At 51.0% G+C, this 141,632-nt stretch overlaps 2 protein-coding genes and 1 pseudogene across 2 annotated transcripts; 1 reads left to right on the top strand and 2 right to left on the bottom strand.

Annotated features, from left to right (window-relative positions):
* Nucleotides 1-32,683: 32,683 nt before the first annotated feature.
* Nucleotides 32,684-35,513, bottom strand: LOC134154815 (olfactory receptor 5V1-like; annotated as a pseudogene).
* Nucleotides 35,514-66,107: 30,594 nt separating this feature from the next.
* Nucleotides 66,108-120,489, bottom strand: LOC134154814 (sperm acrosome membrane-associated protein 6-like). The gene is made up of 9 exons (XM_062601467.1): nt 120,216-120,489; nt 119,463-119,537; nt 119,046-119,114; nt 118,846-118,869; nt 118,682-118,759; nt 118,437-118,540; nt 117,898-118,051; nt 117,504-117,575; nt 66,108-66,160 (listed from the first exon to the last, which is right to left on the bottom strand). Exons 1-9 carry the CDS (start codon nt 120,487-120,489, stop codon nt 66,108-66,110), a joined length of 903 nt encoding a protein of 300 aa, XP_062457451.1.
* A 5,213-nt stretch (nt 120,490-125,702) lies between these two features.
* On the top strand, nt 125,703-129,462 carry LOC134154813 (sperm acrosome membrane-associated protein 6-like). The gene is made up of 9 exons (XM_062601466.1): nt 125,703-125,976; nt 126,655-126,729; nt 127,078-127,146; nt 127,323-127,346; nt 127,433-127,510; nt 127,652-127,755; nt 128,141-128,294; nt 128,617-128,765; nt 129,412-129,462. The coding sequence occupies exons 1-9, from the start codon at nt 125,703-125,705 to the stop codon at nt 129,460-129,462; spliced, it is 978 nt and encodes a 325-aa protein (XP_062457450.1).
* The last annotated feature ends 12,170 nt before the right edge of the window (nt 129,463-141,632 follow it).

Below are 141,632 nucleotides of genomic sequence, written 5' to 3'. Positions count from 1 at the left end.
TACAAGGGAAAAGGCACCATCAGGATTCACCCTTCGAGCACTGTGCTACCGGCTCCAGAGAGCGTGGAAGAGGTGGCGCCCTTCTGCATGAGACAGCTCTCTTTGAGCGGAGCAAGAGCAGCACTTCTCATCCCAGGCTGCTCTGCCCACTGGGACCCTTGAGAGCGCCGGAAAGCATGGCTCATTCCCAGCAGCTCCCCCTGCATGAGCAAGCGAGAGGCAGGACATCCCCACGCTGCCTGTTGCCCCTCTGCTGCAGCCACTGCACGTTTACGTGTGCCCAATTAAAGGCTTGTGTAAACTCTCTGTAGTTGCTTTGAGCCTGATTGAGCCACAGTTGCGTAAGCACAGCGTTCTCCCTTTCTTTGCCGGCTTCTGCCTTTCAGTTAGACTCCAGAGTTGGTGTAGGCCTTCTGGTCTTTGAGTTCTCCATCTAGCACTGCAGAGGAAAGTGAGGGCATCGGGCTGTCCCCTGCCCGCTTGGGCTGTCTCCGTGTGGAGGCAGAGGTGCGGGGAGAGGTTTGGGAAAAGGTTGGGTTGGGAAAGGCGAGGCAGGGTCTGCTGGGGTGCAGATTCGAGTTTCCTTTTGGCGTGGGTCGCCTTCAGGCCCCCGGTTCCTCCCCAGCGCAGGCCGGGGCGTACACTCGCCCCTGCAGACACAACCTGGAGGAGCGCAGAGGCAGGCAGGCCCTGGAGCAGGGTTGTGGCAGGGCGTCCCGGGAAGACGGTTCCTGTTGTGGCAGGCATGCCCAAGAGTCATAGTTACTCACAAGGAAGTTTAAAGCCATTGGACCAGATAGATTTAAGGTCACTTTGAGTAAGGCCCACTTAGTGTAGTGCCAAGGGACTTGCAAATTGGAACTAGGGAAACAAGAAGAGGGACGGAACAAAGACACAGCTGGGCAGCCTGAGGCTTCCTCCACTCCCAGGCAGAGATTGTGGGTGTCAGCCAAGCTGGGTACCAACTGATTCAGACGCACACCAATCCTCCACAAGTGCAATTCCCCCCCGTACAACGGCTCAAAGGCAAGGGGCTCCCCAGTCCTTTACGTATTGGTGGGTCCTACATGGCCTCTGACATCTGCCTGGCTACCCCATGCACCATACGGAGGTCTGGCTGTCGCTAGCATCGGCACAGCAATCTGGGGTCTTCTTCTTCTTGGAGAAATGGGGTGGGGTCCCTCACAGCTCTTCCGAGACCTGGGGTCCTTGGCGAGTTCTGTGATGTCTTTTCTGGGGCTCCCTACAAGTTCCTTGACACCTTCTCCTCCTCCGCTGTGGTCCCCTGTGGCACCTCCTGCAACACTGACAGCCGTGTGCAGCACTCAGTACTGGAACGGGACCCTCACCCTGGTCCGCTGCTGAAATCCCCCCTGCGCCATCCACCCTGCAAAACCACTCCCCAGCTGAGGGCCTGCAGATGCCCCTCTTCCCCCAGCCAGCCCCCCAAAGCCCCTGAACCACCCAGAAATCCTGCCCCAAAGCCCCCACATCACACAATCACAGAAGGGTTGAGTCGGGAAAGGCCCTTTAAAGATTCTCTAGTTCAAGCCCCCTGCTCGAGCAGGGTCACCTAGAGCCCATTGCCCAGGATCCTATCCAGACGGCTTTGGAACATGTCCAAGGATGGAGACTCCACAACCTCTCTGGGCAAGCTGCTCCAGTGCACAGTCACCCTCCCAGTAAAAAAAGGGGGGCTTTTCCCTATGTTCAGACAGAACCTGTTGTGTTTCAGTTTGTGCCCATTGCTCCTGTCACTGAGCACTGCTGAAGAGAGTCTGGGCCCGTGCTCTTTACACCCTCCCTTCAGATATTTCTGCAGCTTGATAGAAGGCCCCATCAGTCTTCTCTTCTCCAGCCTCAACAGGCCCAGTGCTCTCAGGCTTTCCTCAGATGAGAGATGCTCCAGTCCCTTCATCATCTTACTGGCCCTTTGCTGGACTCACTCCAGTAGCTCCATGTCTCTCTCCTACTGTTGTCCAAAATCTGGCTTCTGTTACCCGGTGTGCAAGCAACCAACAGACACACAGGGTCGAGATATTTGTTTATTTCGTTTCTGCGCAGAGATGGGTGCTAGGTGGTAAATCCACAAAGCTAGCACACCTTCTCCCCCTCTCAGTCTTGATTTATACACACCTTTCAGGGGGTACTTTATGCAAATCTTTCTATTGGTTACAGTTTCATTACATCAGGTAATCGCTCTGCGCTTGCGCTTTCACATTCTTGTTAATCAGCACAGGAAGCGAAGAAGAGGCAGTAACATCATTATCATGCCATTTCCATCTCATTATTCATTTAGGGGTGTGTAGTTTAATATGTTAATAAGCCTTAATGAACCGAAGGTCACTTCTGGGTTATTCTGCCGTTTTTCTTTCCTACCCTTCACATTCTTCAAAGCGCTGTGGTTTCATCGAGGTTATTTAGCCGGAGCTGGTTATCCTTTGCCGTACTGTTTTTCTCTCTCCCTTGTCCTTGAGTCTTGTTAACTGTTTGCAAGGTTTTTTTTCTCACAGTATTTCTCTAACAATACTGGGGAGCCCAGAGCTGGATGCAGTACTCCAGGTGTGGCCTCCCCAGGGCTGAGTAGAGGGGAAGAAGCACCTACTTCAGTGCGCTGGCAACGCTCCTCCTAATGCAGCCCAGGCCGCCATTGTCCTTCTCTGGCACAAGGGCACCATGCTGGCTTACAGTCGGTTGGCTCTCTACCAGCACTCCCAGGTCCTTCTCCACAGAGCTGCTTTCCAGCAGCTTTGTACTGTGCTGCTGCATGGAGTTATTGCTCCCGAGGTGCAGGAGTCGCTTTTTCCCTTTCTTGAATTTCACAAGCTTCCTCTCTTGCCATCTCTCCAGCCTGTCGAGGTCCCTCTGAACGGCAGCACAGCCCTCTGCTGTGTCAGCCATTCTTCCCCATTTTGTACTGTCAGCAGACTTGCTGAGGGTGCACTCTCTACCCTCACCCCGGTCACCGAAGAATAAGCTGAACACTACTGGGCCCAGGATCGACGCCCGGCAGACCCCGCTAGCTAACGGCCTCCAACTAGACCTTGAACCACGCATCACAGGCCTCCGAGCTTGGCCATTCACACAGTTTTCAATGCATCTCACTGCCTGCTCGTCCGGCCCCTGTACCTCCACAGATCCCCAAAGGCCTCCAAACCCTGCCCCAAGGTCATCACCGTATTCACACCTTCCCCCAGAACCTCTCCCAAAGCTCCAAATAAGCCCCAATCCTGCTGCAACAGCAGCAAGCTAGCCCCTCAATACTTTCTGCTTCTTCCTTAACACCGCTGTCATGAGCACCAGCTAGAGGAAACAGCAAACAGTGAGCTGCAGCTGGGCAGCCCCACCACCCGCTCGGCACCGGCATCCTTGGATGCTGACACGGCTCCTGCCAGCCTAGAATCCTCCTTGGCATCGGCAATGCATCTGCCGTTATTCCAGAGATGCAAGACACCCCTAAACTCTGTCCCAAACCTTGTCCCAAGCTCCTTAATTGCCACTGCTGAAGTTGAAGAGACCAGAAAAATGTAAACAAGCTGAAGTGGTGAAATCAAATGGATCCCACTGAAAGCTGCCTCTGTCTCCCAACAAGAGAAACGCCATTTCTCCTGGTGAGGAACGATCGCTATTAATAGGTGACCCACATATAATAGGTCTGCATGCGTTACCAAAAGTATGCTCCGTACGTATGCTTGCGTGTGTGATTTCACGTATCTATGAAGCATCCTATCTGAAGAGCTACAAGAGGCCAAATCATTCTCTTAGGCGAATGAAAGTCAAGTGACCAGAGTCACCAAAGAGGAAGTGAGAGACGGAAGTGTGTGAACTGTAAAATGAAGAGATCAGTTTCAGGAAGGCTCAGTTAGTGCAACCCCAGGTAAATTGCATGGGGATGATAGTTGGGGAAGCAGGAAGACAAGTGGGTCGAAGAAAGCTGAAAGGTTTGTGGAATTAAGAGCCCCTGTCAGTTGCAACTGAGAGCAGTTGAAGGAGGATTTATTTTCTTACAGGTGCGTCAGCATAGCTTTGCTGGTATCAGCAGACCATGGTGGAAATTCTTGGAAAAGGAGTCAGGAATGGAGCTGGAACAAGGAACGTGACACTGCTTCCACTAACTGAAAGAAGTGATTGTAAAATCTCCGGCCCTAAAACTCCCGGACAAGGAAGGCCACTGTTCAGTAAGGATTTCCACACCTGCTGATTCTGTGCGAGCAGCACTGCTACCAGTGGCGGTAAGGGGAAAGTGATCGCCAGGAACATCGGCCTGGCCTCCCCTTTGGGGCTAGAGCAGAAATTCTACGGCTGTGAGAAAGACGCTTAGCAGCAGTCTGGGCAGTAACCGTCTTCAAGACTTTTACCTTTCAACGCACCGTTGCAACCCAGTCTGCTCAATTCCCCCTAAAGCCGCTAATGTCAGGGGAATGAACAGGCAGCAGAGTATCGTCTATCCAAGTGGCAGAGTAGGCACCGATCTTAACGAGCAGGGGGTTACTGTGCCCGTGTGACAAGAAGCAGATCTTCCTGTGCATGTCTGAATTGAAGGGCAGAGCACAGTTATGCCAAAAAAGTGGGCGCAGGAGGCTTCTGCGAGATGACTATCTCGTGGCTCCCTTGTCTAACTTCCCTCTTGCAGCAAGCCCAAATGTCACCATAGCTTCAGAAGGGGGGTCGGCGGAAGCGGTGTTTGTGGCTTGCGTACTCTCATGTACCTTGCTTGTGTGTGTCTTTGTTTTTTTTGTTTTGCCTCACGCTTTTGCAGGGCCGTGGCTTTGACTATGCCTCTATCAACAAGCACTGGCTGACAAAGCTATAATGCTACAACGGGGAAAGTTGTGCTGGAGAGCATGAGGCCTTGCAATGGAAAACCCTCTCCTCATGCCCACTTCTGGAAGTTAGTGCTAAGGCCTCCCCTCCTCTCCATCCTCCCCCCCCCCACATTCCCCGAAAGACAGCACAGTGTGAGAGCTCTCCATCTTCCTCTTCAAAGACTTGATGGAGATTGTGGTGGGGAAGAACAAAAGGTGGATGAAGCAGCATGTGTGGAGGAGCCTGGTCCCACTCTTCCTCCATATGAGTTAGCAGATCCAGAGAGTGGCCCAGGTATGGAGCAGTGATGTTGGGAAGCAATGTTGACATCCCTTGGGTGGGCACAAGCACCACGGCCAGGAGTGCTGCCAAGTGTCCCTTTGAATGCATGCCAGCGTGAGGTCCAACTTCCTGTGTCCCAAAGGACAAGGCAGAGCTGCCCCTGCTATCACTGAGGGACGGATGGGGATCTCTGCATCTTCCCATTCCGGGCTGGGAAAATCTGCAAGCCTTGCCAAGATGAGGGCACGCAGGGTGTCCTTCCCCAGCTGTGGCATCTTCCGGTCTCCGCTGCTTTGTAGGCCTCTCAGGAAGCCCTGGTCAGTGCTGCACAGCTGCTGAAGTGAGAGGAGCTCAAGCAACAAGCCCAAAGAGTAGAGCTGTTGGAAGATCAGGGAGTGCCTGGTAAGACAACACCAAAGTCTCTGGGGCCAAGGCCAGATGATGGCTGGCCCCCTGCACTAGAGCCCCTCAGGATGCTGAAAGGGCCCCTAGTTTGGCTGCTTCTTGGCAGAAGGCTTGGGGGGGGGGGTGGATCTCTGCACCTGCAGGCTGCAGTCTGCCCTCTTCTCCCTCTGATCCTTGGTACCACGCAGCTTCTAGCCGGGAGGTGTGAACAGGAGGGAAGAGGAAGCCACTGCTGGGAGGAGGGGCAGGTTTGGCTCCCCAGGGAGTCTCAGTGCCAACCCCCTGGCCTTGTGCTGACTCCAGCTGGTGAGGGACAGGAGCAGAGCGGAGCAGTATCTGCACCAGAGCTGGCCATACTTGGAGAACCCTGAGGCATTGTTGCGGGAGGCAGCCATGAGGTTCATTGGTGAGCCAGAGTTTCAGTCCCCTCCTTGCCCATGCAGATAGGCTAACAGAAGGTTCTTCAGTCTCTCACCCCGTGCCTGGATCCTGCACCCTGGGGACCACACAGGGGTCAGCCTTGCCCAAGGGGAGGAGGCTGCATGGCCAGACTGGAAAGACCAGATGGGAACTCTGCTGCTGGGAGCTTGGTGGGGACTATGAGGAGTGACAGGATGTGTTTGCCTAGGGCTCACTGGGCAGCAAATGATGCAGAAGACGGAGAAGGTGCAGGAGATCTGCAATGGTGAGTGAAAGCAGCTCTCTGTCAGGTAGTCCTGGCTGGGGGAAGGGGGGAGGGGGAGGGAGAGAAGAAGCCTGAGAAGTGAGCTCTAGCTCCATGCCCTGCCCCAAGCAAGGAGGAAGACCTTGTATCCCTGCGTGGGGAGGCAAGGCAAGGATATCTGGGGGTCACCTGCGGCATTCCAGACTTGCAGCTTGCAGCAACTTGCAGCTGATCCACTTCTGCCCCCTGCTCACTCCCCACCCTGGAGGGGAGCTAGGTGGGCATGGCCCCATTTGTGGGGGGTTCTTGGGATCTCTGTAAATGTGGGAGCCTGCTATCTGCTCTGTTCCTTTCTCTCTCAGACCTCCAGCTCCTGGAAACTGACACGGAACCCTCAGTGCATTGCCTGGTGATACAGACTACCCTGAACCTAACAACTCCAAGGAAGGCAACTCCATCGAGGTTCAGCTTTGGAGCACTGGGTCCCTGGCTCCAGAGAGCATGGGAGAGGTGTCACCCTCCCACCAGGAGGTGACTCTATTTGAGCAGAGCCATTGATGCAGCTGTGCCAATGCCAGAGTGCTGCATACCACAGACAAGAAGGTGTGCTGGAAAGTCTGGGCCATTGCTGGCATCTCCCCCAGCCACAGGACAGCTTGACAACTCACGCACATCCTGCCCCGTTATTGTGCTACCAGTTCATCACTTTGTTGTGCTTTCTTCAAAGACAGAGCCCTGTTTCTTCATCCCAAGTGAGTGTTATTTCTGTAGGAAGACAAAGGTGAGGGGGGAAACTTACTCCCTGCATGAGTCAGGATTGTGGTGGATGTGGCAGGATGTCCTCTCTTTCCAGCATCCCAAGACAATGCAGAGCAGACTGACACACTCTGGTTTTGCTGTAAAGCGCCAGTTGCTCTGCTGGACTGGAAAACACAAGGGAAAAGGAAGAAAAGTTTGAGCCTCTGCTGCCTTCTCCAGTCACCCCACGGCAAGAGCAGCACCTGCTCTCCTCAGGGCCTGCACATCCTGTGGAAAGACAGGGGTGGCGTATGCCATGTGGCTCTCTTTCTATCACCACTCTCTACACTGCGCTCTCCCTGAAGCTGCATGTGTTTTGTGTGGAGCGCTCTGCACTGAGCCTGACGGAAACAGGGGCGGAGCACAGTGGGAAGGTCCTGCAGTGAGGCTGGATCCTCTTTTAAAAAAACGTCCCATTATGCCATAGGGCACAAGCGGATCTTTCACCAGCTGGCCTCCATCTCAGTGCTGTTGAGGAGACAGGAAGTTGTGAGAGATTCTGCTGTGAAAATTAATGGCCTCTTCTGCCACCTGCTGCACAAGAAAGGGCACAGGGCCTGCCTGCAGCCAGGACATTCTGGGATTTTTGCCTTTTCCTGAGGGCTTCTTTACATTTGCATGACCCCTCTGATGTAGGTGGTGCTCAATGCCTGAACCTCAGCCGCTGAGAGGAGACTAAACAAACGGCTCCACAAGTTAGAGTCATAAGCAAGACCCAAAGTTTCTTAGAGCATTCAAGGGTGCCGCTGAGAGCCACTCTGGACAAAGCCACGATGGGAGCCACAAGTCCAAGTGCCTCTGCCCAAGGATGGGCAAGAAGTTGCAAATGGCTTTTTCATGCCATGAATCCCACTCTTTGCCTGCAGGTTATTGTGCAGCCAGGGGGTCATTCACCCCCTGCTGCTGCCCATTTTCCTCTCCAGTCTCGGAGGGACCACACCTGATAAGCTCATCTTGCCAATACGTACTTACTTCGCAAATAAATGAATATCCTCCAGCTTGCCCCTGTTCTTCACAGATCCTCACACACCCTTGGCTTTGCCCCTCATCTCAGTACAAAGCTGCCTGATATTTCCCTCCAGCCTTCAGACAGCCTATCTGCACTCTCTGGTCCAACCTCTCCCACCCAGGCTCTCTGGCCCTGGTCCTCTGACTGCCTACGCTGCATGTTTGCTAAATCGATCCCAGGATCCCTTTTGGACTGCCTCCATTCAGCTGTGCTCCCATACAGGCCCAAGACGTACCCTAAAGCAGAGTTAGTCCAGGTACTGCTCTCATGCGTGATGTGTCTGACTTACTATATCATGGCCTCTCTCCAGTTTTCCTAGTCCTTCCAAATGATCCCTGCCCTTGCTCCCTCACACACTGCCAAACTATACGTGTTGGCACACAACACACATCTTCAGGATGGTGTTACAAATAGAGGGTAGGCGCAGAGGAAACTGTCTTGGCATCTTGGGCACATTGGAAAAAAACTCCTGATGTTGCAAAACACTGGAAACACTCTTTCCACATGGGGAGCTCCACTTCCCGCATGACACTCTGTCAGAAGGCAACCCTACATTTTTCTGGAGAGGAGCAATGCACCCCTGCCTAGAAAAATGTAGAACAATGTCGAGGAGACTGTTAATGGAAGCTGCTAGACCGTACCATGGGAAAAGGAGCATCAACAGGGCATGTTCACCCACAGTCATAGTCCCGTGGATGGGCCCGTGCCAGTGTGGTGCTACACCTGGGCTTTGGATAGAAATTAGTGATGAGGTCAATACACATACTGCCCATGCGTATAGTACATAGAGAAACCTCTTATAGTGCCCTCTGCTCCAGCATTCATCACCATGGGCCGACGCCTAGCGGTGCCAGGGATTCTCTCGTGTCTTTATTGCCTTCATTGGGGAAATTGCTGGCAAAGCTCTGCTTAGACATAGAGGTAATAAATGCTCAGTATCGACCTAGGGTGCCTTGTGTTTGTGTATCTGTCCCTGCTGAGGGTCCAGGTGTTGCTCCCACCTTACCTTTACAAGTCCATTCCCCACCCTCACCCCTGTCAAAGCAGGGGGTATGAAGATTCAGGCAAAAGCCCCCAAGGAGATGCTGGGGATTCAACCCAGGACCTCCTGCATGCAAAGCAGACACTCTTCTCTGAGCTATATCCCCTAAGAGACTGCTGAGGGATGGGATACATTCTCATCCTGTGATGTGACCTTGACAAGCCAATATGCCCCTGAGAAGCACCAGGCCTCCCCCTATACCACTCCACCCATCAGCACCTGCCAAAGGGCAGCATCCCCTTGCCTGGGGCTGGGGATGTGACTGGGTTCAGGGACCTTCCCATTCCCACAGCACCAAGGACTCTCCTGACGCTGGAGCTGCCCCAGAACAGCTCCAGCCAAAGGGCTCTGTGGCACAGCAGGGAGTGCATTCAGCTGCTGACCGGAAGGTTGGTGGTTTGAGCCCACCCAGCAATGGTGCCCTCTTCCTGGGATGCCTGGAGGACTTTGTTGCCCAGCATCCTAAGTTTTGCTTGCAGTCCCCATGAACTAGTGGAGAAAATCCTCCAGTAATCCCACAGCTCTTGATTCGGAGCCGCTCAGGGAAGGACCTGTCTTCTGAAAAAGGGCTGGTGTCAACAGAGGGGTTTTCACTGGCTTGGCCGGTGACATCGATCTTCCTGCTGACAACTGTGTGTGTGCAGAGATGGGTCTTGCTGAGGGGCGTGTCACAGCAAGGAACTGCCGGCAGGGAAGTGGGAGGGGGATCCCCACCAAACACAGGGCACACACTATGGCTAAAATCTAACAAATTAGGCTGCTATCCACTCTGCCCTCTGCCCTCCTCCAAAGAAAAGAAGAAAGGGAAATATGAACAGCCACAAACAAATCCCAAACATTTTTCCAAAGCATCTCATGGCTGTATCTTCAACAGCCCCTTGATGTGCTGTGAACCTCCCTGCACGTCCTCTGCTCACGCAGAATGCTCTTTTCTGCTCCCACAAAATGACTTGGGAAATCCAGAGGGAAAAGGCATAATTCCCCTCCTCACACCAGAGAGGATTGTGTAGGGCTAGGCAGTTCAGCGCTGCCTACAAGAAAACAGGACACTTCGTTCAGACTTCTCCCTGCTGCTGAGCCTTGATGGTCAAAAACAAAACCAAAAGAATAGGCTCTAGCAGGATTTGCTTCATCCAAAGTTGAAGAATACAAACTGACAACAGCATGGCAAAGCGGGGCCAAGAGGTTACAGCAATGCACTACTCATTTCTTGTGCACATGTGCGCAAATCCCATCTGCATCAAAGATGCTCCTTCTTCTGGCTCCAGACCAACCTGGAAGGAGTCTTTTGGGGGCAGCAGCAATCCTGCAGTCACTGTTCCTAGAGACAAGCATTCTCAAGCTCATTCTCAAACCTGCCAAGACAATCACTTTGCTTGGGTGCATCGCCCCTTCCTCTCCTCCCTCCTCTCACTTGAGCTCTATCACAACAAAAGCCAGACTTCTCCAGAGGTACATCCTTGGGGAGTTGGCTCGTGGGCAGTGGGTCTGGAGGCTAGGACATGCATGTCGCTGTGGACTGTCCTTCCTGCACCATGTGGGATTCCCAGAGAAGCTGAAGAGCAGCACAGAGAATGCACATGTGTCCTGCTGACCCTCAGCTGAGATCGTTGTGCTGCCTCCTTGCCTGATAGGAAGGACAGAAGAGGCAATAGTGTGTGTCAGTGCTGTGTGGCTATGTCCACACATCTCGTTACTGAAGCAGGAGAAGGAAAGGTGCAGTGCCATGGGGCAGTGAAAGAGGCCGTCAGAGCCCCCACTCCAGCAACTGTGTGGGAATGTGGGAGTTCTTCTGACATCTGCCTCATGTGCAGACAGCTCTGCCAGAGACCCCCTGGGCAGGGTCAGTCTTTCATCCACCCCAAGCACAACCTCGGGGTAACAGACAGCTCGCTCAGTCCAGCCTGCACTCATGCTTTGGCCTGACTTGTTGGCTGCAGAGAGGCTGAGACTGGAGAGAGAGCTCAGTGTCCTAGGTCGCAGTCGTAGCTGAGCTCGTGAGGGGAGAGCAGGCTTCAGGAGCTACAAGAGCTGGCAAGAGGCGCAAGAGGACCAAAGCAGCTTGTGGGCTTGCAGGAGCAGAGCTTCTCCCTTCTCCGTTGTTGGAACATGTCGATATTCCACCACACGAACAACGTGCTGTTGTAAAAAGGAGTCCATAGTAGAACGTAATAATGATACCATACAAGGGATACTACAGGAAATACAAAGGAAAATTACAAATAGTAAGCAGCAAAAAAGCAATAATTTCTGTAGCCAAGGCCATCCCCATGTCCACGTCCCAAAAGGATTCCACTCATCACTAGCTTGCAGTTGCTTTGTTAAGTGTTGTAGTTCTTGAATCTTTGCATGAATGGATTGTGAATGATCACTTAAATTCATACAACACGTGCCTTTAACATCTTGACAGCCATGACCACGGACTAGCAATAGAAAATCAATGGCAGCATGATTATGCAATGTAGCTTATCGTACAGAATCAACATCAGTCAGCAAGCCCGCTAAAGCACTACTGGTAGCATTACTAAATTTACTTAACCAATAGCCAAGCTTAGTTAATGTAGCTAATGCTTGAGCACTTGCAATTTTAAAGGACGTTTTCCGCTTGGTAGTAGTGATGTTACACCAAGCAGTGGCGTTTTGGTAAATCGCCTTGGTACTGCTCACCCACCAGGTTGCAGACTGATTTTTCTCAGCATAGTTAAACATAGTATAATAAGTAGTGGACAAAGACCCTAGAAACCGCAGTTCTTGCAGTGGTAATGCAGGCGATATGCCTGCTCGCAATAGCCAGCCATCCCAGGAGCTGTTCCACTGTGTACCATGAGACTGGCCACTGCCGAGAGAGGCATTACACAGGGCTGTTCATTCTTCTGCCATCAACGGTGCACCAACCAAGCAGGTAGAGAACAGGTTCTGCGGAGCAGCAGTACTTAAGCACAGGTGATCTTGTCCCGTGACGTTGGCTAGAGTCACCCAGACGTTCTGTTGTGGCTGAGGTACAGTCCAGGCTTACCTGGGAAAATAAGAGGGGGGAGGGGAAGAGAACACACTTCTGTCCCTGACTACTCTCTTCCCCTAAGGTGCTCAGCTGGTACTCGCTTCCACTGCTGCTCTCCCTGAATGAGAATGGTTACTGCATGCGAATCATCAGCTGCAAGTATTTCGGCTGGAAACGGCACTGGCTGTAGAGGGGGTTGGTACCAGACACGAGCTGCTGTAAACCAAGTTGATGGTTGCTGACTTGGTGTTAGGCTGTGGACATAACACACATTAACCCATGGAGCAGGTGGTACCAAGACTGGGAAGATACAAACAGCCTCTGGAAGCTTGTCTACCCAGCCCTGAAAGGAGCCTCTGCCATGTATCCATACTACATGATACTTGATGGGAATGGTCCGTGTTGCAACCTTTTTATCTGTACCACCTGATACTTGGTGAGAACAGTCTAGTGCTGTAACTTTTTAGTGCCTAGAACAATACCGCTGTGTTAAGTGGGATACAAATAAGTAACTAACAAGGTCGTGGAAATCTGTGAGAAAGAACAGCGGTTGGTCACATATAGACATATGTGGTCTGCAAGCCACAGAATCACCATGAGAAGCAGTCAACATGAAGGTCAGAAGCTGAAGAGTAGTGAAATAGCGACCCCCAAAGTCAAATGTGGCCCCCGAAAGTCTGCACGCGTGCGCAGTATCATAGCCCTGTTATGCAACCGGGGCGGAGTTGGGCTAGACTCCCTGCACTTGTTGGCCCCAGGTGCCGGGACTCCCACCTACCGCAAGTAATCGTAAGTGCCGGAGTTTTCCGAAGGAGGGAGAGGCTGCTACACAACAGAGGACCATGTTGCCTCCTCGGGGACACCCGAAAAGATTGTGCCTGCCGACTCTCTCTCTCACCATGCAGACGATCGGGACAAGCACTGAGGTGGTCCTTCTCGAGATTACCATTGGTCGGTCTATTTGTAAGTATCTACTAATAAACTGCTTACTACTGCAGAGTGTTTGTGTGTGTGTGTGTGAGTTTGTGCTGGCTTGCCAAACCGGATGTTTGGCCCCCGGGAATCTAACTAGAACAAGGGCCGGGCTCCCAACATTACATTCCAGGTCCCAGACTTCTCCTCTGTAAGTACCTCTTCGATCATCTCCAACAGAAGCATGAGAAGGTCTCTCCAGAGGCAGCTACTGCTACCTCTGCAGCATCTCAGCAACACCCAACGCACCTCTCCCACCAGGCAACAATGCTTGCAGACAGCTATTCCTCTCACCACAGCATCTTTGGCCTCTTTCTCACATGTCTTCTACTAACAGCCCCTTTGAGCACACAAGGTTTCTGGGTGTTACTACCTCACCCTAGACGTAAAGCTTGCCTCCTTCTTCCAGGAAGGGAGCAAACAAAAGATTTATAAGCCATTTAAGATCACAGGCCAACACATAAATCACTACCTTCTTTAAGTTACAGGAAAAAAACAATGTTTACCAAGGATAGAAAATAAAAGACAGAAAAGCAACTCATAGACACCCACTTAGAGAACTTTCCAGTAAGTCTCAGCTGCACACTTCCTCACTATGCAGAAGGCAACAGGCAGGTGAAATATTTTGCCAGAGTCCTGCAATGGAGTAGATGGAGTCTTGCAAAGAGTTCTACGTCCAGAACAAAAGCTAAAAGCTTCCTCTAAGTTTTCCTCTAGTGACTTTTTAAAAGGCTAGGCAGCACTGGAAGGCTTCTTCAATCTTTCTTCTACAAAATCCTTTCTTTTCAACTCTCACGTTCCCAAACCTAGCTAGTACTATCACTACTAGACAGTCTCCCTCTAGCAGCAGGTGTACAAAAACTACCTGCAACAGAACTGCGAGCCTTGACTGCACCTTTCCCTCAACATAGGGAACAGCTGTTGTCATCGTACTGCTGAAGTCAAGCACAAAAAAACAGGGGGCAGAGGAGTTCTAGTTAGATTCCTGGGGGCCAAACATCCGGTTTGGCAAGCCAGCACAAACTCACTCACACACACACACACACTCTTCAAAAGCAAGCAGTTTATTAGTAGACACTTTAAAACAGACCGACCGATGGCAATCTCGAGAAGGACCACCTCAATGCTTGTCCCGATCGTCTGCATGGTGAGAGAGAGAGTCGGCAGGCACAATCTTTTCGGGTGTCCCCGAGGAGGCAACATGGTCCTCTGTTGTGTAGCAGCCTCTCCCTCCTTCGGAAAACTCCAGCACTTACGATTACTTGCGGTAGGTGGGAGTCCCGGCACCTGGGGCCAACAAGTGCAGGGAGTCTAGCCCAACTCCGCCCCGGTTGCATAACAGGGCTATGATACTGCGCACGCGTGCAGACTTATTTCGGGGGCCACATTTGACTTTGGGGGTTGCTATTTCACTACTCTTCAGCTTCTGACCTTCATGTTGACTGCTTCTCATGGTGATTCTGTGGCTTGCAGACCACATATGTCTATATGTGACCAACTGCTGTTCTTTCTCACAGATTTCCATGACCTTGTTAGTTCCTTATTTGTATTCCGCTTAACACAGCGGTATTGTTCTAGGCACTAAAAAGTTACAGCACTAGACTGTTCTCACCAAGTATCAGGTGGTACAGATAAAAAGGTTGCAACACAGACCATTCCCATCAAGTATCATGTAGTACAGATACAAGAGGATACATGCAAGTCTATTTCTAGCAAATACATTCTCATTGGTCTGCTCAGAAGGGAAAACTTAAGAAGGCAAGACGTTTCTGTGTCCCCCTGTTCAGCTTTTCGCAAGACACAGGTTTCAGTCAAGCTGTCTGTAGCCACAACTTGCCAGCATCAGCCTTCCAGCAGATACCAAGTACAATTCCACCTTCTCAGCGTGACCTTCAGGGATAAGGACAGTTCAGACACCTGGCTATGGCAACAACAGCTCCTCTTGAACAGAAGCACAGCCTGCTCCAGTTGCAGGAGAGCACTCACCAGCTGTGACATTCTTGTTCTGCCCTTCCTGAGCAAACACTTGGGGGGCTAGAAGCAGTTTGATCACATAGGAAGACCCATTTTCTCATCAGAATTCAGAGATGAATGGGGAAAGCTTGGATTTTCTAAAGTATCAAGAGCCAGGAAACATGGATGGACACAACACTGGAAGCAAGGAAAAGATTTGTCTGGGCTTAGCCATCTCTGTCTCCAACAACACTGCACACCACGATGAGGGGCTTATGCTCCGTCTTTACAAATTAGATTAACCAAGAGCTTGGTAGAAAGGAACAAGCACACTGGTGTTGATTAAAATTGGAAACAAACTGAAAACATGGGCCCTAACCTGTAAACTCCTTGAAAATGCTCTCCACGCAAGAGTGCGTTCACATCCTTCTCCTTGGTCTAGCAATGACAGCGCCTGTTCACGGCCATCCTTTTACTTTCCTCCTTAGCAACTGCAGGAAGAAAGGAAGCTGTCAAAAAAAGTGCTAGAACTCTACATATCTATGTACACAAGCTCAGGTCACACAGCCTTCTTTTCACAGTGTTACAGAAGATGACACTTTGTTAATGCTCATAACTGAAAGCTGAAGAAAAAAAAACGACATTCACAGGTTTATCAAGAAAACTCCTTCACTCCTCAGCTGTTGCCTTGGGTTTCACTAGCAATGGCAGTTCTCACAACTCTGGGCTTCCCGGCACCTGCTAGGCCAGAGCGGTAGCTGAAACCCCCTCTGTGTCCCCAGGATGCTCCCAGGCAGCAGCTGCCCCCACTATAGTGCAGAGGTTTCTCTCCCCCCCTGTCACTCCCACACACTCACTCAGGCACTGGAGCACAGCGAGGCCCTGCGGCAACAGCACCCAGCAGCATCGCTTCCCTGCGGACACTGCCTTGCAGCACAGCTGCTGCAGCACAGGGCAGCCCTGCACAGCTGCCCCTCACTCACACCCTGGGCCCTGGCCTGCAGCAGCGCCGCAGGCTCCCGGCACACGAGCACCTGCCAGGCGGCAGCATTCCTCAGGGCTCCCCGCACAGCAGCCGCCAACACCCGTCACTGCCGCAGCTGCTTCTCAGCCTCGGAGCTGCGCTGCGGGCTCCAGGGGCGGCACCATGGACACACAGGCCCCGCCCACATGTGGCGGAAGTGACACCCCTGCTCTACGGCCCCTCCCGCCCTGCACTCTCCCATTGGCTCTCGTGGGGCGCAGCTTCCTGGGGCGGGGCGTGCTGGAGGGGCAGGGGCGGGAGTGCGTGCTGGGGCTGGGCAGGCTGTGGGCAGGGGCCGGGGCAGGGCAGGGGTGGGCGGAGCATGCGCGCTGGCGCAGAGGAGGTGGTGAGGGGTGGGGCGGGCCTACTCGGGCCTTGGCAAGGGCGGGGGAGACGGCTGTTGCCCCACTGGGCAGTGTCTCCCGGCCTGAGGCCATCTGGAGCCTTTAGCCGCAGCCCTGAGAGCCGCCAAGCTGGGACTGAGGGTGCGGGCGGCGGAGAGCAGCTACCTGCAGGGCAGAGGCTCAGCAGGGTGGAAGAGGGCAGGTGGAGGGGCCTGCTCTAGAGGGGAATGTCTGTGCTGGAGGGGGGTGGGAGGGTGTTTTCCAAGCTCCCTCTCCCACAGCATTTCTGGTTTTATTTCCTCTCCTTCTCTGGCTCCAGTGTCTGGAGCTTTTCCTGATGGCAGCTGCTTCTCTGTCTGGCATGTGTTCCTTGTCCAGCCCCCCCCCCCCCGCCGCCATCTCAGCCCTGTGCGCTCAGCTCTGCCCCACAGACTCCTCGTGGCAGCAGGGCAGTGGTGAGGGGCATCTGCCTGCTGGCAGGTGCTCAGGGCCAGTGGGGACAGAGCCTGCTGGGGCCAGAGGAAAGGTGCTGCTGATGCTGTGCATGAGCAGAGAGGGGTTAAAGCCATTTCCTGAGCTTCCTTGCAGACCTGCTGGTCTCTCCATCAGCTTTGTAGTCTTGGGCTCTCGTCCAGGTTTGGCAGCTCCTTTCCTTTCCCCCCACCCCAGCAGCAGAGACCCTGCCCTGCCAGGGCCACTCCTTCCCCTCGGAGCTTCCCCAGCCCGTGCTCAACCTGTCTGAAGCTATCCGTGGAAAGGCAGTTCCCTCCTCAGCTGCTGAGCCCCTGTCAGGGATGGGGTATGTTTGGGGTGGGGGTGCTGTTTATTTGATTACACCTGCTCTTGTCATCTGCTTGGTTAGGCGTGTGCTGAACAGCTGTGAGTTGACCAAGCCAGAGCATGATGTGTCTTTCCTTTGCTTTCCAGTGGCTGTGCACACCTGGATGTTGCCTGCAGAAGGCTGGGGAATTAAATGTGTCTCTAGCTCAGAGCTGACCTGGATGGAGGACACAGGCATTTTTTGCTGCCTTGAGATTTACCTTCTGAAATACCTGCATGTGCTGCCTGAGAATGTATTGTCATAGTAGTAGGTTTGCCTTTGAAGTCCACCACAGCCCACGCCCACTTTTTTTTTCCCTGCTCAACTTCAGTAGCATGTTGGCAGCCCATGCTTTCTGTGTGATAGGAAAAGTGCAAGTAAGGATATCGGCTTTATTCTGGGAGCCTTTTATGCATCTGATACAAAAGGGAGATTGTTGACTAGTGATGGCACTGGCTGGGCTTGGGAGCATAACCGTGGAAAAGAACGATGTTGCTGAAGAAAGACCAATACATCCTAGTGATGTCACCTATTTCGTTCGAAAGGCAGTAAAATAAAGCCGTGCAAAGTGCTTTTATTCTCAGTTCATGAAGTAGAAGTTTTAAGCAGACTTCCTCTTTGTCTTAGCTGACATTACTTTCACTTACTTTGACTTTCTTTGGCTTACTTTGACTCTTGACTTCTCCTTTGTGGGCAAGTGTGCAGCTGAGAATATTTTCAAGACCTAGTTGCTGAGTCCTGCTTTAGCGGTAAGTTATTTACGAGTGTGTATGAGTTACTTTTCCATCTTGTATTTCCGCACCTACTTAGACTTTTCTACTGTAGTTTTTAGTGTGTCCAAAGCAGAGAGCTGTGGGACACCTTTGAGTGTCTCTTGTTTCTTACAGATGACTCTTGTGTCATCTTTTGGAAATCTTCTGAACTTGTGTTTAACCAGTTGTTCTAGTTAGATTCCCGGGGGCCAAACGTCCAGTTTGGCAAGCCAGCACTAACACACACACACACACACACACACACACACACACTCTTCAAAAGCAAGCAGTTTATTAGCAGATACTTACAAACACACCGACCTGATGGTAATCTCGAGAAGGACCACTGCAACGCTTGTTCCGATCGTTTGCATGATAAGAGAGAGAGTTGGCAGGCACAATCTTTTCAGGCGTCCCCGAGGAGGCAACGTGGTCCTTCTCGAGATTACCATGTGCGTGTGGAATCTAGTATGGGGAAAACTGGTCCCACAGAGGAGCCCCCTGGGGATACCCTGAGCCCCTGCCTCCCATAGGCACAACACTGTCTTCTGTGGGGTGAAAATCCATTGCCAATATCCCTAGGAAGGGGGAGGTGCTTTGAGACCTGCATCTGGAAGGAAAGGAGACCTTCTGTGAAGGCCCTGCTGGGCTCTGGGAAATCTGCAGGAAATGTGCTGGAAATTAATCCTTAGAGTTTTCCTCAGCTCAGTGCAGCTTGCTGTCTGGAAGCCTGACCAGTGCCCCTAGTCCTTCTCACTGGACTGCCTTGTGCCTCCAGACTAGCAGAGCAGGCTTTGTGCTGGAAGACACGTTGTGGATGTCAGGTGGCAGGATCTCCATGTTTTACTGCCTGTTTCAGCTCCAGACTGCTGCTGGGGTCAGATCATAGAATCAGTAAGGTTGGAAAGGACCTCTTGGAGATCATCTAGTCCAACCACCCTGCTCAGCAAGGCCACCTAGAGCACGTTAGACAGAGCTGCATCCAGGTGGGATTTGAATATCTCCAGAGAAGGAGACTCCACAATCTCTCTGGGCAACCTGGTCCAGGGCTCTGTCACTCTCACAGTGAAGCAATTCCTCCTCATGTTCAGGCGGAACTTCCTGTGGTTCAATTTTTGCCCATTGCCTCTTGTCCTTTTCCATAGGACAACTGAAAAGAGTTTGTCCCTGCCCCCTTGACACCCTCCTTTCAGGTGCTTGTAAACATTGATAAGATCCTCCCACCCCCCCCAGTCTTCTCTTTCCCAGGTTAAACAGGCCCAGCTCTCCCAACCGTTCCTCACAGGGATGACAGGTTCTATCTTGAACGTAGTCCCCTCCTCAGCTGCTGAGCCCCTGTCAGGGATGGGGTATGTTTGGGGTGGGGTGCCATTTATTTGATTTCACCTGCTCTTGTCATCTCTTTGGTTAGGCATGTGCTGAAAAGCTGTGAGCTGGCCAAGCCAGAGCATGATGTGTCTTTCCTTTGCTTTCCAGTGGCTGTGCATATCTGGAGAGGTGTGTCAGACTACATTCTGGAGCAGCTAGTAATGAACAAGGTGGGTCTGCCATCCTGTTCCTTCCCTCCAGGCCTTGGGGTTTCAGCAGTCCTCTCAGATACCTCTGTGCCATTGGGTGCAATTGTTCTGCCCCTCCTTTGAACTCAAAAGGAAACCCTCTGATGAAGGATGCCACCAGTGACAAGTGTGCCCTGGATTAACTTCTCTCTAATGTGAGATGAGAAATGTGCAGTTCAGTTTCAGGTGCAGGGAGGGTTGGGGGCTTTCTGAAACTTTTCTAGAGCCCCTTGGCAGAGTGCAAGACCAAAGAGAGAGCCTGGTGTATTTTTTCTGGGGTTATCTCCCTTCTTGGATCTTCTGGATGAGAGGGATGATTTTGGGGTGATTTTGAGAGGAGGAGGGGAAGGAAACCATCTGGAATATTCTCCCAAAGGAGCTCTCCAGGGCTTCTCCCAAACTTTTCAGAGGGCTCCATCTTGTCCCTTTGCACACCAGGAGCAGGCAGGGCACATAACACTGTGACCATGCTCCAACAAGCCCTCTGTCTGTTTGCCATGTCACATGCTTAGAATTTTCTTCTGTTTGCAGGATGTGAGAATTATTCGACTTGGGACCTTCAGTGCTGCTAGAGAACAAGTCGTTGATGTCAAGAATGGCCTTCTGACTGTTTGCAGACCCACGTTTTGCCTTCCAAAGACTCTTGCGGAGCTTCATGGCCTCACCCATGGTAAGACCTATGTTCCTAGTAAGAAGGCGGACTGAAGCTTTTGCTTCTCTTTGTGACATCTGTGGGGTGTGGGTAATTTCTGTTTAGCCGTGGCTGTTAGAGATCCTGAATTCCTTTGCTGGGTCCTGAGAACAGCTTGAGGGCATTTTTATTATCATGACATCAAAGTGCAGAATTAAATGAGCCTCTCTCTGCCTCAGACTTGCTTTAATAGCTGGTTCCATATCATGTGTTTTGGGGCTGCTGCTTCTAATCTGATGTAGTTAAAACTCTTGTTCCCTGTTTCTGCTACAGCAGACCTTGTAAGGGCAAACTGCAGCACTGCTGCTAGTTCTTCTGAGCTGCTTCTGCTTCAAAGTGAGCTCAAGCCGTCTGTAGAGAGCCTTGACACAGAGATGGGAAGACTAGTGTGTAGGAAAACCCATCCGAGGCCGACTGTACTGTGACTGCTGGACAGTGCTGGGAGCAGTGCAGCTGTAGTGTGAGGCTGGTGATGGCTGTGGAGCAGCAGGAGCTCTGAGCTGAGTTTTGAGTGGGCTTCTCCTTTCAAAAGACTCCATCTTCTCTGTATGGTGAAAAACAGTCTGGCATCCCTCCGGGACAGGCCTGGGGCACCAAAGGTGAGGATGTGTGCTGAGCAATTCTGAGGGTCTACAGGTGGCCCAGAAGGATATGGTTAAGATTACCATTGATTAATGAATTAAAGATGAAGGGCTGTTAGGCAGTCCCTGTGTTTCCTTCTTCATTGCAGCCATTGTGACGTGGCACAACTAAGTCTCTTCAAACCTGGCATGCTCTAAGTGTGGGCACTACTGCTGTGAACAGTCCCTTTTCCTGGGAACTGGCCCCCTTTCTCCTCTGCTTATGCTGCCAACCTGCCTCATGGTCATATGGGATGGCTAGGACTCTTCATTTCTGTTTCTGCGGGGAAGGAAGCATTGGCCCATGAGGTTGCAGAGTGGTTTGAATTTCTGCCAAGGGAGGGATGACATCAGCCTCCTTTATGGGCTTTCCCAGAGGGTTAAAGAAGATAGCTCTGTAGCACTGTCCTACTGGAAGACCTTGAAGCTGCTGACACTCTGTTTTAGCCTGATGAAGTGCTCTGTTGCTGATTGTGTTGTTCTTTTGTCGCTTCCCAGCTCACAAGCAAGCTGAGCCACTGAAGTATGCTCGCATAGCCTTGGACATCTCCTTTTCTTGGAAGATAGTGGAGGCTTGTGTAGAAGAGACCACGTACCTTCTCTCTTGGTGTCTGGCGAGTGGGAAGAATGTTGCCCTTGTTCTGACAGGCACTGGCATGCTTGTCATTGAGGGCAATGTTGTGAAAACGAGATTTTGCAGAGACTTTCTGCAAAGGCTGAATGGGACAGAGCAACTGCTAGAAGCTCTTCTTGGGGTAAGTTTCTCTGCAGTGCTACTTCTTGCTCTTTTGAAGCCCTAGCACAGTTGAAGTGAATGGCTTTCCCTTGGCCTGCTGCAATACGTCTGGGCCCGTGGACGGTCCTGGTCTGGAGTAATGCCAGCTCCCTGCACAGTTCTTCTCAAGTGTTTGGAGACTTGCCAAAGTAGAAGAGTTTGGGAATAGCTGTCCTGGGTCTAACCAAAGATCTATCCAGTCTAATGCCAAATGCTCAAGAAAAGTCCAAGCAAAGGGCAGGTCTTGTATGTTTTTTTTTTTTTTCCCTGTTAGACTTCTCTCCTTCCGGAAAGCCAGAGTTTAGCACCTCTTTGTCTTCGGATCACATTTGACTCCATGCCTGCTTTGGCTGTGTTTGGGATCATGGGGCAGAGAGTTCAGCAGTTGCACCTGAAGCTGTAGAGCCGTATTTCTATGTGCCCATTTGGAAGCTCCCACCTAATCCCCTCATGGGACATCCCTGCCTTCTGGTGTGGTGAGGACAAGTGACTGATCCCTCCTACACTTCTCTGGGCCAGCACGGGCATCAGACCTCTCTGTCAAATCTCTAGTCACCTTAACCCTCTCTCTGTGAAGCTACAGGATCTGAGTGTGTTTCATCTCTCCTGTATGGCAGCTGGTCATGGTATCTTTGACCACCCCTGTCCTTTTGCTCTGTAGTGTTTCTAGTTCTGTGTCTGTGTCTTCCATCAGCTCTGCCTCTTGGAGCTTGGCACTGTTGAAAGGAGCAGGTTGCTGTAATTCCCTATCCTTTTGCTGGTCTAATTGTGCTGACTAGCTCTTCTGCATTTCTCTGGCGCCCCAGCAGCTGGAAGAGGGACTTTTGTGTCCTAATGTGTGCACTAGCACACTGCTACTGGTGGCTACATGATGTCATAGAGACAGTTGTTCCAGGCCAGTGCTCTTCCCCGTGTCTTTAGAGCAGCCCTGTCATTTAGCTTGGAGTCTCAGGTGCAGCTGGAAAGCGCAAGTGTGAAAGCAGTCTGAGCTGAGCTCCTCAAGGGCTAAGCCAGAGATGCAAGCAGGCTGTAGGCCAGCCCTGGTTCTCAGCTCTGTCTTCTCCTGCTGTCCTAGTCGATGCTGTCCTTTCAGTCCATTCTCTAGGAGGGGGCTTTTTATCCAGCCATTTTTGCAGTGGGTGTCAGTCCATGACCTTCAGCTGCTCCTTGAATACGTATCAGAAGTGTGGCACTCATGCTGGTAACGTGCTTTGCAGGGGAAAGGGATGGCCTGTGTGTATCAATCTCTGCATGCCACAGCAGCAGGCCTTTGGATCTCAGGAGAGACATTAGGCTTAAACGCACATCTGAACACACTGTTCTTAGCTCAGGAGCAGGCAGCACAAGCCAACAGACAAAATGCAGAAGCCATAAATGCAGACAAATGAAAGGCCAGTGCTTGCCTCCACTAACTTCTGCATTAGGCAAGAACTGCTGGGCCTTTCTGGGACAGAAGATGGAGAGTTTCTGTTCAGTTCTGCGATCATTTAGATGACTGATCAGCACACAAAAAAAGGAATTTTTAGGCTGGCTAGGATTGCCTTAAGGCAAATCGGTGCTGAGAGGCAGGCTCAAGGCAGGGGCCAGAGGAGAGTGTGAGAAATACCCTTTGCTTCAGGGGAAAAACAGACCTGCTGTAGCCCACTGTCCTGTCTCTCTCTAGCTGGACAGCATGGCAGATTTCCTAGGTTTTAACGGAATGCCTTTGCCTATGCTAACCTCCACTGACTTCTGCACTAGGCAAGAACAGGTGTCCTGACTGAGGCTCTTGATTTTTTCCCTTGCCCAAAGCCTGGCAGTGCTATTACCCATTCCTCTGTATTCCCCTGCAGCTGCTGTTGTGTAGAATTGAGGGGCTGCTATGAGGAAGAGTGAAGTGTGTTTCAGAGTTTCTGAGAAGCAGCAGCTTGTCTGAACAGTGGCAACATCTGCTGCCCTTCTGAGCAACAACAAGATCATTTTCTTGGCAGCATCTCGCAAGCGTCCCTCACTTCTGCAGATGCCACGGATGAGGGACTCGGTCCTCTCAGGCACTGAATCACCTGCTTCCCAGACCCGTTCTGGCTCTGTCATAGTCTTTCCAACGTGAGTATGTTTGTTTGCTTCTTTAGCCGCTAGCTGACCAAGCAAGCATCTTCTCACCATGTGCTTGGTAGCATTGCATTGCCAGGGCTCATGCAGGCACTCAGGAAGTGATCTGGGAGCAACTCTTTCCAATGGCTGGTTCCCAGTGATGGCCAGGTTTGCTCCGACTTCGTTTGGGCTGTGCGTGGGGAGTCTGCAGAGCTCTGTCCTGGTTCCTGTCCTGCTAGGAGCTGTGTTCCATTAATGGCTTGGGTGCTGGAGGCTGTTCTTTACAGATGCACTGACTTGAACGTGGGAGGGACTGCGAGGGATGTGTAGGGCAAGAGTGGAATTTCAAAGGTTGGTGGGAAGCTGGGGGGAGTCTGTTCTGCCTGGACATGGTAGGAGCATGGACAGGAGCTGGGAGGCGGTCTCCAGTGGTGGCCTGGGGATTTGGCTGGGAAAGTTTAGATGCGGCCTTCTCACAGGAAGGCGAGGGAAAGGCTGGACCAGCCTGAGGTAGAAGCTTACGCAGCTCCAGGCATGGAAGATCTCCACTGGGTCACTCCATATCCTAAGACAGTCCTGCAGGATCTGGCATATTCTGCATATTCTGTTCTGGGAAAGGCTGAGCTTCATAGTAGCTCTGGCATGCGTCTGTGTTGCCGTAACTAACCTAAGCTGCAAAGCTGCCCTGTAGAGCCCTTCCTTCAGAGTGGTGTCTTTTTCTTGTTTGCAGGCACGAGCTGGGGCCTTCCTGCAGTGAATCACCTGTGAGATCTCTAAAGCCCATTTGGGACGAGGAGAGGGGAGAAGATGGGTCCAGTGTGGAGAAAGGTAATGGAGCAGGTGCTGTCCTCCGTGGTGCAGGGTGTTGTAGTGAGAGCTGCAGTGGAAAGTCTCAGAGAACGTGAGGCAGTTGATGAGATGCTGCTCACCCTGCTCACCCCAGTGGAAAATCTCAAGTGACTCCTGAGGGAGCAAGGCATGGCGGGGAGGGGTAGCCCCGCGCTCCCAGCTGCAGTTGATCCTTCTGAGTTAAGCTTCCCCACCAAACCCCCTGCCGTCTGCAAACTGCTCTGCCGTTTGAGGGGTTGGGGAGGAAGGGAGTAAAACCTGAGGACAATGCCAGTGAATCATCCATTCTGCCTGGAGGAGAATGCTGGCGGAAAGAGTGACCTATCTTATGACCTCTTGGGTTGCCATGGAATCCAAGTAACCTAGAGAAGGTGGTCAAAAGTGTGGAAATGTGTGCCAAGACTTCACTGGATTTTCATGGCAGGCAGTTGTACCCTTTCCTTCTGAGTTTCTCATGCACATTCCCAAATGGCTGCCTCTGTGTTGCCTGTGTCAACAGAGGTAGCGCAGGCCTATGAGATCTGTAGAAGGATCCCTGGATCTATTCCCCTTGTGTTAGGTTCTTGCCCCTGAGAGACTCTGTTAGGTCACCAACACATCCCCGCAAGCCCCCTTTTCATAGCATGGACATGACAGAGCAGTAGAAAAGCACTGCTGCAAGAAATGATGTTGCAGGGTAAAAACAAAGAGTTGGGCAGGAGCCAGTGTGAGGAGGGCCCTTAGACTGTCTAGGAAATGTGTCTTTAAAGGAACTCAGCTGAGGCCTCGCAGTTCTGTCACATGGGTAGAGCAGACCTGCATGTCATTCCTGTTCAAAGGGTCACTGCAATCCTGTTCTGAAGTGCTATCTTGTCTCTTGCTTACAGGGAATCTTTGTGCCATGCGGCTCCTGCTGCGTATTAGGTGCTCACCCCTTAAACTAGCTCCTACCAATATGGAGGAAGGAAAGTGGAAGGAAGCTGATGGAGAAGAGTCTTGTAGTGGGTGAGCCACTTGGAGCACGGGATGAGGGTTACCCAGCAGCTTTGAGTGTCTTGGAGGGAGATGTTTCCCTTGGACATAACCTCTGCGTGCCTTTATCCCATGCCACAACGACTAGTGATCCCTTGCTGGACTGGTAGCCCATAGCAAGTCCTTGGGAGACCCTCATGTTGAATTTCTGTTTCCTCTGCCTCTACTTTCATGTTTCAGACCTTTCGGAAACTTATCGCAAATCCTCATTCCAGAAGAGGAGGGCCTTTTTCTCATAGCCTTTTGATGGAAGTAAGCAGGATGCTTTCTATTTGCTGACAGTAGTGCTGGGGGCTTAAGGTCAGTGTATGAGGCTGAGGAAATGTCTGCATGCTCTTCTAAAGAAGAGAAATGTGTATCTGAGTTTTCCCCCACCATGCAGGCTATTCCCAAAGGCCAGCGAGTGTGCAGCGAGACAGGGTTAAACACAGAGGAACTCACTCTTTGACTGGAAAGAATGTTGCCTTGCAAGGCAAATGAAATTCCAGCCATCCTGCTACCAAGGGCAAAAAGCGGGAGCTGTGCTCACTGAAGTTTGAGATTGATTTAGTGACCTTGGATCCCTTTCCTCCACATGAAATCTTGCCCAGTGGCTGGCCCAAGCAGGGTGTGGCTACAGCCTAGTGGGGGAGGTGGGTAGAGTGAAGTGAGGTAGAGGAGATGGGTGCAAAGAATGCTGTTGAAGCAGAGGAATCCCTTGGGTGACTATCTCCCAGAGGAGGAGATAGATGTCAGGGAGCAGTGAGGGACACGTGCTCCATAACAGATGGGGAGCCAGGAGCTGAGTGCAATAGGGGGCGAGCCAGGCCCACTGGCCAGGGCCCTGGCCTATTGTACCAGGATGAGCGAGCAGTGCAAGCCCAGAGATGGTATCCAGGTTCAACTGAGAGTTCAAATCACCAGACAAGCCCGTGGTGATGAGGCAAGTCTGAGATCAGGTCAAGAAGTCAGTCTGTTGCTCAGGGTCCAGGGCTGGGTCAGTGTGGCTTATAACCATGTGCAGGAATGGCTGCCATGCAGTGGGTGCTGTAGCTGAGGTAGAGGCCAAGCACTAGAGCCTCAGCTGAAGCAGCGCCCATGTGGAGGATGGTCAGCTCTTGCTGAGGTCTCCCTGCAGAGGTGTCCGGGAGCACGCTAAAGTCACCAGATAGAAGGGGACAGACCTTACGTGTATTATTCTATGTTTTTGCCTCTTGTTCCTTCACTGTACAATTTCAGAAAAGTCTGGCTTCATCTTCTCTGTATCCCCTCCTATTAGATAGATGAAGAGAGCAACTAGATCTTTTGCCATCACTTCTCCAGAATGAAGAAGCAAAGTTTTCTTAGCCTCTCTTCCTCACGTTTGTCAGACCCCAACCATCTGGGGGGGGGGGCTTCTGCTGGACTTGCTCCCGTATGTCAAAGTCTCTCTTGTACTAGGCAGCCCAAAATCAGGCAGAGTTCCCCAGATGTGCTCTTACAAGTGGCAACCTATTGTCCACCAAGACATACAGGACCCTTTCTAACACTAGTTGGCGTTTCTACCGCAAATTACCACTCTTTGAGCCTAATGAGCCTGTGACCACAAGGTGGGAAAGGGGAGGGTTGGATACTGGCATAGAGAGAGAGGCTCAAGCTTCGTGAGATGTTAAGCAGGATAGATTTAATAAAGAATTTACACTCCAAGCTGCTCAGGGAGCTCTGGGAACCATGTGAAGGGATCGCTGACGGGAGGTTGCTGGGTGCACGGGTTTGATGACCAGCCAGGGTTCACTCTGTTGTATCCTCAGGGCTCCTTATATCTACTAGAACTATTTCCTTATCCCAGCTGTGCTAACCGCGGGGAGCTACTGGATGCAAAGCAGCTAGACATTGTTGACAAAATAGAATATGTCTGGTCTTGACAAATTTCCGTCAGTGTGTAGAAAGCACACTTTGGGGCTGCTATCACATACTCTGCCCATTCCCTGACTCCTCACCAGATCTTCCTCAAATGTTCTCCATGCAGATCCAAACAATTTCACTCAGGTTATCATCCAGTTATCCATTCCATATCTCACCAATCTGGCTGTAGGGATGCCATCAGAGACAAGGCAAAGACATTGCTGAAGTTTTGATAATCAATGTTCCCTTGTCCACAGAAATGGTGGTCTCATCATAGGTGGCAATCAAGTCTATCAGGCACAGTTTGCCTTTATCAGATCCATGCTGACTGTCTCCACTTTTCTTCTGTCCTTTGCATGACTCCTGTCTTAGACATGCCTCCCAGAAGAACATGCTCCGTAATCTTCCCAGGGACTGAAGTTATCCTGACTGGCCTGTGGTTACCAGGGTTCTCTTTCTCAAAAATGGATGTGATGTTTTCCCTTTTTAAGTCATTGGGAACCTCCGACAGTTGCCACGACCTTCCAGAGATGGCAGCCTTGCAATGACATTGGCCAGCTCCCTCAACACCCTCCAATGCTTCCCGTCTGGTCCTATGGACTTGTGCACATACAATTGGCTTGAGTGCACCCTAACTATATTCTCCTCCACTGTGGATATTGCTTCACTTCCACAAATTCTGTTACTCGTCTCAGGGACTAGAGACAGCCGTGAAAATAGAGCAGTGAAAATAGAGGCAAAAAGGGCATTTGAACACCTCAGTCTTTTCCTCGTCCCTTGTCACTAGGTCCTCCTCCCCATTGCTGAACAGGCCCAAACTTCCCTGTTCAAACATGCTGGGCTCCTGCTACACCTGCGTGACTATCTGCATCTCAGATGTACCTTCCTTGTGCTCTGAGAACATTGTTCTTGAAGGTGAACCAGCTGTCCTGGGCCCATTTTCCCTTCAAAGCGGTCTACAAGAAGACAGCAGTCTCCCAGCCAAGCATATCCCCGAACAAGCAGAAATCTCTTGCAGTCCAGGATTATGATTCTACTGCTTCTCTTATTCACTTCTCTCAAGATTTGGGAATCTACCATGGTCACTGCATGAAAAAAAACATAATTTACCTTCACATTCCCAACAAGCTCTTCCTTGTTTGTGAGAAGGATCTAGCAGAGCATATTCTCTAGTCAGCTCATCAGTCAGCCACATCAAGAAATTATCTTCAACAAGCTCCAAAAATCTCCTGCATTGCTTGTGTCCAGCCCTCTTGCTCTTCCAGCATAAATCAGGGTGATTAAAGTCCCCCGTGAGTATGTCAGGGCCTACAGCTATGAGTCTTCTTGCAACTCTGCAAAGAAGCCTTCATCCACTTCCTCTGCTTGATCAAGTGATCTGTTGAACATAAGTACCACAAGATCAACTATGTTAGTTTGTCCTTTTCTGTAGGCTCTTGATTGACTCATCATCTATTCCAAGGCAATGCTCTCTGCACTCAAGATACTCCTCTGCACAGAGTGCAGTCCTTCTTGTCTTCCAAGTCTGTGTTTTCTGAAGAGCTAGCATGCTTCCATTGCAGCATTGAGTCATACAAGGTCTGCTATCACTCATCTGTAATCCCAATGAGATCATAACTCTGCAGCTGTGCACAGACTGCTCTTTCTTCCTGTTTCTCTCGCTATTTGCATTTGTGAACAGGCTTCTGCAATGAGCTCCAAGTTTTCACAGGGAAAATGCAAGAGCTTCCTCCATTATGTTGCCTCCCAAGCACTCCCACACTGCCCCTTCTGCTTTCACTTCTCTTCACGTTATGCTAACCTCCTCCAGATACGTACAGATTTGGGGCTTGACTTGGAGAAGCACAATTAAAATTTCTAGCAAGCCTGTCCCTGCTCACATCCACTGGAAAATTCACACACTTCCATAGTGTTTAAATGTTAGCTAAATACTCTGCATATGCTTCAGCTGTGTAGATTTACTTGTTTAACTGGGGTTAATAGTGTCTTCTACTGTTCCTGAACCTTACTTTAGAATTAAAGCATTAAGGATTGTAAAAAAGATAGCAAGACACAAAGAAGTTAGCCAGACACAAAGAACTATCACATTTGAGCATTCAGGGCAGAAAATAAGGCGGGTGAGAGGGGACACTAGGCACGCAAAACAACGAAATCAGTCTAGCAGAATTTAAATAATTGAATCATAACTGGGTGTTTGAGAGACAATTTCCTTCATCATCTAAAATGGAGAAATCTATTAATTCTTTTTTTCAGGCTAGCACAGAGACGAAGGACACCACAGCGATGGGGAACTTGCAAGTTGTGAAGGCTTTGCTTCTGCTTCTGATCAATCAGCCTTTCATAAGAACGAAGGAGATGATGTACAAGTAAAGGAATGTCATTACGATGCTCACCAACGCAGAGTTCCCAGAGGCAAGGTTAAGGATACTTTAAACTAAGGTGGGTGCTGCCGCAGGACAGACTCAGCAGGGGTTTGATGTCACAGAAGGAGTGGTGCTGCAGAAATACAGCCATGAGGTCATGAGTGAGTGTATCAGGGCATGAACAATGCCAAAGAAGCAAATAGCCCCTTCCAGTAGTAAGTAGATCAATGAGCTCTTAACAGGCATAAAATGCAAAGGGCTGCAAATGGCCAGGTATTGATTATGGGCCATGGCAGCTAACCATATGGCCTCTGTGCTACCCAGGAAGTAGAAGAACCTTGGAGATGGACCAAGCAGCCAATGTAGGAGGTGCCTTGCTGTCTGGAAATTAAACTAGACCATATCTTGGGTACAGTGGCTGGTATGCTCTGATGCAATCCTCAGTATACTTCAGAGATTTGAGACTGAAACGACATGAGAAGAAATATGACTAACTCATATTCAGACATCTACACTGTAGTCACAGATCCCACTGCTCCAGGAACTATTGGGCAAGGTTCCCATTCCCTTGGGAATGGCATTAGTTGGCATTAGTTTCTCTGTGCAGTGGGAAAGGAGATTGCTTTTTAATTCAAGTCCTTTGAAAGCACATTTTCCTGCCAATGAGTTTCTTCGTGGCAGATTTTATCTCATTGTTCTTGAGGGTATGAATGGGAGAGGGAGGGTCAGAGCAAATGTTATGACTATGTATGTGTAGGAGTAAGTGTGGAGCTGGAAGGAAGCAGTGGTGCTACTGAGGAGGTTCAGACTGATCTAGTTCCTGTTTCAAGGTAGTCTCAATGAGGCTTTGATATTGTAAAAGTCATGCATGTGGCTGCAGCCAAAAGGTCATTACTGTGAGCTTCCGGACATACAGGAAGCCAGTGGCCCAAGGGGCTAGCTGCCAGCCATGGAAAGCCATATGGGCTGCTTACTAAGATACAGAGCAAAAAAGTACAAATGGACATATACTGGTTGAAGTACTTCCTAGGAAGTGAAAGAGGTCAAGTTGAACCAGGCAGACAGTATGAAAGAATTTCTGATACTTTGGGAGGAAGCCACAAAGCATCTCAGACACAGTAACTGTAGAGCAGAATATATCCTGGTAGGAAAAGCTGCAGAGGAAAAAGTACCCAGGCATGCGAAGCTGGGGTTTGTATATCCTGACAACCATGACGACTGCATTGCCCGGCAGACTGGAAAGGTATAGTGGCAGGAAGACTGTGAAGAAGACATGTAGCTGTCAGTGAAGACTAGTCAAGATGTGAAAGATGAACTTGTTCACCTCTGGTTTTCTGTCATCCTGGAAGAGTAGAAAGAAATTTCAGGCTTGAATTTTACTTATTCCTGTTGCAATCAATTTTCACTGAAATGGATCTTATCCTCCCTTTTAGAATAAGGCAGATTATGCCCTTATCTACTATGATTTGTTCCTAACTAACAGTAAAGGGAGCTTACACATTTTGGTCAAATAAATTGTATTCAATGAGTCACATGGTTTTTCACTTCTTTTTGAAGATATTTCTGAGATGGAGGAAAAGGAAAAGAGAGAAACAAGAAAACTTCTGATTTGTTTTAAATGTTTTCAATACAGGAACAATACACAATAAAGCTAGGGATGTAACTATTGTTACCTTGACACAGTAAAAATATACTTCTCATCAAACAACAAACACTCCAGTCAAAATGTGCATGAGAGTCATACACTAAACTAAGACAAGGTGTTTTATTCCCAAAACAGTCAAAATATGTCCACAGGCAAGCATTATTCATAACTAATAAAGAACAGTAGATACTGTTCAGGAACAGGAGAAACACTCTGAAAGTGTTGTCCCACAGGATCATAGAACCATAAAATCAGGTAGGTTGGGAAAGGACTTGTAGAGCCCATGTAGTCAAACCCCTAAACAGCCTCTGATTCAAAGCAGGATCAATTCCATAGTTCAGACTGGTCAGAGCCTTGTTTTGTAGTTTTCAATATTTCCAGAGAAGATTTCAAAACCTCTTCAAGCAACCTGTTCCAGATCTCTTAAATTAATCTTAAATTAATTTTTATTAAATTAAAAACATCTTTAACTAGGTTTATTGCATCCTAGAAGAAATGTCTAAGAACACAGCAAACAGGGCAAGCCCCTTACTCTGTGTATGTGATCCTATGCAAAGTCCAGAGTTCTGTCTCCCTCTCTTCAGCTGGGTGGCTGGAATACAAAGGTACTCCAAAATGCTGCTTAGGAGGAGGAAATACCGCACTGAGACAAAGCATCACTTTGTTTCATGGAACATTTTGTTTATGTAATTGACTCCAAGATATGATTCCTGGTCCCTAGAGAATTTGTTACACCGTGGCTCACATTCACATTGTTCATGGCTGGCCACTTAAAACAAACTGGATACATGGACACTGCACCATTATTTGAGGGACCATTATACCTTGTACCTGCTTCCCTGCAGAATTCACCAGTGTTCTGCATAATACACATAAAACACTTTTTTTCTGCATCACTAGCAACCCTCCACATTTCTGATTTCATCTTGTAATGTTAAGTGACAACATTGTACAGAAAAATGTATAGGATAAAGCCACATGAAAATAAAAAGTCTCCAGGATATGGAGATCTGCAGGAGGATTCAGTGTGTGAAACCTAGAACAAACCTAATTAGCAGCTCCTGCTAATCTAAGCACAGGTTTCATCTGGCTTTCCTCCAGAAAGATCCCAATAGCAAAACGGTCGTAATGAAGTAAGGACAACAGGGGAATAAGAGCATGAAGTGAAAAAACAAGCTTCAGAATTGCACAAAATTTACTTTCTGAATTGCAGAACCAGTGCCTATAGGACATGTTTCTTTTCTATAGCTTCATATGTTAAATTGCATTTGTTTGAAATACATATCTTAGAGGTGGCTATACTAACTGTGAAACCTGAATTTTCCTTAACATTCTGCCCAAAGCTGTTTTCACAACTTTTTCTCCTCAGGCTGTACTGTAGATAATTGGATTTAACATGGGGGTTGAAATGCTGCACTGGAAGGATAATATGTGATCTAGAATGAGGGATGAGGCTGAGCTGGGTTTTGTGTACTGGAACAGAGCAGTTGTGTACAGCAAAGCCACTATGATGAGATGGGAACTGCAAGTGGAGAAAGCTTTGTGCCTCCCCTTTGCAGACTGTATCTTCAAGACAGACGAGATGATATAGATGTAGGAGATGAGTGTGAGCAGGAAGGAGCTTGACCCAAAGATCACAGCAGAAGATGGAAGAACCAGTTTGTTGAGGAAGGTCCCACTGCAAGCAGCAGTTGAGGGAGGGGGAAGCTCACAGCCAAAATGCTTGATTTCCGTGTACTTGCAGAACTGCATGTTTAACGTAGGCACTGTGTTTATAATGGAGTGTAAGATCCCCATTGCCCATGTGCCCCCCTACCAGCTGGCTACAGAAGACTTTGCTCATAGCCTGTTGTCAGTGCAGCGGCTTGCAGATAGCAACACATCAGTCGTATGCCATTGCTGAGAGCATGAAAATTTCACTACTGGCTGAGAGAAGGATGAAGGACATCTGGGTAATACAGCCACAGAAATCAATGATTTTCTGCTTCACTAGAAAATTCACCAGCATCTTAGGAACAATGGTGGTGGCATAACAGATGTCAATGATGGCTAAGTGAAAGAGAAAGAAGTGCATAGGGGAGTGAAGGTGGGAATCAGTACTTATCACAACCACGATCACCATATTTCCAAACAGAGTAACGAAGTAAATAACTAAAAACCCAAGGAACAGGAACCTTTGAAGGTGCGGATCACTTGTAAGTCCCAAGAGAACAAACTCACTTGCAGTTCTTTGGTTTTCCATTCACACTAGGTGACTTGTAAGCTATACAAATTGTTTTGATGGTGAACATTAACAGCTGATGAATAGAAAACTAACGTTAGATTAAATTGATTCCACACATGTCGGCGCTCAGTGATAGGTTTCCCGGATTGTTCAGATCATTCACCCCCAGTCGAGTGCCGTTTTTATGCATTTTAGATCTACACATTCGGGCAATGTGCCCAGGCTTTCCACATCAGAGGCATACTATGTTAGAATCCCTATTTCCTTCCAGGCGTAAATCTCTGGCATTATTATTTCGAAATATTTCGACACCTATCACGAAAGTGACCTCGCTGCCCACACAAAAAGCAAACCCCCAGACGCTGCCTAGGATTTTTCTGTGCTTGCAAAAGCGGCTTTAGGGCAGCAGCGAAAGCAGAAGCCTGAGCTTTTGCATGAACAGCTGCCTTATGTTGTTCTACTAATAGATCAGCACAGCTACATGCTTCTATCATTTCAAGAAGTCCTGCCATGCGAGGTAATGTAGCAAGTATTCATTTATATACCATATTAGCATTCTGAACAGCTAAATTCTTCCCCACTGCCGCCTTTGCTTCTGGTGATAAATTAAGAGATTTTTCTATTGCTAGTCGCAACCTATCCAAAAATTCTGTAAAGGGTTCTGAAGAGCCCTGAATTATTTTTACGTAAGAAGGGACCGCAGCTCCCATTTGCGGTACAGCCTTCAGTGCAGCAAGTGCCAACTGCTGAGATTGCTGCAAAATGCAACGGTGTAGTCGCGTCTGCACTTGAGGGGTAGCGTGTTGCCCTTGCCCGAGCAACATATCAACCGTAGCTGTACGCAACGGATCGCCATCAGCTAAGTCTATATTACTCATTGCAGCAACCTCAACACGTCGCTTCCAATCATCTTTAAATATCAGCTTTTGCGTAGGACTTAAAATCAATGCAGTTATACTTTCCACATCATAAGGTATCAAAACATTTTGTGCAAACAAAACATCAATCAGATTTTGAACATAAGGATTTTGCATGCCATGCTCCATCACTGCTTTTTTGTACCTCTCTTAACAATCGCCAATCAAACAGAACCCATTCAAGCGTTCTATGCCCCTGAGGGTCATGCCCGGCCTGAACAGGGTATGCGGTCAACTCAGTAGTCATAGCTTTAAGGGGTCCTAAAAATTCCCCTTCAACAATAGCATCCTGTATAACCCCCTGCCAACGTTGCCCAGGATCAATAACAGCAAATGTCCGCGCTTTATCATCCCCTTTTTCCGTTAACACTGCCTGTTTATAGTTGAGGAATAAGTCCTTCAATGTCTGTTTTTGCTGCTGCAACGCATCCTTAAAATCTTGCAAGCCTTGTGCTAAATATTGGAGTTCCTTCTGTTGACTCTTACTTTCCAGCTGCAATTGCCTCAACATCTCAGCATCTTCATCGGCTAACTGGGGAGGCGAAGGGACATCTTCCGGCTTTACGGAAGGCATACCAACATCCTTTTGTTCAATAGCATCATCCCCTTCAAACAAGGGAGCAGACGGGAGGGTTCCACCGAAAAAATCTTTAGCCGACGCATCGATAGGAAAGGCTGATGGCATCGGAGGGGCTGGAAGTACGGCTCCTGCAGCTTCCTCACCCACTGTTCCTTTCATGGCTGCTTCAGCAGCATGCATAACACGGGTCTCAGTTCTAGTATCACGCAGCAAATTAAAAACTACCCGCCAAGTTTGGCTCAACGATGCCGCTTCCTTATTACCTACTTTCACTGATTCCCACAGTTCTTGTTCTAAAATCTTCCACTTCTCCTCGTTAAAAGCATCTTCAGGAGTAATGAAAACTTGCCGTCTCTGCCCCCATGCAAGGAGGTCAGCAACATCCTTTTCTTTTATAGTAACATCGTGCTTAGCTGCTAAAGTCATTATAATAGCGAGCACAGCTTGCGCTTCTACCGATATGGCAGATCCCATATCGTAATAGCAAACCGCTCACTATATTCACTTACATTCAGTTGCACAACGTCGCTTCTTCTCAGCGCCAGGGACTCTCCAGATCCCTCGAGCGGTGCCTTCTTCGCCTTTCCGTTAAGTCACTCGGGGTCACCAAATGTCGCGAAGAAAATGAGACATCACCACAAATTCAATGTGAATGCTAGAGAATGTCCGACTTTATTGTGCAAACGGTCATACTTATAAGCTGCAATCAAGCTGCAATGTCTGTGTAAAATCATGTGAGAGCATATAACAGCATAGTTGGCAAGTACCCAGGGAGAGTACAACGAGAGCTCATTAAAAAGTTCACTAAAACAAATCAGAAGCCGCTTATCCTTCCAGAACTCCTCCATGTCCTGTCTCACATCTGGTTTTGGTTTTGCAAGAAGGTCATCAGAAATTCTCATCCTTGTACATTTCCATCACATCTGTCTTTATACCACAATTCTTCTGTTTCACTTCAGACAAGCAAATCCCACACACACATATCTTTAAATTTTAGCAAAAGTTCCTGAAAGTTTTTTTTTAACTTCAATTTTAAGTTGAAGGGCTTTTTTATCTTCAATTTCAAGGGCTTTAATTTGGTATTTTGTACAAAAGATAAGCGAAATCAGTCTATTAAATTGAAAGAAAATATCCAGAGCATCTTCAACAAACAAAAGCCTCACAAAAATTAAAATAATCCATGTTTTTCATTAACCTATATTTCACTAGTATCAGTAGCATTTGTGTGCTGTTGAGATGCTCTAGGCCACAAGCAAGGCTGTGCATCTTCATTCAACCTCAACAGACCTGAATGGAAAAAGTTTGGTTAAGGTACAGGGCCAAAGCTGGCTTACACCAGCTTTTTTCTGTACACATTCACAGGCATGATTCTATGCCGCCCAAAAATCCTTAGTAACTCATGATGTGTGCAAAACATGCATCCGGTGAATTATTTGGCTTGGAAATTACGTACTCACCAACGAAAAATGTTCCTTCTTTTCTTAAGGTGTCATTATCTATCTGAAATTCTTGTATGCTGTCCCCAGAAATATGTACTAAAATATACTGAATGAGTGAGTGAGTAGAAAATACATAATGAAGTAGTAACAAACTAATGTGCATACACATATATTCACAAACCCATAGAGAAGAGCAAAATAACAGTGGACTGACCTACCTCTAACATAAAAATCAGGAACAAGTTAAAACTGATAGATAGATAGATAGATAGATATGCAGACAGATAACAAGGGATTCGTGGTATTCAAGTTAAAACCATACAGATCTTTCTTCTTGATTATCTCTTCTATTAATAGAATTATTAGACAGAAAGCTATCAGACAATTTTCCCAAAGGTACAGCACTAAAAATTCTTAAGGTTCTCTCTCCCTTCGCTAACCTGCATCTCCATTCTTCTTCATATTCCCTTTCAGTTTCTTCATCTTTAAGTCAAATATCATATGTAAAAAACATGCAGTAGGGTTTACCCGGGAGGGAAAAAAACAGTGCTGCTCTTTGTTGCTGATGATCAACTGGAGAAAAGTCAATTAGATAGTTCCTCCCCTGCTGCTCATCTCTTTTCATATTCCTAACTCTAAACTATTATTTTTAATTTTGGAGCCTAAATATTCTTTGACTACCGCTGGGATGTGTGTCTTGTGTATGAAAGAGTGAATGTTTTGGGCCAGGAAATAGTGAGCATTTTCCAGGAGACAGAATAACAGTTTATTTTTTAGTTTCTTACATACTCCCTCCCCTCTCCTTTCGTCCTCTCCTCTTCTCTTCCTTCCCCTCTCCTATACTGTCCTGTCCTTCCTGTCTGATCTGGTTTTCCCAGAACCCTTGCTGCCCTCTGCAGCCTGTTCCATATCCGGGCTATACCACTAGGACTTCATAAAGTCTGTTCAGGCCTAGTAGGTTGGGGAGGGCAGGTCCACGACTGAATGGGCCTATGACTTTTCCATCACTCTGTGGTGAGAGGTACATCTGGGTTTCTTATGTAGGGCAAACCAAGATCCAGGGGCAAGAGGGGGAGATGTGGTATTGGGGGAGTGTTCTTCCATTAACTGCCATGAGGGCCTCCGCACAAATCTTAATTTCTGCTGGCATTCCTGGCCCTCAAGATGCCCCCTGATATTTGGGGATTTGTGTTGCCCTGTGTTGACAGGGAACAGTTCTATTCTAATTTTATCCATCTCATTCTTAGCTAACTGAAAAAAGTGCCTTCTGCAAATGATAATTTGTCTGCATTTCTCTGCAAATAGGTAGCCTGAGAAACTGCTGAAGCTTTAGACTTAAAATTAAGGTGAAATTGATCCCAGCTTGCATGTGGAATGGTTAACATACCTTGTAATCCAATGTTATTCTATGCCTGCCTTTAAAATAGAACAATAACGTTTATGTGAAGTCAGGCAGTATCCCAAGTAGTTTCTTTGGAGTTATTACTTTTTGTTTTTATGGTAAGTTGTTTTTGTTTTGTAATTGTGGTTTCCCCCTCCTATTAGTAAGCTAGATAGAAGTTTTTCTTTTTACTCCTGTTGTGAAGATTATGACGAATTTCCCTCAGAAAAAAATTATAAAGTAAATTAAAAATACCTTTGGTTTCTACAGGACATCTAGACCTTTCCTCCTATGAGAGAGAAACACTAGTGATAAACAAAGAGTGTTACAAATGAATTTACTTGAGAGTCTCTTTTCGTTCTACCACTAACAATGAGAGATATAACTTCAGAGAGACTGGTGGATGTAGGATAATTAATGTAATAATTCTGTTCCTTGTTTCTTACTGAACACAAAGGCTACTTTTGAAATAGGATTTGCTTTTGAGAACTAGCTGACCTGCTGTGATTTCTCACAGTAAAGGAATCTAATTTGGAAATGTTCTTTTAACCGAGTACACAACAACCAGTCTGCAAATAACCTTTTTTTCCTTGACTTCAAATTATGAAGAATGTTATCTACGTAACTTACCTGCAGATGAAAGTCTAAAATGTATTAGATGCTACAAAATTTGTTTATAGTTTTCCTTCGTGATGATGAATTTAGTCAGATGGGTTAAAACTATTAGGGAGGTAAGAGAACGCGGAATGCCATCCATATTATTGTCTTTTTTACCAGTAACCAGTGGTTTACTTAGCTAAAATCAGGCATCTTTCCATAAACATGCATGACAAGAATGGAAGTCTATACAGGGTGGGCATACACAGGGGTTTTTCTGCAGGTATTAGCATTCAAAATTTTTGAAAATGGCCATAATGGAATAAAGAGTGTAGACATCTTCATCTACTAACAACATCCCAGTTTAGAATAAAAAAGGCTTCTGTGACACAGCTTAGGATTCAAAATAGCTGTCATAACCTGAAGGAAAAAAAGAGTAATAATAGCGCAGACTAAATGAGTATGTAATTCAAAAATTATAAAAGTGTAACTAGGAACAATCAAGTACAGAAATACATGGAAAAGAAGAAGAAATTAAGAAACAGTTCTGATAGAATCTTAAGCTCTGTATAAGACAAAAAATTCGCATGTGTGACAAATTACAAATTTCACATCTGTGAAAATAATTATAAAATAACAGATTTATTCTGTGAGTAGAGTCCGATGTTAGATGTTACGAAAAACACCCTGACAGTAAAGATAACGAAGCAATGGAGTACTTTTTATAATTACATTGAAAAATTGTCATCAATTTTAAATACTTTAAAAAAACCCTACTAATGCGCACTTTCTCTTAGAAAGTTGAGTAAACAATTATTTCTGTGTTGCATTGGGGGTGCTACAGTAGATGACCTCTTAATGTTTCCTTTAAAGCCTTACTTTTTGTGGTTCTTTTAAGAAAACATATGTCATTAGATCACCTGTCACACTTTCAGGAAAACACTAAGAAGTAAAATAATGTTTCCAAGAGAAAGAAAAGTTAAAAAAAAAGAAAGAAAGTGAAGAAAAAGCGTGCCTCCCTCCAACATACACAGGTCCCAGGTAATAACACTGTCCCAAGATTGTGTGAGATGAGGGCTGCTCAGCTACAGAAAGAAGATGGAGGACACATTTTCAGCTAATGTGATTGCATCTGTCTCTTCACAGATACAAACCCCCAGTATCGGATGGGGACAGGAGAATATTCATGACTGAGAGAAAGGTCATAGTCACCCCTAGGAAAATGGCAGAGCAATTTTGTGCTGAGAGACTTGAGAAATGTCACTTAAAATGAAAATATGGGCAATGTCCTACTGTGAGGCCCAGAATGAGAAACACTATAATATTATAACAAATGCAAAGCATTTTTTTTTTTTTTTGTGGCATGCACGGATTACTAATGAGGGCTGTGCACAGGCACAAAAGACTTTAGGATGGTATTGAGGAATGGATTGTTGCAAGTGATAAGCAGGATAGACGTGGTGAGATAGGGCAAGCCATGGCTTGAGTATGAACTCAAAAGACTCTGCTCTTCTTGGCCAAGAAACAGCAATTCCTGCTTGGAGCAGATCCCAAAGACTGTGTAAATACAAATAATTGAGTAAACGCACGAATTAATCAGTCTTACCATAAATGCAGATATCATCATATGAGCAAGTCAGCCTAGGTTCACTTTATTCTCAGTGCAGAAAGGTGAGCAACTGAGGGATCCAATTTTTCTAACCAAATATGGGCATCTGCTTGTAAATAAGATGCATCAGGTTTTTGGTGTTTGCTATGTTAAACAGACCTCCAGAATTTACAAAGAAAACTTACGGTGACTAACCATAGTTAGATTACACCACATGAACCCCTTCCAATGACAGCTGTACATGATCAAGTCTGAAACCAATAGCTTTTAGTCTATTTATATTTCCATGTACTTTGTGTCTTTATAGATGATAGTTCTGAAGAGAGGTTTTTAGTGACAACTATGCTCATTTTCAATACATACATCCTGGTGGAGTTTTTAAATGTTGCTGAGCTATAAACCCATCTCTTCCTACAGTTTCCAGTCATCAACTTGCCTACTCTTTTGTCAAATGCCCTTTGGTTGGAACCTTAACTAACCTTTGAATATACTTTAAGGTTTCAGTGGGCATTCTGTCCTACCAAGATCAAGAAAGAATCAGCATCTCTCTTAGAAAGAACCCGCACCTCTCTGGTTATCATTATTGTTCCTCTGTTGCAGTTTTACTTGCTTGCAAAACAATAAATTATCTCCATATGCTATGGAGATGTCCATGACTACCCTGCTGTTGTGCTTACAGTCCCTTTCATCATGCTGTTTCTCAAGCTGTTAAATAATGCAATTTAAAAAGGGAGTTACAGTTTTGTATCTTAAAGCCAGCAGTTTATGTGCCTTGAGTATAACTGGATTTGTGTCTCAAGTAAATCAGACTGCCACTTCTGTATTACAGCATCACGACAATGAGATAAGAAGAACTTGTGGAGAAAGTCTTATATCTTCCCTCCGCAGAGAGTTTCTTGAGGACAGTAGAGATGATACAGATGTAGGACATCAAGATGAGATAAAATGGAGTGAATATGACCAATGCTGTAGTTGTCACTGGCTGTATTTCATACAGAGATTTGTTAGTGAAAGAAAGCATAATAAGGGGGGAGATATAACAGAACTGCTAGTTAATCTCGTTGGGTTCCCAGCATGGCAGTGAGAACTAAACTGTATGCATCACAGGAACAACATTATCACTGAACCACAGCTAGAGAAAGAAAAAACTTTTCTTTATGTTCATGTATCTCAGTGGTTGGCCTATTGCCACAGGAAGGTAGAATTTACCAGCAGATGGGAAAAGCAGTAAGCAGAGGTGGTTCTTGTACTCTACGAGGTAGTTCACCAGACTTGTGGGTACAGTGACTCAAATGGTGGAAATACTCACAAGGAACAGAACCTCGAGAAAGAAAAAAACATAATTTGTGCTGAGCTGAGTGAACAGTGATAGGAGGACCATGAGGAGGACAAGATCTCCAGCCCAATGTATCCAGACAGATTTAAGACGTCTCGTTAACAGGTTGTTGTGCTTATGCCTATGTCTTTGGACTAGCCATGAGCTCCAAGAATCACAGAATCACAGAATACCGGAGTTTGGAAGGGGCCTTGAAAGACGAATCTGGTCCAAACTCCACCTGCTCAAGCAGAGTCATCTACAGCAGGTTGTCCAGGACCCTGTTCAGACAGCTTTTTTAATATCTACAAAGATAGAAATTCTACCACCTCTCTGGGAAACCTCTTGCAGTGCTCAGTCATCCTCAGAATCACAGAATGGTTGAGGTTGGAAGGGACCTCTGGAGATTATCTAGTCCAACCCCTCTGATCAAGCAGGATCACCTGGAGCATGTTAGACAGCATCACATCCAGGAGGGTTTTGAATTTCTCTAGAGAAGGAGATTCCACTGTCTCTCTGGGCAACCTGTTCCAGTGCTCTTGGAGGCTGGCCATCCTACTTTTGAGATTTTATTTGAAATTAAGTTGGAATGATGTATTTTTCTGCACATTGGTTACATTAAAAAAACCCAGCCAAAGTAGAGTTAAGTCAAACTCAGTGTTCTATCCACTCTCCCCTTCTTCACTTCTTTGGCCTCTCAGAGGTTAGCTATTTGAAAATTGATGAGTTGAATTTGAACTTTCACTCCATTAACTTTATATGTTTGTAACAGCATCCTTATCATGTAATTTAGCCGCCTATAACTTCTGCCACAAGAGTGGTATATATCTGACCTTACTTCATCCTTCTAAAGTGGCTGTATTTTGGGAGTTTGGATTTCTAGTGGTAGTCTGAGAAGCCTGGAGTAGTCAGTGTGGGTATTTCTACACTTTCCGAGACTTTCTTTCTTGAACTGATCACTTTCATTCATTAATGTCTATCTCTGAAACATTTCCAAATGAACTATACAGCAAAATCTGGAGGAGCAAATACACAAATGCCCTTTCCACAAGACAGGAAGGAACCACATGTCACCTCAGCCTTCAAAAAGGTCAAAAGGGAGGATCCAGGAAACTACAGGACAGTCAGTCTCAGCTTGATCCCTGCAAAGGTGATTGAACATCTCATCCTGGATACCATTTCCAGGTACAGGAAGAACAAGAAGATGATCAGGAGTAATCAGCACGGATTCATCGAGGGGAAATCACGCTTAGCCAGTCAGATAACTTTCTATGGTGAGATGATTGGCTGGATAGATGAGGGAAGAACAGTGGGTGTTGTGTACCTTGACTTCAGCAAGGCTTTTGACACTGTCTCCCCTAACATCCTCATAGGCAAGCTGAGGAAGTGTGGGCTAAATGAGCAGATAGTAAGGTGGATTGAGAACTGGCTGAATGGCAGAGCTCAGAAGGTTGTGATCAGCAGAGCAGAGCCTAGTTGGAAGCCTTTAGCTAATAGTGTACCGGGGGTAAATATTGGGTCGACTCATTGTTCAGTGACATGGATGAAGGGACAGAGTGCCTCCTCAGCAAGTTTGCTTACGATACCAAGCTGGGAAGAGTGGCTGAGGCTGTGCTGCCATTCTGAGACCTGGACAGGCTGGAGAATTGGGTGGAGAGGAACCTCACAAAGTTCAACAAAGGCAAGTGCAGGGTCCTGTACCTAGGGAGGAATGGCCCTATACATCAATACAGGCTGGGGGCTGACCTGCTAGAAAGCAGCTTTGCAGAAAAGGACCAGGCAATTCTGATGGACAATAAGTTGACAGAGAGCCAGCAGTGTGCCCTTGTAGCCAAGAAGGCCAATGGCATCCTGGGTTGCCTTAGGAAGAGGACTGCCAGGAGGTTGAGGGAGATGATTCTGCCACTCTCCTCAGCCCTGGTGAGGCCACATCTCGAGTACTGTGTCCAGTCCTGGGCTCCCCAATAAAAGAGAGAGACGTGGCATAACTAGAGAGTCTTTGAGCCTGAGGGAACTGGAGTCAACAGGCTCCATCTCTGGAGCCTATCCATCTCCGGATAGGCTTGAGAAATATCAGGGAAACTGAGATAGTGAGGGCTGTATTTCAGGTCTGAGTCAACAGCCTGTGAGACCCTTGGGGGATTGGAGGAGGAGGATAGCCCCAGGGTGATGTGTGGACCAGACTGATACGAACCTGTGTACTTGCATGTGTCAGAGGTGGAGGAAGAGTCACAGGGTGTGTTGTGGAGGTATCATCAGGCTACAGCAGCTAAGATGCTTAAGGGACTGGGGCACCTCTCATATGAGGAAAGACTGTGAGAATTGGGATTATTTGTCCTGGAGAAAGGAAGATTCAGAGGTCAATGTGTGTAGGTTTATGAAGGGAGGGTCAAAGAAGACGGGGCCAGACTTTATAGAGTGGTGCCCAGAGACAGGACGAGAGGCAATGGGCACAAACTGAAACACAGGAAGTTTCACCTAAATATAAGAAAAAAAAACGTCTTTACTGCGAGGGTGATAGAGCACTGGAACAGGTTGCCCGGAGAGGTCATAGAATCTCCAGCTTTGGAGATATTCAGAAGCTGTCCAGACTGCGTCCTGTGCAACGTGCGTCCTATGTGACCCTTCTTGAGTAAGTGTTGGACTAAAAGGTTCCTTCCAACCTCAAACATTCTGTGAAATTGGCAGTGTTGGTTTCCTAGACCGAGTCACTTCCAGAGAGGAATTGAACATCCCGTAGGGAATGTTTTCAGGAAAGTGATGGTAGTTCAGGACTGAGAGGTATTAGGAGAGCTGGAGGAGTATTGGCGAGGTGATGGGGTCTAGGAGGCAGGATTTCTGCAGAGAACTTCCTAGGGCTTAGGAATAAGGGAGAATGTATGACACAAAAGAGTGGGAGTTGGAACACCCATTGAATGGTGCTAGACTGCAGGGCTGGGGTAACTTTTACATTAGAGCTGTCATTGAGAAATACCACATCACCTGGGAGAAGATGTTTTTCATGTCTGAAGATCACCCGCACATTTCTGGAAATGTAGGAGAACGGTGTTGGGGGAAGGGGGAAGTGGAAGCTCAGAGATAATAGGGGTGAGCGTTAAGTATTGCTGGCTGTGATTTATGACATAGAGGCACCACTCAAACAGTGGGGTCTGGTGGGGCAGGGAATATGCCTGGATCCGAAGTGGCTCTGTGTGGAGATGCTGGCTACCATTTAAACGGAGTTAGATTGCTGGGACCTACAGACTAGGCTTGAGAAGTATCAGGGAAACTGAGATAGTGAGGGCTGTATTTCAGGTCTGAGCAACAGCCTGTGAGCCTTGGGGGATTGGAAGAGGAGGGTAGCCCCAGGGTGATGTGTGGGCCAGACTGATATGAACTTGTGTACTTGCATGTGTCAGAGATGGAGGAAGAGTCACAGGGTGTGTTGTGGAGGTATCATCAGGCTGCATCAGGACAGGGCGGTCTGTCCTGTTCACAGCTCCTTGGCTGATTTCTGTCACAGCAAACTGGAGAGCAGGAAGAGATGTCTGTTCAGACAGCTTTGCTGTGCTGCCTCGGCTCCCCCCCAGGAGCCTCGATATGCAGAGGCATTATGTTACTGCAGCCCTTCTGCATGCCCCACACATCACACCAACCAGAGGGAAACCTCAGGCAGGTGAGGGCTGAAAGAATTTTCTTCAGATAGACTAGTGATCCATACCTGATCCCTTTATTTCATGGACATATCAAAAGAACTGCTCGAAAAGAAAGTTTGTTACTTCCTTTGTTTTCCTTTCCTGTTCCTCATACCTCTGACTTTCTAGTCTAATCAGCCCCCCATGTGGGCCAATTATATTTCCTGTAACAACTCCCTCTCAACAGCCCTCAGCAGGCCATATTAAAAACCCCAGGAAAGTTTACTCTGTATGTAAGTTTAATCTGTGTATTCCCTTCACACTGTTTAACTTTCACTCAAGGTCTTATTTGAGTGAGGAAACTGTAATAAACCTACTGTTATCTCCAACTTGTCATACAGTCATCAAGTGGCTAGTAGGAAAAATTGTCTTTTAGGAGGAGTTTTGCTAGACTCGGCAACTTTAATGAGCATATGATGTAGCAGGGTTTCTTTTGTTTCTCATTTTTAAAGTTAAATTAATATGTTTCAAATAAACTGATAAATATTATTTTTCCATCTGTACTGACACTGTCAAACAAAAAAACAGCAACATTATCTTTGGAGTCAAGCATCTTGTGAACTGTTTCTGGCTATTTCTCTCATTAATTGCCAAGGACTGAGGTGTCTCCTGTAAATTCTTCCTTCTCTACATCTCTTCCCACAGTAGAAATAAAACTACATTGCAGCCTGAGGCTTCCTCTACTCCCAGGCAGAGATTGTGGGTGTCAGCCAAGCTGGGTACCAACTGATTCAGACGCACACCAATCCTCCACAAGTGCAATTCCCCCCCGTACAACGGCTCAAAGGCAAGGGGCTCCCCAGTCCTTTACGTATTGGTGGGTCCTACATGGCCTCTGACATCTGCCTGGCTACCCCATGCACCACACGGAGGTCTGGCTGTCGCTAGCATCGGCACAGCAATCTGGGGTCTTCTTCTTCTTGGAGAAATGGGGTGGGGTCCCTCACAGCTCTTCCGAGACCTGGGGTCCTTGGCGAGTTCTGTGATGTCTTTTCTGGGGCTCCCTACAAGTTCCTTGACACCTTCTCCTCCTCCGCTGTGGTCCCCTGTGGCACCTCCTGCAACACTGACAGCCGTGTGCAGCACTCAGTACTGGAACGGGACCCTCACCCTGGTCCGCTGCTGAAATCCCCCCTGCGCCATCCACCCTGCAAAACCACTCCCCAGCTGAGGGCCTGCAGATGCCCCTCTTCCCCCAGCCAGCCCCCCAAAGCCCCTGAACCACCCAGAAATCCTGCCCCAAAGCCCCCACATCACACAATCACAGAAGGGTTGAGTCGGGAAAGGCCCTTTAAAGATTCTCTAGTTCAAGCCCCCCGCTCGAGCAGGGTCACCTAGAGCCCATTGCCCAGGATCCTATCCAGACGGCTTTGGAACATGTCCAAGGATGGAGACTCCACAACCTCTCTGGGCAAGCTGCTCCAGTGCACAGTCACCTTCCCAGTAAAAAAAGGGGGGCTTTTCCCTACGTTCAGACAGAACCTGTTGTGTTTCAGTTTGTGCCCATTGCTCCTGTCACTGAGCACTGCTGAAGAGAGTCCGGGCCCGTGCTCTTTACACCCTCCCTTCAGATATTTATGCATTTGATAGAAGGCCCCATCAGTCTTCTCTTCTCCAACAAGGGGAGCTGTGGGGATATGGGCACACAGGCCCACAAGCAGACTTTGGCCGTGTTGGTGTGGCAACAGCTCTGTGCGCTCAGCAGGTGAGTGGGGATGGAGTGTGGGGATGGTTGTTGTGGGCTTTCTGCTCTGGGGCAAACAGGGACAGAAGGAAAGGGAGGAAGGTCTGAGAGAATGCGGGGTGCGAGGTGTTTGTCCCCCACAAGGCTACCTCCTCCTCCTCCTCCTTCTCCTCCTCTGGGGGTTCCCACAGCGATGCCTACGCACTGTACCCATGGCACTGGTACCCCACTGGGGTGGGATGTTGCCATTTGGACTCTACTCTATTCTCCTTGCTGTAGGCAAGGAGTGCAGTGTTCTCTCAGACCAACACCAGACACCTGCAAACCTTACCCCAGGGCCCTCCAAACACTGCCCAAAGTTCTCGCTGGCCCTCCAGTCTTCCTCAGGAGTCTCCAAAGATCCATGAACTTGCCCTGCTCAGGAGTCTCCAAAGATTCATGAATTTGCCTCCATGCCCCCAAACACCCCAAATCCTTCAGGGCCCCCAGAGACTTTCCTCCAAAGCCTGCCCCTTGGCCCCAAACTCCTCCAGACCCGACCCAAGTGTCCTCAGACACCCTCAAACCCTGCCTGCCTGACTGTCCCTGTCACCGGGGTCTCTGTCGCACAGTTCTTCGTCTCTCCCGACTCCTCCATCTGTCTCCCTTGGAGGGCATCCCTCTGCCTCTTCCTGCCCCCTCTCTCGTCACCTCCCTCTGTCCTACTGCTTGTGCATCCCTCCTCTGCCTAGCTCTCCATCCCTCACTTACCCGCTCCTGCTCCCTGCGCCCTCTGTCCAGCCCTCCTCCCATCTGCCTGGCCCTCCACCCCTCCCCTCTTTCTTCCACTCCTTCCAGCTCTCCATCCCGCAGCCCAGGCCTCCAGCCTTCTGCTTCACTCCCCAGCCCTCTGTCTACCTCTCCATCGCACTCTTTCCCTCCATCCCTCTAGCCACATCTCCTGTGTGCTCCTCCTTTTCTTTCATCCCTCTCTTCTGCCGCCCATCCCTTTGTCTGCCCCTGCTTCCCTCTCTTTTCCTTTACGTCCCTCTGTCCACCTCCCTGTCCCTCTGCCCCATTCCCCACCCTCCTCTTTTGCTCCCCATCACTCTGTCCCACTCCCTGTCCTCATGCCTCTCTCTACTTCTGTCCTTCTTTTCCCTCTCTGTCCCTCTGTCTGCCTCCCCAGCCTTCTGTCGGTCTCCCCATTCCTCTGCAGAGCTCTGTCTGCCTCTTTCCCTCTCTTCCTTCTCCTGTCCACCTCCTTTTTCTGCTCTTCTGCTGTGTCCAGGTCTCCCTCCACGCTTCTCTTTCTTTCTTTCTCCCTCCCTCTGTCAAGGTCTCTGTCCCTGCTTTCTTCTCTTCTGCTCCCTCTCCCTTGGTCTGACTGAAGCTCACTCTGCCATTCCCTTGGGTTTTGTCTGGTTTTGCAGGTGCCAAGAGGTGGTTGGCGCTTGGCAGAGGTGATCACCAGCAAAGAGACGGTCCCTTTGATCTGCCTGGTTCAGGTCATGTTAGACACCTCTGCAGGAACTCTGTGTGTGGGCTGTGCAGCGGGCCAAAGACCCTGTGGGTGATGTGGCAGACAGTGAAGAGGCTCCTGCGGAAGGTGTCACGGAGGCACAGCTCAGCAGAGGCTGCAAGTGTGAGCTCAGGGCCGGGCAATCTGGAGCTGCTGTTGCTGTCTGTACTACTTGTCAGAGTCAGCGAGTGCAGCATTCTGTCATTGTCCAGAGCAGAGGGGCCAGTTTCCCGTCAGCTCAGTCTCTCCAGCATTTGCAGTTTTGGGAGGTCTTAGAGTTGATCCTGCTTTGGTTGGATGCTGCCTTCTGAGCAGTCTGGAGGTGACTGAAACCTTTGGGTGTGCATCCTGCTTTCTGTGAGGGTGTGCACTTGTCTGTGCCCAGTAAGCCACTTCCAACACTGCGGCGTCTGCCTGCAGCACCGTTTCCCTGAGGAACACCATCTACTGAAGGCTGGAGGTACCTGGGTGCCTGAGTGAGCCTGAGTGTCCCTGAGGGCTGCTCTGACATCCTTGTGAAGACATGGAACCAGAGAGAGTGACAGAAGCAGTGCAGAGGGTCAGTCCTAACTGTGGCCACTATTACGGGCCTTGGACTAGGGGATGGTTCTAGGAGGGCTGTGCAGTTGCCTGGCCTCTCAGTAATGGTTCTGGCGTCTTTGCAGGTGCTGCAGCGTATGTAGTCTGGTGGCTGAAGGAGCGCTGTCACAGCTGAGAGCTCTGCAACTGACCATGGAGGACGAGCTGTGACTTGCAGCATGGATACAGCTAAGTCCTGGGCTGCATCGTTATGTGAGCAGGGCTGGCAGGTGGAAGGTGGTTGTAGCCCAGGTGGTTACAGGTGGCACTGGCTGGGCTTACTGCTAAATGGAAAGGGCAAAATCCTTACCTAATAAACTGCAAGCCCTGAGGCCTAAACAGCAGGCTGCAAACCCTTCTCTGGGGTTTGTAACCCCCCCCCTGTAGCCAGCATTCAGCTGTGTGCTCCGACGCGTGGTCTGGGTTTGACTCAGCGCAGGCATGTTCCACAGACTGCCGATGTGAGAGGTGAGCTGAGAGCTGTGTCTTGCAAGACTCCAGTCTGGAGTGGGGCAGAAGTGCAGAGAGATGCTATCCCTGAAGAACTGCATTGTCACGGATGCTCGGGGCTGTTGATGGCATTTCCCATCATCCTGGGGGCAGCCAGGGCCCCTCCAGAGCTGCGTGACGTCCCCAGGCTGCTCACCCATTTGCTTTCAGCCCCTAAGCTGTCCCTCATGTGGCTGGCGCTGGGGCATGCTTTATGGTGCCTGTGGTGTGCTCCAAGGCTCCTTGTTTGTATTTTGGTGTGGTTGAGAGCCCTCTGTTTGCCTCCTGATACCCTTAGGACCCCTCCGTTCACATTTGGGCTTGTCCCTGAGCCCTCTGTGCCTTATGGATGGCCTGAGTGGGTGACTCGCGGGGACCCCTCCAGTCCCCTCTTTAAGCCCTCCAGAGACCTTTGCTCTTCCGCAGAGTCCCTTTTTTGGTCATGTAGACCCCTCCGGAGCCCTCTAGTGCACTCTGGACCTGTCTTCTGGCCTTCCCTGTGCCCCAGGAACCTTTGCGGAAGGGTGGGAGCCCTCTTTGGACCCTTCCAGTGCACTCTGCATTACTCCTTCAGCCTTCACTGTGCTCCAGAGCTGTCTTTTTGCCCCCCTTAGCACGCATGGAGTCTGCTAAGGACCCCTCGGGAGGCCTTCCTTGTTGCCAAGAGCACGTTTTGGCCTTCCAGTCCCTGTAGGACCCGTCTTGTTCCCTCAGCATCTCTCCTGAGGCCTCTGCTGAACCAAAGGCTTCTTCTGACCATCTGTCCCCCATAGGACCCCTCTCGTCCAATCAGGACCTCTGTTTTGGCCTTCATTGTGCCTCAGAGACCTCCACTGGCTTTGGAGAACCTTTAGGCCCCCTCTGCTGAACTCTAGACTACTCTTCTGGCCTTCCTGGTGCCCCAGAGCTCTTTGCCCTGCTGACACCCTTAAGGGCCCTCCCTTCACCCCAGAAGCCTCTGTTGTGCTCCAGAGCCTCTGCAGGGCTTGGCCCCTGTAGCACCACTCTTTATCCCCAAGGACCCTTCCTGAGTTCTTCCTTATTCCCCAGAGGCTTCCTTTCATCAGGTAACCCCCTTAGAGCCCCGCTAGTGAACTCCGGACCCCCCTTCTGGTCTTCCCAGTACTCCAGAGCCCTCTTCTGGCCTGTCTGCTGCCTGTCAGATGCCTTAGAACCCCTCCAATCCCCTCTGGACCCTTCCTGAGGCCTTCGTTGGTCCCCAGAATCTTTTGGTTTTGGCCACATAGACCCCTTAGGAGCCCTCTAGCACACTCTGGACTACTCTTTCAGCCTTCCTTGTGCCCCCTTGTGTGCAGCCCTGCGCTTGGCCCGCCAGGCCCCTTAGAAGACCTCTAGTCTGCTCTGGACCCCTCTTTTGGTCAAAATTGTGCCACGGAGGCTTTCTCTTGCCTTTGAGGCCCTTTGGAAACATCTAGGCTGCTCTGGACTACTACCCACCTCTGCTGGTCCTCTCGACCCTTTAGGACTCCCCTAGTGTGCTCCAGGCCACTCTTTCAGCCTTCCTTGTGCCCCAGAGCTGTCTTCTGGCCTTCGAGTCTCCTTAGGAGCCGTCTAGCGCACTCAGAACCCCTCCAGAAGCCTTTGTGTGCCCCAGAGCCCTCTTTTGGCCCTCCAGATCCCTTAGGACCCCTCTTGTTCCCCCAAAAGCCCTCCTGAGATATTCCTTCTTCCCTGGAGCTCTTTGGGGGCCCTGTAAACCCCTTAGGACCCTTCTGGTGCACTCTGGACTACTCTTTCTGTGCCCTGGAGTCCCATGTTGGTCCTCCAGCTCCCTCGGCAGCCCTTCAGGATGCTCTGGACCCCACTTGTGGCCTCTTCTTCCCCCACAGACCTCTCTTGTCCCTCTAGACCCCTTAGCACCCCTCCAGTGCCTTCAGAAACCGCGACGGGGGTGTATTGTGCCCCCAGGATGTCTTCTGGCCCTCTAGCCCCGTTAATACCCCTGTAGAGCCTTCAGAATCCTCCTTAGGATGTGCACATGCATCCCAATTTGCTCTGCACTCTCCCATAATCTGCTTTCTGTATTCGTCCCATCACTTGTTACCCAGTGATGTATATAGAAAGCCCGTCGCTGCGTTCTCGTCTTCTGCACTGCCCCTAGGGGCAAAGGTTTACCAGCTGTGACCTCTTTTCAGCTAGGAATAGGCACACACAACTGATGGCCCTTTCTGGAGTTCATGGCTCGGCCCTTCGTATGCTGCTAAGAGGACTTTCTCAAAGGCAGTGTGGTTCCCTTGAGAGCCTGGCCATGATTCAGAGGCAAAGGTAACAGGGTAATAATCCTTTTTGCCATGCACATCATGTTGCCCTCATCCCCATCGACATCCCTTATCACCTAGGCCTATATGCGGCATAAATGGGTGTGTAGCGTGCATCGGAGCCATTGGCTGGTAAGTAACAATTTCATCTTTTAAAGCATTTAATGCTTCTTGATGCTTTTGTTCCCACTTCCATACCGTGTTTGTCTTCAGCAAATCACACCACCCCCAAAGTTACTCATAAAGCCCACAATTCTTTTGTTTTATCAGAGGGTGCCAGAATTTTTGGTATCTCTGCTCATACAGCTCCTGGTGCACTTTTCCATCCTCCTACCCATCGAGTACTTAAAAACATAAGCTCTGGACTTGACCCTTGCTGTTTTGAGATGAGAATGCTAACATTGAATCCTTCTAAGTGTTGGACTGTAGCATCCATACTTCGGCACACCGTTTCCTCATGTGGTCCTCTGCTTAGACTACCATCTCTATATTGTCAATTCGTTACTGCAGGTGGGGGGAAGACTGATACCAATTCTTTAGCTAAAATAGCATGGGCAATAGTTTAAAACCTTGGGGTAGGTACATTGCAGGTCACCCCAAGTAAAAGCAAATTTGGGGTTCTCTTGCTCTTGTATTGGGACCCTAAAGAACGTGCCTTGTAGAGCTAACACTCTTGTCCACGGAAAAGCACTCTTGTTTGATTCTATTAGCTGTCGCTAATAAAAGAAGAGAGGCTGTTAAAGGGCCAGTGGCTTTATTTAAAGCCCTACAGTGAACAGTCAGGCGCCAAGTCCCGTCTGGCTTTTTAGCAGGCCATACTGGGCTGTCTTACGGTGCGTGGGCTTTTTCCATAATACCTCCTTGCTCTAATTGCTCGACTAATTCTGTCACAGGGTTTGTGGTAGGAGCAGGTAGCTTATACTGAGGAATGTCAACTGCTTTGCCGTTAGGCAGGAGTGGGGCTGTCTGTAGGAGACTCATAGGCTCAACCATATGGAGAGTTGTTCTTCCTGTAACTGGAGGACTGCCAACTTCCCCTTTACCCTAGCCATCTATCCAAGACTCTCCTTTCAGAATATCCGTTTCCAGAATATTCGTTTTGCCCGGTAACAACAAGGGTCGTAGGGTACGTCCAGGAGGACAATATCAGTTTAGCCCGTACCACTGGATAGGTGTATTAATGCACCATTAACACCTACTGCTGAAATTATTTCTTTAAAGGAGCTTTACTTCTCCCTTGCAGCAGCCAACATTTCTGGACTCTGGTTCCGTGTAGCTGCCTTGGCGGCCACGACCCAGCCAGCACAGCCGAGCCGGCTCCCCTATTTATTTGAATCACTCTGTTCATTACCTAGCTCTGATAGCTGTGCTTGAGTTTCTGCTGCTAATTGACCGAGCACTGCACTTGGAAAACCGTGCAGTTGCTGCCTCATCAACCCATTATCCAAGCATTTTTTCCAGACACCAGTATGTTCCTTAGACACGCTCATCTGGAGAATCTCTGCCTTCAGTATTTAGCGACTGGAATTGCAGGCGAGCGGTGTTGCTGCTGGGTTTAACCGTTGGCATGGTCTGCATCTCTCCCTTAGAGCCTGATGTTTCATACAAGGGTAAAGCAGACCGGCATCTGCTGCAGAACTGCCTGCCACTGAGTAGATGTGTGCATTTCTTCCTGTCGTTGTAGAAAGAGCAAGCGGTTGAAGCGCTGCAGTTGCTCCTCTAACCAGAGGACCCATAGCCCCTGGGTGCCATGGGATTGCCAAGAGGTAATATTTGGGGGTTGCCTGTTCTGACCTACAGGCTCTGGTCTATCGGGCAGGTCTGAGAGAGCAGATTTTAGCATGGCAGCTTGTAACTCCTGAGGGCTCTCCCGCAACCATTTACTCTTCCCACCTGTCTCACTGGTGGGGTGGTATCTCCCGACCATTCATCGTGCTCGGTATACATTGCAGCCATTCCTTTAGCAGGGTCTATTTGAATAGACTGCAGTAAGTGATCCCTACATACGCGGGCACCCCACACAGGAAGGGGGCCTCTGGGGAAGGCAGGCCTTTGTACCACAGCTGCATCCTCGCTAAGCACCACAGGAGAACACACAGCTTTTCTAAAACGGAACTCGGAACAAACCTTTTCCCTAGACCACTGCCTAGCCAAGTGGTCTCTTGCCAAGAGATTGCAAAACAAACACCAGGCTTCATGTTGGACTCCTCTTCCGTCCCCACCTTTCCGAGTCTTGGAGAGCCTAGCCCGAGGAATGCTTTCACGCCCGTCGTGACAGACTGGGCTCTGGGGAGGAGACCCGCTTTAAAGAGTTCTGTTTGACCCAGGCTCGCTCTGGCAGAACTCTTGCTGTACTTCCTGGGAGGCAGGGCTCAGCTGCATAGAAGATGGCAGCAGCAGAAACGTGCGGACCAGGATGAAAAGTAGACCTCCCTCCTCATGGAATAAGCCAGGAAATATGGCATTGCGCCTTGTGCATCACAAGCCTCACGTGTACTCTCAAGGTCTGTGCAAGCAAGCGACAGCTGAACGTCTGCAGCCCATGCGAGGACCTTGCGTGCAAAGGGGAGGCTTACTGCTGCAGTTACCCTCTTCCCATGGCATCTCCCAAAGAGAGACTTTCAACAGCAGCAACTGTGCAGGTACTTTCTCCTGATCGGTGGTGACTGACACAGCGATCTAGTGACACTCTGAGCCTTCGGTAGACACAGCTAGACAAAAGCAAGTGCTTTTCTTTCACGGTGGTTTATAGCGTGCAGAGCAGAGAAGGGAGAAGCGGACTGCTTCTACGAAAGACAACTTCTGCTTTGTTGCTGGGAGATCATCTACTGCACCCACAATATGAGCAGGTAGCCCTCTGTCCAGCACAAAACTTTGCACTAAGATGCACAGATCAGCTTGGGTGACTGCTGAAAAGAAAATACAACGTTGTACTCCTGCTGCTAATGCTATCACCAAATGTCGGGTGACTGCTTCCCCGTGTAACCTTTAAACGGAACGCTACGTCAACGTCCTTGAATTTGCTCAGGCCCCCACAGGCGGCACGTGGCGTGTCAGGACGATTCCCTGTGTAGCACCAGACAAGATAATGGGAAGAGCTCCTGGAAAGCCCTTCTCTCTGCAATACCAGCACTTCCTCAAGGGACTGCTTCCTCTATAGCATCTAGCATCCTTGGGGGATGGGTTTTCTGTGCATTCTCTGGTGCACAGGCATATCCACAGGGGAATTCCGTGCAACTTGAAGCCTGTGTGAGGGGAGGCCAGTGGAGAACTCCTAAGGGAACCAGGGGAGTGGATGGGTCCTCAGCAAATCCAAGGACAAACAGAAAGGTCCTGACAAGATCTGGGCAAAGGCAAAGGTTTCTGAAGAGCACTGCAGGGGAAACCAAGGCATCGCAAGGGGACCAAACGGCACCCCAGTGGCACTGGGGAACAATGACGGCCTCAGGATGAGTTCTGAGAGCACTAGAAGGGTCCACTGTTGTGGATCCAGGAAAGACTGATCCAGCTGATGCCCCGCAGCACCAGATGAACCCAGCTTATCAGCTTTGCCAGGAGAGGATGGGGAAGAGTTGTTTGGGCAAGGAACAGCATCCTAAGAGCTGCATCTTCCCACAATGCAATGCAATGCAGAGAGTGGCAGTCCTTCGCTGGCCTGAGACAGTTGCAAGCGTATGCTGGGAGGAGGGGAAACGGGCCGGGAGCTGGGGCATGAAACCTCTGACAGGGGGGGGTTTCCCAAAGATCAGCATCCTTCCTGCTGCCCGAGCTGAGGAAGGCAACCACCCTGTCACCAGTCGGGCATTGCCATACAGTTGTTTGCCCTCTGCTTCCCTCTGGAGCCCTCCGCCTCCCTTCCCAAGCGCACTGGCTGCCCCCCCTCCCCATCCCGGGTGCCCTTCCCTGTCCCCCAGAGTGCGTGGGGTCTTGAAGATGTTGTTTGGCACCCCCTCTGTTTTCTAGCCAATCTCCCTCTCAATTTCCAGGAAATTCCTTCCCCCTCCACCCCGTCCCCCCCAGTTTCCTAAGAATTCCCTCGTTGCTTTCCCGGCTTTTTTTTCCCCTCTTGCCTTCTAGGCATTTTCCCTTTGTGCTTGCTAGGAAATCACCCACTTACTCCCAGGCTATTTTGCAGAACCCTTCAAAACCGGCAGAAGGGTAAGAGCACAGCTAATGGCCAAGAGGGCTTCTTCTTGCTGAGTTTGGAGCCTGGCTGTTTTCCCCCTCTCTCTCCCACGCTGCACTCTCAGCACCTCAGGATGCATGCTCTTTCCTCCCGCAGGTATTTGGGAGCTTTCTCTTGCTCTCTGAGAGGACACACTTCCTCCTCTCACCCATCGAGGGCATAACAGAGCCCAGGGTCTCAGGTACGAAGGTGGTTGCCCGCATGATGCAGGCGGTCTTGAGAGACCTCGACTCTGAGCTGGGCAGGGTAAGCAGCTTGCACCTGCATTGCCCTCTGCTCGTGCCCTCTGGGCTCTGAGCCCCCTGAGCGGAGCCAAGGGCTCAGAATGCAGCTCACAGCGGGGGTGAGCAGCAACCACAGCTCCCGATGGGCTCTGGGGGACAGGGAAAGGTGCCCGGGGGGGCCCAGGGTGCTTGCGAAGGGAGGTGGAGGGGTCGGGAGGGAAGCAAAGGGCAAACAAATGTGGGCCCTGGGCCACCTAGAGGGGACATGCCCTGCCCCTGCCCGGGACAGCGGGTGACAGCGTGGCCCTTTGTGACCTCCCTTTGTGACATCGCCACAGTACTGCCAGGCAGGGGCGTGGCCTCACTCCCGCAGTGTCCAGGAGGATAGTGACGGGACAGGGCAGGAGCGCGCTGGGCTGGCTGAGGAGCCCCTGGAGCGCTGCAACGTCTTTCCCTGCACCTCCCCTGGGCGGCCTCGTGGTGCGAGGAGTTTCCCCGAGGCCTTCGAGGAGAGCTGGGGACAGCCCAGGCTGTGGGCACCCCCTGCCCACCCCCACGCCTTTCCTCAGCTCTGCAGCATGGCAGAGCCACCCCCAATCAGCAACCCCATCCCCTGGGCAGAGGAGGATGACAAGTTCAGGGCGCTCATTGCGGCTTGGGAGCAGTCGGGAGCCACCAGCAACCTCCTCCTGCGCTTGGACGAGACAGACCCCAGCAAGCCCATGCTGGTGCTGGAGGAGGACGGGCGTTCCAGCACTCCCTTCTTGGCCTGGGACGATGACGATGGTGACATCACTGACAGCAGCTGCCAAGCCGAGACCTGTGAGGTGTGCGAGCTGCAGAGCTTCCAGGCAGGTGAGTGAGCAGCACCGCAGGCCTGGCGGCCGGCAGCCGGAAGTCTGCCCTGCTCTGCTCCAGGCTCCCATGGCCCCCGCATGCTGGTTTTCAGAGGTCTTAGGGTGGCAGGGCCTGAATGCTGGGGCCTGCTCCAGGCTTAGGAGCCGGCAAGCCCCAGGCAGCGAGAGCAGTAGAGGCGACCCAGATCCGGTGCCGTGGCACAGGCCAGGAGAGGCAGCACAGCCGGCAGGAGGCAGCGGTGCCGCAGGGCTGGGACCTTGGCTGCGCCTCTGTCATGGGGTTGCTGGGCAGACAGGGCATCAGCGTCCCCAGCTGGGGCTCACTGAGCCCACAGAAGCAGGCCTGCCACTGAAGAAAGGCAACAGCTCATTCCTCTGCCTCCTGCCAGCGTCTGCAGCTCTCCCTGCTTTCCTTCTTCCTCAGATCCAGATACTTCTGCCTCCCGCCTTGAGTTGGAGGGAGAGGAGCAGGAAGCCCTGGAGTATCTCCAGGCCTTTCCCACAGGCCCTGAACAGGTGACTAGAGACCTTGTCAGCCCGGCGGTGCCTGCAGCTCTCAGCTGGCTGCCTCTATGTCCGCTGCCTGCTGTGAGGCTCTGGGAGGGCCCTTGGCTGTGCCCAGCTGCTGCCACTGGGCGTCTTATGCCATCACTGTCCCCCCCCGGATCCTGCGGTGCTGCCGGCAGTGCCTCTGCCCTCTCACCTGCCCTCTTTGTCTCTCTTGTGCCCGGTTGTCAGGACGAGGCCCAGAAGCTGAGGTTTCTGGCCTCCATCCACACCCTCTGCAGAGCCAAGGTGATGGACAAGTACCTGATTGGTTTCTGCGAGCTGGCAGAGAAGATAGAGGTGAGGGGCAGCCAGAGGGGCTGTGGGAGGGGGCAAAGCTGGCCGGGTGAGTGCAGGACTCAGGCACACAGACACAGGGAGGGCTGGCCAGGCCCCCATGGGCACAGCCCTCCTCTCTGGGGGGCTGCTGAGCCAGGGTGCCTCTTGCAGGATGGGGGTGCCGGCTGGGTGCTGCCAGCTGCTTGCTGGGGCACTGGCAGCTCCATGTCCCATGCTGCCTGTGCTCCCCAGGTGCTGCTGCAAGAAGAGTCCTCTGAGCACCTGGACTCGGCAGTGCGGCAGCAAGCCATGCTGGCCATCGCCGCCATGAGGTACCTGCCAGGCCGCTGGCATAGCCGGGGCCTGCCCACGGCCTGGCCCTGACAACCCCATCCGAGCCCCATTGGATGGTGCAGTCTGTCAGGCCGCCATCCCTGTCCTCAGTGGGCAGGCGGGAGAGCAGAGGGCTGTCTCAGGGCTTTTCCCCAGAGGGGAGAGGCAGGAGACGGAGCGGGTGTTGTGCCCCCGCTGCCAGCACCGCCCTCGGCCCCTGGGTCTGTGTCATGGGAGAGGGAGGAGGTGCTTCCCTGCAGGGCTTCCCCACTTCCCCGGGCTCCCACCCCCTCCACGGCTGCATCCACCTTCCTAGGGCATCTGGGCACTGCTCCCTGCCCCTGTGCTCCACACAGCCCTCTCTCCCCCCGTCAGTAAAGAGTGGCCGTTTCTGAAAGACATCAAGGACAACAGGCTGCTCTGCACCTGCATCGCCAGCATCTTCTCGCTGCCTCCCCCAGAGCAGATGCAAAGCCTGGAGGCTTTGCTTTACCCTCAGGTAGGTGCCCACCGTGGGCAGAAGGGGTTTGGGGCAGCCTCTCGTAAGCAAGAGGGACTGGGGAAGGGGTGCCCACCCTCTGCCCCCGCTTGCAGACCCTCGATGCTCTGGATGAGATGCTGAAGGTGCTGGTGTTTGAGTCACAGGCCTCCGGTCTCCAGCAGCTGCAGAACATCTTGCAGGTCAGCTGTTTGTTTGCAAAGAGTTGGGGTGGCAGTGGCAGGGCTTGTTGCTCCCCGCAAACGGAAGCGACCCTCTCAAGTCGAGGGCCACCCACGCCTGGGTCCAGGCATGGAGAGCATGCTGTGGGGTAGAAGAGCCCTCCTCTATGGGGGGATCTGGGGAGGGGCCCCACCATGCTCCTGGCTGAACTGACTGTCTCTCCTGGCAGCCGTCAGAGTGCTTTCCCTCGCCAGCATCAGGGGAAGGCCTTGTCCTCAACCCCTCGCCTCAAAAAGCCTTCCCTTGCCCCAAGGCAGTGGAAGGAGTCTGGGACGAGGAGGGGAATACAAAGCCCTTTCTGGAGGAGTGCATGGAAGGCAGCAGAGGCGTAAACCCGGCTGGGTGCTTAGCAGAGCTCTTGCTCCTGGAGCGGCCATCAGGTCCCAGCATCGACAAGCGGCTTTGGTCTCCTCAGGTGCTGCTGCCCTTCACAGCGTCCCAGGAAGTGGCTGAGCGCCAGAGGGCTGTGGGGAGGATTCTGCGGCTGAGCCGGCTGCTGGGCAGCTCTTGCCTGCTGGAGGTAATCGGGTGGCTCCAGGCCATGGGAGAGCCTCCTCTCAGGCAGGCTGAGGCAGGAGGAGAGGGCTCCTGGCTTGATGTGCTCTTGGGGACAGGGAGGCCAGTGGGAGCAGGCGGAGGCACCCTGTCAGCCGTGGGAAGGAAGAATGCGTGTGTGCAGGAGCCGCAGGCTCGGGGAAGACCCAAGCTCTGACTCCTTGTTTAGGCACCTCAGTGGCATGGGCTCGCAGGGAAGGCAGTGCAAAGCCTTGCGAGGCAAGGCTCACAGGGAGGCAGCATGTTCCGCGCTTTGTCATGGCTGCCACATGCTGGCTCCAGGGCTGCCCCCAGGCAGGGAAGGTTGCCCTTGGCCCTTAGCTAGGCAACAGAACAGGCGGGGTGCCGGGGCAAGCAGGCTGGGACACACAGCTCTGCCCCACACTCATCACTGTTGGGAGCAGGGCTGCGCAGATACCGCCAAAGCTTTGGCTCTTGGGGCACTCAGGCCTGGGCCTCCTCTGGCGTGGGGCCCAGGCCTTTGGTCCCTGCTGCCACAGCTTAGCCTTGCTACCAGTCCTACCTGCCTCCCCCAGGACTCGCCCAGCTGTGGAGGAAGCAGTGCCAGCCCTTTCCTCCCCCAAAAGAGGCCTTTGGACTTCCTGGGGCAGCTGATGGGGCACCTCACGCTGTGCTGCGCCGAGGAGGACCAGGAAATCAGCCATGGAGCAGCAGAGGCACTTCACCATTTCTACCGGGTCATTCTGCTGCGACAGAGTAAGAGAAGCTGCGGTAGACTGCCGCCTTCCAGGCACCATGGCACCAGCAAGGCCAGGCGAGGCGCCACGCTGCCTCAGCCACGTGAAAAAACAAAAGCAGCAGGCCCCTCACTGAGGTGACCCAGGGCTGTTATGTCCCTTGGAGCAGTGCTGAAGGAACTCTCCTGATTAACAGCAGACTGGGGAGCCTGTGGCAGCAGCCTCCCGGGCTGCCGTCCGGCTTCAGAGCAGGAAGCCAGACCAAACTCCTCGGCCTGTCTGCATCCGAAAAGGCAATTTCCCCTTTGCCACCTGCAGATAAGCCCATGTCCTCCCTCGGAAGCTCTCTGCTCCCCACACAGTAACGAGAACCCCTCCCTGCAAGCCACAGAGCTCTCTGATGCCTTTGCTCTGCCATCTGCAAGTCACCATCGTTCCTCCTGACCGCTCTGTGTTTTCCCTCCTGCACAGGTAGAAAGATGGCAGATGACAATCCAGCGCCTCCAGAGATGAAGTGGCAGGGGGAAGCCCCAAACACCTTCTGGCCCAGCAACGCCACTGACGAGAGCACGGTGAGAAGCTTCTCCCCCACTGGCATTCTTGGCCACAGGGCTGCCACAAGGCCTGGAGGAACAAATGGATCCATAATCTGTGGGGCTGGCATGGCAGCCTCCTCCCAGGCCTCGAGCGCAGGGATGGCGCACTCTCCCTGAGCCTGGCGCGGCCAAAGGCTTTCTCCCAGTGGCAGAGCAGCAGCTCCAGCTGTCCTGGCCACCTGCGAGCTCTGCTTCCCTGTAGGGCCAGCTCACCATGACCCTGACCCCCCGCCAGCCACCCGCATCCTGGCACCCTGGCAGCTCCCTGCCCACTGCCCCCAGGCTGCAGTCAAGTCCATCCTAGCACAGCCCCTGCACCTGGCTCACCCGAGGGTACTGTGCTAGCACTGCCCTGGCTCTTTCCCTCCCACGCCACTCTCTCAGCTCCTCAGGATGTGTGCTCGGTGCCACAGGTCTTTCCTCCCGCAGGTATTTGGGAGCTTTCTCTTGCCCTCTGAGAGGACACACTTCCTCCTCACAACCATCGAGGGCCTGACAGAGCCCAGGGTCTCAGACACCGAGGTGGTTGCCCGCATGATGGAGGCAGTGTTGAGAGACCTCGACTCTGAGCTGGACAGGGTAAGCAGCTTGCAGCCGCACTGCCCTTGCTCACGCCCTGTGGGCTCTGAGCCCCCTGAGCGGAGGCCAGGGCTCTCAGGCACCCTTTGAGGCCAGCAAAGAGCGATGGGAAGGAAGCAGTTCTTAGTGGCCCCTGGGGCAACTGCTACACTCCTGTCTCTCACCCGTGCCCCCTCCAGGTGCCACAGGTGGTGAGCAGCATCCACGAGAAGCTCATGGGCATCAGCAAGGCCTCGCTCCAGGCCATCTTGAACAGGACCCTTTTCCACATGGCCTGCTTGGACCCTGATGAGGTGGTTGAGGGCCTGCTGACCACCTCCCTGCTGTGTGACAGGTATGGGCAGTGCCTGCCCGGAGGACAGCTCCGGAGCTCTGGGGCTATGGCAGGCTGAGGCAGCCCCCCTGACAGCGTGCTCTGCATCTGCAGTGTTGCCGGGGCCATGTGGCGGATGCTGGTCTCCGAGCACTGCCCTGCAGAGGAGGTGCTGAAGGAGCTGCTCTCTTGGCTGTGGGACCGGCCAGTGCTCAGGCAAGACAGCTTCACGCCAAAGGGCAGCTACATCCTTCCGCTGACTGTGAGTTTCCAGGCAAGGCTTCACTCAGCCTTGCCAGAGCAGCCTGCTCGGCCTGCGACCGGAGCACAGGCTTCACGCGTCCTGCCAGCGGGACCTTCCCTCTGGCGCGGGAAGGCTCGTTTGCTGGCGCTACAAACAGAAGCCTTGGCTTGCCTTGGCTCAGGGCCTCTGCCTGCAGTGAGACCCATCTCTGGGTGTTCTCTGCAGGCAATCCGAGCCCTGAACGAGATTCTCCTGCTGCCCTCCAGCAAAGTGCCGGTGCAGTTAATTTTCCCCCAGCTCTACGTAGCGGTGCTCTTCCAGATCTTCTTCAGCATGGAGTACACGCTGCAGGACCTCCAAGACTACAGCCAGATGTGCAGCCAGGAGGACGGATGTCCTCCAGTGAGCCCCGTCAGGTGCTCTGTTCCCCTCCGCCGGTCTCTCCCATGGGCACAGAGCCTGGGCTTGGCCGCCCCATGTGACTCACCTTTGCTCTACGTGTAGGAGTGCAGTGCAGGCCATGAAAGCTCTGCTGTGCTGTGCTGACTATGCCCATCTGGCTGACTCTGTTGAGAGGAAGGGAGGCTGGGACATGCTCATGAGCATGCAGACCTACCACACAGGAGCCACTTTGCTGACCAGGTGAGAGCTGCCTTCATCCTCCTCTACCAAAGCATTTCTCTGCTGGAGACAGAGTGCTGGAAGGCCACCACTTTGGTGTAACAAGCAAGGATGCTTCTTTTCCGCTCTCTCCCCCAAATAAGCCTGACCGGGTGAGATGCCAGGTTTCTCACTGCAGGGTGGGGTGGTCTACTGCTTGAGCCAACGCCACCAGCTGCTAGAGCTGAGCACAAACGCAGCCTTGCCCCGTGGGGCCTGGCCTGCGGCATGATGGCTCGAGTTGGCTGTGCAGGCCCAAAGGCATTGGCCTGCCCAGCTCCGTGCCCTCAGCGCCTTCTCGCCTCCCCGGCCAGGGAACTGTGGATGAACGCAGCCGATGAGTGTGCCTGGGTGTTTGACCACGTGGTTGCGATACTCAGCTGCGGAGACAAACACCGGGAGATCGCCGCCATGGCTGTCTTCATTGAGGTGGGCCTTGTGGCAAGCAGTGCTTCAGGGTGGTGCCTTGCCAGTCAGCAGAGCTAGGCTCCTCTGCCGCAGGAACTGCACTCCCCTCAGTCACGCCAGCCTGGGCTCACTCTCGCCAAGAGGCTGTTTCCACGGGTGGAATGCTCATATCCACGGGCAGATCATGCAGCCCTTGGGCCAGCTGCCCACATTCAAGCGCTTCACAAAGGCCCAAGACTGGGAGGCCGCAGATGGTTCAGTGGACGTGGGGAGTGCTGCTGGCTCTGCCGCCCACTCACTCTGCAGCTGGCTGTGTTTCAGCTGCTGAACTGCACAGACTTTGAGCAGGAGATTGACGAGGATGTCCTGGGCTTCCTGCAATTGCATCTGAGGAACCAGAGCTCGGCGATGCGCGAGATGGTGATCACAGGCCTCGTCACACTGTCTGAGAGACCCCAAACAGTAAGCAGGGGGCAGCCGGGTAAAATCAGGCCAGTGGCATAGGGCTGGAGGTGGAGGGTAAGGCAGTGGCAGGAATTGAGAGCCATCACCCCTTGCTTCTGTGTTTCACGTAGGCAAGAAGTCTGCAAGGCCTGCTGCCCGCACTCCAGGAGTGCCTGCGGCATGCTGACAGCAACTTCCGTACCATGGCGCTCACCATCCTCAGCCGCGTGCTCCATCTCCTGGACAGGAAGAGGGCCAGTGCCATCAGCTTGCAGCTTGCTGAGGAGCTCCAGCCACTCTTCGATGACGTAAGGCTGGTGGGAAAGGCAAGGGCTCTCTTGGCACGGCGGTGGGGCATAGGCACGTGGCCCCCAGATGGGGCCTCATGCTGAGGCGGCCCATTTTTGAGACCTTGAGCAAGTGGGATGCACGCAGGAGCTGATGCCGAGGGTGGGCCCCCATCTCCTCCTCCACGTGTCTGCCAAGGGAGCTCCTCCGGGAGTCGGCCAGGAGGTGACTGCTGGGAGCATGGCCAGGGCCAGAGCAGCCCTGCCAGGCACAGACACCTCCGTGGCTTGGCTCCCCCTGGCTGCAACGCAATAGAGAAACTCGCCATGCTGCATCTCTTGGGGCTGGGGTCGTTTTGTGCTGGTGGTGCATCTGACCCACAGCTCCTCCATGCAGAGGCAGAGGCAGGGGCAGAGGCAGAAGCAGTTACCTGCACAGCAGCCACGCTGACCCCCTTGCTCGCCATGGGCTTGGAGCAGCTGTTGCTGAGGTCCTCCCATGTTCCTTCCCCGCAGGAAGCTGCCCGCGTACGAGAGCTCTCCATTCAGCTCTTCCAGCACATAATGGAGATTGCGGTGGGCACCCAGGAAGAGCAGATGAAGAAGCACGTGCACAGCTGCCTGCTCCCACTGCTCGTCCATGCACATGAGGAGATCCCAAGCGTGGCGCAGGTGTGTGTCCGCATCTGTTGGTTGTGTGGGGCCAGGATTGTTTCTTCTATTGGCCAGCTTTGCCCAGCAGGGCCCCAGCACTGGTGTCGCCAGGGGCTTCCCAGCTGTCCTGGCAGGCATCCGAGGCCAGGGCCTTGGCGAGCTCTCTTCTGCTGCCCTGAGATGCTGGTTGCCATACATCCTTGCCCAGGGCGCCAGAGGCCAACTCGATCCCCAGATGCAGAACTAGAGGGAAATAGAGGCAACTCCTCTTGTAACAGAGGAAATTGTAGTGAGCAGTAGCACAACCCGCCTGGCCAGTGAGCTTTGGTTACTGACTGACCTGCGTGCAGTGGAGCCTGCCTGGCTGCACGGAAGGCACCTGGGCAAGCTCTGGCCATCCCCCCGCTCCTTGAAGGGCTGGGAAAGGCTCTGAGCCTTGCCAAGGTGCAGGGGATGCAGGCTCTCCTGCGTGGGCTGCAGTGGCATCTTCCAGTCTCTGCTGCTCTGCAGGCCTCTCGGGAAGCCCTCCTCGGTGCTGCTAAGCTCCTGAAGTGGAAGCAGCTCAGGCACCTGCTCGAGACAGCACAGACATGGCGGATAGGCGAGTGCCTGGTAAGGACAGCCCCAAAGCCCCCAAGACCTGGCCCACAGAAGGCCTGCTAGCAGGCTGACACCTCCGCCTGCCTAGGGAGCGCTCTGCCCTCCGCTCCCTCAAACCTTGGTGCCACACGGCTCCTGACTGGGAGACATGAATGTCCTGGCATGGGAAGGGTGGGCAGGCAGCCCTGGCAGGAGGGACTGGCTTGGCTGGGTGGTGAGGGTCTCTACCAAGCCCTGGCTGCTGTGCTCTCTGCAGCTGCTGAGGAAGAGAAGCCGAACAGATGAATACCTGCAGCAGTGCCTGCCCTACTTGCAGAGCCCACAGGAGTCCTTGCGGGAGGTGGCCGTGAGATTCCTCGGTGAGCCACAGCCCCTGCTGGGGTCCCTCTCTGTCCCGGGGCAGCTTGGCCCCCACCCCGGCTGCTGCGCTGGCGGCAAGAACCGGCCCCAGGGCTGTCGGAGCCCTGCCTGCCTCTTGCGGGGCCTGGTTGCTTGGGGGCTGCCTGCCCATGGCGAGCATTGCGACGGGCTGTGTGCCCCCAGGGCTCGCTGGACGGCACATGAGAGACCAGGGTGAGGAGAAGCTGCAGGACATCTGCGAGGGTGAGTGGGGGTAGCGTGGGGTTAGCTGCAGCGCGGAGGAGGCCAGAGCCTGGCTAGTGAGCTCCCATCTGCTGCCCTGCACCGGGAGAAGGCGAGTATTTCCGGGGCCGCTGGGGCATTTCTGAACTGCACCTATCTCCAGCTGACCCATTAGTCCTCCCTTCTGCCTGCTGGCAAGGGGAAGGGCTGCTTGCGCTTGGCCCTGTCTGGAGGCCATGCCAGAGCTCTCTGCAGCCTCTCTGCAGAGTTTCTTCCCTTCCTTTCTATCTCAGCTCTTCAAAGCATGGCGAGTGACACCAGCCCCTCCATCCAGTCTCTGGCAAGACAGACCATCCTGGTCCTGAGAGCTACAAGGGAAAAGGCACCATCAGGATTCACCCTTCGAGCACTGTGCTACCGGCTCCAGAGAGCGTGGAAGAGGTGGCGCCCTTCTGCATGAGACAGCTCTCTTTGAGCGGAGCAAGAGCAGCACTTCTCATCCCAGGCTGCTCTGCCCACTGGGACCCTTGAGAGCGCCGGAAAGCATGGCTCATTCCCAGCAGCTCCCCCTGCATGAGCAAGCGAGAGGCAGGACATCCCCACGCTGCCTGTTGCCCCTCTGCTGCAGCCACTGCACGTTTACGTGTGCCCAATTAAAGGCTTGTGTAAACTCTCTGTAGTTGCTTTGAGCCTGATTGAGCCACAGTTGCGTAAGCACAGCGTTCTCCCTTTCTTTGCCGGCTTCTGCCTTTCAGTTAGACTCCAGAGTTGGTGTAGGCCTTCTGGTCTTTGAGTTCTCCATCTAGCACTGCAGAGGAAAGTGAGGGCATCGGGCTGTCCCCTGCCCGCTTGGGCTGTCTCCATGTGGAGGCAGAGGTGCGGGGAGAGGTTTGGGAAAAGGTTGGGTTGGGAAAGGCGAGGCAGGGTCTGCTGGGGTGCAGATTCGAGTTTCCTTTTGGCGTGGGTCGCCTTCAGGCCCCCGGTTCCTCCCCAGCGCAGGCCGGGGCGTACACTCGCCCCTGCAGACACAACCTGGAGGAGCGCAGAGGCAGGCAGGCCCTGGAGCAGGGTTGTGGCAGGGCGTCCCGGGAAGACGGTTCCTGTTGTGGCAGGCATGCCCAAGAGTCATAGTTACTCACAAGGAAGTTTAAAGCCATTGGACCAGATAGATTTAAGGTCACTTTGAGTAAGGCCCACTTAGTGTAGTGCCAAGGGACTTGCAAATTGATACTAGGGAAACAAGAAGAGGGACGGAACAAAGACACAGCTGGGCAGCCTGAGGCTTCCTCCACTCCCAGGCAGAGATTGTGGGTGTCAGCCAAGCTGGGTACCAACTGATTCAGACGCACACCAATCCTCCACAAGTGCAATTCCCCCCCGTACAACGGCTCAAAGGCAAGGGGCTCCCCAGTCCTTTACGTATTGGTGGGTCCTACATGGCCTCTGACATCTGCCTGGCTACCCCATGCACCACACGGAGGTCTGGCTGTCGCTAGCATCGGCACAGCAATCTGGGGTCTTCTTGGAGAAATGGGGTGGGGTCCCTCACAGCTCTTCCGAGACCTAGGGTCCTTGGCGAGTTCTGTGATGTCTTTTCTGGGGCTCCCTACAAGTTCCTTGACACCTTCTCCTCCTCCGCTGTGGTCCCCTGTGGCACCTCCTGCAACACTGACAGCCGTGTGCAGCACTCAGTACTGGAACGGGACCCTCACCCTGGTCCGCTGCTGAAATCCCCCCTGCGCCATCCACCCTGCAAAACCACTCCCCAGCTGAGGGCCTGCAGATGCCCCCCTTCCCCCAGCCAGCCCCCCAAAGCCCCTGAACCACCCAGAAATCCTGCCCCAAAGCCCCCACATCACACAATCACAGAAGGGTTGAGTCGGGAAAGGCCCTTTAAAGATTCTCTAGTTCAAGCCCCCTGCTCGAGCAGGGTCACCTAGAGCCCATTGCCCAGGATCCTATCCAGACGGCTTTGGAACATGTCCAAGGATGGAGACTCCACAACCTCTCTGGGCAAGCTGCTCCAGTGCACAGTCACCCTCCCAGTAAAAAAAGGGGGGCTTTTCCCTATGTTCAGACAGAACCTGTTGTGTTTCAGTTTGTGCCCATTGCTCCTGTCACTGAGCACTGCTGAAGAGAGTCTGGGCCCGTGCTCTTTACACCCTCCCTTCAGATATTTCTGCAGCTTGATAGAAGGCCCCATCAGTCTTCTCTTCTCCAGCCTCAACAGGCCCAGTGCTCTCAGGCTTTCCTCAGATGAGAGATGCTCCAGTCCCTTCATCATCTTACTGGCCCTTTGCTGGACTCACTCCAGTAGCTCCATGTCTCTCTCCTACTGTTGTCCAAAATCTGGCTTCTGTTACCCGGTGTGCAAGCAACCAACAGACACACAGGGTCGAGATATTTGTTTATTTCGTTTCTGCGCAGAGATGGGTGCTAGGTGGTAAATCCACAAAGCTAGCACACCTTCTCCCCCTCTCAGTCTTGATTTATACACACCTTTCAGGGGGTACTTTATGCAAATCTTTCTATTGGTTACAGTTTCATTACATCAGGTAATCGCTCTGCGCTTGCGCTTTCACATTCTTGTTAATCAGCACAGGAAGCGAAGAAGAGGCAGTAACATCATTATCATGCCATTTCCATCTCATTATTCATTTAGGGGTGTGTAGTTTAATATGTTAATAAGCCTTAATGAACCGAAGGTCACTTCTGGGTTATTCTGCCGTTTTTCTTTCCTACCCTTCACATTCTTCAAAGCGCTGTGGTTTCATCGAGGTTATTTAGCCGGAGCTGGTTATCCTTTGCCGTACTGTTTTTCTCTCTCCCTTGTCCTTGAGTCTTGTTAACTGTTTGCAAGGTTTTTTTTCTCACAGTATTTCTCTAACAATACTGGGGAGCCCAGAGCTGGATGCAGTACTCCAGGTGTGGCCTCCCCAGGGCTGAGTAGAGGGGAAGAAGCACCTACTTCAGTGCGCTGGCAACGCTCCTCCTAATGCAGCCCAGGCCGCCATTGTCCTTCTCTGGCACAAGGGCACCATGCTGGCTTACAGTCGGTTGGCTCTCTACCAGCACTCCCAGGTCCTTCTCCACAGAGCTGCTTTCCAGCAGCTTTGTACTGTGCTGCTGCATGGAGTTATTGCTCCCGAGGTGCAGGAGTCGCTTTTTCCCTTTCTTGAATTTCACAAGCTTCCTCTCTTGCCATCTCTCCAGCCTGTCGAGGTCCCTCTGAACGGCAGCACAGCCCTCTGCTGTGTCAGCCATTCTTCCCCATTTTGTACTGTCAGCAGACTTGCTGAGGGTGCACTCTCTACCCTCACCCCGGTCACCGAAGAATAAGCTGAACACTACTGGGCCCAGGATCGACGCCCGGCAGACCCCGCTAGCTAACGGTCTCCAACTAGACCTTGAACCACGCATCACAGGCCTCCGAGCTCGGCCATTCACACAGTTTTCAATGCATCTCACTGCCTGCTCGTCCGGCCCCTGTACCTCCACAGATCCCCAAAGGCCTCCAAACCCTGCCCCAAGGTCATCACCGTATTCACACCTTCCCCCAGAACCTCTCCCAAAGCTCCAAATAAGCCCCAATCCTGCTGCAACAGCAGCAAGCTAGCCCCTCAATACTTTCTGCTTCTTCCTTAACACCGCTGTCATGAGCACCAGCTAGAGGAAACAGCAAACAGTGAGCTGCAGCTGGGCAGCCCCACCACCCGCTCGGCACCGGCATCCTTGGATGCTGACACGGCTCCTGCCAGCCTAGAATCCTCCTTGGCATTGGCAATGCATCTGCCGTTATTCCAGAGATGCAAGACACCCCTAAACTCTGTCCCAAACCTTGTCCCAAGCTCCTTAATTGCCACTGCTGAAGTTGAAGAGACCAGAAAAATGTAAACAAGCTGAAGTGGTGAAATCAAATGGATCCCACTGAAAGCTGCCTCTGTCTCCCAACAAGAGAAACGCCATTTCTCCTGGTGAGGAACGATCGCTATTAATAGGTGACCCACATATAATAGGTCTGCATGCGTTACCAAAAGTATGCTCCGTACGTATGCTTGCGTGTGTGATTTCACGTATCTATGAAGCATCCTATCTGAAGAGCTACAAGAGGCCAAATCATTCTCTTAGGCGAATGAAAGTCAAGTGACCAGAGTCACCAAAGAGGAAGTGAGAGACGGAAGTGTGTGAACTGTAAAATGAAGAGATCAGTTTCAGGAAGGCTCAGTTAGTGCAACCCCAGGTAAATTGCATGGGGATGATAGTTGGGGAAGCAGGAAGACAAGTGGGTCGAAGAAAGCTGAAAGGTTTGTGGAATTAAGAGCCCCTGTCAGTTGCAACTGAGAGCAGTTGAAGGAGGATTTATTTTCTTACAGGTGCGTCAGCATAGCTTTGCTGGTATCAGCAGACCATGGTGGAAATTCTTGGAAAAGGAGTCAGGAATGGAGCTGGAACAAGGAACGTGACACTGCTTCCACTAACTGAAAGAAGTGATTGTAAAATCTCCGGCCCTAAAACTCCCGGACAAGGAAGGCCACTGTTCAGTAAGGATTTCCACACCTGCTGATTCTGTGCGAGCAGCACTGCTACCAGTGGCGGTAAGGGGAAAGTGATCGCCAGGAGCATCGGCCTGGCCTCCCCTTTGGGGCTAGAGCAGAAATTCTACGGCTGTGAGAAAGACGCTTAGCAGCAGTCTGGGCAGTAACCGTCTTCAAGACTTTTACCTTTCAACGCACTGTTGCAACCCAGTCTGCTCAATTCCCCCTAAAGCCACTAACGTCAGGGGAATGAACAGGCAGCAGAGTATCGTCTATCCAAGTGGCAGAGTAGGCACCGATCTTAACGAGCAGGGGGTTACTGTGCCCGTGTGACAAGAAGCAGATCTTCCTGTGCATGTCTGAATTGAAGGGCAGAGCACAGTTATGCCAAAAAAGTGGGCGCAGGAGGCTTCTGCGAGATGACTATCTCGTGGCTCCCTTGTCTAACTTCCCTCTTGCAGCAAGCCCAAATGTCACCATAGCTTCAGAAGGGGGGTCGGCGGAAGCGGTGTTTGTGGCTTGCGTACTCTCATGTACCTTGCTTGTGTGTGTCTTTGTTTTTTTTGTTTTGCCTCACGCTTTTGCAGGGCCGTGGCTTTGACTATGCCTCCATCAACAAGCACTGGCTGACAAAGTTATAATGCTACAACGGGGAAAGTTGTGCTGGAGAGCATGAGGCCTTGCAATGGAAAACCCTCTCCTCATGCCCACTTCTGGAAGTTAGTGCTAAGGCCTCCCCTCCTCTCCATCCTCCCCCCCCCCACATTCCCCGAAAGACAGCACAGTGTGAGAGCTCTCCATCTTCCTCTTCAAAGACTTGATGGAGATTGTGGTGGGGAAGAACAAAAGGTGGATGAAGCAGCATGTGTGGAGGAGCCTGGTCCCACTCTTCCTCCATATGAGTTAGCAGATCCAGAGAGTGGCCCAGGTATGGAGCAGTGATGTTGGGAAGCAATGTTGACATCCCTTGGGTGGGCACAAGCACCACGGCCAGGAGTGCTGCCAAGTGTCCCTTTGAATGCATGCCAGCGTGAGGTCCAACTTCCTGTGTCCCAAAGGACAAGGCAGAGCTGCCCCTGCTATCACTGAGGGACGGATGGGGATCTCTGCATCTTCCCATTCCGGGCTGGGAAAATCTGCAAGCCTTGCCAAGATGAGGGCACGCAGGGTGTCCTTCCCCAGCTGTGGCATCTTCCGGTCTCCGCTGCTTTGTAGGCCTCTCAGGAAGCCCTGGTCAGTGCTGCACAGCTGCTGAAGTGAGAGGAGCTCAAGCAACAAGCCCAAAGAGTAGAGCTGTTGGAAGATCAGGGAGTGCCTGGTAAGACAACACCAAAGTCTCTGGGGCCAAGGCCAGATGATGGCTGGCCCCCTGCACTAGAGCCCCTCAGGATGCTGAAAGGGCCCCTAGTTTGGCTGCTTCTTGGCAGAAGGCTTGGGGGGGGGGTGGATCTCTGCACCTGCAGGCTGCAGTCTGCCCTCTTCTCCCTCTGATCCTTGGTACCACGCAGCTTCTAGCCGGGAGGTGTGAACAGGAGGGAAGAGGAAGCCACTGCTGGGAGGAGGGGCAGGTTTGGCTCCCCAGGGAGTCTCAGTGCCAACCCCCTGGCCTTGTGCTGACTCCAGCTGGTGAGGGACAGGAGCAGAGCGGAGCAGTATCTGCACCAGAGCTGGCCATACTTGGAGAACCCTGAGGCATTGTTGCGGGAGGCAGCCATGAGGTTCATTGGTGAGCCAGAGTTTCAGTCCCCTCCTTGCCCATGCAGATAGGCTAACAGAAGGTTCTTCAGTCTCTCACCCCGTGCCTGGATCCTGCACCCTGGGGACCACACAGGGGTCAGCCTTGCCCAAGGGGAGGAGGCTGCATGGCCAGACTGGAAAGACCAGATGGGAACTCTGCTGCTGGGAGCTTGGTGGGGACTATGAGGAGTGACAGGATGTGTTTGCCTAGGGCTCACTGGGCAGCAAATGATGCAGAAGACGGAGAAGGTGCAGGAGATCTGCAATGGTGAGTGAAAGCAGCTCTCTGTCAGGTAGTCCTGGCTGGGGGAAGGGGGGAGGGGGAGGGAGAGAAGAAGCCTGAGAAGTGAGCTCTAGCTCCATGCCCTGCCCCAAGCAAGGAGGAAGACCTTGTATCCCTGCGTGGGGAGGCAAGGCAAGGATATCTGGGGGTCACCTGCGGCATTCCAGACTTGCAGCTTGCAGCAACTTGCAGCTGATCCACTTCTGCCCCCTGCTCACTCCCCACCCTGGAGGGGAGCTAGGTGGGCATGGCCCCATTTGTGGGGGGTTCTTGGGATCTCTGTAAATGTGGGAGCCTGCTATCTGCTCTGTTCCTTTCTCTCTCAGACCTCCAGCTCCTGGAAACTGACACGGAACCCTCAGTGCATTGCCTGGTGATACAGACTACCCTGAACCTAACAACTCCAAGGAAGGCAACTCCATCGAGGTTCAGCTTTGGAGCACTGGGTCCCTGGCTCCAGAGAGCATGGGAGAGGTGTCACCCTCCCACCAGGAGGTGACTCTATTTGAGCAGAGCCATTGATGCAGCTGTGCCAATGCCAGAGTGCTGCACACCACAGACAAGAAGGTGTGCTGGAAAGTCTGGGCCATTGCTGGCATCTCCCCCAGCCACAGGACAGCTTGACAACTCACGCACATCCTGCCCCGTTATTGTGCTACCAGTTCATCACTTTGTTGTGCTTTCTTCAAAGACAGAGCCCTGTTTCTTCATCCCAAGTGAGTGTTATTTCTGTAGGAAGACAAAGGTGAGGGGGGAAACTTACTCCCTGCATGAGTCAGGATTGTGGTGGATGTGGCAGGATGTCCTCTCTTTCCAGCATCCCAAGACAATGCAGAGCAGACTGACACACTCTGGTTTTGCTGTAAAGCGCCAGTTGCTCTGCTGGACTGGAAAACACAAGGGAAAAGGAAGAAAAGTTTGAGCCTCTGCTGCCTTCTCCAGTCACCCCACGGCAAGAGCAGCACCTGCTCTCCTCAGGGCCTGCACATCCTGTGGAAAGACAGGGGTGGCGTATGCCATGTGGCTCTCTTTCTATCACCACTCTCTACACTGCGCTCTCCCTGAAGCTGCATGTGTTTTGTGTGGAGCGCTCTGCACTGAGCCTGACGGAAACAGGGGCAGAGCACAGTGGGAAGGTCCTGCAGTGAGGCTGGATCCTCTTTTAAAATAACGTCCCATTATGCCATAGGGCACAAGCGGATCTTTCACCAGCTGGCCTCCATCTCAGTGCTGTTGAGGAGACAGGAAGTTGTGAGAGATTCTGCTGTGAAAATTAATGGCCTCTTCTGCCACCTGCTGCACAAGAAAGGGCACAGGGCCTGCCTGCAGCCAGGACATTCTGGGATTTTTGCCTTTTCCTGAGGGCTTCTTTACATTTGCATGACCCCTCTGATGTAGGTGGTGCTCAATGCCTGAACCTCAGCCGCTGAGAGGAGACTAAACAAACGGCTCCACAAGTTAGAGTCATAAGCAAGACCCAAAGTTTCTTAGAGCATTCAAGGGTGCCGCTGAGAGCCACTCTGGACAAAGCCACGATGGGAGCCACAAGTCCAAGTGCCTCTGCCCAAGGATGGGCAAGAAGTTGCAAATGGCTTTTTCATGCCATGAATCCCACTCTTTGCCTGCAGGTTATTGTGCAGCCAGGGGGTCATTCACCCCCTGCTGCTGCCCATTTTCCTCTCCAGTCTCGGAGGGACCACACCTGATAAGCTCATCTTGCCAATACGTACTTACTTCGCAAATAAATGAATATCCTCCAGCTTGCCCCTGTTCTTCACAGATCCTCACACACCCTTGGCTTTGCCCCTCATCTCAGTGCAAAGCTGCCTGATATTTCCCTCCAGCCTTCAGACAGCCTATCTGCACTCTCTGGTCCAACCTCTCCCACCCAGGCTCTCTGGCCCTGGTCCTCTGACTGCCTACGCTGCATGTTTGCTAAATCGATCCCAGGATCCCTTCTGGACTGCCTCCATTCAGCTGTGCTCCCATACAGGCCCAAGACGTACCCTAAAGCAGAGTTAGTCCAGGTACTGCTCTCATGCGTGATGTGTCTGACTTACTATATCATGGCCTCTCTCCAGTTTTCCTAGTCCTTCCAAATGATCCCTGCCCTTGCTCCCTCACACACTGCCAAACTATACGTGTTGGCACACAACACACATCTTCAGGATGGTGTTACAAATAGAGGGTAGGCGCAGAGGAAACTGTCTTGGCATCTTGGGCACATTGGAAAAAAACTCCTGATGTTGCAAAACACTGGAAACACTCTTTCCACATGGGGAGCTCCACTTCCCGCATGACACTCTGTCAGAAGGCAACCCTACATTTTTCTGGAGAGGAGCAATGCACCCCTGCCTAGAAAAATGTAGAACAATGTCGAGGAGACTGTTAATGGAAGCTGCTAGACCGTACCATGGGAAAAGGAGCATCAACAGGGCATGTTCACCCACAGTCATAGTCCCGTGGATGGGCCCGTGCCAGTGTGGTGCTACACCTGGGCTTTGGATAGAAATTAGTGATGAGGTCAATACACATACTGCCCATGCGTATAGTACATAGAGAAACCTCTTATAGTGCCCTCTGCTCCAGCATTCATCACCATGGGCCGACGCCTAGCGGTGCCAGGGATCTCGTGTCTTTATTGCCTTCATTGGGGAAATTGCTGGCAAAGCTCTGCTTAGACATAGAGGTAATAAATGCTCAGTATCGACCTAGGGTGCCTTGTGTTTGTGTATCTGTCCCTGCTGAGGGTCCAGGTGTTGCTCCCACCTTACCTTTACAAGTCCATTCCCCACCCTCACCCCTGTCAAAGCAGGGGGTATGAAGATTCAGGCAAAAGCCCCCAAGGAGATGCTGGGGATTCAACCCAGGACCTCCTGCATGCAAAGCAGACACTCTTCTCTGAGCTATATCCCCTAAGAGACTGCTGAGGGATGGGATACATTCTCATCCTGTGAGGTGACCCTGACAAGCCAATATGCCCCTGAGAAGCACCAGGCCTCCCCCTATACCACTCCACCCATCAGCACCTGCCAAAGGGCAGCATCCACTTGCCTGGGGCTGGGGATGTGACTGGGTTCAGGGACCTTCCCATTCCCACAGCACCAAGGACTCTCCTGACGCTGGAGCTGCCCCAGAACAGCTCCAGCCAAAGGGCTCTGTGGCACAGCAGGGAGTGCATTCAGCTGCTGACCGGAAGGTTGGTGGTTTGAGCCCACCCAGCAATGGTGCCCTCTTGCTGGGATGCCTGGAGGACTTTGTTGCCCAGCATCCTAAGTTTTGCTTGCAGTCCCCATGAACTAGTGGAGAAAATCCTCCAGTAATCCCACAGCTCTTGATTCGGAGCCGCTCAGGGAAGGACCTGTCTTCTGAAAAAGGGCTGGTGTCAACAGAGGGGTTTTCACTGGCTTGGCCGGTGACATCGATCTTCCTGCTGACAACTGTGTGTGTGCAGAGATGGGTCTTGCTGAGGGGCGTGTCACAGCAAGGAACTGCCGGCAGGGAAGTGGGAGGGGGATCCCCACCAAACACAGGGCACACACTATGGCTAAAATACAACAAATTAGGCTGCTATCCACTCTGCCCTCTGCCCTCCTCCAAAGAAAAGAAGAAAGGGAAATATGAACAGCCACAAACAAATCCCAAACATTTTTCCAAAGCATCTCATGGCTGTATCTTCAACAGCCCCTTGATGTGCTGTGAACCTCCCTGCACGTCCTCTGCTCACGCAGAATGCTCTTTTCTGCTCCCACGAAATGACTTGGGAAATCCAGAGGGAAAAGGCATAATTCCCCTCCTCACACCAGAGAGGATTGTGTAGGGCTAGGCAGTTCAGCGCTGCCTACAAGAAAACAGGACACTTCGTTCAGACTTCTCCCTGCTGCTGAGCCTTGATGGTCAAAAACAAAACCAAAAGAATAGGCTCTAGCAGGATTTGCTTCATCCAAAGTTGAAGAATACAAACTGACAACAGCATGGCAAAGCGGGGCCAAGAGGTTACAGCAATGCACTACTCATTTCTTGTGCACATGTGCGCAAATCCCATCTGCATCAAAGATGCTCCTTCTTCTGGCTCCAGACCAACCTGGAAGGAGTCTTTTGGGGGCAGCAGCAATCCTGCAGTCACTGTTCCTAGAGACAAGCATTCTCAAGCTCATTCTCAAACCTGCCAAGACAATCACTTTGCTTGGGTGCATCGCCCCTTCCTCTCCTCCCTCCTCTCACTTGAGCTCTATCACAACAAAAGCCAGACTTCTCCAGAGGTACATCCTTGGGGAGTTGGCTCGTGGGCAGTGGGTCTGGAGGCTAGGACATGCATGTCGCTGTGGACTGTCCTTCCTGCACCATGTGGGATTCCCAGAGAAGCTGAAGAGCAGCACAGAGAATGCACATGTGTCCTGCTGACCCTCAGCTGAGATCGTTGTGCTGCCTCCTTGCCTGATAGGAAGGACAGAAGAGGCAATAGTGTGTGTCAGTGCTGTGTGGCTATGTCCACACATCTCGTTACTGAAGCAGGAGAAGGAAAGGTGCAGTGCCATGGGGCAGTGAAAGAGGCTGTCAGAGCCCCCACTCCAGCAACTGTGTGGGAATGTGGGAGTTCTTCTGACATCTGCCTCATGTGCAGACAGCTCTGCCAGAGACCCCCTGGGCAGGGTCAGTCTTTCATCCACCCCAAGCACAACCTCGGGGTAACAGACAGCTCGCTCAGTCCAGCCTGCACTCATGCTTTGGCCTGACTTGTTGGCTGCAGAGAGGCTGAGACTGGAGAGAGAGCTCAGTGTCCTAGGTCGCAGTCGTAGCTGAGCTCGTGAGGGGAGAGCAGGCTTCAGCAGCTACAAGAGCTGGCAAGAGGCGCAAGAGGACCAAAGCAGCTTGTGGGCTTGCAGGAGCAGAGCTTCTCCCTTCTCCGTTGTTGGAACATGTCGATATTCCACCACACGAACAACGTGCTGTTGTAAAAAGGAGTCCATAGTAGAACGTAATAATGATACCATACAAGGGATACTACAGGAAATACAAAGGAAAATTACAAATAGTAAGCAGCAAAAAAGCAATAATTTCTGTAGCCAAGGCCATCCCCATGTCCACGTCCCAAAAGGATTCCACTCATCACTAGCTTGCAGTTGCTTTGTTAAGTGTTGTAGTTCTTGAATCTTTGCATGAATGGATTGTGAATGATCACTTAAATTCATACAACACGTGCCTTTAACATCTTGACAGCCATGACCACGGACTAGCAATAGAAAATCAATGGCAGCACGATTATGCAATGTAGCTTATCGTACAGAATCAACATCAGTCAGCAAGCCCGCTAAAGCACTACTGGTAGCATTACTAAATTTACTTAACCAATAGCCAAGCTTAGTTAATGTAGCTAATGCTTGAGCACTTGCAATTTTAAAGGACGTTTTCCGCTTGGTAGTAGTGATGTTACACCAAGCAGTGGCGTTTTGGTAAATCGCCTTGGTACTGCTCACCCACCAGGTTGCAGACTGATTTTTCTCAGCATAGCTAAACATAGTATAGTAAGTAGTGGACAAAGACCCTAGAAACCGCAGTTCTTGCAGTGGTAATGCAGGCGATACGCCTGCTCGCAATAGCCAGCCATCCCAGGAGCTGTTCCACTGTGTACCATGAGACTGGCCACTGCCGAGAGAGGCATTACACAGGGCTGTTCATTCTTCTGCCATCAACGGTGCACCAACCAAGCAGGTAGAGAACAGGTTCTGCGGAGCAGCAGTACTTAAGCACAGGTGATCTTGTCCCGTGACGTTGGCTAGAGTCACCCAGACGTTCTGTTGTGGCTGAGGTACAGTCCAGGCTTACCTGGGAAAATAAGAGGGGGGAGGGGAAGAGAACACACTTCTGTCCCTGACTACTCTCTTCCCCTAAGGTGCTCAGCTGGTACTCGCTTCCACTGCTGCTCTCCCTGAATGAGAATGGTTACTGCATGCGAATCATCAGCTGCAAGTATTTCGGCTGGAAACGGCACTGGCTCTAGAGGGGGTTGGTACCAGACACGAGCTGCTGTAAACCAAGTTGATGGTTGCTGACTTGGTGTTAGGCTGTGGACATAACACACATTAACCCATGGAGCAGGTGGTACCAAGACTGGGAAGATACAAACAGCCTCTGGAAGCTTGTCTACCCAGCCTTGAAAGGAGCCTCTGCCATGTATCTGTACTACGTGATACTTGATGGGAATGGTCCGTGTTGCAACCTTTTTATCTGTACCACCTGATACTTGGTAAGAACAGTCTAGTGCTGTAACTTTTTAGTGCCTAGAACAATACCGCTGAGTTAAGCGGAATACAAATAAGGAACTAACAAGGTCATGGAAATCTGTGAGAAAGAACAGCAGTTGGTCACATATAGACATATGTGGTCTGCAAGCCACATAATCACCATGAGAAGCAGTCAACATGAAGGTCAGAAGCTGAAGAGTAGTGAAATAGCGACCCCCAAAGTCAAATGTGGACCCCGAAATAAGTCTGCATGCGTGCGCAGTATCATAGCCCTGTTATGCAACCGGGGCGGAGTTGGGCTAGACTCCCTGCACTTGTTGGCCCCAGGTGCCGGGACTCCCACCTACCGCAAGTAATCATAAATGCTGGAGTTTTCCGAAGGAGGGAGAGGCTGCTACACAACAGAGGACCATGTTGCCTCCTCGGGGACACCCGAAAAGATTGTGCCTGCTGACTCTCTCTCTCACCATGCAGACGATCAGGACAAGCACTGAGGTGGTCCTTCTCGAGATTACCATTGGTCTTGAGATTACTACTATTTGTAAGTATCTACTAATAAACTGCTTATTACTGCAGAGTGTTTGTGTGTGTGTGTGTGAGTTTGTGCTGGCTTGCCAAACCGGATGTTTGGCCCCCGGGAATCTAACTAGAACAAGGGCCGGGCTCCCAACATTACATTCCAGGTCCCAGACTTCTCCTCTGTAAGTACCTCTTCGATCATCTCCAACAGAAGCATGAGAAGGTCTCTCCAGAGGCAGCTACTGCCACCTCTGCAGCATCTCAGCAACACCCAACGCACCTCTCCCACCAGGCAACACTGCTTGCAGACAGCTATTCCTCTCACCACAGCATCTTTGGCCTCTTTCTCACATGTCTTCCACTAACAGCCCCTTTGAGCACACAAGGTTTCTGGGTGTTACTACCTCACCCTAGACGTAAAGCTTGCCTCCTTCTTCCAGGAAGGGAGCAAACAAAAGATTTATAAGCCATTTAAGATCACAGGCCAACACATAAATCACTACCTTCTTTAAGTTACAGGAAAAAAACAATGTTCACCAAGGATAGAAAATAAAAGACAGAAAAGCAACTCATAGACACCCACTTAGAGAACTTTCCAGTAAGTCTCAGCTGCACACTTCCTCACTATGCAGAAGGCAACAGGCAGGTGAAATATTTTGCCAGAGTCCTGCAATGGAGTAGATGGAGTCTTGCAAAGAGTTCTACGTCCAGAACAAAAGCTAAAACCTCCCTCTAAGTTTTCCTCTAGTGACTTTTTAAAAGGCTAGGCAGCACTGGAAGGCTTCTTCAATCTTTCTTCTACAAAATCCTTTCTTTTCAACTCTCACGTTCCCAAACCTAGCTAGTACTATCACTACTAGACAGTCTCCCTCTAGCAGCAGGTGTACAAAAACTACCTGCAACAGAACTGCGAGCCTTGACTGCATCTTTCCCTCAACATAGGGAACAGCTGTTGTCATCGTACTGCTGAAGTCAAGCACAAAAAAACAGGGGGCAGAAGAGTTCTAGTTAGATTCCTGGGGGCCAAACATCCGGTTTGGCAAGCCAGCACAAACTCACTCACACACACACACACACTCTTCAAAAGCAAGCAGTTTATTAGTAGACACTTTAAAACAGACCGACCGATGGCAATCTCGAGAAGGACCACCTCAGTGCTTGTCCCGATCGTCTGCATGGTGAGAGAGAGAGTCAGCAGGCACAATCTTTTCGGGTGTCCCCGAGGAGGCAACATGGTCCTCTGTTGTGTAGCAGCCTCTCCCTCCTTCGGAAAACTCCAGCATTTATGATTACTTGCGGTAGGTGGGAGTCCCGGCACCTGGGGCCAACAAGTGCAGGGAGTCTAGCCCAACTCCGCCCCGGTTGCATAACAGGGCTATGATACTGCGCACGCATGCAGACTTATTTCGGGGTCCACATTTGACTTTGGGGGTCGCTATTTCACTACTCTTCAGCTTCTGACCTTCATGTTGACTGCTTCTCATGGTGATTATGTGGCTTGCAGACCACATATGTCTATATGTGACCAACTGCTGTTCTTTCTCACAGATTTCCATGACCTTGTTAGTTCCTTATTTGTATTCCGCTTAACTCAGCGGTATTGTTCTAGGCACTAAAAAGTTACAGCACTAGACTGTTCTTACCAAGTATCAGGTGGTACAGATAAAAAGGTTGCAACACGGACCATTCCCATCAAGTATCACGTAGTACAGATACAAGAGGATACATGCAAGTCTATTTCTAGCAAATACATTCTCATTGGTCTGCTCAGAAGGGAAAACTTAAGAAGGCAAAACGTTTCTGTGTCCCCCTGTTCAGCTTTTCGCAAAACACAGGTTTCAGTCAAGCTGTCTGTAGCCACAACTTGCCAGCATCAGCCTTCCAGCAGATACCAAGTACAATTCCACCTTCTCAGCGTGACCTTCAGGGATAAGGACAGTTCAGACACCTGGCTATGGCAACAACAGCTCCTCTTGAACAGAAGCACAGCCTGCTCCAGTTGCAGGAGAGCACTCACCAGCTGTGACATTCTTGTTCTGCCCTTCCTGAGCAAACACTTGGGGGGCTAGAAGCAGTTTGATCACATAGGAAGACCCATTTTCTCATCAGAATTCAGAGATGAATGGGGAAAGCTTGGATTTTCTAAAGTATCAAGAGCCAGGAAACATGGATGGACACAACACTGGAAGCAAGGAAAAGATTTGTCTGGGCTTAGCCATCTCTGTCTCCAACAACACTGCACACCACGATGAGGGGCTTATGCTCCGTCTTTACAAATTAGATTAACCAAGAGCTTGGTAGAAAGGAACAAGCACACTGGTGTTGATTAAAATTGGAAACAAACTGAAAACATGGGCCCTAACCTGTAAACTCCTTGAAAATGCTCTCCACGCAAGAGTGCGTTCACATCCTTCTCCTTGGTCTAGCAATGACAGCGCCTGTTCACGGCCATCCTTTTACTTTCCTCCTTAGCAACTGCAGGAAGAAAGGAAGCTGTCAAAAAAAGTGCTAGAACTCTACATATCTATGTACACAAGCTCAGGTCACACAGCCTTCTTTTCACAGTGTTACAGAAGATGACACTTCGTTAATGCTCATAACTGAAAGCTGAAGAAAAAAAAACGACATTCACAGGTTTATCAAGAAAACTCCTTCACTCCTCAGCTGTTGCCTTGGGTTTCACTAGCAATGGCAGTTCTCACAACTCTGGGCTTCCCGGCACCTGCTAGGCCAGAGCGGTAGCTGAAACCCCCTCTGTGTCCCCAGGATGCTCCCAGGCAGCAGCTGCCCCCACTATAGTGCAGAGGTTTCTCTCCCCCCCTGTCACTCCCACACACTCACTCAGGCACTGGAGCACAGCGAGGCCCTGCGGCAACAGCACCCAGCAGCATCGCTTCCCTGCGGACACTGCCTTGCAGCACAGCTGCTGCAGCACAGGGCAGCCCTGCACAGCTGCCCCTCACTCACACCCTGGGCCCTGGCCTGCAGCAGCGCCGCAGGCTCCCGGCACACGAGCACCTGCCAGGCGGCAGCATTCCTCAGGGCTCCCCGCACAGCAGCCGCCAACACCCGTCACTGCCGCAGCTGCTTCTCAGCCTCGGAGCTGCGCTGCGGGCTCCAGGGGCGGCACCATGGACACACAGGCCCCGCCCACATGTGGCGGAAGTGACACCCCTGCTCTACGGCCCCTCCCGCCCTGCACTCTCCCATTGGCTCTCGTGGGGTGCAGCTTCCTGGGGCGGGGCGTGCTGGAGGGGCAGGGGCGGGAGTGCGTGCTGGGGCTGGGCAGGCTGTGGGCAGGGGCCGGGGCAGGGCAGGGGTGGGTGGAGCATGCGCGCTGGCGCAGAGGAGGTGGTGAGGGGTGGGGCGGGCCTACTCGGGCCTTGGCAAGGGCGGGGGAGACGGCTGTTGCCCCACTGGGCAGTGTCTCCCGGCCTGAGGCCATCTGGAGCCTTTAGCCGCAGCCCTGAGAGCCGCCAAGCTGGGACTGAGGGTGCGGGCGGCGGAGAGCAGCTACCTGCAGGGCAGAGGCTCAGCAGGGTGGAAGAGGGCAGGTGGAGGGGCCTGCTCTAGAGGGGAATGTCTGTGCTGGAGGGGGGTGGGAGGGTGTTTTCCAAGCTCCCTCTCCCACAGCATTTCTGGTTTTATTTCCTCTCCTTCTCTGGCTCCAGTGTCTGGAGCTTTTCCTGATGGCAGCTGCTTCTCTGTCTGGCATGTGTTCCTTGTCCAGCCCCCCCGCCGCCATCTCAGCCCTGTGCGCTCAGCTCTGCCCCACAGACTCCTCGCGGCAGCAGGGCAGTGGTGAGGGGCATCTGCCTGCTGGCAGGTGCTCAGGGCCAGTGGGGACAGAGCCTGCTGGGGCCAGAGGAAAGGTGCTGCTGATGCTGTGCATGAGCAGAGAGGGGTTAAAGCCATTTCCTGAGCTTCCTTGCAGACCTGCTGGTCTCTCCATCGGCTTTGTAGTCTTGGGCTCTTGTCCAGGTTTGGCAGCTCCTTTCCTTTCCCCCCACTCCAGCAGCAGAGACCCTGCCCTGCCAGGGCCACTCCTTCCCCTCGGAGCTTCCCTAGCCCGTGCTCAACCTGTCTGAAGCTATCTGTGGAAAGGCAGTTCCCTCCTCAGCTGCTGAGCCCCTGTCAGGGATGGGGTATGTTTGGGGTGGGGGTGCTGTTTATTTGATTACACCTGCTCTTGTCATCTGCTTGGTTAGGCGTGTGCTGAACAGCTGTGAGTTGACCAAGCCAGAGCATGATGTGTCTTTCCTTTGCTTTCCAGTGGCTGTGCACACCTGGATGTTGCCTGCAGAAGGCTGGGGAATTAAATGTGTCTCTAGCTCAGAGCTGACCTGGATGGAGGACACAGGCATTTTTTGCTGCCTTGAGATTTACCTTCTGAAATACCTGCATGTGCTGCCTGAGAATGTATTGTCATAGGAGTATGTTTGCCTTTGGAGTCCACCACAGCCCACGCCCACTTTTTTTTCCCCCACTCAACTTCAGTAGCATATTGGCAGCCCATGCTTTCTGTGTGATAGGAAAAGTGCAAGTAAGGATATCGGCTTTGTTCTGGGAGCCTTTTATGCATCTGATACAAAAGGGAGATTGTTGACTAGTGATGGCACTGGCTGGGCTTGGGAGCATAACCGTGGAAAAGAACGATGTTGCTGAAGAAAGACCAATACATCCTAGCGATGTCACCTGTTTTGTTCGAAAGGCAGTAAAATAAAGCCGTGCAAAGTGCTTTTATTCTCAGTTCATGAAGTAGAAGTTTTCAGCAGACTTCCTCTTTGTCTTAGCTGACATTACTTTCACTTACTTTGACTTTCTTTGGCTTATGTTGACTCTTGACTTCTCCTTTGTGGGCAAGTGTGCAGCTGAGAATATTTTCAAGACTTAGTTGCTGAGTCCTGCTTTAGCGGTAAGTTATTTACAAGTGTGTATGAGTTACTTTTCCATCTTGTATTTCCGCACCTACTTAGACTTTTCTACTGTAGTTTTTAGTGTGTCCAAAGCAGAGAGCTGTGGGACACCTTTGAGTGTCACACACACACACACACACACACACACACACTCCTCAAAAGCCAGCAGTTTATTTGCAGATACTTACAAACAGACCGACCTGATGGTAATCTCGAGAAGGACCACTGCAACGCTTGTTCCGATCGTTTGCATGATAAGAGAGAGAGTTGGCAGGCACAATCTTTTCAGGCGTCCCCAAGGAGGCAACGTGGTCCTTCTCGAGATTACTATCGTGTCGGTCTGTTTGTAAGTATCTACTAATAAACTGCTTGCTGCTGAAGAGTGTTTGTGTGTGTGTGTGTGTGTGTGTGTGTGTGTGTTCGTGCTGGCTTGCCAAGCTGGATGTTTGGCCCCCGGGAATCTAACTAGAACATAAATTGTCCACGAGGATGGGATTCCCGGGATTTGCAGCATAGTGAGATTGGTGAAGTGCACAGCTGTACCAAGTCTGCGCCACCTACATTGGTGGGACTCAGTCAGTGTAGCACACAGCTGTACCGAGGCTGCGCCACCTGCACTGGAGGGACTCAGTCACTGTGTTTGCTTGTATCTTGCCCAGGCTTGACATTTTGGTGTGTGTGATGTGAACATGATATTGCTTTGGAGCAAGGTGCCTACTGCTTATCTTTGTTGCCGTAGTCGTCGTAAAGTGTATCATACCAAACACAGGGTTAAACGTGAGCCTGCTGGTTCGGGCTGTAGGAACAAAAGGGGGAAAAAAGGCTGCCCCACCCCTTGAGCATCCTGGGTGGGTGCAAGAGCCATGGACTACGCTGTGGGATAAGTGGGAAACATGTACGGGTGCTTCTCCAGAGCCAGGAACTGGGACAAGCCCCACGGAAGTGTTAAAGTATTGGGAAAAATTTGTAGAAACCCCCCCCACACCAAGGACAAGGAGCAATTAAAGCATGCAGGGTGAATGGGGGGAGCCCTCCTGCTTGCCTATAAAGTACTAGAGGGACAAGTTCATGAATTAGCTGAAAAGGTAGGACAGCTAGAACAACAGGTGCACAAGCAGAAAACTGCAAATCTCATGCAGCAACAAGCTTTGTTAACCATCACGAATCTGAAAACTGAATGGGGATTAGACTAAGCCTCAGGTCCAGACTGCCGTGTACTGTGACATAACCCACGTCCCTTTGTCTTGTGCACTATTTGGTGGTCAAAAACAAGTTCACAACAGATTCGGGCGTTGGTGGACACTGGGGCAGAAGTCATAATTATACACGGCAATCCTGACAAACCCAAAGGGACACAGACCCCTGTCTGGGGTCTGGGCAACCAACCGATTATGGGAAAATCTGATTTATTAAAAATGAAATTTGGTGGTTGGCTGCCTCGCAAATACTGCATCATGATTGCTGTGGTAAATGAATATATAATAGGGATGGACATTTTGCCCAGCCAGCCTTAGAAATAGATGGGTCCCTCTGGGCATTTGGTACCACGCAGTGGTTGCACATCCATACCATCCAAGTAGGAAAGGTCACGGAAGAAGCATGTATTCCAATTGCTAATCAGCAACAGTATTGAATTCCAGGGGGTGATGAAGCAATTCAAGACCTCATACAAGCAAACCTGATTTTGCCTCTGTTGTTCGGTCTCAAAAATACCACAGTGTGCCCGGTCTCAGTACCCCCTGCTCCATGGTTTAATGTGTATTATGTCCACGGTGTAATAGCAAGTGAGCCACCATCAACTTGGTTTGCAGGAGCTCATGTTTGGTACCAGCCCCCTTTACAACCGGTGCCACTTCCAGCCGAAATACTTGCAGCTGATGATTTGTACGCAGTAATCATTGTCATTCAGGGTGAGCAACAGTGGAAGCGAGTACCAACCAAACACGTTAGGTGAAGAGAAATGTCACGGATAGAAGTGTGTTGTCTTCCCCTCCCCCCTCTTATTTTCCCAGGTATGCCTGGACTGTACCTCAGCCACAACGGAATGGCTGGGTGACCCTAGCCAGTGTCACGGGACAAGAACACCTATGCTTAAGTACTGCTACCCCGCAGAACCCGTTTTCTGCCTGCTTGGGGAGTGCACCGTTGACGGCAGAAGAACGAACAGCCCTGTGTAATGCCTCTCTCGGCAGCGGCCAGTCTCGTGGTACACAGTGGAAGAGATCCTGGGATAGCTGGCTATTGCGAGCAGGCATATCGCCTGCTTTACCACTGCAAGAACTGCAGTTGTTAGGGTCTTTGTCCACTACTTATTATACTATGTTTAACTGTACTGGGAAAAAATCAGTCCGAAGCCTGGTGGGTGGACAGTACCACGGCGATTTACCAAAACGCCGCTGCTTGGTGTAACATCACTACTACCAAGTGGACAATGTCCTTTAATTCCTATTTACAATTGCCCAGAGGTTTCTTCCTCCTTTGTGGGGACAGAGCTTGGGCTGGAATCCCAAAGGCCATCAAGAGAGGGCCTTGTACGTTGGGTCGGTTAACCTTATTAAACCTCGATATTACAACGTTGCACCAGAGACCATTAAACAGCACACGCTGGGAGCACCATGACGTACACCAGTTTACATCCGATTGTAATTCAGATCTCACATTTTGGTCTGCTGGACAGCGAATTGCTTCATCTTTTCCTGCACCAGGAGTCGCAAGCGCTCAAGCGTTAGCTAAGTTAAATACACTTGGCTGTTGGTTAAGCAAATTTAGTAATGCTACCAGTAGTGCTTTAGCAGGCTTGCTGACTGATATTGATTCTGTACGATAAGCTACATTGCAGAATTGTGCTGCCATTGATTTTCTATTGCTAGTCCATGGTCATGGCTGTCAAGATGTTAAAGGCACGTGTTGTATGAATTTAAGTGATCATTCACAATCCATTCATGCAAAGATTCAAGAACTACAACACTTAACAAAGCAACTGCAAGCTAGTGATGAGTGGAATCCTTTTGGGACGTGGACATGGGGATGGCCTTGGCTACAGAAATTATTGCTTTTTTGCTGCTTACTATTTGTAATTTTCCTTTGTATTTCCTGCAGTATCCCTTGTATGGTATCGTTATTACGTTCTACTATGGACTCCTTTTTACAACAGCACGTTGCTCATGTGGTGGAATATAGACATGTTCCACAACGGACCACGCAGTGGCATGTATCCGTACTACCTGATACTTGGTGAGAATGGTCTAGTGTTGTAACTTTTTAGTGCCTAGAACAATACCGCTGTGTTAAGCGGAATACAAATAAGGAACTAACAAGATCTTGGAAATGTGTGAGAAAGACCAGCAGTTGGTTACATACAGATTCTGTGGCTTCGAGCCACAGAATAGCCGTGAGAAGCAGTCAGCATGAAGGTCAGAAGTTGAAGAGTAATGAAATAGCGACCCCCTAAGTCAATGTGGCCCCCCGAAATAAGTCTGCATGCGTGCGCAGTATCATAGCCCTGTTATGCAACCGGGGCGGACTTGGACTAAGACTCCCTGTACTTGCTGGCCCCATGTGCCAGGATTCCTGCCTACCGCGAATAACCATAAATACTGTAATGTTTCAGAAGGAGAGAGAGGCTGCTACACAGCAGAGGACCACGTTGCCTCCTTGGGGATGCCTGAAAAGATTGTGCCTGCCGATTCTCTCTCTCATCACGTAGACAATTGGGACAAGCATTAGAGGGGTCCTTCTTGAGATTGCCATCGGGTCAGTCTGTTTGTAAGTATCTACTAATAAACTGCTTGCTCTTGAAGAGTGTGAGAGTGTGTGTGTGTGTGTGTGTGTGTGTGTGTGTGTGTGTGTTTGTGCTGGCTTACCAAACCAGATGTTTGGCCCCCGGGAGTCTAACTAGAACACCAGTCACCAAGTCCCTGCTGCTGCTCCCTCCTTAAGCGAGGGTCAGCCATGCCTGGGGCTTCAGGATCCCTGTGCTCCTTCAGTTCTGCTGGTTTAATTCTGTGTGGGACAGGTTTGACAGGGTCAATAAGTGGTGAAGGTGGAAGAGCAGTCCAGTCAGAGCAATCCGTGATACCTAGATGTTTATTGAAGTGGTGTCCAGAAGAAGGGTTTGGTCACTGCCAAGGCATTGCTGGACATTTTTGTGTGATCACTTGTCATCACTTTCTTGTCCAGCTGTAGCAGCCACTTCGACTGTGTGGCTGTGAAGTGAGTTCTGTGGAATGCCCACTGCCTTTCCTTGCAGCCAGGTCTCCCGTGTGGGTCCACGGCTGGGTGAGCACAGCCACAGTGCTAGCTCAGCCTGACCTAGCCGAGGCCTAGCCCAGCCGGGACCCCAGGGGGTGTTATCCATGCGGCATGGCCAGTGTTAGGGAAGGGCAGCTGCCTGACCACCCTGTGCAGCCGCTGCTCATTTCAGGGCCAACCTTGGCCAGAGGCCCTGTGGGCTAGGGAATCCGTGCCCCCTCTGTGACACTGGCTGTGGTCACAGGGGATATCCTGTGTCACAGAGACAGCTGCCCTCTCCCGTACAGCATCAGCCTCTCCCCACATAATCTGGTGAGGCCAGGGGAACCCAGGCACTGGGGTTCCTCTTGGCACTATGCTGTGAGGAGCCGCTGACCCTGAGCAGGAGCTAGTGAGGAGAACCCAGAGCAGCATAGGGCTGCGGTGACATGTGGCGGAGGAGGAGGTGGAGAAGGAGGCTGTGTTTCCTCATCACCTTCTTGCGGCAGGGTTGACTCAGGGCAAGGAGGACAAAGATGAAGTTCTGGGACACTGGCCATGGGACACCATATGCTCAGGGGTTGCCGGTAATCCCCCCCGGGGTAAGGCTTTCAGGACCTCTTTCACCATTGTGGCTGTTGAGAGTATGAACTGGGAAAAGAGAGTATGGCTGTGAAAACCATGGGGCTGTGGAGGTGGCTGGATGGGCTAGTGGGTGCAGCAAGAATCCCAAGGGCTGATCCCTCATGGCGCAGGGACAATATGGCTGCCAAGACTGTTGGGTCATGGCCCTGACGCTGCTCCTGGCTGGGGGAAGGAGCTGGAGCTACTCCAGTGACAGTGCAGAGCATGTGCGTGTGGAATCTAGTATGGGGAAAACTGGTCCCACAGAGGAGCCCCCTGGGGATACCCTGAGCCCCTGCCTCCCATAGGCACAACACTGTCTTCTGTGGGGTGAAAATCCATTGCCAATATCCCTAGGAAGGGGGAGGTGCTTTGAGACCTGCATCTGGAAGGAAAGGAGACCTTCTGTGAAGGCCCTGCTGGGCTCTGGGAAACCTGCAGGAAATGTGCTGGAAATTAATCCTTAGAGTTTTCCTCAGCTCAGTGCAGCTTGCTATCTGGGAGCCTGACCAGTGCCCCTAGCCCTTCTCACTGGACTGCCTTGTGCCTCCAGACTAGCAGAGCAGGCTTTGTGCTGGAAGACACGTTGTGGATGTCAGGTGGCAGGATCTCCATGTTTTACTGCCTGTTTCAGCTCCAGACTGCTGCTGGGGTCAGATCATAGAATCAGTAAGGTTGGAAAGGAGCTCTGGAGATCATCTAGTCCAACCACCCTGCTCAGCAAGGCCACCTGGAGCACGTTAGACAGAGCTGCATCCAGGTGGGATTTGAATATCTCCAGAGAAGGAGACTCCACAATCTCTCTGGGCAACCTGGTCCAGGGCTCTGTCACTCTCACAGTGAAGCAATTCCTCCTCATGTTCAGGCGGAACTTCCTGTGGTTCAATTTTTGCCCATTGCCTCTTGTCCTTTTCCATAGGACAACTGAAAAGAGTTTGTCCCTGCCCCCTTGACACCCTCCTTTCAGGTGCTTGTAAACATTGATAAGATCCTCCCACCCCCCCAGTCTTCTCTTTCCCAGGTTAAACAGGCCCAGCTCTCCCAACCGTTCCTCACAGGGATGACAGGTTCTATCCTGAAGGTAGTCCCCTCCTCAGCTGCTGAGCCCCTGTCAGGGATGGGGTATGTTTGGGGTGGGGTGCCATTTATTTGATTTCACCTGCTCTTGTCATCTCTTTGGTTAGGCATGTGCTGAACAGCTGTGAGCTGGCCAAGCCAGAGCATGATGTGTCTTTCCCTTGCTTTCCAGTGGCTGTGCGTATCTGGAGAGGTGTGTCAGACTACATTCTTGAGCAGCTGGTAATGAACAAGGTGGGTCTGCCATCCTGTTCCTTCCCTCCAGGCCTTACGGTTTCAGCAGTCCTCTCAGATACCTCTGTGCCATTGGGTGCAATTGTTCTGCCCCTCCTTTGAACCCAAAAGGAAACCCCCTGATGAAGGATGCTGCCAGTGACAGGTGTGCCCTGGATTAACTTGTCCCTAATGTGAGATGAGAAATGTGCAGTTCAGTTTCAGGTGCAGGGAGGGTTGGGGGCTTTCTGAAACTTTTCTAGAGCCCCTTGGCAGAGTGTAAGACCAAAGAGAGAGCCTGGTGTATTTTTCTGCGGTTATCTCCCTTCTTGGATCTTCTGGATGAGAGGGATGATTTCGGGGTGATTTTGAGAGGAGGAGGGGAAGGAAATCATCTGGAATATTCTCCCAAAGGAGCTCTCCAGGGCTTCTCCCAAACTTTTCAGAGGGCTCCATCTTGCCCCTTTGCACACCAGGAGCAGGCAGGGCACATAACACTGTGGCCATGCTCCAACAAGCCCTCTGTCTGTTTGCCATGTCACATGCTTAGAATTTTCTTCTGTTTGCAGGATGTGAGAATTATTCGACTTGGGACCTTCAGTGCTGCTAGAGAGCAAGTCGTTGATGTCAAGAATGGCCTTCTGACTGTTTGCAGACCCACGTTTTGCCTTCCAAAGACTCTTGCGGAGCTTCATGGCCTCACCCATGGTAAGACCTATGTTCCTAGTAAGAAGGCGGACTGAAGCTTTTGCTTCTCTTTGTGACATCTGTGGGGTGTGGGTAATTTCTGTTTAGCCGTGGCTGTTAGAGATCCTGAATTCCTTTGCTGGGTCCTGAGAACAGCTTGAGGGCATTTTTATTATCATGACATCAAAGTGCAGAATTAAATGAGCCTCTCTCTGCCTCAGACTTGCTTTAATAGCTGGTTCCATATCATGTGTTTTGGGGCTGCTGCTTCTAATCTGATATAGTTAAAACTCTTGTTCCCTGTTTCTGCTACAGCAGACCTTGTAAAGGCAAACTGCAGCACTGCTGCTAGTTCTTCTGAGCTGCTTCTGCTTCAAAGTGAGCTCAAGCCGTTTGTAGAGAGCCTTGACACAGAGATAGGAAGACTAGTGTGTAGGAAAACCCATCCGAGGCCGACTGTACTGTGACTGCTGGACAGTGCTGGGAGAAGTGCAGCTGTAGTGTGAGGCTGGTGATGGCTGTGGGGCAGCAGGAGCTCTGAGCTGAGTTTTGAGTGGGCTTCTCCTTTCAAAAGACTCCATCTTCTCTGTATGGTGAAAAACAGTCTGGCATCCCTCCGGGACAGGCCTGGGGCACCAAAGGTGAGGATGTGTGCTGAGCAATTCTGAGGGTCTACAGGTGGCCCAGAAGGATATGGTTAAGATTACCATTGATTAATGAATTAAAGATGAAGGGCTGTTAGGCAGTCCCTGTGTTTCCTTCTTCATTGCAGCCATTGTGACGTGGCACAACTAAGTCTCTTCAAACCTGGCATGCTCTAAGTGTGGGCACTACTGCTGTGAACAGTCCCTTTTCCTGGGAACTGGCCCCCTTTCTCCTCTGCTTATGCTGCCATCCTGCCTCATGGTCATATGGGATGGCTAGGACCCTTCATTTCTGTTTCTGCGGGGAAGGAAGCATTGGCCCATGAGGTTGCAGAGTGGTTTGAATTTCTGCCAAGGGAGGGATGACATCAGCCTCCTTTATGGGCTTTCCCAGAGGGTTAAAGAAGATAGCTCTGTAGCACTGTCCTACTGGAAGACCTTGAAGCTGCTGACACTCTGTTTTAGCCTGATGAAGTGCTCTGTTGCTGATTGTGTTGTTCTTTTGTCGCTTCCCAGCTCACAAGCAAGCTGAGCCACTGAAGTAGGCTCGCATAGCCTTGGACATCTCCTTTTCTTGGAAGATAGTGGAGGCTTGTGTAGAAGAGACCACGTACCTTCTCTCTTGGTGTCTGGCGAGTGGGAAGAATGTTGCCCTTGTTCTGACAGGCACTGGCATGCTTGTCGTTGAGGGCAATGTTGTGAAAACGAGATTTTGCAGAGACTTTCTGCAAAGGCTGAATGGGACAGAGCAACTGCTAGAAGCTTTTCTTGGGGTAAGTTTCTCTGCAGTGCTACTTCTTGCTCTTTTGAAGCCCTAGCACAGTTGAAGTGAATGGCTTTCCCTTGGCCTGCTGCAATACGTCTGGGCCCGTGGACGGTCCTGGTCTGGAGTAATGCCAGCTCCCTGCACAGTTCTTCTCAAGTGTTTGGAGACTTGCCAAAGTAGAAGAGTTTGGGAATAGCTGTCCTGGGTCTAACCAAAGATCTATCCAGTCTAATGCCAAATGCTCAAGAAAAGTCCAAGCAAAGGGCAGGTCTTGTATGTTTTTTTTTTCCCCTGTTAGACTTTTCTCCTTCCGGAAAGCCAGAGTTTAGCACCTCTTTGTCTTCGGATCACATTTGACTCCATGCCTGCTTTGGCTGTGTTTGGGATCACGGGGCAGTGAGTTCAGCAGTTGCACCTGAAGCTGTAGAGCCGTATTTCTATGTGCCCATTTGGAAGCTCCCGCCCAATCCCCTCACGGGACATCCCTGCCTTCTGGTGTGGTGAGGACAAGTGACTGATCCCTCCTACACTTCTCTGGGCCAGCACGGGCATCAGACCTCTCTGTCAAATCTCTAGTCACCTTAGCCCTCTCTCTGTGAAGCTACAGGATCTGAGTGTGTTTCATCTCTCCTGTATGGCAGCTGGTCATGGTATCTTTGACCACCCCTGTCCTTTTGCTCTGTAGTGTTTCTAGTTCTGTGTCTGTGTCTTCCATCAGCTCTGCCTCTTGGAGCTTGGCACTGTTGAAAGGAGCGGGTTGCTGTAATTCCCTATCCTTTTGCTGGTCTAATTGTGCTGACTAGCTCTTCTGCATTTCTCTGGCGCCCCAGCAGCTGGAAGAGGGACTTTTGTGTCCTAATGTGTGCACTAGCACACTGCTACTGGTGGCTACATGATGTCACAGAGACAGTTGTTCCAGGCCAGTGCTCTTCCCCGTGTCTTTAGAGCAGCCCTGTCATTTAGCTTGGAGTTTCAGGTGCAGCTGGAAAGCGCAAGTGTGAAAGCAGTCTGAGCTGAGCTCCTCAAGGGCTAAGCCAGAGATGCAAGCAGGCTGTAGGCCAGCCCTGGTTCTTAGCTCTGTCTTCTCCTGCTGTCCTAGTTGATGCTGTCCTTTCACTCCATTCTCTAGGAGGGGGCTTTTTATCCAGCCATTTTTGCAGTGGGTGTCAGTCCATGAGCTTCAGCTGCTCCTTGAATACGTATCAGAAGTGTGGCACTCATACTGGTAACGTGCTTTGCAGGGGAAAGGGATGGCCTGTGTGTATCAATCTCTGCATGCCACAGCAGCAGGCCTTTGGATCTCAGGAGAGACATTAGGCTTAAACGCACATCTGAACACACTGTTCTTAGCTCAGGAGCAGGCAGCACAAGCCAACAGACAAAATGCAGAAGCCATAAATGCAGACAAGTGAAAGGCCAGTGCTTGCCTCCACTAACTTCTGCATTAGGCAAGAACTGCTGGGCCTTTCTGGGACAGAAGATGGAGAGTTTCTGTTCAGTTCTGCGATCATTTAGATGACTGATCAGCACACAGAAAAAGGGATTTTTAGGCTGGCTAGGATTGCCTTAAGGGCAAACTGGTGCTGAGAGGCAGGCTCAAGGCAGGGGCCAGAGGAGAGTGTGAGAAATACCCTTTGCTTCAGGGGAAAAACAGACCTGCTGTAGCCCACTGTCCTGTCTCTCTCTAGCTGGACAGCATGGCAGATTTCCTAGGTTTTAACGGAATGCCTTTGCCTATGCTAACCTCCACTGACTTCTGCACTAGGCAAGTAGAAGTGCACTGCAGAAGTCAGGTGTCCTGACTGAGGCTCTTGATTTTTTCCCTTGCCCAAAGCCTGGCAGTGCTATTACCCATTCCTCTGTATTCCCCTGCAGCTGCTGTTGTGTAGAATTGAGGGGCTGCTATGAGGAAGAATGAAGTGTGTTTCAGAGTTTCTGAGAGGCAGCAGCTTGTCTGAACAGTGGCAACATCTGCTGCCCTTCTGAGCAACAACAAGATCATTTTCTTGGCAGCATCTCGCAAGCGTCCCTCACTTCTGCAGATGCCACGGATGAGGGACTCGGTCCTCTCAGGCACTGAATCACCTGCTTCCCAGACCCGTTCTGGCTCTGTCATAGTCTTTCCAACGTGAGTATGTTTGTTTGCTTCTTTAGCCGCTAGCTGACCAAGCAAGCATCTTCTCACCATGTGCTTGGTAGCATTGCATTGCTAGGGCTCGTGCAGGCACTCAGGAAGTGATCTGGGAGTAACTCTTTCCAATGGCTGGTTCCCAGTGATGGCCAGGTTTGCTCCGACTTCGTTTGGGCTGTGCGTGGGGAGTCTGCAGAGCTCTGTCCTGGTTCCCGTCCTGCTAGGAGCTGTGTTCCATTAATGGCTTGGGTGCTGGAGGCTGTTCTTTACAGATGCACTGACCTGAGCGTGGGAGGGACTGCGAGGGATGTGTAGGGCAAGAGTGGAATTTCAAAGGTTGGTGGGAAGCTGGGGGGAGGAGACTAGTCTGTTCTGTCTGGACATGGTAGGAGCATGGACAGGAGCTGGGAGGCAGTCTCCAGTGGTGGCCTGGGGATTTGGCTGGGAAAGTTTAGATGCGGCCTTCTCACAGGAAGGTGAGGGAAAGGCTGAACCAGCCTGAGGTAGAAGCTTACGCAGCTCCAGGCATGTAAGATCTCCACTGGGTCACTCCATATCCTAAGACAGTCCCACAGGATCTGGCATATTCTGCATATTCTGTTCTGGGAAAGGCTGAGCTTCATAGTAGCTCTGGCATGCGTCTGTGTTGCCGTAACTAACCTAAGCTGCAAAGCTGCCCTGTAGAGCCCTTCCTTCAGAGTGGTGTCTTTTTCTTGTTTGCAGGCATGAGCTGGGGCCTTCCTGCAGTGAATCACCTGTGAGATCTCTAAAGCCTATTTGGGTCGAGGAGACGGGAGAAGATGGGTCCAGTGTGGAGAAAGGTAATGGAGCAGGTGCTGTCCTCCGTGGTGTAGGGTGTTGTAGTGAGAGCTGCAGTGGAAAGTCTCAGAGAGCGTGAGGCAGTTGATGAGATGCTGCTCACCCTGCTCACCCCAGTGGAAAATCTCAAGTGACTCCTGAGGGAGCAAGGCATGGCGGGGAGGGGTAGCCCCGTGCTCCCAGCTGCAGTTGATCCTTCTTAGTTAAGCTTCCCCACCAAACCCCCTGCCGTCTGCAAACTGCTCTGCCGTTTGAGGGGTTGGGGAGGAAGGGAGTAAAACCTGAGGACAATGCCAGTGAATCATCCATTCTGCCTGGAGGAGAATGCTGGCGGAAAGAGTGACCTATCTTATGACCTCTTGGGTTGCCATGGAATCCAAGTAACCTAGAGAAGGTGGTCAAAAGTGTGGAAATGTGTGCCAAGACTTCACTGGATTTTCATGGCAGGCAGTTGTACCCTTTCCTTCTGAGTTTCTCATGCACATTCCCAAATGGCTGCCTCTGTGTTGCCTGTGTCAACAGAGGTAGTGCAGGCCTATGAGATCTGTAGAAGGATCCCTGGATCTATTCCCTTTGTGTTAGGTTCTTGCCCCTGAGAGACTCTGTTAGGTCACCAACACATCCCCGCAAGCCCCCTTTTCATAGCATGGACATGACAGAGCAGTAGAAAAGCACTGCTGCAAGAAATGATGTTGCAGGGTAAAAACAAAGAGTTGGGCAGGAGCCAGTGTGAGGAGGGCCCTTAGACTGTCTAGGAAATGTGTCTTTAAAGGAACTCAGCTGAGGCCTCGCAGTTCTGTCACATGGGTAGAGCAGACCTGCATGTCATTCCTGTTCAAAGGGTCACTGCAATCCTGTTCTGAAGTGCTATCTTGTCTCTTGCTTACAGGGAATCTTTGTGCCATGCGGCTCCTGCTGCGTATTAGGTGCTCACCCCTTAAACTAGCTCCTACCAATATGGAGGAAGGAAAGTGGAAGGAAGCTGAGGGAGAAGAGTCTTGTAGTGGGTGAGCCACTTGGAGCACGGGATGAGGGTTACCCAGCAGCTTTGAGTGTCTTGGAGGGAGATGTTTCCCTTGGACATAACCTCTGCGTGCCTTTATCCCATGCCACAACGACTAGTGATCCCTTGCTGGACTGGTAGCCCATAGCAAGTCCTTGGGAGACCCTCATGTTGAATTTCTGTTTCCTCTGCCTCTACTTTCATGTTTCAGACCTTTCGGAAACTCATCGCAAATCCTCATTCCAGAAGAGGAGGGCCTTTTTCTCATAGCCTTTTGATGGAAGTAAGCAGGATGCTTTCTATTTGCTGACAGTAGTGCTGGGGCCTTAAGGTCAGTGTATGAGGCTGAGGAAATGTCTGCATGCTCTTGTAAGGCCTTCTAAAGAAGAGAAATGTGTATCTGAGTTTTCCCCCACCATGTAGGCTATTCCCAAAGGCCAGCGAGTGTGCAGCGAGACAGGGTTAAACACAGAGGAGCTCACTCTTTGACTGGAAAGAATGTTGCCTTGCAAGGCAAATGAAATTCCAGCCATCCTGCTACCAAGGGCAAAAAGCAGGAGCTGTGCTCACTGAAGTTTGAGATTGATTTAGTGACCTTGGATCCCTTTCCTCCACATGAAATTTCGCCCTGTGGTTGGCCCAAGCAGGGTGCGGCTACAGCCTCGTGGGGGAGGTGGGTAGAATGAAGTGAGGTAGAGGAGATGGGTGCAAGGAATGCTGTTGAAGCAGAGGAATCCCTGTTTCCAAGTTTCCATGTTTCCCCTTGTGCATTGCCCTTCCTTCCCCTCCCATGAGTATTAAGGAATGAGGGTCATTTCCAAGGGGCCATCATGGGGTGGTGAGCAGCAGGCTTAGGGGCATGTACCTTTGAATCAGGCAGCCCTTCCAAGCAAGGGGCAGTTGCTGGCAGTCAGAAGAGCATTTCAGTGCAGGCCATGAAGGAGTCCAAGGGAGAGAACAGTGTCTGTTATTACTGGTTTTTGCCTGACAGCCTTTTTTTTTTTTGTGTGTGTGTGGCTGGCAGAAGAGAGTGCCAGCGGTATGAAAATGGCAGGAATGCTTTACTCTCTTGATGCCTTTATCTCTCTTTGGGACTGGATTCCCAGCAAAATTCCATTTTCTACCCCTAAGCACACAATCTTTCGGACCGGTGAGCAGTGGCTGATGCACTTGGCACGACAGGGGTTAAGGGTATGTCTTGGAGCTTGTCCTTGTAGATGACCCTGATGCTGCCCTTGCTCTATGGATAGAGAGCTGTGATGGGGGCACCCTGAGCATTCCTTTGGGCATGTTATGCACCCCTGGGTGTTTTGGTGGAGGGTGCTCACTGTCTGCATTGATGTGACCACAGTGCATTGAGCCCATATGCTTCCACTCCAGAACTGCTTTCTGCTGCAGAAGCAGGTACCCAGCTTGTAAGCATGAGGTGGAGACTAGCTCCCCCTGTACTCACACCAGCTCCCTGCAGTGTGTATTTGCAGTGTGCTCCCAGCTAAGCCAGGGTGGTCCACACAGATGGCAACACAAGCCATGAGGAGGCAATTGCTTGAAACCAGCTCATCAGCTGTATGGCCAGTAAATGAAAGCCAACAGGGCACAGGACAGGTAGATGCCCCTGATAGAAGTGCTCCTTTTTGTGCCAGCCTGAAGTACGGAAAAGAATCATCATATGGCCAGTGGCTGTACCAGAACCCTTCTGATGTGTTCCTTCAACTTCAACTGTGGGACCTAGAAATCCCAAGCAGCTGAGCACAAAGGGGTTCCTCCAGTGTTTGTCTGCACCTTATCAAATCTCTCGCTGAATGCTGAAGCCAAGAGACAGGTTCATCTCCAGTCTTGGCCCCAGTGAACTCTGCCCCAGGCTGATGAGCTGCACAAGGGATAGTGTAGTGGTTATCACATCTGCTTTACATGCCGAAGGTCCTGGGTTCCAGCCCCAGTGGAACCAGCACCAGGAAATCTTTGAGAGGTTGGACTAGATGGCCTCCAGAGGTCCCTTCTAACCTTACTGATTCTGTGATGTGGGATCTTGTTCAGACAAGGGGGCCTGTGTTACATGACGTTGAGCATGGAAATACCATCAGAAGAACATCCAAACATGCATGGCTGAACTAGTCTCCAGTATTTCTCTACTTTTCTCCCTGTGCGTAACACAACCCCTTTCTTTCTCCATCCTTAGCACTGAGAAGAAGAGCTATGTCCAGAGAGAGAAGAAAAAGAAGAAGCAGTGACTGTCAGCCATGCAGGCACACATGAAGTTTTGTTGTGTTGATTTAAACTAGTGTGCATCCTTCCTAAGTGTAATGTGAACTCTGCCATTTGCAGGACATGAGCATTGGAGAGGCCAGAAGGCAATAGCTCAGGAGTCAGGATTTGGCTATCAATCCTTGCTGGCAGGCAGCTCTCTCTCAAGGTCATGCTCTCCCAAGTCGTTCTCTGGCTGCAGTGGTGCTGGCTGTGGCTTAGGGATCTTATGCTTCTCTTGGTCCCTGGTAGAACAATGGAGAGGGCCCTGCCATAGCCAGTACCTGCTCTGGTGACAAGAAGACTCTGGGGAGAAGACGTGTTGTCCCAAAACTGCGTTTTATTACCCAGTTAACCCCCCAGAGAGATGAGCTGGTTTAGCCCTCTGAGGCAGAGAAGAGATTGAGCCTGAGCCTCCCTTCCTGTGTCCAGTCCTGGTTGCATGGTTGGAGAAGACTCCCAACTCTTGTTTGTGTTTCGTGCATTTGAGTGCTGTGTGTGGTGGCTACACCTATCCTGCACAGTGCATGCAGTGAACATACCAAACTTGCCAATGTGGAAAGAATCGCTCAGTCAATCATCAAACCCATCACTTCATATCACTAGAGCAATAACCTCAACTAAGATATAAATAGGGATCCACAGAGAGCTTTTCTGGGCTCTCTTGATTGGCAGCAAGATCTTCCCTTGAGGTGGGACACCCCTGAAGGATACTCCTTGAGGTTGAGAGATCCTCACAGTTGACTAGGAGGTCAAGGTGAGTAACGAAACTGGTAACACTAGCAAAAAAATCCCCTTAGTGTTTCTTTTTTTCTTTCTTCTCTCCTTTCCCTTTTCTCCCTTCCTGGTAATTGAATAGTATGTGTAGTAAATTGTGACTGCCATTCCAGCCATCCGAATAAACCTGCAGTCATAGTTATTCCCAAATTCGTGTCATCTCCTTTGTTCGGAGTGTACCTAACTACAACAGAGTGTGAGGGGAATAATGAGTGTCCCAAGCTCCAGAAGGGGAAGCTCACGACGAGGAGAGCTGGAGCCATGACAGTCTGTGGTCACCTTGCCTGTAGTGACTATGAAATAGTGGAGTTGTAGATCCTGAAGGGAGCAAGGAAGGAGAGCAGCAGGGGACAGAACGAGGAAAGGCAAAGGAGCTCCAGAAAGCTGCCAGGCCTTTAAGGACAGCATCCCCCAAGCACCAGAATGGACTACCTTGGATACACCAGAAAATAAGCAGACATGTCATGAGACTGCCTTGGCTAAATAGGTAACTCTTGGCAGAGCTCCAACGCAAAAACGGCAGCATTCAGGAGGCGGAAGGAAGAACAAGATGCAATGGAGGAATACAATAACAAATCCTGGGTGAGTACTAGTGGTCTCTGTGGCAATAAAGATGACCTGTCAATCTGTCTGGGCACTGTGGGCAATAATAGGCCTTGCTGGCCCTAACTAGCCTCCCCTGGAGCCTGCACCCACCTCTGGCAGTGAACTCAGGACCCTTTTCAGCCCTGCCTGGGACTTTCAGTCTCCACCTGAGTGACAATGGAGGAGTGCTGGTCTGGATCTTTGCCACAGCTCTGCCCTTGCCTGGCCATGGGTCTCATTGATGTGGACTGCAACCTCTGGTCTGACTGCCCAGCCCACCCTTGGACCTGTCTCATCACTATGGACCTGCCTTCTGCATTACCTCTTTGTTCCCTGAAAACTCATTGTGTCCATGTCCACGTCTGCATTTCTTTTACACACCATTTGTGAGGTGTTTCAAGGCAGCACCATTAAACCCCATTAGCGTTGTCCTAAAAGAACCTTGTCACAGCATATTTGACTCTGATAAATGTCCTGCATGAAGGACATCCCCCCCCTCCCGCCATCTGCTAAGTGGCATCGGTATGTGGCCAGCAGGCTGAGGGCAGTGGGGCTGCCCCTCTGCCTGGCACTGGTGAGACCATGCTGGGAGGGCTTAATTTCCAGACAGCTGGGCATCTCCTACATTGGCTGCTTGGTCCATCTCCAAGGTTCTTCTACTTCCTGGGTAGCACAGAGGCCATACAGTTAGCTGCCATGGCCCATAATCAATACCTGGTCATTTGCAGCCCTTTGCATTTTATGCTGGTTAAGAGCTCATCGATCTACTTACTACTGGAAGGGGCTATTTGCTTCTTTGGCATTGTTCATGCCCTGATACACTCACTCATGACCTCATGGCTGTATTTCTGCGGCACCACTCCTTCTGTGACATCAAACCCCTGCTGAGTCTGTCCCGCGGCAGCACCCACCTTAGTTTAAAGTATCCTTAACCTTGCCTCTGGGAACTCTGCGTGGGTGAGCATCGTAATGACATTCCTTTACTTGTACGTCATCTCCTTCATTCTTATGAAAGTCTGATTGAACAGAAGCAGAAGCAAAGCCTTCACAACTTGCAACTTCCCCATTGCTGTGGTGTCCTTTGTCTTCATGCTAGCCCATGATAACCACATGCCTGGCTCCTCTGTAATGTCTCCTGAGAAAGACGGGATTCCCACCTTCGTATACAGTATGGTCACTCTTGTTATAAACACTGTGAATACTGTGAAATGAGGAGCTGAAATGCACCCTGAAAAAAAGAATTAGTAGAAGATTTCTCCATTTAAGATGATGAAGGAAATCGTCTCTCAAACACCCAATTATGATTCAATTATTTAAATTCTTCTAGACTGATTTCGTTGTTTTGCGTGCCTAGCGTCCCCTCTCACCCGCCTTATTTTCTGCCCTGAATGCTCAAATGTGACAGTTCTTTGTGTCTTGCTAGAGTGCTTGGATTTAGTTCAGCTTTCAGTTTCCTGTGGGATAACTGCACCAACCTCTGCATGTATTTAAAGCCAAGTTACTGGTTTATATGCAGAAAAATAATACCATTTTTACAATCCTTAATGCTTTAATTCTAAAGTAAGGTTCAGGAACGGTAGAAGGACACTATTAACCCCAGCTAAACAGATAAATCCACACAGCTGAAGCATATGCAGAGCATTTAGCTAACATTTAAACACTATGGAAGTGTGTGAATTTTCCAGTGGATGTGAGCAGGGACAGGCTTGCTAGAAATTTTAATTGTGCTTCTCCAAGTCAAGCCCCAAATCTGTACGTATCTGGAGGAGGTTAGCATAACGTGAAGAGAAGTGAAAGCAGAAGGGGCAGTGCGGGAGTGCCTGGGAGGCAACATAATGGAGGAAGCTCTTGCATTTTCCCTGCGAAAACTTGGAGCTCATTGCAGAAGCCTGTTCACAAATGCAAATAGCGAGAGAAACAGGAAGAAAGAGCAGTCTGTGCACAGCTGCAGAGTTATGATCTCATTGGGATTACAGATGAGTGATAGGAGACCTTGTATGACTCAGTGCTGCAATGGAAGCATGCTAGCTCTTCAGAAAACACAGACTTGGAAGACAAGAAGGACTGCACTCTGTGCAGAGGAGTATCTTGAGTGCAGAGAGCATTGCCTTGGAATAGATGATGAGTCAATCAAGAGCCTACAGAAAAGGACAAACTAACATAGTTGATCTTGTGGTACTTATGTTCAACAGATCACTTGATCAAGCAGAGGAAGTGGATGAAGGCTTCTTTGCAGAGTTGCAAGAAGACTCATAGCTGTAGGCCCTGACATACTCAGGGGGGACTTTAATCACCCTGATTTATGCTGGAAGAGCAAGAGGGCTGGACACAAGCAATGCAGGAGATTTTTGGAGCTTGTTGAAGATAATTTCTTGATGTGGTTGACTGATGAGCTGACTGGAGAATATGCTCTGCTAGATCCTTCTCACAAACAAGGAAGAGCTTGTTGGGAACGTGAAGGTAAATTATGTTTTTTTTCATGCAGTGACCATGGTAGATTCCCAAATCTTGAGAGAAGTGAATAAGAGAAGCAGTAGAATCATAATCCTGGACTTCAAGAGATTTCTGCTTGTTCGGGGATATGCTTGGCTGGGAGACTGCTATCTTCTTGTAGACCGCTTTGAAGGGAAAATGGGCCCAGGACAGCTGGTTCACCTTCAAGAACAATGTTCTCAGAGCACAAGGAAGGTACATCTGAGATGCAGATAGTCAAGCAGGTGTAGCAGGAGCTCAGCATATTTGAACAGGGAAGTTTGGGCCTGTTCAGCAATGGGGAGGAGGACCTAGTGACAAGGGACGAGGAAAAGACTGAGGTGTTCAAATGCCGTTTTTGCCTCTATTTTCACTGCTCAGATTTTCCACAGCTGTCTCTACTCCCTGAGACGAGTAACAGAATTTGTGAAAGTGAAGCAATATCCACAGTGGAGGAGAATATAGTTAGGGTGCACTCAAGCCAATTGTATGTGCACAAGTCCATAGGACCAGACGGGAAGCGTTGGAGGGTGTTGAGGGAGCTGGCCAATGTCATTGCAAGGTTGCCATCTCTGGAAGGTCGTGGCAACTGTCGGAGGTTCCCAATGACTTAAAAAGGGAAAACGTCACATCCATTTTTAAGAAGGAGAACCCTGGTAGCCACAGGCCAGTCAGGATAACTTCAGTCCCTGGGAAGATTACGGAGCATATTCTTCTGGGAGGCATGTCTAAGACAGGAGTCATGCGAAGGACAGAAGAAAAGTGGAGACAGTCAGCATGGATCTGATAAAGGCAAACTGTGCCTGATAGACTTGATTGCCACCTATGATGAGACCACCATTTCTGTGGACAAGGGAACACTGATTATCAAAACTTCAGCAATGTCTTTGCCTTGTCTCTGATGGCATCCCTACAGCCAGATTGGTGAGATATGGAATGGATAACTGGATGATAACCTGAGTGAAACTGTTTGGATCTGCATGGAGAACATTTGAGGAAGATCTGGTGAGGAGTCAGGGAATGGGCAGAGTATGTGATAGCAGCCCCAAAGTGTGCTTTCTACACACTGACAGAAATTTGTCAAGACCAGACATATTCTATTTTGTCAACAATGTCTAGCTGCTTTGCGTCCGGTAGCTCCCCGCGGTTAGCACAGCTGGGATAAGGAAATAGTTCTAGTAGATATGAGGAGCCCTGAGGATACAACAGAGTGAATCCTGGCTGGTCATCAAACCCATGCACCCAGCAACCTCCCGTCAGCGATCCCTTCACACGGTTCCCAGAGCTCCCTGAGCAGCTTGGAGTGTAAATTCTTTATTAAATCTATCCTGTTTAACACCTCATGAAGCTTGAGCGTCTCTCTTTGTGCCAGTATCCAACCCTCCCCTTTCCCACCTTGTGGTCACAGGCTCATTAGGCTCAAAGAGTGGTAATTTGTGGTAGAAACTCCAACTAGTGTTAGAAAGGGTCCTGTATGTCTTGGTGGACAATAGGTTGCCACTTGTGAGAGCACATCTGGAGTACTCTGCCTGATTTTGGGCTGCCTAGTACAAGAGAGACTTTGACATACGGGAGCAAGTCCAGCAGAAGCCCCCCCAGATGGTTGGGGTCTGACAAACCTGAGGAAGAGAGGCTGAGAAAACTTTGCTTCTTCATTCTGGAGAAGTGATGGCAAAAGATCTAGTTGCTCTCTTCATCTATCTAATAGGAGGGGACACAGAGAAGATGAAGCCAGACTTTTCTGAAATTGTACAGTGAAGGAACAAGAGGCAAAAACTTAGAATACAGGAAATTCTTGTAAGAACCCTGACAGCCTGCCCTCCCTGCCCCAGCCTCCTTCCCCACTGGCTGCCTGTGCCCGGCAGCAACTTAGCAAAAGTACACGTAAGGTCTGTCCCCTTCTCTCTGGTGACTTTAGCGCGCTCCCAGACACCTCTGCAGGGAGACCTCAGCAAGAGCTGACCACCCTCCACATGGGCGCTGCTTCAGCTGAGGCTCTAGTGCTTGGCCTCTACCTCAGCTACAGCACCCACTGCATGGCAGCCATTCCTGCACACGGTTATAAGCCACACTGACCCAGCCCTGGACCCTGAGCAACAGACCGACTTCTTGACCTGATCTCGGACTTGCCTCATCACCACGGGCTTGTCTGGTGATTTGAACTCTCAGTTGAACCTGGATGCCATCTCTGGGCTTGCACTGCTCACTCATCCTGGTACAATAGGCCAGGGCCCTGGCTGGCTAGGCTCCTGCTCTACCAGCTGTGTTATTGCACTCAGCTCCTGGCTCCCCATCTGTTATGGAGCACCTGTCCCTCACTGCTCCCTGACAGTTCCAATATAAAGTGTGGTTTGGGTTTTTCTTTGTACCCTGAAGATGGTCTAACATGGAAATAAGAGTCAGGAGAGACTGTGGGATATCTGACCGTACATACAAGACTGAGCAGAGGCTTCTGTGGGAGCTACCACTGCTGCTGTCAGTGAGGGCCCCTCTGTAACACTGGCATTGTTAAAAAGAGTGTGTATGTGGTATTTTCCCAGCTGCTTAACTCCATGTGCAAATTAAAAAGAAAGATGGTTTGAGCCTTGTCCCAGCTGAAGTGACCAGTCTGTGCCTTGAAATAGATTTCCCTGTCGGAAAGGGGAAGAGCTGCTCAACCCCGTGAGCTATTCCACAGGCATTTGTATGGCCATTGTGGCAAACATAACTCTGTCTGGATCACCTCTCCTTTCAGCTAGAAAGCTTGGGAGCAAGAAGTGCTGTAGGAGCACTGGTAAATGGTAAGTTCTCTTGTTTCAAACCAGCTGCAGGAGATTTCTTGCAGACTAAGCCACTTGCATCATTTGCTCTGTGAGTTCGGAGTTGATCAAACCGCATCCACTTGTCTGAAGATGCGCACTCAGAACGTGTGGAACAATACAAGGGAAGAGAGGAGGGAAAAAAGAAGAATCAGAGACTGTAAATGCAGCAACTTACGAAACTACTGTCAGTCTGTTCCATTTACTGGCATAAATAAGTGCAATGTCTAACGAACATTAGCAACATTATTGTGTTCAGGGTAGTCCAGGTAAACTGGGGCTGCTGGCTAGATATTTCCTTTAGATAATTTCCTTCCTGCAGAGGAAATTATAACTTACCCTTTAACCCACTCTGAGATCTACCTTGTGGTAAGCTTGTATCACTTCTGCATCACCTTTGCTAAGGCAGGCTGAAAGAATACAGAATGGCAGAGTGCCCATACCCTCTATTACAACGGGTTTGGCTTTCAGGAACAAGGTGCTCTGAAAGACAGGAAATAAACTCTGCTGCTTCATCTGGCTTTTCACAACCAATGGGCAAGCTGCATCAATCTCCTAGCAAACATCAGCAAGTTGTACAGTCTGTTACGGCATGTGTTTCCCCTAAATATCTGGCCTGTTGCTTATTTTGGCTCTACTGACAGCAGATCTGCCCTTCTCCAGCAACTCTGTCCAGAGCTCCAGGAAGACAGGAACACAGCTCCTCTCATCTTGCTCAGCGTGCTTTCAAAAGGACCAGTAAGAGAAGGACCAGCGTAACATTTTGCCTCTGGTCTCCTGTTGTTGGAGCAATGCTGTGGAAACCCTGCAAATCAAACATACATGTTGTTGTCATGATCTGAAATAACTTTCTGTTACAAAAAAAGCACTAGCTGTTCTGGTTGAAAGTGGTCCAGAAGAGGTCATTTCTCCTTTTTCTTTTACTGAAAGAGCATAAGCTTGAATAAATTCTTATGCCAATGTCATCTAGTATTAGCTGCCTTCTTATGCTAGATATCTACCTTCTTATGCGAGCTATCCTCAACTTTTGGGGGGTTTCCTCTGTGGATTGCTGGCAGTGAGACATAACACTGCAAAGCCCAGCCGGTGCCCCATTGATTCAGAAAATTTACTTGCCTATTTACTTTACCTGTTTACTGCACCCTATTGTCAATTATTCTGTGCCCACATCCTCCACACACATGTTCTCGCAGAGGAGCCATCCAACCCATTTCCTACGCTCCCCTCCCGCCATTGGAGGCGAGGGTCACTGATGCTGGCAGCAGGGATGCTTTCCTTCAAGGAGCTCCAGAAGGAAAGGTATGGCCAGGTTGTTTGTGTCCTCGTGAGACGACCATCCCGATATTCTCTTCCGTTCTGAAGACTGTATTTAAGAGTGGTTTTGAGAGAGACTGCCACTGAATATCACAGAGCACCCTTTTGTTTTTTAGTTCCATGACACTTGCTTTTGCCTGAGACCTATGACCCTGTAAGTAGCCTTAAGGATGTTTCCAGAACAACTTTGTAAGTTTGAGTTATTTTGCTTTTCAAGTTCCTTTGAAGCTGACCACTTGCTGTAATTATTTTCATACTCATAGATTAAGATGAAGAGTTGCTAAGTTCCATCTCTGTGGGTTTCACCAACCATCCTTTGGCTGAGATGTCCTTGCCTGAGTCCTTCCACATGTCTAAAATTATCAATCCATAAAACAAAAGATTTTTTGTTCTTCTTGATGGTTAGAAGATTAACTAGGTTGTTCTGCCTTTGGGAAAGAAGTAGAATTCTAAGTTGAGGGAATGTTTCTTACTCTGATTCAGATATTAGGCCCTGCTGTGTTCAGATACATAATCTCTCCTCCCATTACAAAATTTTGCCAGTAATTACTTGCAGGCCTTTCTCCAGTTCTTAAGTTTCACAGGCTAGGTGTAGGTAATGCCTGGGCAGAAGATAGTGTTGGTGTGAGCAGTGCCACCAGTAATCTCGCATCACCAGCGTCTGTGTGCCGTAGGAATGCTCCCCGTACCTCCCCCCCCCCGTCAAAACAGCAGGGATATTGTGAGATTTTCCTGCAGTGTCTGACCTAGGTTTCCATCCTTCATGTGTCACAATTAGCATTGTAACACGTTAGAGATCTTTGATTTTCCTGTCCAAGTGTACTTTCGTTGGAGAATGGGTACAAAAGATCTTGGAAGAGAAAAAAGGAAATGTTGCCCCCCACAAAAAGATATGAGCTACATACACAGAAATGTCTCCTTTTCAGAGAAGGTGAGGCAGAAGAGAGAGGTAAGAGATGGCCTGATCAGCCCTTGTGAGACCACTTCATCTCTGCCTCCTCGAGGTTGGAACTGAACAACAAGAACAGAGCTGTGAACGGATGTTCCAAGTCCAAGTCCATGTTCCAAGTCCTTGGAGAAACAGAACTGAATCCCAGGGATGGACAATTGACATTTCTGTGTTCTTGGGCCCTTGGGGGTCCACTGGCTGCTAGTATGTCTGGTCCTGTGCGCTCTGTGTTACTGATTCACAGCTGCATGTTTTCTGGCAACCCTGTATGAGGTGCAGGGTCTTGTGTGCACGGTGGCTGGCTTCTCTGTCATGGGGATCGGCGGTGGCCCCAGTATCTTGCTGTGCCCCTGGGGAGTCCCCCCCAGGATGGGGGGAATGGGAGCCCTCTGAGGTCAATCCGTGACTCTGCTTCCGGGGTCCAGGCTACCATCATAGTGTCCCTCTGGGGTGGGGACCAGTCTGGACTGTGTTCCCTGCTTGGAGCATCCTGATGTGAGCCAGGGATGTTTGCAGTCTGCTGGTTTCTGTCACCTGAGCTTCATGCCTGTAGTTTCTGAAGCTCTCGAAGCTTCCCTGAGTCTTTGAGATTGTACTGACTCTTTCTAGAAAGTCATTGTCTCGCTCCTTTATGGCTTTCTGTTGAACCCCAACTTTCATGGCGTCTTTTCATCCCAAACATCTCCACTTTGTGCCTGCCCAGAGCCTTACAGACAGCTGAGACACCATGCCACAAGACATTTGGTCTCTTGGGGTGATGGGTGTTCTGAGACACTTGTCCTTGGTCAGCTGTGGAGGTGGCAGCTACAAAGATGCTGTTCTCTTGCGAATGTAATCTCAGAATAATAGATTTATTGAGCCTACAATGTGGAGAGACATTCCCCTTTTCAACGCAGGGCCCGGTGGATGAGATTGCTCCAGGCCTTGCCCAATCCAGTTTTGAATATCTCCAAGGATGGAGAACCTAAAACTTCTCCACACCCTGGTGCCACAGTTTGGCCACCGTCATGGTGAAAAAGGGTTGTTCTTAACATCTGATTATAATTTCCCATGCTCCAAGGTGTCCCTGTTTCCTCTCATGCTGTTATCTTACATTTCCAAGAAGAGTCTGTCTCTGTCTTCTCTATGGCTTCCTTCTCCATCAGGTAGCTGTGCACAATGGGAAGATCCCCCTGGGCCTTCTCTTCTCTAGACTGAATAAATCCAGCTCTCCCAGCCTCTCCTTATACACCACATTCTCCAGCCCTCTACCACCTTGGTGGCCTGTGTGTCACTGCCTTTCTGGAACAGGGGAGCCAAAACAGGAGCTGGTGTCCTGACGTGGTCTCACTTGTGCCAAAAAGAGTGGCAGAATGTCTCTGGTGGTCCAGCTGTCTGTGCTCTTGTGAATACAGCTCAGCAGAGGGGAGGCATTTGCCGGTGGCTGTTGTAACTAAGGCCAGCAGACCTGATAATAACCCTCCAGTTCTTTTGTAAGAGTGAGGTGAGGACACTGCCTCAACCCCCAGCAGGGACAGATACGCAAACACAAGGCACACTATGGTCGATACTGAGCATTTATTACTTCTGCGTCTAAGTGGGGGTTCTCCAGAAGTTTCCCAATCGAGGCAATAAAGGCATAGGGTAATCCAAAGCACCGCTGAGCGTCGGTCCATGGTGAGGAACATCGGGGGAGGGGGAGCACTATAACAGGTTTTCATGTACTATACACATGCGCAGTACACGTACTTGTATCCACAGGGATAGAGAAAATCAGAATAATGGAGGGGCAAAATGGGCTAGCCCTTTACAAAGTCTATCCTTTCAAAAGATCCTTTAGCACAGAGGCAGCAAGACTGCCACCAACGACTGTAACGCACACACAAGTACGGAGTCCCAGGACAATGGCCTACAAGTAGAGGCAAGAGTGCATCTGCGCACAGTTCATTGTAGCACTAGCCCCCAAAACCATATTCTTTCCCTCTACGCAAAGCAGTAGGACATACATTTCACAGGAACCTGAGATTCAGAAGCTTCACCACGTATGTGTCCAACACCAGGATTTAGGCAGAGGAGAATGCTTAATGCAAAGTGACTGTGGCCACAATTGTGGGGTTCATATTGGCCTTCCTAAGAAATCTTCGGAGGAGCCTTGACAAAACGCAAAGCACAGGAACTTTACTTCATGCCTCTTGCTTCTCCTCAAAGCTTGCAGTTCCAGAACTGCTGTAGAGCTCTGCAACGTGGAGGAAGATGACAACACCACGTTGCTGCGGAGAATTCCAGCTGAGGCAATCCCAGTGCTGCCACCTGCTGCTCTTGCAAATTCATCCAGAGGCTAACAGCATAGCCACAAATGACTTTGCCCCCCCCTCTCTGCCAGAGCACCTCCTCCCAGGTGTTGGAGTTCCCCGATTTTTACAGCATTTCCTGATTGTTTATGCCTTGGACACTCAGGATTTCCTGTACTAGTCAAGAACTGTGCCAACAGTTTTAGAGCTGGTGAGTCGGTAGGGCATGAAAGGAAGCTAGCAGGAGTCACAGGCTCTTAGGTGTCCAGGCAGCGAGGGGGAAATAGGCAGCGACACAGGATCACAGACTTCTCCCTCTCTCCGTGAGCAGCTGGGAAACACGTCTGCCCTTCAGCCATCATTATCCACCATGCTGCATCCCAGACAGCTTGACTACAGCCAGGATCACCTGGGAGGCACTGGGATTCAGGCCACAGATGTCCCAGAAATAGAATTGGTTGGGCACATCTGAATGCATCAAAAGAGAGGAAGAGGGGAAACCTGGGAACATTTTCTTCCCCTTAGCTTTCACTCACATTTTAAATGTCATCTCCTGTTTTAACTGCTCTTAAGAAATCAAGGTTGTCTCTTCAGTAGTCAAATCTGGCAGAATTCCATGACCTGGAAGGAGGCAACTCCCTTGATTTACACTGCCTGTGGCTCCACCCCTTGAAAACAAGCTTCACACTTTCTGAGCATAGCTGATGAAAGAAGAAGAAATATGTATTTGGGACTTGTACTTGAACTCCGCACTTACGATATCAGAACTATGCTTTCGGCATACCGATGCTTTCGGCTCCCCTGATACCCGTTCTCTAACTATGGTGACCTTGGTTCCCTTTAGTCTATCTCTGCTTATTACATTGCATTTGTTCATGTGTCATGATGATATCTGAAAGGGCACAGGTGACAGTTTCCCCTCTGGTATTATTTCTGTCTTTCACTGTCTGTATGATTTGACCTGAAATTTGTATATTCCAAGTGACAGCTGGGGACAAAAGAAGCTGAGTGCAAGAAAGAGGTTTTCTCCCTTGCTTGGTCTTCTTCCTGGCATGGGTCTGCTTCAGGCTGGGCTGCCGCTTGCCAAATGTTGTCATCTGGCTTACAGAGGCAGTGAACAGGCACAGCAGTTTGTGCAGCAGCAGTGAACAGACGCAGCAGTTTGCAGAGCTGTTTGCGCAGGAGGACTGCAGGAAGGTGCAAGGGGACATCTTTGTTTCCAGCCTTAGTAGTGCCAGCTCCCACAAACATGGTTATAACATGACGCAAAGCACTTTTGCCTGTGGCTGTTGGAGCTGCTGCATCAGCTCCGTCAGAAGCTAAGACCCAGACAGACCATCTGACAGCAGATGCGTCTCTACAGGTCTCAGGCTGCAGGAAGTGCTTGAGGCCTCGTCAGAAGGCCTGAACTGATAGTCACCCCTCCACACCGCAGGAGGTGTGCTATTGTTGATGAATTGTGTCGTCAACTCAAGGAGTTGCGGGACAAAGTCAGCAGACTGTGCAGCATCCGTGAAAGTGAGCAGGAAAGAGACAGGGCATTCTTGCAGACCGTACAGCTTCAGGAGTCCCAGTTCCTTGCAGCAGGGGAGCTGCTGGAGGGCTTTGTGCAAAGTGAAATAGTACATCACAGCAGTGTAGAAGAGGGCTGGAAACTAGTTGCTTCTCATAGAAAGAGAAAGGCCGCTAGTCCTCCTGTAGACTTGGACTTACAATTGAACAATCTGCTTAGTGCCCTCCAGGATGAGGAAGACCTGGACTTGACCTCAACAGAAGCAACTGGGCTGACACACGGTGTCTTGTGGGAACGCTTGGAAGAAGTGATGAGAAAGTCACTTCACAAGAAAGTCCTACAGATATAAATACTCTGTACTGAGGAATTGGGATCAATTTGTATCTTCTCAGACTTCAAGAAAGCCCCATTTGCCTCTGAGGAATTTTTCATCACTTCCCTTGCCACTGTTGGTCTTTATTAAAGATGCTCGAGTCCCATGTGGAAATGGAGCTTGTACGTCAGTATTATCCTGATGTGGTGCTTGCTTCTAAAACAAAAGGAAAAGTCTTGCTTGATCAAAGCCTCTCAACTTGTCTTCCTTCCTATATTATACTAAAAATAGTGCCCTCCAGGTTGAGGAGGACCTGGACCTGACTTCTAGGGAAGCAACAGGGCCAACAGACACTGTGCCTTACAGGAACACCCAGAAGAAGCAACGAGTGGTTGTTGTGGGGGACTCCATGCTGCAGGGGACGGAAGCAGCTATCTGCTTACCTGATCTCTTGTCTAGAGAGGTTTGCTGCCTGCCGGGGACTCGGATGAGATGTCACTGAAAGGTTGCCAAGGCTTGTCCACACGTCAGACTACCAGCCGCTGCTGCTGTTTCATGTGGGTGCTAATGATACCAAGGGCAAATTGGAAACAATCAAACAGGATTTCAGATCTCTGGGGATGGTGGTCAAGGGTCTGGGAGTCCAGGTGATCTTCTCCTCAGTTCTGCCGATGAGGGGGAAGGATGGAAGGAAAGCAGACAAATTATCCAAGCTAACAAGTGGCTGTGCCACTGGTGTTGGCAACAGGGTTTTGGTTTCTACGATCATGGGACACTGTTTGAAGATCAACAGCTGATGAGGAGAGGTGGGATCCACCTCACTAAGCAGGGCACACGTGTCCCTGCAAGCAGGTTGGCCAGCCTGGTGAAAAGGGCTTTAAACTAGGTAGGATGGGGGAAGGGGAGAGTTATAGAGAGAGGGTAGTCAATAAAACACGGCTCAAGTTGGGAGGCCTCCAGCGGGCGCATGCAGCTGGGGATGTGCATATGAGACATGGCTATGGGGGGGACCCCTTACACCCCTCCTGGGAAACCTGCATGCACGAATACCTCTCTGAAAGGCCTGTACACCAATGCACGCAGCATGGGGAATAAACAGGAGGAACTGGAGATCTGTGTGCAGTCACAGGCCATGATCTCATTGCAGTCACAGAGACATGGGGGGATAGCTCTCATGACCGGAATGCTGTCATGGATGGCTACGTGCTTTTTAGGAAAGACAGGCCAGGAAGGTGAGGTGGTGGAGTTGCTCTTTATGTGAGAGAGCAGCTGGATTGCATTGAGCTCTGCCTAGGGGTGGAGGAGGAGCCAGTCGAGAGCTTACGGGTGAGGATCAAAGGGCACGCTAGCATGGGTGACACTGTTGTGGGTGTCTACTATAGGCCACCTGATCAGGAAGAGGAAGTCGATGAGGCCTTCTACAGGCAGCTGGAAGTAGCCTTAGGATCGCAGGCCCTGGTTCTCGTGGGAGACTTCAACCACCCTGATACCTGCTGGAAAGACAACACAGCTAGGCACAAACAGTCCAGGAGGCTCCTGCAGTGCACTGATGATAACTTCTTGACACAGATAGTGGAGGAGCCTACGAGGAAGGGTGTCCTGCTGGGCCTTATCCTAACCAACAAAGAAGAACTGGTTAGAGATGTGAAGGCCGGGGGGCAGCCTTGGCTGCAGTGACCATGAGATGGTGGAGTTCAGGATCCTGCGTGGAAGAAGCCAGGCAATAAGCAGGACTGCAACCCTGGACTTCAGGAGAGCAGACTTTGGCCTCTTCAGGGACTTACCTGGAGAAATCCCAGGATTAAGGCCCAAGCAGGAAGGGAGGTCCAGGAGAGCTGGCTAGTATTAAAGCATCACCTCCTCCAAGCTCAAGAGCAGTACATCCCAGGTAGAAAGAAGTCTAGCAAAGGGGGCAGGAGACCTGTATGGATGAGCAAAGAACCACTGGGCAAACTCCAAGAGAAGAGGAAAGTACACAGAATGTGGAAGAAGGGACAGGCTGCTTGGAAGGATTAGAAGAATGTTGTCATAAGAATCTCCTTCTCTGGAGATATTCAAAGCCCGCCTGGATGCAACCCTGTCTAACATGCTCTAGGTGACCCTGCTTGAGCAGGGGGATTGGACTAGATGATCTCCAGAGGTCCCTTCCAACCTAACCCATTCTGTGATTCTATGATTCTGTATGCAAAGATGCAACGAGGAAGGCTAAGGCCTGTTTGGAATTAAATCTGTCAAGGGTGTCAAGGACAACAAGAAGGGCTTCTTTAAATACATCAGCAGCAAGAGGAAGACTGTGGAAAATGTGGGCCCACTACTGAACAGGGTGGGGGCCCAGGCGATGAAGGATGCGGAGAAGGCAGAGTTACTGAATGCCTTCTTTGTTTCAGTCTTCACTGCTAAGGGCAACCGTCAAGAATCCCTGAGCCTGGAGACAAGGGAGAAAGTCTGGAGAAAGGAAGACTTTCCTTTGGTTGAGGAGGATCGGGTTAGAGATCTTCTAAGCAAACTTGACGTCCACAAATGGATGGGCCCTGGTGGAATGCACCCACGAGTACTGAAGGAGCTGGCAGCTGTTGTTGCCAGGCCGCTCTCCATCATCTTTGAAAGGTCGTGGAGAACTGGAGAGGTGCCTGAGGACTGGAAGAAAGCCAGTGTCACTCCTTTCTCCAAAAAGGGAAAGGAGGAGGACCTAGGAAACTACTGGCCAGTCAGCCTCACCTCCCTCCCTGGATAGGTGATGGAACAGCTCATTCTGGATGTCATCTCCAAACATACAGAGGAGAATGGGGTGATCCAGAGTAGTCAGCATGGATTCACCAAGGGGAAATCCTGCTCAACCAACATGATAGCCTTCTATGATTGCACGACTGGCTGGGTAGATGAGGGGAGAGCAGTGGGACAGAGTGCCTCCAGCCAGCGTCCCTCCAGTCTTCAGAAAGGGCAAGAAGGAGGACACAGGCATCTATAGGCCGGTCAACCTCACCTCCATCCCTGGAAAGGTCATGGGACAGCTCATTCGAGATGTCATCTCCAGGCCTAAGGAGGAAAAGAAGGGGATCAGGAGCAGCCAGCACGGATTCACCAAGGGGAACTCCTGCTTAACCGACCTGATAGCCTTCTATGATTGCACGACTGGCTGGGTAGATGAGGGGAGAGCAGTGGACGTTGTGCACCTTGACTTCAGCAAGACTTTCGACGCTGTCTCTCACAACATCCTCCTAGGCAAGCTCAGGACGTGTGGGTTAGACGAGTGGACTGTGAGGTGGATTGAGAACCGGCTGAAAGGTAGAGCTCAGGGGGTTGTCATCAGTGGCGCGGAGTGCAGTTGGAGGCCTGTGTCTAGTGGAGTCCCCCAGGGCTCAGTACTGGCTCCCATCCTGTTCCACTTATTCATCAATGACCTGCAGGAAGGGCCAGAGTGCCTTCTCAGCATGTTTGCTGATGATAACAAGCTGGGAGGAGTGGCTGATGCACCTGAGGGCTGTGCTGCCATTCAGGGAGACCTGGACAGGCTGGAGAGCTGGGCGGAGAGGAACCTCCTGATGTGCAACTAGGGCAAGTGCAGAGTCCTGCACCGAGGGAAAAATAATCACATGTACCAGTGCACCAGTACAAGCTGGGGGCTGACCTGCTGGAAAGCAGCCCTGCAGAGAAGGACCTGGGAGTTGTGGTGGATGACGTGTTGACCATGAGCCGGCAATGTGCCCTTGTGGCCAAGAAGGCCGATGATCTCCTAGGGTGCATTAGGAAGAGTGTTGCCGGCAGGTGGAGGGAGGTGATCCTGCCCCTCTACTCAGCCCTGGTGAGGCTTCATCTTGAGTACTGTGTCCGGTTCTGGGCTCCTTAGTACGAGAGAGACATTGAGCTACTGGAGAGAGTCCAGCATAGGGCTACGAGGGTGATCAGAGGGCTGGAGCATCTGCCCTGTGAAGAACGGCCACAAGAGCTGGGCCTGTTTAGCCTGGGGAAGAGAAGACTGAGGGGGGATCTTATCAATGTCTACAAATGCCTGAAGAGAGGGTGTCAAGGGGGCAGGGACAAACTCTTTTCAGTAGTGCCTTGTGAGAGGACAAGAGGCAATAGGCAAAAACTGAACCACGGGAAGTTCCGCCTGAATGTGAGGAGGAATTTCTTCACTGTGAGAGTGACAGAGCCCTGGGACAGGTTGCCCAGAGAGGTTGTGGAGTCTCCTTCTCTGGAGATATTCAAATCCTGCCTGGATGCAATGCTGTCTAATATGCTGTAGGTGACCCTACTTGAGCAGGGTGGTTGGACTAAATGATCTCCAGAGATCCCTTCCAACCTTACTGATTCTGCAATTCTGTGATTTATTCATTTAATTTTTTATTTGTTTGTTTTTGGTAGTTTTTTCACCATATATCATATTTGGTTATCTCTGGTGGTTATCATTTTCACTGTATCGGGTAATAATCCAAGATTTGTGACTGATTTACTTTGTATGTGGTTCAAAATTCATCCTGGATTACTTAGTTTAGTTTTGTGCATGTAGTTCAGTTGTGTATTCATTATCAAATGAATTTAGAATTGCAGTTCCTGTACCTACTGCACACTCTGCAACCATGCTGCTAAATTTTGAGTGCATATATACATATATATACATACACATATATATGTGCCTTTGCACAAGTATTCCCTAGTAGAGAGATTTTAGTGAAGAAAAGTAAGTAAAGACTTAATATCCTGTAGAGGTTTTGGTACCATATGGGGACAGACCTTGTGGATTTGCCTTAAATTCCCTGATGGTACCTATGTAAACATTTCTCAAGGAAGGACGGAAAACTCTCTGCTCCTTCCCCAGGGTAGATTATCTCCATGACTATGGCGTAATAAAAGCCTAACCAGCCACAGTTCTCCCTTCCTGAGCGTCTGAGGGAGAGCTGTCACAGCCCTCTCCTTTATTCCTTCCTTCCTTCAAACTTCCCTCCAGGGGACATGGCAGTGCAGTTCCCTGCTGCCAGCACTTGTAGCCCAGTGTCCCTTTCTGGGAACATGACAGAGGGCAGGGAACTCACAGTGCTGGGGGTGAGCCCCAACTTACGGAGCCCTCTTGGGGCTCTCCTGCCCATGACCTCCCTAGGGAGGGTATGGACCTGAAACACAGCTCCCTTGGGACAGGGCAGGGACCTGTCACATGGCCCTCGCAGGGCAGGGCCCCAACACACAGCTTCCCCAGGGCAGGGCAGGAACCCGGACACAGCACTCCCGGAGACCACAAACTAGCGTACTGCTCACCAGGGACAGGCACTCAGCACATGGCTCTGTGTGTGGTGCATAGATGCAGTATGTGGCTCTTCTGAGGTGAGGACTCCAGGGCTTTGCCAGGGCACGGACCCAGGCAGCTCCTGCAGGGCAGAGCAGGGCAGGGACTCCCAGCACATGGCTCCCCCATCTCCTAGGTCCCCTGTGGGGCTGAGCCTCCCATCTCACCCAATAGTCCCTCCTTCCATGATAAGAGATGAGAAATTATAATTTGTAACAAAAACCAAACCAAGTTCCCCTCTGCCCCATCCGAGCAAGTTGGGGGAAGGACTTAATTGTCCAAGTTAACGCCCTCCCCCCAGCACAAGAGGAGAAATTACAGGAATTTTGTTCCCCAAGAATGGATCCATGTGTCAAATTCCCTTAGGATGAAGTCGGGTTTCTGGGCTCCCCCAGGGGACCCTAGTGGCCCACTCTGTGGGATGCGAGGTGATCACTGGGTCTGGGAGTCTTTCAAGGGGTCCGGAGCCATTGCCAGGTGGCCCTGGGGGAAAGAAAGAAGATTCAAGAAAGAGGAGCAGGAGGAAGAAGACCCCCATCTCACCATCCATGGGAGGGAGGGGGGAAGGATACTCTGGATTCTCCTGGCAGCCAGAAGGAAACTAAGGGGTCTGAAGGCAACTGGTTGGGTCCCCAAATGGGCTTGAGGGGCAACTGAAGGATCTATGGGCAACTGGGAAGTCCCGGAGAGTAGTATGGTGTCCAGGAGTTGTTGGGACAACTGGGTAAACTGGGGGCAATTGGAAGGTCGCAAAGAGTGTCAAAGGGACAGTGAGGGGGTTCTGCGGGCAGTAAGGAAAGGTGGTGGGTCCCAGAGAGCTATTGAGTGGTTCAAGGGGGAGGAGAGGTGATCTATGATCGTTCTGAGTGCAAGTGAGGGAGTCTCAATATGAGCTTGGGGAGCATCGGGATCCCAGGGGTGTTGGGAGGTCCCAAGTGTCTATGGCATCCCTGGGCCCCTGGGTCCCCTTGGGATTTTGTAGGGAATCCTGAAGGGCTGGAGGTCCAGAGAGGTTAAGGAAATCCAGGTCCACCCCCCAAGGTGGTTCTGTGGAGGCCCCCAGATGCCTGGGTCCCAGGGGCTCAGTGTTCCTGAGGATTTGGGGGTCCCAGGTTAGGGAGACTCACACCAGTAGCAGAATGAACCCCATCGAGCTGAGTGCCAGCCCCAGCCCAAGCAGCATTCTAGGGTGTGAGGGTGTCCTGCCGTCAGGCCAGCGCAGCACAGCCCTGAACTGGGCCTGGAGTCCCCGTTCTGCCTCCATGGTGCCTCCTGACACTGCAAGGGCCCAGGTGCCTGGGCAGGGCGGCATAGCCTGTCCCCCCCCCTAGGGACCCAGGTGTCCTGGGGCTCCTGCTCCACTCCACAAACCACACTATTTCCATAAGGACCCAGGTGTCCCTCTTCCACCCATATACCGCACAGGCACTGGGGAGTCCTTGCTCCATTGTACCTCCTCACCATGGACTCAAGTGACCTGGCAACCTGCTCGTACACCCCCACATACATTCCTCCATCTCCACTCTAAGGGCTTCGCTCCACACTCCACCCCCTCCCCCCACACACACTGTCCCTAGCAGACCCAGGAGCTTGGGCGCACCATTGAGGAAGAAGTACTTGCGGGCCAGGGTCTTAGCGTGGGCTCCCAGGCTGCAGGCGATGGTTCCCAGAGGGGGGTCCTGGAGGACAAGGGTGGGGGGTCCTTCCATGCCCCCCTGCAGCTCTTCAAATAGTGTCAGGTCCTGTGTGCGCAGCTGGGGCACGGGAGGACACATCAGCATAGCCTGGCCCAGGCATGTGATTGCATAGTCATGTCCTTTGCTCACATATGTACCTGCACAAATGTGCCCTACACACGCTCCTTGTGCCCCCTGCACATAAATGTGCATGCACAGTCATGTCCTACATGTGTGCACACAAGTCAGATCTGTGCAAACACGAGTGACCTGCCTCCTGCTTGCATGCACCCTTCACGTGGGTGCGCACTTGCTAAAGGCCTGTGCGTGCTCACACTTGCACTACTTATAGCATAAGTTCTCATGTCAACTACACAAACAAGTACACAAACATATGAAGGCCTTGCTGCACAGTCCTCTAATGCATACTCAGACACTCTTTGCATGTGCATATGCAACTCACATCCTTGGCGAACATCCAGGTGATGGGCAGGTCTAGGGGGGTAGCAAAGGGCACGACACAGTGCAGCATGACAGCTTCACCCTCACGAGTCCACACATCCTGTACTAGGGGCATAAGCAGATGAGTGCTCACACATGCTTGTGCACTCACAGGCGGTTGTGTATATGCACATGTGTATGCCCAGCTTTGAGATGGCACTTGTCCCAACCTTGCCTGGATGCCTGAGTCACCTGTGGCCTCCTTACCCGGGCAGTCCAAGGGGAACTGACAGTCCACAAGACGGCAGGTTGCGCACTGGAAGACGTGGGCAGCCAGCTGGTACCCTGAGAGGGAGAGGTTTGGCAGTCCTGGGAACACAAGGGGCATACTATAGGACAGGGGAACAGATGATGGAGGGATGGGTGCTCACCACAGGGTGGGACACAGGCTGGAGCTGGTGTGGGAGGAGAGAATCAACATTAGTTTGAGGAGTCACTGAGGTTTCACATTTCTGTGATGCACTGCCAGGGCCCAATCCTTGTCCATCCTGGGGATGGAGGGCATGGGGGTCTCTGGAGTGAGAAGCTCCAGGGTGAGGGTCCCAGGTGGGCATCCCCACTGGTGCTGTACCTTCCTCCAGCTGTCTCAGCTTCACCCAGATTCCATTAACAGCCTTCTGCAGAGATACCTCAAAGGGTTCTGAGAGGGTCCAAGGTACAAAAGTGAAACCAGGCTCCCCCACGAATTCTCACACATCTCTCTGATCCTATAGACCCCCCACACAAATCACCTGGACCTTGTGCACCCACTCTGGAGTGCCATCTATCCCCAAATACCCCATTCAAAGCCATCAGACTCCATAAAACTCCACAGGCACAACCCCCAGGAGCTTCCAAATACTCTTTTCAGCCCCCAAATCCCCAATGGACTCCCCAGACATCCATTCAAGGCCTCCATGTCCCATTCCCCATGTTTGTCCTATGTCCCATGTCCCATGCCTCCCACCCCCATGCGTGTCACCCATCATTCTCCATGTCCCCTGCTTACCCATGCCCCCCTGAACCTCCAGCAAGCGTAGGGCATCAATTACAATTTCCTGAAGAGCCTCACGATGCCCTGACCCTGGGACCAGCACAAAGGCACTTGGACTAGTATATTGGCAGGCTTAGCACATTTCAGTAAGGGCTGGGGGATTCTTGATGTCCCGGTCAGGGTTTAGAGGTCATGGAGAGGGTTGAGGATCCCCAGGGGTCCCTGAGCTCCTAGTCAGGATGTGTGTGGGTCCCAGTAGGCCCTCAGAGTCCCCGGGCAGGAGGGTTGGAGGGTCCTCAAAGTCTCAGTCAGATTTGGAGTCCCTGGGGATCCCTGGGGTCAAGGTCAGTGTTGGAGAAGAGGTCCTAGGCAAGATAAAAGGATCCCTGCTCAGGTCCCTGCAGGTGTAAGTTAGGACAAGGGGATCTGGGCGTGGTAGTGCCCAGATTAGGTAGGCCAATGGTAGGACCAGGTCCTTGAGGTCCTGGTCTGAGTGGGGCAGCTGAGATCCCCATTCTGGAGAGAGGGCCCTAGGTGCCCAGTTATAGGTAGTGTCAGGAGATGCCTGGTCAGGGTGGGAGTCCCTGGTTGTGTAGGGTCCCTGGTTGGGGTGGGAGTCCCTGGAGGGCTAGGGAGTGCTGTTCAGAGTAAGAATCCCATTCAAGGTCATGGGTACGCAGTTGGGGTGGGGGTCCTGGGCAGGATGGTGGTCCATGGGCATGGCAGGGCTTGCCATCAGGATGGGGGTCCCTAGGTCTCACTACGCACCCACAATAACAGAAGCAAGGGGTGCAACAGCCTGGACGAGGGCTTCAAGGCAGCACTGGTGTTGGGGAGCTCCAGGGGGGGCACCAGTTACATCACGGCAGAGTTGGGCCCGCTGCAGGGGAGGACCAAAGCAGAGCAGGCAGGGGAGCGCCCCAGGGATCCAGGGGGCCAAGACTACCCACCGCCACCACCCAGGCCCCTCCACCCGGATACCTAGGTCCCTGGGGATCCAGAGGACCAGTGCCAGCATAAGAGGCACCCTTTGCCACCCCATGGCCCCTTTCCACAGCACCTGGACACCCGCATCACAGGGACCACTAGGGTTCCAAGGCGGGGCTTGCTTGGATCCCTGAGAAACAATGGCATTCTGAGGCAATGCTGAGATGCCTGGGTCCACTGTGGCAGGGGGATCAGGGGCACCTGGATACCTCAGTATCCTGGGGTGAGGGGTGTTGCTTCTTCCACCCCAACATATAATCTACACCTGCATTTCCTCTCTTCAGAAACTGACACGGGCCTACCAGCAGATTTGCAGCCCAAAAGTGATTCAGGTCGAACAGTCCACTCACCAGTAAGTGCTTGAAAACAAGTTTTGTTGGGCCCCTACACAGGCCCTGACCTGCTTACTGCAGCTCCACAACTGCATCTGTGCTTCCTCTCTCTTCCCAAGCTGACATTTTACCTTCTGCCAGATTAAAAGCACAAATGTACTTCCGACAACAACACTCAGCCAACAATGTAGGCTTGCAGAAAAGTTATCTTGGACCTCCACACTGAAAAGCAAAGTTGACTTAGGTCCTTACCCTGGCCCTGGCATACCTAGTCCAGACCTACTAATGGAACTCTGCACTTCTCTCATCCCAAATAGACATCATGCCTGCTGGCAGGTTAGCAACACAAATGCAATGCTGGCACTCACCAACAAACATCTTGCAGTCAGGTTCATGGCAGCCCCCACCCTGGCCTTGCTGTGCTATCCCAGTCCCTCAGCAACTGCTCCTCTTTGCTTTCTCTCACTCCTCAAATTGACATTGTGCATAGGTCAAGATTCATCTCACTCAGGAATGCTCACCCACTGACAAAGGTGTTGCAGCCAAATTCCCTTCCATCCCTGCCACGGCAATGGCATGCCCGTTCTGGACCTATTGCAACTGCACCACTGCACTTCTGCTCTCTTCACACACTGACTCCTTGCCTTCTGGTAGTGAGGAAGCCCAAATTCATTGCTGGAAAACTGGCTCACATGCCAACAAGTGCTCTCTGGCAAGTTCTTCTGGGTGCCTAACCTGGCTGTGGCACACCTACTCCAGTCCCAGGAGAGCTCCACCTCATCCTTTCCTCTCTCTTCCCCAAATAAATACTTGGCCTACAGGGAGATTCTCAGACCAAACGTGATACTGGCGTATATACTTGACTATCTACAAAGGCCTCACAGCCAAGTTTTCTTGAGTTCCTACCCTGGCCGTGGCAGGACTATTCTAACCCCAAAGCATCAGAACCTCAAGGCTTCCTCTCTCTTCCTAGACTGACATAAAGCCTTCTAGCAATTTGCCTGCCCAAATGCGATTCTGCCCCCAGACCTCACCCACCAACAAAGACTCACAGGCAAGTTCTCCTGGTGCTCTAGGCAGGCCCAGATGTGCCTGTTCTAGGCCCACAACAACTCAATCCTGTGCTTTCTCTGGCTTCCCAAGTTGAAACCTTGCCTTCTGGAAACCCAGTAGAAAAAGTAGGCTTCTGGCAGAAACACTCACCCAACTGCAGACATTCACAGACACGTTCTCTTGAGGCTCTACCCTGACCTTGGCATAATGACTGCTGTCCAACAACTACACCTCTGTCCTTCCTTCCTCTTCCCAAACTTATAACGTCAGTGTATACTTATCTCTAGAGTCCACTTCTCTGGAGATATTCAAATCCTGCCTATATGCAATGCTGTCTAATATGCTCTAGGTGACCCTGCTTGAGCAGTGGGGTTGGACTAGATGATCTCCAGAGATCCCTTCCAATCTTACTGATTCTGTGAAACCCAGGGTGATGGGCATCACAATTCCCCAGGCATCCCACCAAGGGCCTACTGTCTCTGGGTGGACTTGAAACACGAACTTTTTACTTAGCAGATGAACGCACTGCCCTGCTGCACCATAGGGACACCCCCCGCTCCCCTCCAGGGCTGTCCTGCAGCAACTGTGGCATCATGACAGTCCCTGGTGATGTGGGAATCAGAATGTCTCTTAGCCCAGCCACGTCACCAGCCCTAGGGAAGGGGATGCTGCCCTTTGCCCACTACTGGGTGATGGTGGGCCGAGTGGTGTAGGGGGAGGCCTGATGCCTGGATGAGGATCTGTGGTCAAATCCTCGCCCAGGATCTGCTCGGCCTGCTCCTGTGGCCCCTCCGACTGCACACCCTGGCAGGGCAGTCAGGTGCCTTATTCTGAGGCACCATTTCTGAGATCTGTTCAATAGTAAGTTTTATTAGATTAGAGGCATAGCAGTTGCCTCTCTCTACTGATATCAAAGACTATTTGGGGGATACTACTAGTATACATACTATTTTCTTCTACTGTGACAGTAATCTAGAAATTCTTTGCTTATAATGCAATAGTATCCCCCAACAAGCTCTTATTTAACCCCCATCTCCAGTCCAGTGAAGTACAGAGGTGGGGACTGAGCTCCTTCTGCCTAAAGGCTCACTGGCTTGAGGCTTTCAGCTGCCACCCACACCCTGTGCTCTGCCCTGGGTCCTGAAATGGAACATCCAGTGGCTGACATCCAGGAGAAACCCATGGAGAACAATTTTGACAGGACTGGGACTTTTTCCTCTAGCACAGTTAACAAGGAAACAATCTTGTCAGAGGCACTCTTTCAAGCTGCGGTGGTCCCTTTGGAGAGCTAGCTTGAGTATAGCCAGGTACATGCGGTTATGTAGTGCATTTTGTCTGGCGCACCTGATACCTTTTCCCCAGAGAGAATCAACAGTACTGGAGCGTTAGAAAGAAAACTAAGGCAGGACTCAGTGCATGGCTTAAACTCTACCAGTGCTGTGAAGGCAAAGTGGAAGAAGTGGACTATGCCCCCGTCAGCATTCCCAGGGACACATATTATCTAAAAACTTGAAGAACTCTGGGAACAACAGCCTAATGTGAGAGGGGAGAAACTGGATTTGAATTATCAGTGCAACAGTCATTCCCTTTCAAAACAGGCAAAATAAGACAATATTTGGTTTGATCTGAAGAAGGCCAAAGCATTTACAGAGATGATGATGATGTACTCAGTGTCTTTCTAACAACTTTCTAGCACAGAATGTAGAATGGCATTAGTTCTCAAATGTAAAGGATACCAACTTGCATGGATTGTGTCCAGGGCCATCAGATTTCATAGTATTTCACTTTGCTGCTAACCTCTGTTGAATCTTACCCCATGAAAACAGAAAATTCAGCATTTGAAACATGCTTTAAAGCCAGACTTGTTTAAGCTAGCCTAAAGCATGGCCAGGGGACACTACATGTCAGCAGCTCTTACGTTGGGCGTGCTGTTCTTCTCCTTGTACCTGATGACTAAATGTCCTCTCTGCTTGGAACTTCACGTCAAGAGCCGCGACTTCTGCTGCAGCTGGTTCATCTCACTGGAAAGTGATGTGAGGTGAGACCTGTTCCTCAGCAGTGGATTGGTTGATCAATATTTTCTCTTCAGCTGGCTGGCTGGCATCCTCTGTGTGACAAGCTGCTGAGGGTGCCAATCACTCTAACGTCAATTCTTAGGAAAGTGATGGAGCAGCTAATCCTAGGTACTATTTCCAGGCACTTGAGGGACAAGAAGGTGATCAGGAGTGGAAAGCATGGATTGACCAAAGGGAAATCACACTTAAACAACTGACAGCCTTCTCTGAGCAAATGACTGTCTGGGTAGATGAGGAGAGAGCCGTGGATGTTACCTCCTTTGACTTCCGTAAGGCTTTTGACAGAGTCTCTCATAACATCCTCACAGGCAATCTGATGATGTATGGGCTAGATGAGCAGATAGTGAGGTGAATTGAAAACTGGACAATGGCAGAGCTCAGAGGGTTGCGGTCAGTGCCACAAAGTCTAGCTGGAGGCCTGTAAGTAGCACTGCCTTACAGGGGTCCAGGTTACACCGTCAGGGTATAAGTATACACTGACGTTATAAGTTTGGGAAGAAGAAGGAAGGACAGAGGTGTAGTTGTTGGACAGCAGTCATTATGCCAAGGTCAGGGTAGAGCCTCAAGAGAACGTGTCTGTGAGGTTCTGTTGCTTTGGGGTTGGAATAGTCCTGCCACGGCCAGGGTAGGAACTCAAGAAAACTTGGCTGTGAGGCCTTTGTAGATAGTCAAGTATATACGCCAGTATCACGTTTGGTCTGAGAATCTCCCTGTAGGCCAAGTATTTATTTGGGGAAGAGAGAGGAAAGGATGAGGTGGAGCTCTCCTGGGACTGGAGTAGGTGTGCCACAGCCAGGTTAGGCACCCAGAAGAACTTGCCAGAGAGCACTTGTTGGCATGTGAGCCAGTTTTCCAGCAATGAATTTGGGCTTCCTCACTACCAGAAGGCAAGGAGTCAGTGTGTGAAGAGAGCAGAAGTGCAGTGGTGCAGTTGCAATAGGTCCAGAACGGGCATGCCATTGCCGTGGCAGGGATGGAAGGGAATTTGGCTGCAACACCTTTGTCAGTGGGTGAGCATTCCTGAGTGAGATGAATCTTGACCTATGCACAATGTCAATTTGAGGAGTGAGAGAAAGCAAAGAGGAGCAGTTGCTGAGGGACTGGGATAGCACAGCAAGGCCAGGGTGGGGGCTGCCATGAACCTGACTGCAAGATGTTTGTTGGTGAGTGCCAGCATTGCATTTGTGTTGCTAACCTGCCAGCAGGCATGATGTCTATTTGGGATGAGAGAAGTGCAGAGTTCCATTAGTAGGTCTGGACTAGGTATGCCAGGGCCAGGGTAAGGACCTAAGTCAACTTTGCTTTTCAGTGTGGAGGTCCAAGATAACTTTTCTGCAAGCCTACATTGTTGGCTGAGTGTTGTTGTCGGAAGTACATTTGTGCTTTTAATCTGGCAGAAGGTAAAATGTCAGCTTGGGAAGAGAGAGGAAGCACAGATGCAGTTGTGGAGCTGCAGTAAGCAGGTCAGGGCCTGTGTAGGGGCCCAACAAAACTTGTTTTCAAGCACTTACTGGTGAGTGGACTGTTCGACCTGAATCACTTTTGGGCTGCAAATCTGCTGGTAGGCCCGTGTCAGTTTCTGAAGAGAGGAAATGCAGGTGTAGATTATATGTTGGGGTGGAAGAAGCAACACCCCTCACCCCAGGATACTGAGGTATCCAGGTGCCCCTGATCCCCCTGCCACAGTGGACCCAGGCATCTCAGCATTGCCTCAGAATGCCATTGTTTCTCAGGGATCCAAGCAAGCCCCGCCTTGGAACCCTAGTGGTCCCTGTGATGCGGGTGTCCAGGTGCTGTGGAAAGGGGCCATGGGGTGGCAAAGGGTGCCTCTTATGCTGGCACTGGTCCTCTGGATCCCCAGGGACCTAGGTATCCGGGTGGAGGGGCCTGGGTGGTGGCGGTGGGTAGTCTTGGCCCCCTGGATCCCTGGGGCGCTCCCCTGCCTGCTCTGCTTTGGTCCTCCCCTGCAGCGGGCCCAACTCTGCCGTGATGTAACTGGTGCCCCCCCTGGAGCTCCCCAACACCAGTGCTGCCTTGAAGCCCTCGTCCAGGCTGTTGCACCCCTTGCTTCTGTTATTGTGGGTGCGTAGTGAGACCTAGGGACCCCCATCCTGATGGCAAGCCCTGCCATGCCCATGGACCACCATCCTGCCCAGGACCCCCACCCCAACTGCGTACCCATGACCTTGAATGGGATTCTTACTCTGAACAGCACTCCCTAGCCCTCCAGGGACTCCCACCCCAACCAGGGACCCTACACAACCAGGGACTCCCACCCTGACCAGGCATCTCCTGACACTACCTATAACTGGGCACCTAGGGCCCTCTCTCCAGAATGGGGATCTCAGCTGCCCCACTCAGACCAGGACCTCAAGGACCTGGTCCTACCATTGGCCTACCTAATCTGGGCACTACCACGCCCAGATCCCCTTGTCCTAACTTACACCTGCAGGGACCTGAGCAGGGATCCTTTTATCTTGCCTAGGACCTCTTCTCCAACACTGACCTTGACCCCAGGGATCCCCAGGGACTCCAAATCTGACTGAGACTTTGAGGACCCTCCAACCCTCCTGCCCGGGGACTCTGAGGGCCTACTGGGACCCACACACATCCTGACTAGGAGCTCAGGGACCCCTGGGGATCCTCAACCCTCTCCATGACCTCTAAACCCTGACCGGGACATCAAGAATCCCCCAGCCCTTACTGAAATGTGCTAAGCCTGCCAATATACTAGTCCAAGTGCCTTTGTGCTGGTCCCAGGGTCAGGGCATCGTGAGGCTCTTCAGGAAATTGTAATTGATGCCCTACGCTTGCTGGAGGTTCAGGGGGGCATGGGTAAGCAGGGGACATGGAGAATGATGGGTGACACGCATGGGGGTGGGAGGCATGGGACATGGGACATAGGACAAACATGGGGAATGGGACATGGAGGCCTTGAATGGATGTCTGGGGAGTCCATTGGGGATTTGGGGGCTGAAAAGAGTATTTGGAAGCTCCTGGGGGTTGTGCCTGTGGAGTTTTATGGAGTCTGATGGCTTTGAATGGGGTATTTGGGGATAGATGGCACTCCAGAGTGGGTGCACAAGGTCCAGGTGATTTGTGTGGGGGGTCTATAGGATCAGAGAGATGTGTGAGAATTCGTGGGGGAGCCTGGTTTCACTTTTGTACCTTGGACCCTCTCAGAACCCTTTGAGGTATCTCTGCAGAAGGCTGTTAATGGAATCTGGGTGAAGCTGAGACAGCTGGAGGAAGGTACAGCACCAGTGGGGATGCCCACCTGGGACCCTCACCCTGGAGCTTCTCACTCCAGAGACCCCCATGCCCTCCATCCCCAGGATGGACAAGGATTGGGCCCTGGCAGTGCATCACAGAAATGTGAAACCTCAGTGACTCCTCAAACTAATGTTGATTCTCTCCTCCCACACCAGCTCCAGCCTGTGTCCCACCCTGTGGTGAGCACCCATCCCTCCATCATCTGTTCCCCTGTCCTATAGTATGCCCCTTGTGTTCCCAGGACTGCCAAACCTCTCCCTCTCAGGGTACCAGCTGGCTGCCCACGTCTTCCAGTGCGCAACCTGCCGTCTTGTGGACTGTCAGTTCCCCTTGGACTGCCCGGGTAAGGAGGCCACAGGTGACTCAGGCATCCAGGCAAGGTTGGGACAAGTGCCATCTCAAAGCTGGGCATACACATGTGCATATACACAACCGCCTGTGAGTGCACAAGCATGTGTGAGCACTCATCTGCTTATGCCCCTAGTACAGGATGTGTGGACTCGTGAGGGTGAAGCTGTCATGCTGCACTGTGTCGTGCCCTTTGCTACCCCCCTAGACCTGCCCATCACCTGGATGTTCGCCAAGGATGTGAGTTGCATATGCACATGCAAAGAGTGTCTGAGTATGCATTAGAGGACTGTGCAGCAAGGCCTTCATATGTTTGTGTACTTGTTTGTGTAGTTGACATGAGAACTTATGCTATAAGTAGTGCAAGTGTGAGCACGCACAGGCCTTTAGCAAGTGCGCACCCACGTGAAGGGTGCATGCAAGCAGGAGGCAGGTCACTCGTGTTTGCACAGATCTGACTTGTGTGCACACATGTAGGACATGACTGTGCATGCACATTTATGTGCAGGGGGCACAAGGAGCGTGTGTAGGGCACATTTGTGCAGGTACATATGTGAGCAAAGGACATGACTATGCAATCACATGCCTGGGCCAGGCTATGCTGATGTGTCCTCCCGTGCCCCAGCTGCGCACACAGGACCTGACACTATTTGAAGAGCTGCAGGGGGGCATGGAAGGACCCCCCACCCTTGTCCTCCAGGACCCCCCTCTGGGAACCATCGCCTGCAGCCTGGGAGCCCACGCTAAGACCCTGGCCCGCAAGTACTTCTTCCTCAATGGTGCGCCCAAGCTCCTGGGTCTGCTAGGGACAGTGTGTGTGGGGGGAGGGGGTGGAGTGTGGAGCGAAGCCCTTAGAGTGGAGATGGAGGAATGTATGTGGGGGTGTACGAGCAGGTTGCCAGGTCACTTGAGTCCATGGTGAGGAGGTACAATGGAGCAAGGACTCCCCAGTGCCTGTGCGGTATATGGGTGGAAGAGGGACACCTGGGTCCTTATGGAAATAGTGTGGTTTGTGGAGTGGAGCAGGAGCCCCAGGACACCTGGGTCCCTAGGGGGGGGGACAGGCTATGCCGCCCTGCCCAGGCACCTGGGCCCTTGCAGTGTCAGGAGGCACCATGGAGGCAGAACGGGGACTCCAGGCCCAGTTCAGGGCTGTGCTGCGCTGGCCTGACGGCAGGACACCCTCACACCCTAGAATGCTGCTTGGGCTGGGGCTGGCACTCAGCTCGATGGGGTTCATTCTGCTACTGGTGTGAGTCTCCCTAACCTGGGACCCCCAAATCCTCAGGAACACTGAGCCCCTGGGACCCAGGCATCTGGGGGCCTCCACAGAACCACCTTGGGGGGTGGACCTGGATTTCCTTAACCTCTCTGGACCTCCAGCCCTTCAGGATTCCCTACAAAATCCCAAGGGGACCCAGGGGCCCAGGGATGCCATAGACACTTGGGACCTCCCAACACCCCTGGGATCCCGATGCTCCCCAAGCTCATATTGAGACTCCCTCACTTGCACTCAGAACGATCATAGATCACCTCTCCTCCCCCTTGAACCACTCAATAGCTCTCTGGGACCCACCACCTTTCCTTACTGCCCGCAGAACCCCCTCACTGTCCCTTTGACACTCTTTGCGACCTTCCAATTGCCCCCAGTTTACCCAGTTGTCCCAACAACTCCTGGACACCATACTACTCTCCGGGACTTCCCAGTTGCCCATAGATCCTTCAGTTGCCCCTCAAGCCCATTTGGGGACCCAACCAGTTGCCTTCAGACCCCTTAGTTTCCTTCTGGCTGCCAGGAGAATCCAGAGTATCCTTCCCCCCTCCCTCCCATGGATGGTGAGATGGGGGTCTTCTTCCTCCTGCTCCTCTTTCTTGAATCTTCTTTCTTTCCCCCAGGGCCACCTGGCAATGGCTCCGGACCCCTTGAAAGACTCCCAGACCCAGTGATCACCTCGCATCCCACAGAGTGGGCCACTAGGGTCCCCTGGGGGAGCCCAGAAACCCGACTTCATCCTAAGGGAATTTGACACATGGATCCATTCTTGGGGAACAAAATTCCTGTAATTTCTCCTCTTGTGCTGGGGGGAGGGCGTTAACTTGGACAATTAAGTCCTTCCCCCAACTTGCTCGGATGGGGCAGAGGGGAACTTGGTTTGGTTTTTGTTACAAATTATAATTTCTCATCTCTTATCATGGAAGGAGGGACTATTGGGTGAGATGGGAGGCTCAGCCCCACAGGGGACCTAGGAGATGGGGGAGCCATGTGCTGGGAGTCCCTGCCCTGCTCTGCCCTGCAGGAGCTGCCTGGGTCCGTGCCCTGGCAAAGCCCTGGAGTCCTCACCTCAGAAGAGCCACATACTGCATCTATGCACCACACACAGAGCCATGTGCTGAGTGCCTGTCCCTGGTGAGCAGTACGCTAGTTTGTGGTCTCCGGGAGTGCTGTGTCCGGGTTCCTGCCCTGCCCTGGGGAAGCTGTGTGTTGGGGCCCTGCCCTGCGAGGGCCATGTGACAGGTCCCTGCCCTGTCCCAAGGGAGCTGTGTTTCAGGTCCATACCCTCCCTAGGGAGGTCATGGGCAGGAGAGCCCCAAGAGGGCTCCGTAAGTTGGGGCTCACCCCCAGCACTGTGAGTTCCCTGCCCTCTGTCATGTTCCCAGAAAGGGACACTGGGCTACAAGTGCTGGCAGCAGGGAACTGCACTGCCATGTCCCCTGGAGGGAAGTTTGAAGGAAGGAAGGAATAAAGGAGAGGGCTGTGACAGCTCTCCCTCAGACGCTCAGGAAGGGAGAACTGTGGCTGGTTAGGCTTTTATTACGCCATAGTCATGGAGATAATCTACCCTGGGGAAGGAGCAGAGAGTTTTCCGTCCTTCCTTGAGAAATGTTTACATAGGTACCATCAGGGAATTTAAGGCAAATCCACAAGGTCTGTCCCCATATGGTACCAAAACCTCTACAGGATATTAAGTCTTTACTTACTTTTCTTCACTAAAATCTCTCTACTAGGGAATACTTGTGCAAAGGCACATATATATGTGTATGTATATATATGTATATATGCACTCAAAATTTAGCAGCATGGTTGCAGAGTGTGCAGTAGGTACAGGAACTGCAATTCTAAATTCATTTGATAATGAATACACAACTGAACTACATGCACAAAACTAAACTAAGTAATCCAGGATGAATTTTGAACCACATACAAAGTAAATCAGTCACAAATCTTGGATTATTACCCGATACAGTGAAAATGATAACCACCAGAGATAACCAAATATGATATATGGTGAAAAAACTACCAAAAACAAACAAATAAAAAATTAAATGAATAAATCACAGAATTGCAGAATCAGTAAGGTTGGAAGGGATCTCTGGAGATCATTTAGTCCAACCACCCTGCTCAAGTAGGGTCACCTACAGCATATTAGACAGCATTGCATCCAGGCAGGATTTGAATATCTCCAGAGAAGGAGACTCCACAACCTCTCTGGGCAACCTGTCCCAGGGCTCTGTCACTCTCACAGTGAAGAAATTCCTCCTCACATTCAGGCGGAACTTCCCGTGGTTCAGTTTTTGCCTATTGCCTCTTGTCCTCTCACAAGGCACTACTGAAAAGAGTTTGTCCCTGCCCCCTTGACACCCTCTCTTCAGGCATTTGTAGACATTGATAAGATCCCCCCTCAGTCTTCTCTTCCCCAGGCTAAACAGGCCCAGCTCTTGTGGCCGTTCTTCACAGGGCAGATGCTCCAGCCCTCTGATCACCCTCGTAGCCCTATGCTGGACTCTCTCCAGTAGCTCAATGTCTCTCTCGTACTAAGGAGCCCAGAACCGGACACAGTACTCAAGATGAAGCCTCACCAGGGCTGAGTAGAGGGGCAGGATCACCTCCCTCCACCTGCCGGCAACACTCTTCCTAATGCACCCTAGGAGATCATCGGCCTTCTTGGCCACAAGGGCACATTGCCGGCTCATGGTCAACACGTCATCCACCACAACTCCCAGGTCCTTCTCTGCAGGGCTGCTTTCCAGCAGGTCAGCCCCCAGCTTGTACTGGTGCACTGGTACATGTGATTATTTTTCCCTCGGTGCAGGACTCTGCACTTGCCCTAGTTGCACATCAGGAGGTTCCTCTCCGCCCAGCTCTCCAGCCTGTCCAGGTCTCCCTGAATGGCAGCACAGCCCTCAGGTGCATCAGCCACTCCTCCCAGCTTGTTATCATCAGCAAACATGCTGAGAAGGCACTCTGGCCCTTCCTGCAGGTCATTGATGAATAAGTGGAACAGGATGGGAGCCAGTACTGAGCCCTGGGGGACTCCACTAGACACAGGCCTCCAACTGCACTCCGCGCCACTGATGACAACCCCCTGAGCTCTACCTTTCAGCCGGTTCTCAATCCACCTCACAGTCCACTCGTCTAACCCACACGTCCTGAGCTTGCCTAGGAGGATGTTGTGAGAGACAGCGTCGAAAGTCTTGCTGAAGTCAAGGTGCACAACGTCCACTGCTCTCCCCTCATCTACCCAGCCAGTCGTGCAATCATAGAAGGCTATCAGGTCGGTTAAGCAGGAGTTTCCCTTGGTGAATCCGTGCTGGCTGCTCCTGATCCCCTTCTTTTCCTCCTTAGGCCTGGAGATGACATCTCGAATGAGCTGTCCCATGACCTTTCCAGGGATGGAGGTGAGGTTGACCGGCCTATAGATGCCTGTGTCCTCCTTCTTGCCCTTTCTGAAGACTGGAGGGACGCTGGCTGGAGGCACTCTGTCCCACTGCTCTCCCCTCATCTACCCAGCCAGTCGTGCAATCATAGAAGGCTATCATGTTGGTTGAGCAGGATTTCCCCTTGGTGAATCCATGCTGACTACTCTGGATCACCCCATTCTCCTCTGTATGTTTGGAGATGACATCCAGAATGAGCTGTTCCATCACCTATCCAGGGAGGGAGGTGAGGCTGACTGGCCAGTAGTTTCCTAGGTCCTCCTCCTTTCCCTTTTTGGAGAAAGGAGTGACACTGGCTTTCTTCCAGTCCTCAGGCACCTCTCCAGTTCTCCACGACCTTTCAAAGATGATGGAGAGCGGCCTGGCAACAACAGCTGCCAGCTCCTTCAGTACTCGTGGGTGCATTCCACCAGGGCCCATCCATTTGTGGACGTCAAGTTTGCTTAGAAGATCTCTAACCCGATCCTCCTCAACCAAAGGAAAGTCTTCCTTTCTCCAGACTTTCTCCCTTGTCTCCAGGCTCAGGGATTCTTGACGGTTGCCCTTAGCAGTGAAGACTGAAACAAAGAAGGCATTCAGTAACTCTGCCTTCTCCGCATCCTTCATCGCCTGGGCCCCCACCCTGTTCAGTAGTGGGCCCACATTTTCCACAGTCTTCCTCTTGCTGCTGATGTATTTAAAGAAGCCCTTCTTGTTGTCCTTGACACCCTTGACAGATTTAATTCCAAACAGGCCTTAGCCTTCCTCGTTGCATCTTTGCATACAGAATCATAGAATCACAGAATGGGTTAGGTTGGAAGGGACCTCTGGAGATCATCTAGTCCAATCCCCCTGCTCAAGCAGGGTCACCTAGAGCATGTTAGACAGGGTTGCATCCAGGCGGGCTTTGAATATCTCCAGAGAAGGAGATTCTTATGACAACATTCTTCTAATCCTTCCAAGCAGCCTGTCCCTTCTTCCACATTCTGTGTACTTTCCTCTTCTCTTGGAGTTTGCCCAGTGGTTCTTTGCTCATCCATACAGGTCTCCTGCCCCCTTTGCTAGACTTCTTTCTACCTGGGATGTACTGCTCTTGAGCTTGGAGGAGGTGATGCTTTAATACTAGCCAGCTCTCCTGGACCTCCCTTCCTGCTTGGGCCTTAATCCTGGGATTTCTCCAGGTAAGTCCCTGAAGAGGCCAAAGTCTGCTCTCCTGAAGTCCAGGGTTGCAGTCCTGCTTATTGCCTGGCTTCTTCCACGCAGGATCCTGAACTCCACCATCTCATGGTCACTGCAGCCAAGGCTGCCCCCCGGCCTTCACATCTCTAACCAGTTCTTCTTTGTTGGTTAGGATAAGGCCCAGCAGGACACCCTTCCTCGTAGGCTCCTCCACTATCTGTGTCAAGAAGTTATCATCAGTGCACTGCAGGAGCCTCCTGGACTGTTTGTGCCTAGCTGTGTTGTCTTTCCAGCAGGTATCAGGGTGGTTGAAGTCTCCCACGAGAACCAGGGCCTGCGATCCTAAGGCTACTTCCAGCTGCCTGTAGAAGGCCTCATCGACTTCCTCTTCCTGATCAGGTGGCCTATAGTAGACACCCACAACAGTGTCACCCATGCTAGCGTGCCCTTTGATCCTCACCCGTAAGCTCTCGACTGGCTCCTCCTCCACCCCTAGGCAGAGCTCAATGCAATCCAGCTGCTCTCTCACATAAAGAGCAACTCCACCACCTCACCTTCCTGGCCTGTCTTTCCTAAAAAGCACGTAGCCATCCATGACAGCATTCCGGTCATGAGAGCTATCCCCCCATGTCTCTGTGACTGCAATGAGATCATGGCCTGTGACTGCACACAGATCTCCAGTTCCTCCTGTTTATTCCCCATGCTGCGTGCATTGGTGTACAGGCCTTTCAGAGAGGTATTCGTGCATGCAGGTTTCCCAGGAGGGGTGTAAGGGGTCCCCCCCATAGCCATGTCTCATATGCACATCCCCAGCTGCATGCGCCCGCTGGAGGCCTCCCAACTTGAGCCGTGTTTTATTGACTACCCTCTCTCTATAACTCTCCCCTTCCCCCATCCTACCTAGTTTAAAGCCCTTTTCACCAGGCTGGCCAACCTGCTTGCAGGGACACGTGTGCCCTGCTTAGTGAGGTGGATCCCACCTCTCCTCATCAGCTGTTGATCTTCAAACAGTGTCCCATGATCGTAGAAACCAAAACCCTGTTGCCAACACCAGTGGCACAGCCACTTGTTAGCTTGGATAATTTGTCTGCTTTCCTTCCATCCTTCCCCCTCATCGGCAGAACTGAGGAGAAGATCACCTGGACTCCCAGACCCTTGACCACCATCCCCAGAGATCTGAAATCCTGTTTGATTGTTTCCAATTTGCCCTTGGTATCATTAGCACCCACATGAAACAGCAGCAGCGGCTGGTAGTCTGACGTGTGGACAAGCCTTGGCAACCTTTCAGTGACATCTCATCCGAGTCCCCGGCAGGCAGCAAACCTCTCTAGACAAGAGATCAGGTAAGCAGATAGCTGCTTCCGTCCCCTGCAGCATGGAGTCCCCCACAACAACCACTCGTTGCTTCTTCTGGGTGTTCCTGTAAGGCACAGTGTCTGTTGGCCCTGTTGCTTCCCTAGAAGTCAGGTCCAGGTCCTCCTCAACCTGGAGGGCACTATTTTTAGTATAATATAGGAAGGAAGACAAGTTGAGAGGCTTTGATCAAGCAAGACTTTTCCTTTTGTTTTAGAAGCAAGCACCACATCAGGATAATACTGACGTACAAGCTCCATTTCCACATGGGACTCGAGCATCTTTAATAAAGACCAACAGTGGCAAGGGAAGTGATGAAAAATTCCTCAGAGGCAAATGGGGCTTTCTTGAAGTCTGAGAAGATACAAATTGATCCCAATTCCTCAGTACAGAGTATTTATATCTGTAGGACTTTCTTGTGAAGTGACTTTCTCATCACTTCTTCCAAGCGTTCCCACAAGACACCGTGTGTCAGCCCAGTTGCTTCTGTTGAGGTCAAGTCCAGGTCTTCCTCATCCTGGAGGGCACTAAGCAGATTGTTCAATTGTAAGTCCAAGTCTACAGGAGGACTAGCGGCCTTTCTCTTTCTATGAGAAGCAACTAGTTTCCAGCCCTCTTCTACACTGCTGTGATGTACTATTTCACTTTGCACAAAGCCCTCCAGCAGCTCCCCTGCTGCAAGGAACTGGGACTCCTGAAGCTGTACGGTCTGCAAGAATGCCCTGTCTCTTTCCTGCTCACTTTCACGGATGCTGCACAGTCTGCTGACTTTGTCCCGCAACTCCTTGAGCTGACGACACAATTCATCAACAATAGCACACCTCCTGCGGTGTGGAGGGGTGACTATCAGTTCAGGCCTTCTGACGAGGCCTCAAGCACTTCCTGCAGCCTGAGACCTGTAGAGACGCATCTGCTGTCAGATGGTCTGTCTGGGTCTTAGCTTCTGACGGAGCTGATGCAGCAGCTCCAACAGCCACAGGCAAAAGTGCTTTGCGTCATGTTATAACCATGTTTGTGGGAGCTGGCACTACTAAGGCTGGAAACAAAGATGTCCCCTTGCACCTTCCTGCAGTCCTCCTGCGCAAACAGCTCTGCAAACTGCTGCGTCTGTTCACTGCTGCTGCACAAACTGCTGTGCCTGTTCACTGCCTCTGTAAGCCAGATGACAACATTTGGCAAGCGGCAGCCCAGCCTGAAGCAGACCCATGCCAGGAAGAAGACCAAGCAAGGGAGAAAACCTCTTTCTTGCACTCAGCTTCTTTTGTCCCCAGCTGTCACTTGGAATATACAAATTTCAGGTCAAATCATACAGACAGTGAAAGACAGAAATAATACCAGAGGGGAAACTGTCACCTGTGCCCTTTCAGATATCATCATGACACATGAACAAATGCAATGTAATAAGCAGAGATAGACTAAAGGGAACCAAGGTCACCATAGTTAGAGAACGGGTATCAGGGGAGCTGAAAGCATCGGTATGCCGAAAGCATAGTTCTGATATCGTAAGTGCGGAGTTCAAGTACAAGTCCCAAATACATATTTCTTCTTCTTTCATCAGCTATGCTCAGAAAGTGTGAAGCTTGTTTTCAAGGGGTGGAGCCACAGGCAGTGTAAATCAAGGGAGTTGCCTCCTTCCAGGTCATGGAATTCTGCCAGATTTGACTACTGAAGAGACAACCTTGATTTCTTAAGAGCAGTTAAAACAGGAGATGACATTTAAAATGTGAGTGAAAGCTAAGGGGAAGAAAATGTTCCCAGGTTTCCCCTCTTCCTCTCCTTTGATGCATTCAGATGTGCCCAACCAATTCTATTTCTGGGACATCTGTGGCCTGAATCCCAGTGCCTCCCAGGTGATCCTGGCTGTAGTCAAGCTGTCTGGGATGCAGCATGGTGGATAATGATGGCTGAAGGGCAGACGTGTTTCCCAGCTGCTCACGGAGAGAGGGAGAAGTCTGTGATCCTGTGTCGCTGCCTATTTCCCCCTCGCTGCCTGGACACCTAAGAGCCTGTGACTCCTGCTAGCTTCCTTTCATGCCCTACCGACTCACCAGCTCTAAAACTGTTGGCACAGTTCTTGACTAGTACAGGAAATCCTGAGTGTCCAAGGCATAAACAATCAGGAAATGCTGTAAAAATCGGGGAACTCCAACACCTGGGAGGAGGTGCTCTGGCAGAGAGGGGGGGGCAAAGTCATTTGTGGCTATGCTGTTAGCCTCTGGATGAATTTGCAAGAGCAGCAGGTGGCAGCACTGGGATTGCCTCAGCTGGAATTCTCCGCAGCAACGTGGTGTTGTCATCTTCCTCCACGTTGCAGAGCTCTACAGCAGTTCTGGAACTGCAAGCTTTGAGGAGAAGCAAGAGGCATGAAGTAAAGTTCCTGTGCTTTGCGTTTTGTCAAGGCTCCTCCGAAGATTTCTTAGGAAGGCCAATATGAACCCCACAATTGTGGCCACAGTCACTTTGCATTAAGCATTCTCCTCTGCCTAAATCCTGGTGTTGGACACATACGTGGTGAAGCTTCTGAATCTCAGGTTCCTGTGAAATGTATGTCCTACTGCTTTGCGTAGAGGGAAAGAATATGGTTTTGGGGGCTAGTGCTACAATGAACTGTGCGCAGATGCACTCTTGCCTCTACTTGTAGGCCATTGTCCTGGGACTCCGTACTTGTGTGTGCGTTACAGTCGTTGGTGGCAGTCTTGCTGCCTCTGTGCTAAAGGATCTTTTGAAAGGATAGACTTTGTAAAGGGCTAGCCCATTTTGCCCCTCCATTATTCTGATTTTCTCTATCCCTGTGGATACAAGTACGTGTACTGCGCATGTGTATAGTACATGAAAACCTGTTATAGTGCTCCCCCTCCCCCGATGTTCCTCACCATGGACCGACGCTCAGCGGTGCTTTGGATTACCCTATGCCTTTATTGCCTCGATTGGGAAACTTCTGGAGAACCCCCACTTAGACGCAGAAGTAATAAATGCTCAGTATCGACCATAGTGTGCCTTGTGTTTGCGTATCTGTCCCTGCTGGGGGTTGAGGCAGTGTCCTCACCTCACTCTTACAAAAGAACTGGAGGGTTATTATCAGGTCTGCTGGCCTTAGTTACAACAGCCACCGGCAAATGCCTCCCCTCTGCTGAGCTGTATTCACAAGAGCACAGACAGCTGGACCACCAGAGACATTCTGCCACTCTTTTTGGCACAAGTGAGACCACGTCAGGACACCAGCTCCTGTTTTGGCTCCCCTGTTCCAGAAAGGCAGTGACACACAGGCCACCAAGGTGGTAGAGGGCTGGAGAATGTGGCGTATAAGGAGAGGCTGGGAGAGCTGGATTTATTCAGTCTAGAGAAGAGAAGGCCCAGGGGGATCTTCCCATTGTGCACAGCTACCTGATGGAGAAGGAAGCCATAGAGAAGACAGAGACAGACTCTTCTTGGAAATGTAAGATAACAGCATGAGAGGAAACAGGGACACCTTGGAGCATGGGAAATTATAATCAGATGTTAAGAACAACCCTTTTTCACCATGACGGTGGCCAAACTGTGGCACCAGGGTGTGGAGAAGTTTTAGGTTCTCCATCCTTGGAGATATTCAAAACTGGATTGGGCAAGGCCTGGAGCAATCTCATCCACCGGGCCCTGCGTTGAAAAGGGGAATGTTTCTCCACATTGTAGGCTCAATAAATCTATTATTCTGAGATTACATTCGCAAGAGAACAGCATCTTTGTAGCTGCCACCTCCACAGCTGACCAAGTACAAGTGTCTCAGAACACCCATCACCCCAAGAGACCAAATGTCTTGTGGCATGGTGTCTCAGCTGTCTGTAAGGCTCTGGGCAGGCACAAAGTGGAGATGTTTGGGATGAAAAGACGCCATGAAAGTTGGGGTTCAACAGAAAGCCATAAAGGAGCGAGACAATGACTTTCTAGAAAGAGTCAGTACAATCTCAAAGACTCAGGGAAGCTTCGAGAGCTTCAGAAACTACAGGCATGAAGCTCAGGTGACAGAAACCAGCAGACTGCAAACATCCCTGGCTCACATCAGGATGCTCCAAGCAGGGAACACAGTCCAGACTGGTCCCCACCCCAGAGGGACACTATGATGGTAGCCTGGACCCCGGAAGCAGAGTCACGGATTGACCTCAGAGGGCTCCCATTCCCCCCATCCTGGGGGGGACTCCCCAGGGGCACAGCAAGATACTGGGGCCACCGCCGATCCCCATGACAGAGAAGCCAGCCACCGTGCACACAAGACCCTGCACCTCATACAGGGTTGCCAGAAAACATGCAGCTGTGAATCAGTAACACAGAGCGCACAGGACCAGACATACTAGCAGCCAGTGGACCCCCAAGGGCCCAAGAACACAGAAATGTCAATTGTCCATCCCTGGGATTCAGTTCTGTTTCTCCAAGGACTTGGAACATGGACTTGGACTTGGAACATCCGTTCACAGCTCTGTTCTTGTTGTTCAGTTCCAACCTCGAGGAGGCAGAGATGAAGTGGTCTCACAAGGGCTGATCAGGCCATCTCTTACCTCTCTCTTCTGCCTCACCTTCTCTGAAAAGGAGACATTTCTGTGTATGTAGCTCATATCTTTTTGTGGGGGGCAACATTTCCTTTTTTCTCTTCCAAGATCTTTTGTACCCATTCTCCAACGAAAGTACACTTGGACAGGAAAATCAAAGATCTCTAACGTGTTACAATGCTAATTGTGACACATGAAGGATGGAAACCTAGGTCAGACACTGCAGGAAAATCTCACAATATCCCTGCTGTTTTGACGGGGGGGGGGGGAGGTACGGGGAGCATTCCTACGGCACACAGACGCTGGTGATGCGAGATTACTGGTGGCACTGCTCACACCAACACTATCTTCTGCCCAGGCATTACCTACACCTAGCCTGTGAAACTTAAGAACTGGAGAAAGGCCTGCAAGTAATTACTGGCAAAATTTTGTAATGGGAGGAGAGATTATGTATCTGAACACAGCAGGGCCTAATATCTGAATCAGAGTAAGAAACATTCCCTCAACTTAGAATTCTACTTCTTTCCCAAAGGCAGAACAACCTAGTTAATCTTCTAACCATCAAGAAGAACAAAAAATCTTTTGTTTTATGGATTGATAATTTTAGACATGTGGAAGGACTCAGGCAAGGACATCTCAGCCAAAGGATGGTTGGTGAAACCCACAGAGATGGAACTTAGCAACTCTTCATCTTAATCTATGAGTATGAAAATAATTACAGCAAGTGGTCAGCTTCAAAGGAACTTGAAAAGCAAAATAACTCAAACTTACAAAGTTGTTCTGGAAACATCCTTAAGGCTACTTACAGGGTCATAGGTCTCAGGCAAAAGCAAGTGTCATGGAACTGAAAAACAAAAGGGTGCTCTGTGATATTCAGTGGCAGTCTCTCTCAAAACCACTCTTAAATACAGTCTTCAGAACGGAAGAGAATATCGGGATGGTCGTCTCACGAGGACACAAACAACCTGGCCATACCTTTCCTTCTGGAGCTCCTTGAAGGAAAGCATCCCTGCTGCCAGCATCAGTGACCCTCGCCTCCAATGGCGGGAGGGGAGCGTAGGAAATGGGTTGGATGGCTCCTCTGCGAGAACATGTGTGTGGAGGATGTGGGCACAGAATAATTGACAATAGGGTGCAGTAAACAGGTAAAGTAAATAGGCAAGTAAATTTTCTGAATCAATGGGGCACCGGCTGGGCTTTGCAGTGTTATGTCTCACTGCCAGCAATCCACAGAGGAAACCCCCCAAAAGTTGAGGATAGCTCGCATAAGAAGGTAGATATCTAGCATAAGAAGGCAGCTAATACTAGATGACATTGGCATAAGAATTTATTCAAGCTTATGCTCTTTCAGTAAAAGAAAAAGGAGAAATGACCTCTTCTGGACCACTTTCAACCAGAACAGCTAGTGCTTTTTTTGTAACAGAAAGTTATTTCAGATCATGACAACAACATGTATGTTTGATTTGCAGGGTTTCCACAGCATTGCTCCAACAACAGGAGACCAGAGGCAAAATGTTACGCTGGTCCTTCTCTTACTGGTCCTTTTGAAAGCACGCTGAGCAAGATGAGAGGAGCTGTGTTCCTGTCTTCCTGGAGCTCTGGACAGAGTTGCTGGAGAAGGGCAGATCTGCTGTCAGTAGAGCCAAAATAAGCAACAGGCCAGATATTTAGGGGAAACACATGCCGTAACAGACTGTACAACTTGCTGATGTTTGCTAGGAGATTGATGCAGCTTGCCCATTGGTTGTGAAAAGCCAGATGAAGCAGCAGAGTTTATTTCCTGTCTTTCAGAGCACCTTGTTCCTGAAAGCCAAACCCGTTGTAATAGAGGGTATGGGCACTCTGCCATTCTGTATTCTTTCAGCCTGCCTTAGCAAAGGTGATGCAGAAGTGATACAAGCTTACCACAAGGTAGATCTCAGAGTGGGTTAAAGGGTAAGTTATAATTTCCTCTGCAGGAAGGAAATTATCTAAAGGAAATATCTAGCCAGCAGCCCCAGTTTACCTGGACTACCCTGAACACAATAATGTTGCTAATGTTCGCTAGACATTGCACTTATTTATGCCAGTAAATGGAACAGACTGACAGTAGTTTCGTAAGTTGCTGCATTTACAGTCTCTGATTCTTCTTTTTTCCCTCCTCTCTTCCCTTGTATTGTTCCACACGTTCTGAGTGCGCATCTTCAGACAAGTGGATGCGGTTTGATCAACTCCGAACTCACAGAGCAAATGATGCAAGTGGCTTAGTCTGCAAGAAATCTCCTGCAGCTGGTTTGAAACAAGAGAACTTACCATTTACCAGTGCTCCTACAGCACTTCTTGCTCCCAAGCTTTCTAGCTGAAAGGAGAGGTGATCCAGACAGAGTTATG

Source organism: Rhea pennata, unplaced genomic scaffold, assembly GCF_028389875.1.
Source record: "Rhea pennata isolate bPtePen1 unplaced genomic scaffold, bPtePen1.pri scaffold_45, whole genome shotgun sequence".
In the NCBI taxonomy this organism is placed as follows: Eukaryota; Metazoa; Chordata; class Aves; order Rheiformes; family Rheidae; genus Rhea; species Rhea pennata.
This window is presented reverse-complemented; position numbering and strand designations above follow the sequence as displayed.

Coding starts and splice junctions, on each gene's coding strand:
- LOC134154813 (XM_062601466.1), top strand. CDS start 125,703: ATGGGGTGGCAAAGGGTGCCTCTTATGCTGGCACTGGTCCTCTGGATC. Junction 127,147..127,322: donor GCTGAGACAGCTGGAGGAAG/GTACAGCACCAG, acceptor CTCCCACACCAG/CTCCAGCCTGTGTCCCACCC. Junction 127,347..127,432: donor AGCCTGTGTCCCACCCTGTG/GTGAGCACCCAT, acceptor TCTCCCTCTCAG/GGTACCAGCTGGCTGCCCAC.
- LOC134154814 (XM_062601467.1), bottom strand. CDS start 120,489: ATGGGGTGGCAAAGGGTGCCTCTTATGCTGGCACTGGTCCTCTGGATC. Junction 119,538..120,215: donor CCTTGCTTCTGTTATTGTGG/GTGCGTAGTGAG, acceptor TGCTGGTCCCAG/GGTCAGGGCATCGTGAGGCT. Junction 118,870..119,045: donor GCTGAGACAGCTGGAGGAAG/GTACAGCACCAG, acceptor CTCCCACACCAG/CTCCAGCCTGTGTCCCACCC.